Source organism: Dendrobates tinctorius, unplaced genomic scaffold (genome assembly GCF_039654945.1).
Source record: "Dendrobates tinctorius isolate UK_male_01 unplaced genomic scaffold, ASM3965494v1 ptg000143l, whole genome shotgun sequence".
Lineage (NCBI taxonomy): Eukaryota > Metazoa > Chordata > Amphibia > Anura > Dendrobatidae > Dendrobates > Dendrobates tinctorius.
In genome coordinates, this window is record NW_027361810.1 from 36145760 (window position 1) to 36280000 (window position 134241).

The 134241-nt window shown below is 45.1% G+C and overlaps 1 protein-coding gene across 1 annotated transcript; it reads right to left on the reverse strand.

Annotated features, from left to right (window-relative positions):
• Positions 1–47460: 47460 nt before the first annotated feature.
• Positions 47461–97599, reverse strand: SLC38A11 (solute carrier family 38 member 11). The gene is made up of 10 exons (XM_073545242.1): positions 97525–97599; positions 93203–93337; positions 91699–91764; positions 85860–85966; positions 81494–81573; positions 60819–60889; positions 57964–58125; positions 53624–53736; positions 48563–48694; positions 47461–47733 (listed from the first exon to the last, which is right to left on the reverse strand). Exons 1-10 carry the CDS (start codon positions 97583–97585, stop codon positions 47461–47463), a joined length of 1200 nt encoding a protein of 399 aa, XP_073401343.1. The 5' UTR covers positions 97586–97599.
• Positions 97600–134241: the final 36642 nt, after the last annotated feature.

Genomic DNA, 134241 nt, shown 5'->3' on the forward strand with positions numbered 1-134241 from the left:
GTCTTCCGCCTCTAGTTATCCAAAATTCTAAAATAGCATGGTCGCTACCTCCTAGGGTTCCAGCCACTTTTACCTCCTCAACCATTTCCTCCCTGTTTATAAGGATTAGATCCAAGGTAGCAGTTCCCCTTGTTTTCGCCCCTACCTTTTGGAAGATAAAGTTGTCAGCAAGAGAGGATAAGAATTTCCTTGACCTGTTAGTTTTGCCTGAGAGAGATTCCCAACAAATGTCTGGATAGTTGAAATCTCCCATGACAACTATGTCATATTTTTTGGAGAACTTGGCCATTTGATGCATAAAGAGTTCATCCATATCTTCAGCTTGCACAGGCGGCCTGTAGTAAATGCCTACAATGGTGTCCTTTCCATTGTTCTGTCCTTGTATTCTTACCCAAACAGTTTCCACAGAACTCCCAGTCTCTGAAGCTTCAATCTCTGTGCAGATATACGCGTTTCTAACATACAATGCGACACCCCCTCCTCGTTTATCAAGTCTGTTTCTTGCAAATAAGTTGTATCCTTCTAGTCTTGTATTCCAATCATGTGTATTGTCCCACCAAGTTTCAGTGATTCCAATGACATCATATTTCTTTTCCTGTGTTAGTAGTTCCAGTTCTCCTTGTTTGTTGCCCATGCTTTGTGCATTAGTATAGAAACATTTTAGTTTGTGATTGGTTTCTCTTTCTCCAATATTTTTATTAATTAGATTCTTTCGTCTTTGTTCTTCCTTTCCACTTCTAATAGCAGAGTTCTCAATAGCATTTGTCAGGTGTATGGCTTTTTCTGGTCTTTTGCTTCCCTTCCCATGTTGTTCTAGTTTAAAGCTCTCCTTACAAGTGTAGCAAGGCGACTTCCAAATACATGCTTTCCAGTCTTCGTAAGGTGCACCCCATCTCTAGCAAGTAGTCCATCGTATAAGTAGTTCACTCCGTGATCCAGAAATCCAAATCGTTGCTGACGGCACCATCGACGTAGCCAGTTGTTCACCTGCAGAATCTTATTCCACCTCCTGGTTCCATGGCCATCCACTGGGAGGATGGAAGAGAAGACCACCTGCGCTCCCAGTTCTTTCACTTTCTTGCCTAAGTCTTCAAAGTCTCTGCAGATGGTTTCCAGGTCGTTTCTTGCCGTGTCATTTGTCCCCACATGTAGTAGCAGGAATGGGTAGTCATCTGTAGGTCTGAAGAGTCCTGATATCCTGTCAGACACATCTTTAATTTTTGCACCTGGAAGACAGCACATTTCTCTTGAAGTTATATCCGGTCTGCAGATAGCGGCCTCTGTTCCTCTCAACAGGGAGTCCCCCATGACCACCACTCTCCGTTTCTTCTTCACAACATTTTTCTTTCTCCATCCAGGAGGACTCAACATGCATGCTACATATATACTACATGCATGCAACATACATACATACTACATATATACCACATGCATGCAACATGCATATTACATATATACTACATATATACTACATGCATGCAACATACATATATACTACATACAATACATTCATACAATACATACATATAGACATACAGTACATATAACATAGAGTACATACTCACCATCACTTGTCACTTTGATCCCCGAAGCCAGTGTCATCTGTGGAATAAATATTAAAATAACAAACCACCAATATACTTACCCCTGATCCGCAGAAGTCCACGAGTGTCCAGCGACGATCTTGCGTGGAGAACAGCAGCATCAGCTGATGCTACCGTTCTCTACGGGCTCCAGGAATCCAGGAAAAGAAATATGATGTCATTGGAATCACTGAAACTTGGTGGGACAATACACATGATTGGAATACAAGACTAGAAGGATACAACTTATTTGCAAGAAACAGACTTGATAAACGAGGAGGGGGTGTCGCATTGTATGTTAGAAACGCGTATATCTGCACAGAGATTGAAGCTTCAGAGACTGGGAGTTCTGTGGAAACTGTTTGGGTAAGAATACAAGGACAGAACAATGGAAAGGACACCATTGTAGGCATTTACTACAGGCCGCCTGTGCAAGCTGAAGCTATGGATGAACTCTTTATGCATCAAATGGCCAAGTTCTCCAAAAAATATGACATAGTTGTCATGGGAGATTTCAACTATCCAGACATTTGTTGGGAATCTCTCTCAGGCAAAACTAACAGGTCAAGGAAATTCTTATCCTCTCTTGCTGACAACTTTATCTTCCAAAAGGTAAGGGAGAAAACAAGGGGAACTGCTACCTTGGATCTAATCCTTATAAACAGGGAGGAAATGGTTGAGGAGGTAAAAGTGGCTGGGACCCTAGGAGGTAGCGACCATGCTATTTTAGAATTTTGGATAACTAGAGGCGGAAGACCTGTGAAGACTCAGACATCAAGGTTAGATTTCAGAAAGGCAGATTTTAAGGGATTCAGAAAGAGAATTGGAGGGATCCAATGGCTGGATATCCTTAAAGACAAAAATGTCCAGGAAGGATGGGAAATCTTGAAAAATGAAATTCTCAAAGCACAGTTGTTAACAATTCCGAAAAGAGGGAAGAATAGGAAGCAGTTAAGGAAACCAGGATGGATGAACACAGAACTTAAGCACATGCTAAAAAGGAAGAAAAAAATGTTTATAAAATGGAAAGAGGGAGGCATATCTAAAGAAGAATATAATGCTGTCTGCAGAACCTGCAGGGCACAAATCAGATTATCTAAAGCTGAAAATGAATTGAGGCTTGCAAGAGATGTCAAAAGCAATAATAAAGGATTTTGGGGATATGTCAAAAGTAAAAGAAAAGTCAAAGATGCTATAGGATTTTTACAGGATGAAAATGATGAAATGGTAAGACAGGATGTTGAGAAGGCTGAACTTTTAAATTCCTATTTTGCATCTGTTTTCTCTCAGAAAGGAAATGTAACATCAACTGTTATTCACTGTCCTATTAAGGGAATAGAAGAATCCAGGATATCTATAAACAGAAAGATAGTGAGGAAACACTTAGCTAGCCTAAATGAATTCAAGTCTCCAGGTCCAGATGAATTACACCCCAGAGTACTGAAGGAGATAGCAGAAGAAATTTTTGAACCCCTCTCTATAATCTTTGAAAATTCTTGGAGAACAGGAGAAGTGCCAGAAGACTGGAGAAGAGCAAATGTTGTTCCTATCTTCAAAAAGGGGAAGAAGGTGGACCCAGGTAACTATAGGCCGGTGAGTCTGACTTCTATACCAGGAAAGATCTTTGAACAAATTATTAAACAACATGTATGTCAATACCTGGATAAGAATGAAGTGATTAAACAGAGTCAGCATGGGTTTGTAACTAATAAGTCATGTCAGACTAACTTAATTTCCTTCTATGACGGTATCACTGATTGGGTGGATCAAGGAAATGCTGTAGATATAGTATATCTTGACTTCAGCAAAGCATTTGACAAAGTCTCTCATACAATCCTTATTGAAAAAATGATTAAGTATGGAATGGACAAGGCAACTGTTAGGTGGATTCATAACTGGCTTAGTGATCGGACCCAAAGAGTGGTCGTAAATGGCTGCACATCCAGTTGGAAGAATGTCTCAAGTGGGGTACCACAGGGCTCTGTCCTGGGCCCTGTATTGTTCAACATCTTTATCAACGATTTAGATGAAGGAATTGAGGGTAAACTGATTAAATTTGCTGATGACACAAAGCTAGGAGGGATAGCTAATACTAGAGAAGAGAGAGAGAGGATTCAACAAGATTTAAATAAACTGGAGAAGTGGGCAGCAACTAACAGAATGGTTTTTAACAGGGAGAAATGCAAAGTACTACATCTGGGCAATAAAAATGGAAAAAACATATATAGAATGGGAGGAATAGGGCTAAGTGACAGCACATGTGAAAAAGACTTGGGTATACTAATAGATCACAGACTGAATATGAGTCAACAGTGTGATGCAGCAGCAAAAAAGGCAAATGCAATTCTAGGATGTATTAACAGAAGCATACAGTCTAGATCACGTGAAGTCATTATTTCCCTCTACTCCTCTTTGGTCAGACCTCATCTGGAATATTGTGTCCAGTTTTGGGCACCACATTTTAAAAAAGACATCAACAAACTGGAGCAAGTTCAGAAAAGAGCGACCAGAATGGTGACCGGTCTGCAAACCCTGTCTTATGAGGAAAGGTTGCAGGATTTGGGAATGTTTAGTTTGCAAAAGAGAAGACTGAGAGGAGACTTAATAGCTGTCTACAAATATCTAAAGGGCTGTCACATTGTAGAAGGATCAACTTTATTCTCATTTGCACAAGGAAAGACTAGAAGCAATGGGATGAAACTGAATGGGAGGAGACACAGATTAGATATTAGAAAAAACTTTTTGACAGTTAGAGTGATCAATGAGTGGAACAGGCTGCCACGAGAAGTGGTGAGTTCTCCTTCAATGGAAGTCTTCAAACAGAGGCTGGACAGACATCTGACTGGGATGATTTAGCGAATCCTGCTTTGAGCAGGGGGTTGGACCAGATGGCCCAGGAGGTCCCTTCCAACTCTACGATTCTATGATTCTATGATTCTATGATATATGTAGTATGCATGTTGCATGCATGTGGTATATATGTAGTATGTATGTTGCATGCATGTAGTATATATGTAGTATGCATGTTGCATGCATGTGGTATATATGTAGTATGTATGTTGAATGCATGTGGTATATATGTAGTATGCATGTAGTATATATATGTGGTATATATGTAGTATGTATGTTGCATGCATGTAGTATATATGTAGTATATATGTAGTATGCATGTTGCATGCATGTAGTATATATGTAGTATGCATGTTGCATGCATGTGTTATATATGTAGTATGCATGTTGCATGCATGTAGTATATATGTGGTATATATGTAGTATGCATGTTGCATGCATGTAGTATATATGTTGTATATATGTATGTTGCATGCATGTAGTATATATGTGGTATATATGTAGTATGCATGTTGCATGCATGTAGTATATATGTGGTATATACTGTATGTAGTATGCATGTTGCATGCATGTAGTATATATGTAGTATATATGTAGTATGCATGTTGCATGTAGTGTATATGTAGTATATATGCATGTTGCATGCATGTAGTATATATGTTGTATATATGTATGTTGCATGCATGTAGTATATATGTGGTATATATGTAGTATGCATGTTGCATGCATGTAGTATATATGTAGTATATATGTAGTATGCATGTTGCATGTATTGTATATGTAGTATATATATGTATGTTGCATGCATGTAGTATATATGTGGTTTATATGTAGTATGCATGTTGCATGCATGTAGTATATATGTATGTTGCATGCATGTGGTATATATGTAGTATGCATGTAGTATATATGTAGTATGTATGTATGTTGCATGCATGTAGTATATATGTAGTATGTATGTAGCATGTAGTATGTATGTAGTATGTATTTTTTTTTTACATTCAACACATTAGCCGGATGATGGGACTACTACTGTCCCATCATTGGCTAATGTGTCAATCACCGTCATGGTAGCAGGCATCGCCCGATGGAACTTGTAGTCCCATCGAACGATGCCTGCACAGACCCCCATAGCCTGCACAGACCCCCAGACAGTCGGCACAGACCACCGGCAGGCCGGCACAGCCCCCCGGCAGGCCGGTACAGACCCCCGCAGCCTGCACAGACCCCCGGACAGTCGGCACAGACCAGCGGCAGGCCGGCACAGCCCCCGGCAGGCCGGTACAGACCCTCGACAGGCCGGTACAGACCCCCGCAGCCTGCACAGACCCCTGGACAGTCGGCACAGACCCCCGGACAGTCGGCACAGACCCCTGGCAGGCCGGTACAGACCCCCGGCAGTCCGCACATACCCCCGGGCAGTCGGCACAGACCCCCGGCAGGCCGGCACAGACCCCCGGAAGGTCCGTACACCCCCCCGAGAGGCTGTACAAGGACAGAAAAGGGTTTTTCTTATTCCGATACCGGAAGTCCCATAGACTTGAATGGGACTTCCGGTATCGGAATCGGCGATACCCGAGACTTTTTTCATATCGGGCCGATACCTTCCGATCCGATATTTTAGGGTATCGGATGGTATCGCTCAACACTACTCATACCTCTTGTCCTTTCAGGAAGAGTTTTCAGTAGGCTCCTTATCAGCAAAGGCAGGATGAAACGACGGGTAGCATCTCTATGCACCGCTGATAACACGGGTTCCACCAATCACAATAGCCCTCACAATGATCTCTGCACATGCTCATTAGATATTTCAATACAAGAGATAGGGTCTAAAAAAGCCCAAGTGGCCAGGGTGAAAGTTAAAAGATTTCTCATTTTTATTTTTAATAAAGATTTTGAAATAGAAAAAAAAAAATTGCCAAAAATGTACCACAAAAATCTTATAGAAACAATAGGTCATTTTCTGCTGACAAGAGAAATCCAATTACAGAAGAAAATGCCTAATATAATTTTTCATGTTAGGTTATTCCTTTGTGTTATTATTATTATTTTTTTATGCATATCCACTTTTTTGTATACGTGAATTCAGCTACTTTGTATTTTAAATATTCCCTTTGGTCATTCATCGGTTTCTCTTTACTCAGCCCATTACGGTTGTTTCCTTTTCTAATACGGCTGCTGTTGGACTCCCAAGGGCACTTGTCTGAACGTTTTGGATCATGGACCATGAACTTTTGGATGCGCTCTTGTGACATAATTCGAATGACTCAGCGACATTGTTGTTGGAGCATGCACAGATTTCTTGACTCCTGGTAAGAGAACATTGGTTTATTATCTCAGACACACCTGCCCTGCAATTTTATATACTGACTAAATCTATTCACCACTATACTCCCTGAAGAAGCACCAAGCGACACGCATTTTGGAGTGGGATGGGGAGAACAGGCCTCTTTGTTGTCTATAGCTGGATCAATTTTTGTGCCTCATTACTATACTTACAACTTTATTGGCCTTTCTTTTTTGTACTTTTGGATACTGCCCTAACAGGTATATTTATTACTTTTCGATTTCTATTTTTGTGTATTATTTTGCTCTCCTAACTTCTTTTCTCCATATGAAAGTCCATCAGACTCCCTTCTCCCTCCAGTGTTTTAACATTTCCTTTTCTGTTGTTTATTTTATATGTGTAGCTAATTGTTTCCGATAAAAATGACTTTGTGAAGAAGTCATTTTGTGTATTTTTTTGTTTTGGCTTCTATGTAACACTTTTTCTGTTCTCATTTTCTTTAATTTTACTGAAAGTAGGGAATTTTTGCTGTGGGACCTTTTAATATCTATAAACCGCATGTGTAACATCAGCAGCCAGTCCTATAGACAAGGGGTGCTACCATTGCATTAAAATACACTGATGTTCTTCCTGGTGTCTATTTTATTGCATAGAATTGGCTGCGATTATCATTCATTTCTAAATAAATCATCAAACTAGCAAATCATTTATTAGAGAACCAAGAGATGGCGCAGTAATCATAACTTCACATTTGGAAATAACTTGTATTGCAAATGGGCCTACATGGGGGCTCGATAAATCCTGCGGTATGTCCACCACTGGCGTATACCCCTGAGAAGATAGTTGCGAGTTCCCTGGGAGTTATTTGAGAATGTCTAGTTTTGAGTGATACAGGATTGTCAGGCAGGGCATCCCCAGCAATCATTGTATATCAGGTCATCAGCCCATGAGTTCAGATTTGGTAAGGAGGCTTGTCAGTGCTTAAAATATCTTTATTCTTTTTCTTCCTGCGATTAATCAGGTAAAAATAGATGGAAATCTGCTAAATGTTTTAAAAAGGCTTTGAATTGTCTAAACATGAGTCACGAGTGATATTTAATCTTCCTCATCAAAAAACGAAAAATCTTCTACAATGGAAAGCTATAAATAAGTACCTGTCTCATTTCCAGCACAGATCGGGCTTCGTATAGTACAGATGTTGTTCTTACTAATGTAATCGTTTTTCCTGCTGAGCCTCAACAGAGTTCAGCAAAATTCTATTACAAGTATCAGATAATGGATAATGGGTTATCCTTATTATAAGATCCTACAGAACAACGAGTCTTCATACAAAAGGAAATGGGTGATTGAGACAATATGTTAGGGGCTGGCAGAATGCACCAATTAATAAACATGGTATTTAGGTGCGTCCGCAGCCCGGGCTCCACCGTGCAGAGGTGTTAACTGCTGCTCGGTAATGGCGGACGTGATATGGTGGTAAAATAAAGGGACACACGGGGTTAACCTCACCCAGTGTGTACAGAGGCGGACTCTGTTACCTCACAGAGCCGCACAACCGCCAACTAATAAATGCCGCAGCCTGTTTGTACTCACAGAGCTTGGCAGTGTGAGCGCTAGCGTATAGTCACAGGACTCTGCCCCGAGACACTGGGTTAGAGTCCCTCTAGACACGCTAGTGCTTGGCACCACGGCTGCGGTGCCAGCAGGACAATAGCTGGAGTATACGCACACTCAGTGTAGACTGCACCGCTCTGGCGGACGCCACTAACCTCCCTGGCTAGGGCACGGAAAGCGCATGACTTGCGCATGGCGCCACACTGGCAGTTGCAGCTACTTACTGCGGTACTGCACTGAGTTGCCTTGTGCTAATGGGCACAATATGGTGCTAAAAAGTGTGCTGCTCTGAATCCCTAACGACAAGTGGGTCGCCCTCACACCCAGGGCATCGGGGTACTCGGTACCGGGCCGGTGTCAGGGGGGAAGGTGTCACAGCAGCAGTGACCTGGTCCGTGGCCCTGGGCGCCCAATATCAATGGTGGTGATGTTAATAGTGTTAATGTTTATTGGAATAGTTCGTGACGCCACCCGTGGTGTTTGGCAAGGGAGATGTTAGGCCAACGCTGCATGCAGATCCGCTGGGACTGATGATATGTTGCAGCAAAGATAGTATAGCTCCCCACAGGTGGAGCTGTAGTCCCAGGGCAGTGTAGGTGCAATGGGCAAGGAGAGGCGCAGAATGGTATAGATGCTGTTACCCAGATGTAGCGGTGCTGGAGGTGTTAGCGACGAATGAATGGAGGACACCAGGGCTTGTAGTTTCAAAGCTTTACTCACAGTTCGTGGTACCCACTGGTGCCTGCCTCCGTGCCGTGTCCTCCGGGGTAGAGACTCAATCAACCTCCCAGGAAGTCAGGGTTCTCCTCTCCAGCACTCCGCCAACATGTGCCTTTCCTGAACGACTCCTCTATTGCGCCTTTTAGTGTGAAGAACTCCAGTACCGTGGTTACTCTGAAGTTCCTCCTGTCAGATGTTCCTAGAACCTTACTTGTATGACAGACAGCTGTAGCCTGATCAGGGACCTCCTGGTTCCCGGCTCTCTATCTGTGTTGCTGTTGTGTCCCAAGTCTTGGATGGGAGCAGTGCATTTACAGCCAACTACTCCACCGGTGTCTGCTGCAGAACCATAAGTGTCCATGCAACCTCGTCCTTGTGCTGAGAACCTATAGGCAGGGTTCCTCTTCCAACCCACAACTCCTCTCTGTACTCCTACTCCTTCGTTCCGCGCTGTTCTTCTCTCTTATGGAAGCTTAGGTTGCAGATCTACGTCTTTCTCCTTCTCTTCTCTTTCCCGTGCCAGCTGGCTCAGATCACTGAGGCAGCTGCAGCACTCTTTCTAAACTGAACTCAAAACTAACTTCATAACTGAACTCCTCTTGCCTGACCCCCGTCAGACTGACCTTCTGCCAGCCTGCTCTCCTTCTCTGGAACTCACCCCAGACTGACCTGAAATTCTAAAACTTCCCTCTCTTTTATATGGATCTCCACTCCACCCGCCTCCCAGCACATCTCGTGTTACGAAGTAAGGACCCACGAAAGGTGCTCTGCTATCCTCTAAGCATGGAGCCGCAATCTGGTCCATTGCTGAACTATCCTGTGTGTGGGTGCAGGTGTTGGAGTGTGGAAAGGAGTTCCCAACTTACCTAGTTGGGGCACTACACCTTAGGAGAAGGTGCAGTACCTCTGTGGCGACTGAGCCTCAGGGGCGCCACATACCCCCCCATTAAACACAGCACATCCGCGGGCTACAAGACAACAAAGTTGACAGCAAAGAAACATACAAAAATTTTGTAATGCATAACAAACTTTTCTTATACTAATCTTCCTAGTATAGGAGGTACTCATCCTGAACGTTACAAACAATTCTATCTTAAATTCTATCTAAAAATTTTAATTCTAAGTGCAATTCTCAATTCAATGTGCTATTCTCTGTAACATATTTTCTCTCCTTTTTCAGTTTCCTTCTCTAGTGCACATTTATTTTTCTACTTTCACTGTCTCTCCTAGACGCAAGACACTGACCGCAAGTACCTGGTCTGTCACCTGTCTACTTTCAATTCTTTATTCACATCACTCATCTCTAGATCAGATATTCCTAATTCTTCCATAAAAGCCATTTCTCAATTGCTAATACTCAGAAAACACATTATCAAATACTTCTCAGTAAAACATTCAACAGTTATTCTTGTAAGTGCTGGACACCGCTCCCCGCCGGGATTTCTTGCAGTGTCCTTTGATGTAGACATCATCTTCGAAAAGTGTCCATGCAAAAACATTATCTTCGCAAAGTGTCTCTATTTGTGAAACCAAGAGAGGGCACCTAAAGAGGTCCAACTATTTGCAATAAAAGTTTTTGGATCACTCCAAGTTCATGATCGCTAGTTCAAATTGGGAAAATGCTGCCATTGCAAAAACTTAGGCAACAAAAGTGCTACCAGAAAAAACATGATAACAAAAAAGGCACAACTGGTGCAACAAACCCTCCTGGGTAGCGAGATTTGGAAAAGTTTAATTCTTAGTGCTGATCCCCTCCTGGGGTTCTGGAAGCTGAACCGGAACTGCTACCAGATTCAAAGTAATCGTTGGCAATCCTTAAGTACTCCTCTTGGGGAAAAGTCTTGAGGAGATCATTTGCATATTCCCAGTGCCTTCTGGGATAAGTGAAGAGTCTCCGCGAGCTCAACGATCACTAGGTTTTGGCCATTGCAGCTGAAAAGAGGAGATAGGAAACTGCGCGCCGATAGGCGCGCAAATTTTTGCTCGTCTTTCATCGTTTTTAAGAAATCTCAATATGGAAGAGGCCAGGAGCCATTTGGTGAGCTGCATTTCTTGTTACATGTTCACAGACTTACCAGTGGAAAAGCCAAACTTCACATGCCACAAATGCAAGCTTGTGTCCCTGTTGGAAGAAAAGTTGCAAAATCTCGAAGAGAGGTTAGCTACGTTGAAGATCATTAAGGAAGGTGAAGAGTTCTTAGACAGAGCAGAATTATCTCTTCATGTTACAGAAAGAGAAGAAATTCAAAGTGTACCTGAAGAAACAGAGGAATGGAGACATGTGACCCAGAGAAGCAGGAGGATCAGGAGGCAGTCAGCACCCATACTTCTCAGGAACCAGTACCAGGCTCTCACGCAGGAAAGCGATGAAGAAATACATCAGGATAAGACTTTGCCCACAAACAGCAACCTTGTACGCCTTCAGAGTCCTCCTGGATGGAGAAAGAAAAATGTTGTGAAGAAGAAACGGAGAGTGGTGGTCATGGGGGATTCCCTGTTGAGAGGAACAGAGGCCGCTATCTGCAGACCTGATATATCTTCAAGAGAAATGTGCTGTCTTCCAGGTGCAAAAATTAAAGATGTGTCTGACTGGATATCAGGACTCTTCAGACCTACAGATGACTACCCATTCCTGCTACTACATGTGGGGACAAATGACACCGGAGGAAACGACCTGGAAACCATCTGCAGAGACTTTGAAGACTTAGGCAAGAAAGTGAAAGAACTGGGAGCGCAGGTGGTCTTCTCTTCCATCCTCCCAGTGGATGGCCATGGAACAAAGAGGTGGAATAAGATTCTGCAGGTGAACAACTGGCTATGTCGATGGTGCCATCAGCAACGATTTGGATTTATGGATCACGGAGTGAATTACCTTTACGATGGACTACTTGCTAGAGATGGGGTGCACCTTACGAAGACTGGAAAACATGTATTTAGAAGTCGCCTTGCTACACTTGTAAGGAGAGCTTTAAACTAGAACAACATGGGAAGGGAAGCAAAAGACCAGAAAAAGCCATACACCTGACAAATGCTATTGAGAACTCTGCTATTAGAAGTGGAAAGGAAGAACAAAGACAAAAGAATCTAATTAATAAAAATATTGGAGAAAGAGAAACCAATCACAAACTAAAGTGTTTCTATACTAATGCACAAAGCATGGGCAACAAACAAGGGGAATTGGAACTACTAACACAGGAAAAGAAATATGATGTCATTGGAATCACTGAAACTTGGTGGGACAATACACATGATTGGAATACAAGACTAGAAGGATACAACTTATTTGCAAGAAACAGACTTGATAAACGAGGAGGAGGTGTCGCATTGTATGTTAGAAACGCGTATATCTGCACAGAGATTGAAGCTTCAGAGACTGGGAGTTCTGTGGAAACTGTTTGGGTAAGAATACAAGGACAGAACAATGGAAAGGACACCATTGTAGGCATTTACAACAGGCCGCCTGTGCAAGCTGAAGATATGGATGAACTCTTTATGCTTCAAATGACCAAGTTCTCCAAAAAATATGACATAGTTGTCATGGGAGATTTCAACTATCCAGACATTTGTTGGGAATCTCTCTCAGACAAAACTAACAGGTCAAGGAAATTCTTATCCTCTCTTGCTGACAACTTTATCTTCCAAAAGGTAGGGGCGAAAACAAGGGGAACTGCTACCTTGGATCTAATCCTTATAAACAGGGAGGAAATGGTGGAGGAGGTAAAAGTGGCTGGAACCCTAGGAGGTAGCGACCATGCTATTTTAGAATTTTGGATAACTAGAGGAGGAAGACCTGTGAAGACTCAGATGTCAAGGTTAGATTTCAGAAAGGCAGATTTTAAGGGATTCAGAGAGAGAATTGGAGGGATCCAATGGCTGGATATCCTTAAAGACAAAAATGTCCAGGAAGGATGGGAAATCTTGAAAAATGAAATTCTCAAAGCACAATTGTTAACAATTCCGAAAAGAGGGAAGAATAGGAAGCATTTAAGGAAGCCAGGATGGATGAACACAGAACTTAAGCACATGCTAAAAAGGAAGAAAAAAAGTTTATAAAATGGAAAGAGGGAGGCATATCTAAAGAAGAATATAATGCTGTCTGCAGAACCTGCAGGGCACAAATCAGATTAGCTAAAGCTGACAATGAATTGAGGCTTGCAAGAGATGTCAAAAGCAATAATAAAGGATTTTGGGGATATGTCAAAAGTAAAAGAAAAGTCAAAGATGCTATAGGATTTTTACAGGATGAAAATGCTGAAATGGTAAGACAGGATGTTGAGAAGGCCGAACTTTTAAATTCCTATTTTGCATCTGTTTTCTCTCAGAAAGGAAATGTAACATCAACTGTTCTTCACTGTCCTATTAAGGGAATAGAAGAATCCAGGATATCTATAAACAGAAAGATAGTGAGGAAACACTTAGCTAACCTAAATGAATTCAAGTCTCCAGGTCCAGATGAATTACACCCCAGAGTACTGAAGGAGATAGCAGAAGAAATTTTTGAACCCCTCTCCATAATCTTTGAAAATTCTTGGAGAACAGGAGAAGTCCCAGAAGACTGGAGAAGAGCAAATGTTGTTCCTATCTTCAAAAAGGGGAAGAAGGTGGACCCAGGCAACTATAGGCCGGTGAGTCTGACTTCTATACCAGGAAAGATCTTTGAACAAATTGTTAAACAACATGTATGTCAGTACCTGGATAAGAATGAAGTGATTAAACAGAGTCAGCATGGTTTTGTAACTAATAAGTCATGTCAGACTAACTTAATTTCCTTCTATGACGGAATCACTGATTGGGTGGATCAAGGAAATGCTGTAGATATAGTATATCTTGACTTCAGTAAAGCATTTGACAAAGTATCTCATACAATCCTTATGAAAAAATGACTAAGTATGGAATGGACAAGGCAACTGTTAGGTGGATTCATAACTGGCTTAGTGATCGAACCCAAAGAGTGGTCGTAATTGGCCGCACATCCAGTTGGAAGAATGTCTCAAGTGGGGTACCACAGGGCTCTGTCCTGGGCCCTGTATTGTTCAACATCTTTATCAACGATTTAGATGAAGGAATTGAGGGTAAACTGATTAAATTTTCTGATGACACAAAGCTAGGAGGGATAGCTAATACTAGAGAAGAGAGGATTCAAAAAGATATAAATAAACTGGAGAAGTGGGCTGCAACTAACAGAATGATTTTTAACAGGGAAAAATGCAAAGTACTACATCTGGGCAATAAAAATGTAAAAAGCATATACAGAATGGGAGGAATAGGCCTAAGCAACAGCACATGTGAAAAAGACTTGGGTATACTAATAGATCACAGACTGAATATGAGTCAACAGTGTGATGCAGCAGCAAAAAAGGCAAATGCAATTCTAGGATGTATTAACAGAAGCATACAGTCTAGATCACGTGAAGTCATTATTTCCCTCTACTCCTCTTTGGTCAGACCTCATCTGGAATATTGTGTCCAGTTTTGGGCACCACATTTTAAAAAAGACATCAACAAACTGGAGCAAGTTCAGAAAAGAGCAACCAGAATGGTGACCGGTCTGCAAACCCTGTCTTATGAGGAAAGGTTGCAGGATTTGGGATTGTTTAGTTTGCAAAAGAGAAGACTGAGAGGAGACTTAATAGCTGTCTACAAATATCTAAAGGGCTGTCACATTGTAGAAGGATCAACTTTATTCTCATTTGCACAAGGAAAGACTAGAAGCAATGGGATGAAACTGAATGGGAGGAGACACAGATTAGATATTAGAAAAAACTTTTTGACAGTTAGAGTGATCAATGAGTGGAACAAGCTGCCACGAGAAGTGGTGAGTTCTCCTTAAATGGAAGTCTTCAAACAGAGGCTGGACAGACATCTGTCTGGGATGATTTATCGAATCCTGCTTTGAGCAGGGGGTTGGACCAGATGGCCCAGGAGGTCCCTTCCAACTCTACGATTCTATGATTCTATGATTCTTCCCATGGTGTCAAGCCAGGGATCTTTGGTCTGGGCTGCCGGGCTGGAGCTGATGCAGGGGCAGGTTAGTTCCTGGAAGCAGGTACCTGTGCAGTCTGGAAGGCAACGGTGGGCTGAGGGGCAGCAACGGGTCGCTTTGGCTTGTACCTCTCTGTTATGATTGAGTCACCGTAGGAGGCAAAAACAGAAAAGCTAGCTAAGTCCAGAAAACCAGAGAGGTTGGCAGCTATCGGATTGCAGACCCCTAAACCTATCAACACAACTAGCAGTAGCAGTGGGGGGTTCCTACGATGCCCTAGACCCCTCGATCACAGCCGGAGAATTAAATAGCCTAAAGACAGAAAGGGAAATCTAAACTGCCCCAGAGCAGACCCCAAAGAAAAAGGCAGCCCCCCACATATAATGACGGTGAAGCAAGAAGAAAGAACACAACACAGACAGAAAGATAGACTGAGCAAAGACGGGGCCCAAGCTAACTAGATAGGAAAGGACAGGAAGGCTGCTGTCTGCAATCCATGAAAAACCCTATGAAAATAAGAGCCAACAGACTGACAGTGAAAAAGGCCCTGAAGACGCTAGGCTTCAAAAAGACTATGTCAGTACTCAATACAAAAAGGGTGGGGGAACAAGAGGCGCAATAGTGCCCTATCACTAATGACACTACAATGTGAGTGGTGTAATGCAGTTCCACTCACCTATTCCAGTTGTGTGACCCACAACTGGCTTGAAGACATAACACAGTATCAGCTGCTGCAGGACTTCCACCGACCACTCCAACGTGGAAAAACTGCCAGAAAATATGGGAAGCAAGGTGTGCCACAGTCCGCGCTGCTGAGTCCACAAAATCACCTGGGATGCAAGATGTTGTAACAAAGTACTTCTTTATTCCTTCCTACGCGTTTCGGCGCCCTTCCTGGCACCTTCCTTCCAAACGCGTAGGAAGGAATAAAGAAGTACTTTGTTACAACATCTTGCATCCCAGGTGATTTTGTGGACTCAGCAGCGCGGACTGTGGCACACCTTGCTTCCCATATTTTCTGGCAGTATGTCAGTACTCAGGAATATTCTGAAGACAGAGCAACAGGCAAAAGAAGAATCAGCTCACCCCAGCAGGGAATGGCAGAATCCAGAAAAGCAAGGCAAACAAAAACAAAACACAAATGCTAAAAGGCAAAGCAGAAAACTTAGCTTTAGAGGAGCAGGAATCAGACTGGTTTCCTAGAAGTACACAGAGAAATCACCCACAGGGCAGAAGGGCGTCGGCAGCCTTATATCCAGTCCGTGACTCCACTTTGCCAGTCATCATCATTAGACTCAGGTGCCTGATAATCAGGCTCATTACCTTCCTTTACCAGAATAGGGAGTTCACCAGACCTCAGTGACGAAGGGGAAAATGAACTCACAACAGTACCTCCCCCTTGAGGATGGGTCACCGAACCCTCAACCACGCCACCAGGGCGATCAGGGTGAGCCCGATGAAAGGCACGCACCAATCTTTTGGCATGAATATCAGAGGCAGAGACCCAGGAATTATCCTCCTGACCATAACCCTTCCACTTAACCAAATACTGGAGTCTCCGTCTAGCCAGACGGGAATCCAGTATTTTCTCTACCTCATATTCCATGTTACCTTCAACCAATACAGGGTCCGGAGGTGCCACCCCAGGAACAACTGGTTCAAGAAACCTCTTCAACAAGGACTTATGGAACACATTATGGATTTTAAATGTGACAGGGAGAGCCAAACGAAAAGAGACCGGATTAATAATCTCCAAAATCTTGTAAGGTTCAATAAATCTAGGCTTAAACTTAGGAGAAGCCACCTTCATAGCAATATTTCTTGATGATAACCACACCATATCACCAATCTTAAACTGGGGACCAATGGTCCTATGTCGATTGGAAAACCGCTGGACCTTTTCCTGGGAGAGAGTTAACTTATCCACCACTTGGTCCCAGATTTGGTGCATTCTCTCCACCACAGTGTCAACACCTGGGCAGGCAGAAGGCTCCACCTGCCCTGAAGAAAATCGAGGATGAAACCCAAAGTTACATATAAAAGGTGACATCAAAGTGGCAGAACTAGCTCTATTATTTAAAGCAAATTCGGCCAAGGGCAAAAATGAAACCCAATCATCCTGATCAGCGGAAATAAAACATCTCAAATACGACTCCAAGGTCTGGTTTGTTCTCTCTGTCTGCCCATTGGTCTGAGGGTGAAAAGCAGAGGAGAAGGACAACTGAATTCCCAGCTTGGAACAGAAAGTCCTCCAAAATCAAGACACAAACTGAACTCCTCTGTCAGATACAATGTTCTCAGGAATCCCGTGCAAGCGAACCACCTGTTGCAAAAACAGGGGCACCAACTCAGAGGAAGACGGCAACTTAGGGAGTGGTACAAGATGAACCATCTTAGAGAACCTATCACAAATCACCCAAATAACAGTCATTCTTTGAGAGACCGGCATATCAGAGATGAAATCCATTGAAATATGGGTCCATGGCCTCCTGGGGACCGGCAAAGGCATCAACAACCCACTAAAGCGAGAACAAGATTTAGACCGGGAGCAAGTCCCACAGGACTGCACGAAATTCCTGACATCATGAGACAAGGTGGGCCACCAAAAAGAGCGACTCACCAGATCCCTAGTACCAAAAATACCTGGATGACCAGCCAATGCAGAGCAATAAACTTCAGACATCACTCTCTTCTTCCACTGGTCAGGAACATACAACTTTCCACTGGGACAACGCTCAGGTTTGTCCTCCTGGAACTCTTGCCGAGCAAGTCTCAAATCAGGCGAGATGGCAGAAAAAACTACCCCTTCGCCTAAGATGGTAGCAGGCTTGGTCACCACAGGAGAATCAGCAAAGGAGCTCCTAGAGGCGTCTGCCTTGACATTCTTAGTTCCAGGAAGAAAAGAGACCACAAAATCAAAACGTGTAAAAAACAAGGCCCACCTAGCCTGTCTAGGGTTCAAGCGTTTAGCCGCCTCTAGGTAAATCAAATTCTTGTGGTCAGTGAGGACCACAACTTGATGTTTAGCTCCCTCCAACCAATGTCTCCACTCCTCAAATGCCCATTTCATGGCCAACAGTTCCCGATTCCCCACATCATAGTTACGTTCAGATGAAGAGAACTTTTGGGAAAAGAAAGCACAGGGATTCATTTTAGATGTTACAGGATCCTTTTGGGACAAAACAGCTCCTGCACCAATCTCAGAAGCATCCACCTCTACCTGGAACGGGTGAGACATCAGGTTGCCGCAAAACCGGGGCGGAGGTAAATCTTCGCTTCAGCTCCTGAAAGGAAGCAACAGCCTCCGGAGACCAATTCAACACATCAGCACCCTTCTTAGTCAGATCAGTCAATGGCTTGGCAATACTAGAAAATTTTGCTATAAATTTCCGATAAAAATTAGCAAAACCCAAAAACTTCTGGAGGGAATTCAAAGAAGTGGGCTGAACCCAATCATAAATGGCCTGTACCTTGGCCGGGTCCATTTCAATAGTTAATGGAGACAAAATAAATCCCAAAAATGAAATCCTCTGTACTCCAAAAAGGCATTTCGATCCTTTGACATACAGGGAATTCTCCCTCAAGATCTGGAACACAGTCCGAATATGTTCCACATGAGAATCCCAATCCTTGGAGAAGATCAAAATATCATCCAGATAGATAATCAAAAATTTATCCACAAAGTCTCGGAAAATATCGTTCATGAAGCACTGGAAGACAGAAGGGGCATTAGTGAGCCCAAAAGGCATCACCAGGTACTCAAAATGTCCCTCCGGAGTATTAAACGCCGTCTTCCATTCATCCCCCTGCTTAATGCGGATAAGATTATACGCCCCCCTGAGGTCAAGCTTGGTAAACCAGCAAGCACCTCTAACTCTAGAGAATAGATCCGAAATCAGGGGTAACGGATACTGATATTTAATAGTAATTTTGTTGAGGGCACGATAATCAATACAAGGCCTTAAAGAACCATCCTTTTTGGCCACAAAAAAAAAAAACGGCACCTAAGGGTGAAGAGGATGGTCTAATATGACCCTTCTACAACGCCTCCTTAATATAGGACCGCATAGCCTCGTGCTCGGGTACAGATAAATTGAAGAGCCGACCCTTGGGAAATTTACACCCCGGGCTCAGTTCAATTGCACAGTCATAGCTCCTATGAGGAGGCAAGGACGCAGACTCATTCTCACTAAATACATCATAAAAGTCCGCCAAATAGTCAGGAACATCATGCGACTGAGTAGAGGTGGAAAAAACTGGAGCCTCACTACAGGCACACCGACAACCCCAACTCACCACAGACACAGATTTCCAATCCAAGACTGGATTATGAATTTGCAACCAGGGAAACCCCAGAACAACGGCATCATGCAGACCATGTAACACCAAAAATATGCAATTTTCTTGATGGTCTGGGGCGACCCGCATGACCACCTGGGTCCAAAACTGAGGTTTATTTTTCGCCAAAGGAGTAGCATCAATCCCCCTCAAAGGGATAGGCGTCTGCAGAGGTGTCATAGGAAATCCACAACGTTTAGCAAAATCCAAGTCCATTAGGTTTAGCGCTGCTCCCGAATCCACAAAAGCCTTGGCGGAAAATGTGGACAGGGAGCAGATCAGAGTAATTGCCAGAAGAAACTTAGGTTGAACACCACCAACAGAAAACGTGTGTGCAAAGCGTTTATCTCGTTTAGGACAAACAGAAATAATATGCGAGGCATCTCCACAGAAAAAACACAGCTTATTACGCCTTCTGAACTCCTGACGTTGCACCTTAGACAAAACTCTATCACATTGCATAGGTTCAGGCGTCTGTTCTACCGGTGGCAACACCTCTCGTGCAATCCTGCGTTCACGTAAACGCCGATCAACCTGAATGGCTAGTGACATAGAATCGTCCAGACCAGAGGGAGCAGGAAATCCCACCATAGTATCTTTTACGGCTTCTGACAAACCCTTCCAAAAGAAAGCAGCCAAGGCATTATCATTCCAGGTAGTAAGGACCGCCCACTTTCGGAACTTTTGACAGTACAACTCTGCAGAATCTCGACCCTGGTTCAATGCCAACAGGGTCTTTTCAGCCTGATCAATAGCATTAGGTTCATCATACAACAACCCCAAGGCTTGAAAGAATGCGTTCACATTAGTCAGAATAGGATCATCTGGTTTCAAAGAAAACGCCCAATCCTGGGGATCGCCACGCAGCAAAGAGATGACAATTTTAACCTGCTGCGCGGAGCTCCCTGACGAGTTAGGCTTCAAGGCAAAAAATAATTTACAATTATTTTTGAAACTCAAAAATTTAGATCGATCCCCAAAAAATACATCAGGTGTAGGGATCTTTGGTTCAACAGCATGCGAACGAGCAAGGTAGGCGGAAATTCCCCGCACTTCCGCAGCGAGCTGCTCCACATGATCAGACAATTGCTTTATCTCCATTGAGAGAAAAAAAAAAATTCCCCCTACGGCCTCAGAGATATAGAGGAAAGAATATACACATTTTTTTTTTTTTTTTAAACACAATTCTTTCCTGCTATTGAGTACCCTAGGATCTGCGGTATGGCGGGTGATTCTGTTATGATTGAGTCACAGTAGGAGGCAAAAACAGAAAAGCTAGCTAAGTCCAGAAAACCAGAGAGGTTGGCAGCTATCGGATTGCAGACCCCTGAACCTATCAACACAACTAGCAGTAGCAGTGGGGGGTTCCTACGATGCCCTAGACCCCTCGATCACAGCCGGAGAATTAAATAGCCTAAAGACAGAAAGGGAAATCTAAACTGCCCCAGAGCAGACCCCAAAGCAAAAGGCAGCCCCCCACATATAATGACGGTGAAGCAAGAAAAAAGAACACAACACAGAAAGATAGACTGAGCAAAGACGGGGCCCAAGCTAACTAGATAGGAAAGGACAGGAAGGCTGCTGTCTGCAATCCATGAAAAACCCTATGAAAATAAGAGCCAACAGACTGACAGTGAAAAAGGCCCTGAAGACGCTAGGCTTCAAAAAGACTATGTCAGTACTCAGGAATATTCTGAAGACAGAGCAACAGGCAAAAGAAGAATCAGCTCACCCCAGCAGGGAATGGCAGAATCCAGAAAAGCAAGGCAAACAAAAACAAGACACAAATGCTAAAAGGCAAAGCAGAAAACTTAGCTTTAGAGGAGCAGGAATCAGACTGGTTTCTTAGAAGTCCACAGAGAAATCACCCGCAGGGCAGAAGGGCGTCAGCAGCCTTATATCCAGTCCGTGACTCCACTCAGCCAGTCATCATCATTAGACTCAGGTGCCTGATAATCAGGCTCATTACCTTCCTTTACCAGAATAGGGAGTTCACCAGACCTCAGTGACGAAGGGGAAAATGAACTCACAACACCTCTCTATAAATTCTTCTGGAATGCGACGTACATTCAGGGAAAACCACCCTCTGAGCCTCTCATGCCGGGTGAATGTCACATACTCCCCAGGCTGCAGGTCTCTGTCAGGGAGTCCCTTCTGCAGATGTGGCTCAACATCTGTCCGGTTAATGAACAAGTCACTAATGCGCTTGGGGTCCGCAATGAATCCAAAACCCCTCTCCTTGTTCACGTTCAGCACTTGCCCCCATCCGGCTGCATCCCTGGGGCCATGATGACCTGCACGGGCCCTCTCCTTCTGGGCCCAACACAGCCTTCTTTCTCTGCTCTCACTCCCGGTATTCCGTTGCCAGCTGTCGGATGGTGGCCTGGCACCCTGCCCAGTTTTCTTCCTCCCGCTCTTCCCGGGACCTGCTCTCACCCACGGCACTAGCTCCTGGTCCCAGACCAGATCCAGGACGACCTGGCCAGCCGCTGCAACTGCGGTACACCCCAGGGCCTCCCCAGGTGGAGGGACATCCAACATACCAGGGGCCTCCTGGCGGTGTGGCCTCTGCTCCAGTGCAGGTGGTGATAGAGCGAATGGTGGCTCCAGGTCCGCAGGAGCCTCTGCAGGAGGCTTCCACTCCCGGGTCCTCCGGTAACTCCTTCGGGCAGGCGGCACTCAGCCGTATGGTCAGGGTAGAAGTATAGATCAGCGCTGCCCGGGGACAGTCCAGTGCGGTAGCGGCGGGTACCGATGGAGAGGGTACTGCTGGTGTAGGCCCCGCCGGGACGCGCTGCCGTCTCAACTTCTCTAAGACTTCCTTCCTCAGCTGCAGATGAGTGTTCAATTCGGTGATTTCGTCTTCTAATTGCTGGCGGTTCATTCCGGAGATCGGGTCGGAGCCGTTAGCCATGGGGCCAGGGAGATCCGTTTCCCCGCTCTCCTCAGGCCTCCTTCCCTCACTCTCCAAAATGGCGTTCTCGCATTTCTCTTCCTGCCTCGGCCCCTTTCCCACCACTGGCTTCTTCTGCCCCTCCTTCCGGGGGCGGCGTCTTCTTCCAGTGCCTCCATACAAAGCCATGTCACTGTCACAGAGTAATTCAGGCAATGAAAGCCCAATACTCTTTGCGGTCTTTTCTTAGGACCTCCCATCTCTTCACGCCCTTCTCCGCGCCAGTGGCCATTTCTAATGTCCATTTTACAGTCTATTAAATCAGGTCTTCTGCACATTTTCAAAAGCACAAAGTCTCACAAATTTCAGGCGCATAGAACCCGATGGTATCTGGTCTCGTCATCCTGTTCGTGACGCCAAAATTGGGTCACTCTCACACCCAGGGCAGCGGGGTACCCGGTACCGGGCCGGTGTCAGGGGGGAAGGTGTCACAGCAGCAGTGACCCGGTCCTTGGCCCTGGGCGCCCAATTTCAATGGCGGTGATGTTAATAGTGTTATTGTTTATTGGAATAGTTCGTGACTCCACCCGTGGTGTTTGGCAAGGGAGATGTTAGGCCAACGCTGCATGCAGATCCGCTGGGACTGATGGTATGTTGCAACAAAGATGGTATAGCTCCCCACAGGTGGAGCTGTAGTCCCAAGGCAGTGTAGGTGCAATGGACGAGGAGAGGCGCAGAATGGTATAGATGGAGAAACCCAGATGTAGCGGTGCTGGAGGTGTTAGCGACGAATGAATGGAGGACACCAGGGCTTGTAGTTTCAAAGCTTTACTCACAGTTCGTGGTACCCCCTGGTGCCTGCCTCCGTGCCGTGTCCTCCGGGGTAGAGACTCAATCAACCTCCCGGGCAAGTCAGGGTTCTCCTCTCCAACACTCTGCCAACATGTGCCTTTCCTGAACGACTCCTCTATTGCGCCTTTTAGTGTGAAGAACTCCAGTACCGTGGTTACTCTGAAGTTCCTCCTGTCAGATGTTCCTAGAACCTTAATTGTATGACAGACAGCTGTAGCCTGATCAGGGACCTCCTGGATCCCGGCTCTCTATCTGTGTTGCTGTTGTGTCCCAAGTCTTGGATGGGAACAGTGCATTTACAGCCAACTACTCCACCGGTGTGTGCTGCAGAACCATAAGTGTCCATACAACCTCGGGGACCGGGCCCCGGCCTTGCGCTTAGAACCTATAGGCAGGGCTCCTCTTCCAACCCACAACTCCTCTCTGTTCTCCTACTCCTTCGTTCCGCGCTGTTCTTCTCTCTCTTATGGAAGCTTAGGTTGCAGATCTATATCTTTCTCCTTCTCTTCTCTTTCCCATGCCAGCTGGCTCAGATCACTGAGGCAGCTGCAGCACTCTTTCTAAACTGAACTCAAACTGAACTCAAAACTAACTTCAGAACTGAACTCCTCTCGCCTGACCTCCCGTCAGACTGACCTTCTGTCAGCCTGCTCTCCTTCTCTGGGACTCACCCCAGACTGACCTGAAATTCTAAACCTTCCCTCTCTTTTATATGGATCTCCACTCCACCCGCCTCCCAGCACATCTCGTGTTACGAAGCAAGGACCCACGAAAGGTGCTCTGCTATCCTCTAAGCATGGAGCCGCAATCTGGTCCATTGCTGAACTATCCTGTGTGTGGGTGCAGGTGTTGGAGTGTGGAAAGGAGTTCCCAACTTACCTAGTTGGTGGGGCACTACACCTTAGGAGAAGGTGCAGTACCTCTGTGGCAACTGAGCCTGAGGGGGGCCACATAAGCACAACCAAGGGTAAGGGTTTCCAATGAGTCAGTCACCCGATACATACATCGATCATCATACACACCATGAGTATTAGAGTCTATACTAGCGCATGGCCGTGCGGCCATGCGGCTCTTTTATAGCAGCGTCCTTCAGGGACCTTCCTGACTTTCCTGATGGTCCAATCCGAGCTGGAGAAGGACCTGAGCATGTGACCTCCGATCTCCAATGAGAGATCATCCCAAGAGCATGCTCAGTGGACCGAAAGGAGGACTTAGTCCCTGGAGTAGCTCGCTGCTGACCAGCATGCATTGCTATAGCTGGACCAGAGGTGGCAGCAGCAACCAAACCTACAGAACTGGTCTGAGCAGAGCGCCTGAATCAACGGCCGGAGAGGAATGGGAGACTGCCGGAGAGGAATGGGAGACTGACGAATGCAAGTCTCGGGATCTCTGCTGTGCAGCTACAGAAACCCGATGCCTAACACAATATGTATGCTGCCTCACAGTCATTCTTTGCTTGTAGACTTATGGCGGCGCTGGTGGTTGTAATGTCCAATGACCCAGAGAACAGCGCTCTGTCAGAATGAACCAGTGGCAGCGCAGAGATCAGCTATTTCCAGCAACCCTATAGAAAGTTAATCAAGAAGTGGCATGCAGGCGAAGCACCTGCTCCGGTCTGACGGGGAATTTCTTTGACCTTTTCTCAGGATTGATTGGAGTCCCAGTAGTTGAACCCCCATAGGTTTGCAAGTTATGACTTATTCTTTGGACAGATGATAACGTTGAAAGATTACCAGGACACCCCACTTCTTAAATGAAGTAGCCCCACTTTCGCATCAGTGCTGTTGGAGCGATGTCGGTGCTGGGATTCACAGGGCTCTCGTGACATTTTTATGCTACATGAGCCCTGCAGCCAATCATTTATTCCATCTGCAATTATTTGCACTTAATCTGTAATTTATTTTAAGCATTATGTGACCCATGCAATTAGACCCACTAACAAATAAGTGAAGTCATCTGAGAAATTCTCTTCAAAGGCGGAGTTTGCATTCTGTAGGGGCTGTATATGGCTCAAGATTTTCCAGAATCCATTACAGGAGGCTCATTTCATTACGCACTGTTCGCATATGTCCATTATCGTGTCTTAAAGGAAACAGCAAAATGTTAGCACAAATTGACTTTTCAAACTAAGCACTGCTACTTAGTGCATCTTTGGTGTGGCCGAGCAGTTTGGTGCATCTTCCCACATTCTTGTTTGACATATATCTCCACCTGCCTCTTCCTTAATTTTCATAGCATGGCAGAGATACACAGAAAACAAATAGATGGGAAGGTGCGCGGCATTGCTCTGCCACACCAAGGTTGCACAGAACACGTGTGCCTGGTTTGAACAGTTGTGGGGAGGTGGACCTGACAGAGAGATCTGCTTTTAGTGAGAGGCAGAGGAATAGCTCAGTGTAAGAATGGAAAACACTGAGATAAAGAAAAAGGGGTGTCTTACTGAGTGTGGCCATTATAGGGCAGTGAGGAGCTCAGGAGAGAGTGGTTACATAACTGCCAGGGTGTCAAGGTCACTGTGATTGGTCAGAGGTCTCTGTCAGGTGATAGTGGGCGGAGCTACCTGGGCTGATAGTATAAAAGCTGAGGGAAGTTCCCAGAAGCTTCAGTCAGCCAGGGGAGCTCACAAGAAAGGATGGTCTGCTGTTAGGAGGGAGGCAGCAGAGAGCCCTCAGAGAGAGCCTGACAGTGAAGACGGTCACGGGGGGTGACCCAATAAACGGTGGCAGCAGACAGTGACACCCTGAGCGTGAGGACAACGGTGTACTCTGGGTGGTGAAGCACTGTGGTGAAGGTGCCCAGGGCAGCCACAGCGAAGAGAACCACAGGGGACACCACGACGGTGACACACAGAAAAAGAAGGTAACCGGGTCAGCTTAAAAAGCAAATGTCAAAAGTCCTGTCAGGGTTTGTGGAAATTGACAAGGAAGTTGATGAATAAAGCACAGATCTGTTGAATACGCTTTCCTGTCTCAGTCTCCAGTCTTTCTGCGCTAAGAAGTGGGTCACCCCCCCAGTTCGGTTGGATCAGCACACCTCCCCCGCCTATCAGCATCAGCAGCACCACCTAAGTTACCCTTTCCTCACCACCCCTACATTTGGCGTAGTCGGCAGGATCCTTGCTGCCAATACAACATCTTCAGCGGCAGGCCTGCCACCAAGTAGCAAAGGCCCCCAAGCTGTGTGGGGTGAGGAAATGTTTATTTGTTGTTCCCTGTGGATTACAATTTAAAAAAAAGTGGACTGTGGATTGCTGGCTGCCAACAAAATGGCTGTGGTGATTTGGCGCCCAAAGAAAGAGGTACAGACATTGCTGATTGTGCTGGATGATCCGGGGCTTTGTCAAATCCACCCATGGGGGAGTGGTGTTTTCCTGAAGAGAACTGTTCCCTTATGTTGGACCCTGGAAGATGGGTGGAGAAGCCCACCGCTGCAACTCCCAAGAACGGGAGTGGCCCGGGTGGAGAGACCTGCTGTGGCTGTTTGGCGCCATTCAGCTACTGGACCTCGGACGGCATGAGATGCTGTAGCTGTCGGGGTATCAGACGCCAGGAATGGCGATGGCGCCAAGAATTGGAGACTCGTCGGGAGACCTGTTCAAGGAGCCTCCCCGCGGAGCTGTTGTGCCTGGAGGCTGGCGGGGTGAAAATCAACGGCAGACGAAGGAGAAGTGGGAGAGTCTGCTGAAAGCCGCGGCGTCTGGGCAGGTGAGGGTGCCCCCGGCCCCGCCGGCAACACCCCAGGCCAGCCCCGTCCCCACGCACCATGCAGCAGACAGACCACGGGGCCTTGACACCGATCCTCAGCCTCCCCGCCCATCTCTTTACGCTGTGGTGCCTCCCGCTCTGAGCGACGGCGTGGCCCCCGTCAAGCTGACTTCTAATGCATCGGTCCCACTCCCGGCCACTACTGAAATCGGGCCATCAGCTGCAGTGTCTGACTTACCGGAAAGTGCGGCCGCTGCTTCATCTGTGGCCCTACCTGAGATTGCTTTGCCGGAGCCCGTGGAAGCCTTGGTACCAGCTGCGGCCTCCCCTGCGGCCGTGCCAACGTCCCTGTCAAAGCCGTCTGTGGCCTACTCACTATCGGAGCCTGCAGCCGCTTCTGTTCCGCCCTCAACCTCGACCGCGACCCGCCCACCAGACTCTGCGGCCTATACCGGACCCTCCGCCTGGGTTGCGGAGGTCATTGAAGGAAAAAAGGCCAGAGAGCGGGAGATCTGGGGGCTGCTGCATGAGAAAGGAGAGGCTGGCATGTCTGTTCCACGATCATGCGGGCGGCTGGTATATATGGACACTGACAAGGGCTATGGCTTTATTAGAGACAACACCGGCTTCAAAGTTTATCTAAACGTGGCCTCCATCAGACACGGCCGGGTTCCTCAACCGGGAGATGTAGTCTCCTACTACAAGGAGTATTGCCCCCGCGGCTATTACGCGGTAGCTGTCATCGCCTACCCTGAGGGGTACAAGCCTCCATAAAAGGACAAGGACTCCTGGGTCTCGGGCATCAGGGACACTCAAGGCCCAGAGGTATTTTTGGCATCCCAGAGACTCCGCAGCTGTGGAGTCCCCCTGTTATGGCGAGACATCGGCCGACAGGAGGAGGCCCGGAGCACCTACTACATTGAATTGCCGGGTGTTATGAATGAATCACCGAAGGAGGAAAAAACAAAAATGCAAGCTAAGTCCAGAAAACTGGAGAGGTTGGTAGCTATCGGATTGCAGACCCCTGATCCTATCCACAACAACTAACAGTAGCCGTGGGGGGTTCCTACGATGCCCTAGACCCCTCGATCACAGCCGGAGAACTAAATAGGCCTAAAGAAAGAAAAGGGAAATCTAAATTTATCCACCAAGTTTTGAAAATATCATTCATGAAGCACTGGAAGACAGAAGGGGCATTAGTGAGCCCAAAAGGCATCACCAGGTACTCAAAATGTCCCTCCGGAGTATTAAACGCCGTCTTCCATTCATCCCCATGCTTAATGCGAATAAGATTATACGCCTCCCTGAGGTCAAGCTTTGTAAACCAGCAAGCACCTTTAACTCTGGAGAATAGATCAGAAATCAGGGGTAACGGATACTGATATTTAACAGTAATTTTGTTGAGGGAACGATAGTCAATACAAGGCCTTAATGACTCATCTTTCTTAGCCACGAAAAAAAAAACCAGCACCTAAGGGTGAAGAGGATGGTCTAATATGACCCTTCTCCAATGACTCCTTAATATAGGATCGCATAGCCTCGTGCTTGGGTACAGATAAATTGAAAAGTCGACCATTGGGAAATTTACACCCAGGTGTTATGATGAGTCACCGAAGGAGGAAAAAACAAAATACCAGCTAAGTCCAGAAAAACCAGAGAGGTTGGCAGCTATCGGATTGCAGACCCCTGAACCTATCCACAACAACTAGCAGTAGCCGTGGGGGTTTCCTACGGTGCCCTAGACCCCTCGATCACAGCCGGAGAACTATATAGCCTAAAGACAGAAAGGGGAAAAACTAAACTGCCCCAGAGCAGACCCCAAAGCAATAGGCAGCCCCCAACATATAATGACGGTGAAGCAAGATGAAAACACTAACACAGAAAGATAGGTTGAGCAAACGATGGGGCCCAAGCTAACTAAAAAGGACAGGATAGAAAAGCTGCTGTCTGCAATCCGTAAAAAACCCTACCAAAAAATGTCCCAACCGTCTGATAGGAAAAACAGGCCCTGAAGTCGCTAGGACTTCAAAATGACTATATCAGCACTCAGGTAAATTCTGAAGACAGAGCAAAGAGACAAACTGATCAGAGACAAAAATGGAACTCAGCACATTCCCGACCGGGGATGGCTGAACTCCAAAAAACAAGGTAAGGCCGGTTTCACATTAGCGCATTTTATGCGCACGCACGGCCGGGGGTAGCTCCGCCCCCGAGCCGGCTCTCTGCCCGGCGTGCCCGCCCCTTCCTTGTAGCGCCGCCTCCTAGCGGACAGCGGCGCCTGCGATCGGCGCACCCTATCTTTAGCATAGGGTGCGCCGATCGTGCGCAGGCCGTGCGCTAGTTGCGCTTTGACCTGCGCTGCGCACTTTTGACGGTGCGCCGTGCGCGCCAAAATCGAACTTTTCGGATTTTGGCGCGCACGGCGCACCGTCATAAGTGCGCAGCGCAGGTCAAAGCGCAACTAGCGCACGACCTGCGCACGATCGGCGCACCCTATGCTAAAGATAGGGTGCGCCGATCGCAGGCGCCGCCGTCCGCTAGGAGGCGGCGCTACAGGCAAGGGGCGGGCACGCCGGGCAGAGAGCCGGATCGGGGGCGGAGCTACCCCCGGCCGTGCGTGCGCATAAAATGCGCTAATGTGAAACCAGCCTTAACAAAACAAAACTAATAAGTTCAATAGCAGAGTAAAAACTTATCTTTGGGAAGCAGGAGTCAGACTGGTCTCAAAGAATCCAGCAGAGAAATCACCAGCGACTCAGAAGGGCGTCGGCTGCCTTATATCCAGTCAGAAGTTCCTGTTACCCAGTCATCATCTACCAGATCAGGTGTTTGGTAATCAGCCTCACTACCTTCCTTCACCAGAAGAGGGAGTTCATCAGACATCGCCGGTGAAGGGGAAAATGAACTCACAACAGTACCTCCCCCTTGAGGAGGGGTCACCGAACCCTCATCCACGCCACCAGGGCGATCAGGATGGGCCCGATGAAATGCACGAACCAATCTTTCGGCATGAATATCGGATGCAGGGACCCAAGAATTATCCTCCTGGCCGTAACCCTTCCATTTAACCAAGTACTGGAGTCTCCGTCTAGCCAGGCGAGAATCCAGTATCTTCTCAACCTCATATTCCACATTACCTTCAACCAATACCGGGTCAGGAGGTGCCACCACAGGAACTACTGGCTCAACAAACCTCTTTAACAGAGACTTATGAAACATGTTATGGATCTTAAATGTAACAGGAAGAGCCAATCGAAAAGAGACTGGATTAAGAATCTCCAAAATCTTGTAAGGTCCAATAAATCTAGGTTTAAACATTGGAGAAGCCACCTTCATAGCGATATTCTTTGATGACAACCAAACCATATCACCCACGTTAAACTGGGGACCAATGGTCCTATGCCGGTTGGAAAACCGCTGGGCCTTTTCCTGGGAGAGAGACAACTTATCCACCACTTGGTCCCAGATCTGGAGCATTCTCTCCACCACAGTGTCAACACCTGGGCAGGCAGAAGGCTCCACCTGCCCTGAAGAGAATCGAGGATGAAACCCAAAGTTACAAAAAAAAGGTGACATCAAAGTGGCAGAACTAGCTCTATGATTTAAAGCAAATTCGGCCAAGGGCAAAAATGAAACCCAATCATCCTGATCAGCAGAAATAAAACATCTCAAATACGACTCCAAAGTCTGGTTTGTTCTCTCCGTCTGCCCATTGGTCTGAGGGTGAAACGCAGAGGAGAAGGACAACTGAATTCCCAGCTTGAAACAGAAAGTCCTCCAAAATCTAGACACAAACTGAACTCCTCTGTCAGATACAATGTTCTCAGGAATCCCGTGCAAGCGAACCACCTGTTGCAAAAACAAGGGCACCAACTCTGAGGAAGATGGCAACTTAGGGAGTGGTACAAGATGGATCATCTTAGAGAATCTATCACAAATCACCCAAATAACAGTCATTCTCTGAGAGACAGGCATATCAGAGATAAAATCCATTGAAATATGGGTCCATGGTCTCCTGGGCACCGGCAAAGCATCAACAACCCACTAGAGCGAGAACAAGGTTTAGACCGAGAGCAAGTCCCACAGGACTGCACAAAATTCCTGACATCACGAGACAAGGCGGGCCACCAAAAAGACTGACTCACCAAATCTCTAGTACCAAAAATACCTGGATGACCAGCCAATGCAGAGCAATGAACTTCAGACATCACTCTCTTCCTCCACTGGTCAGGAACATACAATTTTCCAATGGGACAACGCTCAGGTTTGTCCTCCTGAAACTCTTCCAGAGCACGTCTCATATCGGGCGAGATGGCAGAAAGAACTACCCCCTCACCTAAGATGGTAGCAGGCTTGGTCACAACAGGAGAATCAGCAAAGAAACTCCTAGAGAGGGTGTCTGCCTTGACATTCTTAGTGCCCGGAAGAAAAGAGACCACAAAATCAAAACGTGTGGAAAACAAGGCCCACCTAGCCTGTCTAGGATTCAAGCGTTTGGCCGACTCCAGGTAAATCAAATTCTTGTGGTCAGTAAGGACCACGACTTGATGTTTAGCTCCCTCCAACCAATGTCTCCACTCCACAAATGCCCATTTCTTGGCTAACAGTTCCCGATTCCCCACATCATAGTTACGTTCGGATGGGGAGAACTTTCGGGAAAAGAAAGCACAGGGATTCATTTTAGATGTTACAGGATCTTTTTGGGACAAAACAGCTCCTGCACCAATCTCAGAAGCGTCCACCTCTACCTGAAACGGGAGTGAGACATCAGGTTGCCGCAAAACCGGAGCAGAAGTGAACCTTCGCTTCAGCTCCTGAAAGGAAGAAACAGCCTCCGGAGACCAATTCAGCACATCAGCACCCTTCTTAGTCAAATCAGTCAATGGTTTGGCAATACCAGAAAAATTAGCTATAAATTTACGATAATAATTAGCAAAACCCAAAAACTTCTGGAGGGCCTTCAAAGAAGTGTGCTGAACCCAATCATAAATGGCCTGTACCTTGGCCGGGTCCATTTCAATAGTTGACGGAGACAAAATACATCCCAAAAATGAAAAACTCTGTACACCAAAAAGGCATTTCGATCCCTTGACATACAGGGAATTCTCCCTCAAAATCCAGAACACAGTCCAAACATGTTCCACATGAGAGTCCCAATCCTTGGAAAAGATCAAAATATCATCCAGATAGATGATCAAAAATTTATCCACCAAGTTTCGAAAATATCATTCATGAAGCACTGGAAGACAGAAGGGGCATTAGTGAGCCCAAAAGGCATCACCAGGTACTCAAAATGTCCCTCCGGAGTATTAAACGCTGTCTTCCATTCATCCCCATGCTTAATGCGAATAAGATTATACGCCCCCCTGAGGTCAAGCTTTGTAAACCAGCAAGCACCTTTAACTCTGGAGAATAGATCAGAAATCAGGGGTAACGGATACTGATATTTAACAGTAATTTTGTTGAGGGAACGATAGTCAATACAAGGCCTTAATGACCCATCTTTCTTAGCCACGAAAAAAACCCCCAGCACCTAAGGGTGAAGAGGATGGTCTAATATGACCCTTCTCCAATGACTCCTTAATATAGGATCGCATAGCCTCGTGCTCGGGTACAGATAAATTGAAAAGTCGACCATTGGGAAATTTACACCCAGGTGTTATGATGAGTCACCGAAGGAGGAAAAAACAAAATACCAGCTAAGTCCAGAAAAACCAGAGAGGTTGGCAGCTATCGGATTGCAGACCCCTGAACCTATCCACAACAACTAGCAGTAGCCGTGGGGGGTTCCTACGGTGCCCTAGACCCCTCGATCACAGCCGGAGAACTATATAGCCTAAAGACAGAAAGGAGAAAAACTAAACTGCCCCAGAGCAGACCCCAAAGCAATAGGCAGCCCCCAACATATAATGACAGTGAAGCAAGATGAAAACACTAACACAGATAGAAAGATAGGTTGAGCAAATGATGGGGCCCAAGCTAACTACATAGGACAGGATAGGAAAGCTGCTGTCTGCCATCCGCAAAAACCCTATCAAAATGAGCCAACCAACTGATAGGAGAAACAGGCCCTGAAGTCGCTAGGCTTCAAAAGACTATATCAGTACTCAGGTATATTCTGAAGACAGAGCAAAATATCAACAGATCAGAGACAAAAATGGAATTCAGCTCACCCCCGGCCGGGGATGGCAGAACTCCCGAAAAACAAGGCAAAACAAAAACAAAACTGAAGAGTACAAAGCAGAGCAGAAAAACTTAGCTTTGAGATGCAGGAATCAGACTGGTCTCCAAGAATCCAGCAGGAAAAATCACCAGCCAGGAAGAAGGGCGTCAGCAGCCTTATATCCAGTCCTCAATTCCAGCAACCCAGTCATCATCTAGCTGCCCTGGTGTTTGGTAATCAGTCTCACTACCTTCCTTCACTAGAGGAGGGAGTTCATCAGACCTCAATGGTGAAGGGAAAAATGAACTCACAACACCCAGGGCTCAGCTCAATTGCACAGTCATAACCCCTATGAGGAGGCAAAGACGCAGACTCATTCTCACTAAATACGTCATAAAAAACAGCCAAATAGTGAGGAACATCATGCGACTGGGGAGAGGTGGAGAAAACAGGAGCATCACTAAGGGCACACCGATAACCCCAACTCACCACAGACACAGATTTCCAATCCAAAACTGGATTATGGATTTGCATCCAGGGAAACCCCAGAACAATGGTATCATGCAAATTATGCAACAATAAAAATCTGCAATTCTCTTGATGGTCTGGGGCGACCCGCATTACAACCTGGGTCCAAAACTGAGGTTTATTCTTCGCCCAAGGAGTAGCATCAATACCCCTCAAAGGGATAGCCATCCGCAGAGGTGTCATAGGAAATCCACAACGTTTAGCAAAATCCAAGTCCATCAGGTTCAGAGCTGCTCCCGAATCCACAAAAGCCTTAGCGGAAAATGTGGACAGGGAGCAGATCAGAGTAATTGCCAGAAGAAACTTAGGTTGAACACCACTCACAGCAAATGTGTGTGCAAAACGTTTCTCTCGTTTAGGGCAGACAGAAATAATATGCGAGGCATCACCACAGAAGAAACACAGCTTATTACGCCTTCTGAACTCCTGACGTTGCGCCCACTTTCGGAATTTTTGACAGTACAACTCTGCAGAATCCCGACCCTGGCTCAATGCCAACAGGGCCTTTTCAGCCTGATCAATAGCATTAGGTTCATCATACAACAACCCCAAGGCCTGAAAAAATGCGTTCACATCAGTAAGAATAGGATCATCAGGTTTCAAAGAAAACGCCCAATCCTAGGGATCACCGCGCAGCAAAGAGATGACAATTTTAAACTGCTGCGTGGAGCTCCCCGACGAGTTAGGCTTCAAGGCAAAAAATAATTTACAATTATTCTTAAAATTCAAAAATTTAGACCGATCCCCAAAAAACACATCAGGAGTAGGGATCTTTTGTTCAGCAGCATGTGAATGAGCAAGCTAGGCAGAAATTCCCCACACTTCAGCAGTGAGCTGCTCCACACGATCAGACAATTGCTTCATCTCCATTGAGAAAGAAAAAAAAAATTCCCCCTACGGCCTCAGAGACATAGAGGAAAAAATATACACAAAAAAAAAAATTCTGACAAACTCTTTTTTTTTTTTTTTAACAATTCTTTCCTGCTATTGAGTACCCAAGGATCTGCGGTATGGCTGGTGATTCTGTTATGAATGAGTCACCGAAGGAGGAAAAAACAAAAATACAAGCTAAGTCCAGAAAACCGGAGAGGTTGGTAGCTATCGGATTGCAGACCCCTGATCCTATCCACAACAACTAACAGTAGCCGTGGGGGGTTCCTACGATGCCCTAGACCCCTCGATCACAGCCGGAGAACTAAATAGACCTAATGAAAGAAAGGGGAAATCTAAACTGCCCCAGATCAGACCCCAAAGCAATAGGCAGCCCCCAACATATAATGACGGTGAAGCAAGATGAAAACTCTAACACAGATAGAAAGATAGGTTGAGCAAATGATGGGGCCCAAGCTAACTAAAAAGGACAGGATAGAAAAGCTGCTGTCTGCAATCCGTAAAAAACCCTACCAAAAAATGTCCCAACCGTCTGATAGGAAAAGCAGGCCCTGAAGTCTCTAGGACTTCAAAATGACTATGTCAGCACTCAGGTAAATTCTGAAGACAGAGCAAAGAGACAAACTGATCAGAGACAAAAATGGAACTCAGCACACCCCCGACCGGGGATGGCTGAACTCCAAAAAACAAGGTAAACAAAACAAAACTAATAAGTTCAATAGCAGAGCAAAAACTTATCTTTGGGAAGCAGGAGTCAGACTGGTCTCAAACAATCCAGCAGAGAAATCACCAGCGACTCAGAAGGGCATCGGCTGCCCTATATCCAGTCAGAAGTTCCTGTTACCCAGTCATCATCTACCAGATCAGGTGTTTGGTAATCAGCCTCACTACTTCCTTCACCAGAAGAGGGAGTTCATCAGACATCGACGGTGAAGGGGAAAATGAACTCACAACAGCCGGGACTGTAGTGCACCGTTGCACAATGAGGGGACTGTTCCGCGTTCCTGTAGGAAAAATATCCTCCTGGTGCATCAGGGATGCCTAATGAGAGTGTTTCATTTAAAGGAAGGGGGCACTCCTGTCCTCATCTGGTTGACATGTTTTTTTTGTGTGTGTAGTTGTGTTTAGAAAAAAAAAAGGAAAGAAAAAAAAAGAGCTCTGTTTTGATAAAAACGTATTGCAACAAATGTGGAAAACTGTGTAGTGAAGTTGAAATGTTAAAGTGTTAGTTAAAAAAAAAAGTGTATTCAGCATGTCCTGGGTACGTGGAGTATGCCGACCCTGAATCAGTTAAGTTGAAAGGACGACGGGACAAGGAGAAGTCAGATGGACCGGGTACCTGAGTAAACGGTCTGTGTGACTGAGTCTATGTGACAAAGGGGTCTGTGTGACCAAGGGTCTGTGTGACCAAGGGTCTGTGTGACAAAGGGGTCTGTGTGACCAGGAGTCTGTGTGACAAAGGGGTCTGTGTGACCGAGGGTCTGTGTGACCAGGAGTCTGTGTGACAAAGGGGTCTGTGTGACCGAGGGTCTGTGTGACAGAGGGTCTGTGTGACCCAGACACCGACCATGACAGTGCCAGGTCCCTGACACCACTTTCACCCCAGGACAAGATTGTCGAGGATGACAATGGTTAAAGGAAGGGAGAATGTGGGGAGGTGGACCTAACAGAGAGATCTGCTTTTAGTGAGAGGCAGAGGAATAGCTCAGTGTAAGAATGGAAATCACTGAGATAAAGAAAAAGGGGCGTCTTACTGAGTGTGCCCATTAGAGGGCAATGAGGAGCTCAGGAGAGAGTGGTTACATAACTGCCAGTGGTCAAGGTCACCGTGATTGGTCAGAGGTCTCTGTCAGGTGATAGTGGGTGGAGCTACCTGGACTGATAGTATAAAGGCTGAGGGAAGTTTCCAGAAGCTTCAGTCAGCCAGGGGAGCTCACAAGAAAGGAGGGTCTGCTGTTAGGAGGGAGGCAGCAGAGAGCCCTCAGAGAGAGCCTGACAGTGAAGACGGTCACGGGGGGTGACCCAATAGACGGTGGCAGCAGACAGTGACACCCTGAGGGTGAGGACAACGGTGTACTCTGGGTTGTGAAGCGCTGTGGTGAAGGTGCCTAGGGCAGCCACAGCGAAGAGAACCACAGGGGACACCACGACGGTGACACACAGAAAAAGAAGGTACCCGGGTCAGCTTAAAAAGCAATTGTCAAAAGTCCTGTCAGGGTTTGTGGAAGTTGACAAGGAAGTTGATGAATAAAGCACGGACCTGTTGAATACGCTTTCCTGTCTCAGTCTCCAGTCTGTCTGCGCTAAGAAGTGGGTCACCCCCCCAGTTCGGTTGGATCAGCACACCTACCCCTCCTATCAGCATCAGCAGCACCACCTAAGTTACCCTTTCCTCGCCACGCCTACACAGTCATAACGTGCTGACAAACTACTGTTAGGCTGTGTGCCCACGTAGCGATTTTTAAGCGTTTTTTCCGCGATTTACGGCGCGAAAACGCTGCAAAAACGTTTAAAAATCGTGTACAGAACGCCCCCCATGCATTCCTATGGCACTCCGCACATGCTGTGCTAATGCTGCGCTTTTTTCCGCGGCGGAATCGCATCGCGGAAAAAATCGCAGCATGCTCATTCTTTTGTGCGGAATCGCAAAGAATTGCCGCGATTCCGCACCCATAGGAATGCATGAGAATCACTTACTTCCCGCATGTGGCTATGCCCACCATGCGGGAAGTTAAGCGTCTCATGTGCGGTTGGTACCCACGGTGTGGAGGAGAGGAGACTGTCCTCCAGGCCCTGGGTACCATGCCCCTGTAAAAAAAAGAATAAAAAATAAAAAATCGGGGTATATTTACCTTCCGGCGTCCCGCGCTGCATTCCCGGCCTTAGCGTTCCCAGTAATGCCTTGCGGCAAGGTCCTGTGATGACGTGGTCTCGCGAGATCGCTATAGCAACGTGAGACTACGTCATCACAGGTCTCGCAAGGCATTACTGGGAACGCTGAGGCCCGGGATGGCAGCGCGGGACGCCGGAAGGTAAATATACCCCGATTTTTTTATTTTTTTAGCATTTTAACATTCTATCTTTTACTATTGATGCTGCATAGGCGGCCTCAATAGTAAAAACCTGGTCACACTTGTCAAACACTATGTTTGACGAGTGTGACCAACCTGTCAATCACTTTCCAAGCGATGCTTCAAATCGCTTGGAAAGTGCTTTAATATCGCACGCCAAAATCGCGGCAAAATCGCTGTAAAATCGCGGTGAAATCGCACGGAAAAAAACACGCGATTTCTGGGAAGGAGTCCGGTTTTTAGTGTCCGGAATAAAACACTACGTGGGCACATAGCCTTAAAGAGGTTATCCTGTCTTCTGATAAAAGTCTGCAGTCATGCTATGTGACCGTAGACATCTGAGTCTTGACAGCATATGGTGCGCACACTGTCAGGATTCTCCGGAAGTTTTGTACTGTTGTGAAATAGGCAAAACAATGACATTAACTGACACCCCACTATTCAGCTTCATGCAAATATTTCATTGCCCTCATTCATAAATGTACCTATACTGCTGTATAATAATACAGGGTAGTTTGTTAATAGAGTGATGAGATGCTGCCGTTGTCTGTACATAGTGATTTAAGGGTATTGTGCCACCTATTACTCATACCGTGTGGTGATGGCCTCACTCTTGTAAAAGGATCCATAGGGGCATTCACCTGTTCCCCGGTGGGCCAGTCCGAGCACATTGCCAATGAAAGCAGGCGATCACATTACCGCAAGTATGTGATTTGTATACTTCCAGCCATATTCCGACTAGACGTCCTTAGCTTCTCTCCTTACTGGTGAATTGACAATAGCGCAGAACGTCTAGTTGGCACATGACCGCATGTATGCAAATCCTTCTCGCCATTCTCAATGGCTATTTCAGTGCTAACAGCATACGCACCACACGCTGTCAGGACTCAGAAGTCTGCGGTTATTTAGAGTGACTGCAGACTAATATCAGAAGACTGGACAACCACTTTAATGCTAGACAAGGTCCCAGCTGTGTGACAAAGACTAGACCTTGGTATACTAGCAACATTAGCGGCAAGGTTAGCTATACATAGTGATGTAAGTTAGCTGCAGTCCTGCAAGCAACTTTGCTGCAGTAGAGTGTGCACTCTGTCCTAGCAGTGGCAAAGCCTGCTTGTTCTCTATTGCCCTACCACCTATTATACTTTGGGGCAGTAGAGTACTGCAGATGTATTTTGTGCTACTAGGAGGCATCTCCTCTGTTTGCAGAAAGATTACGGGAAATGCTCTGAAAGTACTGAATAGAACAGCCAGCAGTACATCAAGTTCAGCAGGATGGAGAGGAGACTAGGCTTCTTTGCCATGAGAACTATTAATCTGTGGAACAGCCGACCTCAGGAGCTCATCACAACGGGAAGTATCAGTAGTTTTAAAAAAAAAAGCTTAGATGCTTTTAAAGAACAAAATAATATAGACACTTATAGTATGGAATAAAAAGAAATTCTAGTTCTGAATGTTGATCCGGTGGATCGCCACTTGGAATCCAGAAGGAAAGATTTGCTCCTTTGGGGTAAGTTGGTTCACATTTTGGTTGTACCTATTTCTTATCCCTTCTTTTTATTCTATCCCATCACTCTTTTGAACTTGATGGACATGTGTCTATTTTCAGCTGGATTAGGTAACTATGGAGAGAAATCGAGAATTCTGCATCATTAGGGCCAGGTATGGACTGGGGCTGAAATCCAGCCCTGGCATTGGAAATCACACAGGCCCACGTTGCCCCCCCCATCCCCAAGAACCAGATGGGATATATTACTAATATTACCCTGGATGGAGGACAGGAAGATTTACTACAAGACCGATATTTCTAATGATACCTGTGTGATACCCGTGGCCCCCTTGTTGTAAGTGATGGAGTCAGCGACTTTGTGCTCCGTCACAACTCTTAACAGTGTGGGTGTCTTGAGAACACCGATTCTGTTAGCAACGTAGCAGACAAGGTGGCCCATGACCAGACAGGCCCTTCTGGCATTTGCCAGAATTGCCAGATGGCCATTCCGGCCCTGATTTGGGCACTGTTATTTGCTGTCTCATTGGGGCACTGTTTGTTGTATCATCGGGGCACTGTTTGTTGTATCATCGGGGCACTGTTTGCTGTATCATCGGGGCACTGTTTGTTGTATCATCGGGGCACTGTTTGTTGTATCATCGGGGCACTGTTTGTTGTATCATCGGGGCACTGTTTGCTGTATCATTACGGCATTGTTGTTTGCTGTATCATCATGGCACTGTTGTTTCCTAGAGCATCATCATGGCACTGTTGTTTTCTGCCTCTTCACAGCACTGTTGTTTGCTGTTTCATCGGGGTACTGCTGTTTGCTATATCATCGGGGCACTGTTGTTTGATGCATCATCGGGGCATGGTTGTTTGCTATTTCATCGGGGAACTGTATGAAATTTTAAAGGAGCTAAAAAGTTTTATGAAAAGGACTTTTCTACTCATGACAATGACTACTTGTAAGAAGGGTCCTTTGAAAATAAGTTGATCACAAAGTGTCCATTTATTGCAACTCCCACCAATCAGCTTTAATTGGCTGGTTATGCCTGGCAGTAAGTGTTCATTTTTTCTGCAGCGCCACCATAGGAGAAATAAATAATTGCACAACATCCAATTAAATAAATAAGCTTTCTGTATAACGCAGGGCAGATATTGGAGTGAGAGATTTGTAAATGTTCTCTGCTATTGCCAAGAACATGAAGGTTCTGAACTGGGGATTCCAATTACTTTGATCTTGCTAATAAGCCAAATTAAAATGGGTTTTACAATTTGGATATCATCTTATTCTCAGTATCCAAGAACGAAATGTACTTTACAGTTGTAATATCAATGATCTGAGACTCTTCACTGTGGCCCCTTCATGTATTGCCATCTGACACTGGCTTTTTAGACCAACACAGGTTTTGAACCACTTGCTGTAGGCGCAGTACGTCTGAATAGAGACGCGGAAGATTTTGCATTGTCTTTGTCAGCCCATTGATTTCCCTAGCCATTAATTAAACTGAAAGATATTCCCCACAGCAAAACAATTCACTTTATACCAAGCAAATAAGGTTACCAGGGTGATCTTACAATGCCATAATATATATATATCCACACTGTAGTATTAAAACTTACATAGTACTGCATGGAGTGATGTCCTAGAATATGGAGAGCAGAGGGCAGGAAAGACAAGACAACTGTCAAATCTGCATTTCTACACCAAATGTTTAATTTCTGCAATCCAGAAACTGGTAAACATTTTGGGTCATATGGGTGACAAATGACTTAAACGGTTGTCCAGGGCTGGAATATCCATGACCGATTCTTTGGATAGGTTGTCCATAACAGATTGGTGAGGGTCTGACAGCCGTCACCCCCACTTATGAATTCTGATGCAAAGAATTCACAGCTCCATACACTTTGTAGTGACAGTTCCTTGGTACTGCAGCTAAGCTCCTGTTGGCTTCAATTATAGCTGAGCTGCAGTACATGAAAACAGCAACCATACTGTGCACTGAGCTGTACTGTTCCTGCTTCATATACCGCTTACATATGGCGTGTGCCAGAGCTGACGAAAACTGATCATGGGGTTTGGAGGGAACCATCGGTATGATATTGATGACCTACACAAAAGATATGTCATTGTTTTGTCTCTCCGTGACAAATTCTTAATATAAAAATGCTCAGTTTCTCACCCCTCTAATAGATATGACAATACCAGGTTCTTTCTTTTTTGCTCTCACTTGCAGCTCCTCCATCTTACCCTCTACCCTACATAGACGCAGAACTAGAGAAAGTTTTCATCCTGCTGATCATCTGAATCTTTCCGTATTAAAAAAGACTCATTTTTTAATAATCAGTGAGCACATTGATATGAGAGTAATAACTCATGGTAAAATTAATTTGAAATCCCTGAAGGTTGTATAGATAAAGATGATAGTGCCAGGCTTCTTTCTTTTTGTTCTCACTTTGTTCTCCTAAACAGACACAGAACCAGGAAGCAAAAGTTTTCATCTTGGTCTCAATTTTAAACCAGTGTTGAATATAATTTTATTTGTACTTATACATCCTTAGCCGTTAGAAAGTCTTTTCCCATTATATTAGAAAAAAAACCCATGAATTTGATTATTGCTGCTGGATTCTAATAAAATAAAATAATATATATAGAGGTACAAAGGAAAATTCTACTTCTGCCAAGTGTTTAATATAACATTTAGGAGGTAATCATTTCCCAGCTGTCCTTTAAGCAAACTTTATTGCATTCCAACTCCGGCAAGTGCCTGACCTGTGTAAGGATACATTCCACTCCGAGGCATTCCAGAAATATTTGCAGCAATTTTGAACAACCAAGTTGAAAAATAAAAACCACATTATAATAAATTTGGTAATTAATACAAAGGCAATAATGAACGTTGTGTTTTAGTATAACATTACAATCATATCCTTAAATGGCTTTTCCACATTTAATATCATCTGGTATTTGTTGGACATTCATTGCTGCAAATCGCTTGTGTATATTATGTATACTCATATACTGCCTATTTAGAGCACGTAGAGGAACATTCCTTAAGTTCACGGTATAAATGTGCGCGGCAAAGCTCCTGAAATTTTTCTTGTGGTTGCAGAAAATGTAACTGCATCTATATGAAGTAGATTTTGTACTTTTAGAAAAAAAAGGAGCTAAATCTTTTGATACAGGTTTGACAAATCAAGATGTATCAGTTCCCTCTGGTGGTTGTTGCATACAGTCAGAATTTTATCATTTAACGGGACTGTCTGGTCTTAGCGTACAAGTTTAATGTCACTCTATGTGACTGCTGACATGTGAATCCTCACAGTGTAAACACTGTGCGCTGTTATGCTTCTTCAGTGCCAGAAGCAAGCGGTCATGTGTCTGCAAGTAACCACATTCCAACTAGACGTATCCGGCCTCATTCAATACACTTGCACTGAGCAAGGCCATGCATATTTAGTGCACAGTTGGTGGGTATGGACTCACTGCTCCACAGGCCAGGCTTACTCTGGAAGGCGCCGCGACCAAATGTCTATCGGTTCATCACTAGAGCCATTGATGGTGAGGATAGACTGGGCCACCGGTAGACACCAGGTATCACTCCGGGGCCGTCCTTGAGTCTGCAGAGACATGGGTATGAGGTACAGCAGGACAGAGGCAAAGATGTGGTCAGACAATCCTGGATCGGGGCAGTCAGCAGAAATTCAGTATACATAGCCAAGGTCAGGAGCGAAGAGGTCAGGATAAATGGTAAACGAGCCGGGTCAATAGCAGGAGGGATAGAACAAACATGCACCCACAGGATCCGGAGACAAGCAACTGGGAACCAACTATCGTGCAAGGAGTGGTGGGAGGAATTGCCTAATAAACCCACTGCTGCCTAGGGATAGGCTGGAGTAGGCAAACCCTGCAGGACACAGCAGGGTTAAATTCCTGTAGGATGTGGAAGCATCTCCCTATAGCAAGGTGGAGATTCTCTAGGAGCAGAGCTGACAGTGAGCCCAATACAGCACAGGAAGATGGTCTGACATTGGGGAAGCAGAGTGGTGAATGCAGTGAGTAGGACGACGCTGAGAAGGCGTGCAAGATGCCAGTGTGACATCAAATCATATATTTGAAGTAATGAGCATGCCGCTCACAGCACCGGCACTAAAGAAAACACATAGAATGACTGCAAAAATGTACCCTAAGGCTAGACAACCCCTTTACCTCTGGCTAATGAAAAGGGTATTTAGAATTTTAATGTATGAAAATGTCTAAAATGTCTAGAATTGTATATTATTAAATTAAGGTGAACATTTGTTTTAGCAGAAAAATAATACATTTGCAGAGCTCTTAGTTGTGGGTAGCCCATTTTTAGTTTTGGTATAGGTTGAATCACCTGTCCCAATTCCAGCACCAGGTTTTGCTTTCTTCCTGTGTGAGAGACTCCCTATGTACTAGTCCATGCTGGTTTACTGTGGTAGCCCGGCAAACTCTACTGATGTCATGATCCTAGGGCTTTAAAGACCAGCTCAAGTGGGTGCTCATAACCTGGATGTTCAGTAAGTATAGCACCTTAGTAACATTTGCTTTTCTTGGATTTAGCCTCATCTTCCTCTGAAATCAACTCCAGTCAGATGTCTAATTATATACCATATTTTTTGCTTTGTAATACGCACTTTTTTTCCCCAAAATTTGGGGGGAAAATAGGGGTGCATCTTACAATGCGGGTGTCCGGTGCTTGCCGCCGTGCTCTGTCCCCCAATGCTTGTCGCCGCTGCGCACTGTCCCTGGTGCTGCCGCTGCACTCTGTCCCCCGGTGCTTGCTGCCGCACTCTGTCCCGTGTTGCGTGGGAGGCTCTGCCGTTCCATCCATGCTTTCCTGTGCCTGTGCGGTGGATTGGCCACCTCGCATGCACAGATGGAGATCTCGGCAATGAAATCTTGAGAGATGAGATTTCAGCGCTGAAATCTCATCTCCCGAGATTTCAGTGCTGAGATCTCCATCTGCACGGCGGCCATTTTCCCGGAAGGAGTCTCTGCTATTCAAGTGTTTAATTGCACCTTCACAAGCAAGTTACCACTTTGCTCATACATCTCAGCTATTATTGAGTAAAACTGCACTTCTGCAAGCAAGGTGCCAGTTTGACTATGAATCTCCACTGTTAACGAGCGACGAGCCGATGAGCGACACGTGGACGCGGGTGGGGTGACGTCTTCATCGCCGCTTCTGACAGGTAAGTAACGACCGCCGACTGCTGCTACGTTGCTGGTGAGATCTGCCTGTTTGGCAGCTCACTAGTGACCATTTAGCGATGCACCAGCGATCCTGACCGGGTCGTATCGTGGTCGGGATCGCTGGTGCATCGCTAAATGTGACGGTACCCTTACTGTTCAGTCCACACATCTGGTTCAGTTGCATATAGTGTTTTCAGCTCTGTTTGCCTATCTGTGCTTCCTTCATACCCTACTTTATTGGTCCTCGCTCATCCCCGTGTCATCCAGAAGGTCCCACACTGCTGTGTCCTCAGTCCATGCATGCCCCTCACCCTGATTTAGGCTTTGACAATTCACACTAGGTTAGACCAGAACAAGGGCAATATTTGGGACGATAATGCAAAATTCAATTACATGGATTGTCTCTGTATACTACAGAAGTAAAAGCAGCAACTTTAATAATTATGTAAAATAAAATGAAATCCAATTTTTCAATTGATGCAAAATAGCAATAAATAATAACAGTTAAAATTCAAGGAAATGAAAGATGTCCTGACCGGTATAATATTGTGCATATATCACAAAGATTTGATAAATATGATGCCCAGCCAAACCTTTGCTTATTATTACAGGTTTATTCACAGAGCGGTGTTCCTTTCCTCTTCCTGTTGCACTTCCTAAATATTGCTAGTTGTTTTTTTCTGGAATTTCCTTCTAACCAACGCATATGTTAAAAATGTTGTTGTAATCTATCTTATGAGTTACCTCTATAGGCTGATCAATGGCCAGTAAAGTAACCTTCTCATCAATATCTTTTTCCCCCTTGTATATAAGCTGCTATTAAAGGAGTTGTCTATCCAGGATGGCATGGTGGTCGGATGATCACCATTGTTCTGGCTCCTTGCATTCTGCATGAAACTGCCTTTTTACGAAAAAAATGGACTTTTCATACAGCCTGGCCTGAGACTGCACAGCTGTGTATGGCTTTATATCTTCACAATGGGGCATCTAGACCAGTAAGAAGGGTTGTGATAGTGGGAATTCTTCCCTAGGTAATGAACAGTTTGTGAAGTTTATACCCAGGGTAGAGTATTTCTAAAGATGGTTCCTGAGTTTGTTAGGATTCAAAATAGTTTTAATAAAGGAAGAAGGCAAAGTTCCTTAAAGGGGTTGAAGAAAGAAAAAGAAGAAAAAAAAAGAAAGAATACAAGAAAGAAAGAAAATGAGAAAGAAGGAAAGAAAGAAAGAAAGAAAGAAAGAATGAAAGAGAAAGAAATGAAATGAAAGAGAAAGAAAAAGAGAAAAAGAAATAAAAATAAAGCAAGAAAAAGAAAGAAAGAAAAAAAGGAATAGAAATAAAGAAAAAAGAAAGAAAAAGAAAAAAGGAAAGAAATAAAGTGAAAAAAAGAATAAAAGACAGAAAGAAAAAAAAGAGAAAGAAAGAATAAAAGAGAGTAAGAGAGAAAGAAAGAGAGAAGGAAATAAAAAGAGAAAGAAAAAATAGAAAAAGAAAGAAAGAGAAAAAAAAGAGAAAGAAAGACTGTCTTCCTCTAGAAATAGCTGTACATGAATTGGGAATTGTATTGCACTTCAAAATAGTTTTAATCAAGGTAAAAATGGTTCATTAAAAGGGCTGTCCAGAATAAAAAAAAACCAAAAACATCTTCTTACTAAAATTGCGCCATACCTGTCCTTGTATTGTGAACGATATGGCACTTCAGGACTATTCACTTAAATGGAGCAGAGATGGAATACCAAATTTAGACAATGAGTATAGGTGGCGCTGTTTTTATAAGCATAAGCCATGTTTTCCAGTTCTTCGCAAACCTCTTTAAATACATTGCCTTTAGTATGTATAGACTTTCAAATATGCAAACTACTTGGTCAAACACTTCTTAAATGAAAGAGAGCCCAGTGCAGAGTCTAACAATACTCGCATGACTTTGTTATGTCACATGAGCGCTGCAGTCGATCAACAGCCGGTAAATGATCGCTTTGCTCCTCACTCGGACGTCTGGAAGTTGTGAGCGCTGCAGCCTATTAGCAACTGCTGATTGGCTGCAGTTCTCACATGACATAAAAATGTAGCATGAGCTACTGGGGACCTAATCACATTAGTCAGGGAGGTGAGTATAAGCTGTTTTCATTTTCATTGGAGCCCTTTATCATTTAAGAAGGGGTTGTCAAAGTAGTGGTCATTAACCTCCATAGATATTCAAATCTAGAGTTAAATAATGAGTCTTCTATGCTGTTTGATAGATTAATTCACTTACAGATTGCACTTTCCATTTTAATGAGGAGTGCAATAGGAGATTTGAATCCCTGCATCCATTTCTCCCTGTTGACTGATAAATGGAGCAATATAATTAACGTTAAAGAGGTTGTCCACCAAACTAGGACAATCCCTTCTAGATCCCTATGGTCTCCCCCAATAAAATAATAGCACCTATACTCCCCTCCGGTGCCGGCGCTGTTCCAGCGGTGTTGGCACTGGCTTTCCCAGGGATTGCGTGACATTGTTATATCACGTGATCCCTGCAGCCAATCAGCACTGGCTTCACTCTCCTCTCCTACGGACATAATTTACATCTGAAGGAAGTGAGAGGGCAGCAGCAGCATTCGCTTCCTCTGGATGTCTTGATTTGTCCAAAAGAGGGGAGGGAGAAGCGCTGATTGGCTGCAGGGATTGCATGATATAACAATGTCAGGCGAGCCTCGGGAGAGCCAGTGCCGACACCGCTGGAATGGCTTCGGGACCGGAAGGGAGTATAGGTGCAACAATTTTACTGGGGAGGAGGACTTAGGGATTCAGAAGGGGTTGTCCAAGTAGTGGATAACCCCTTAAATAAATAATGTTATTTGTGCCTTGAAGAAGACTGTCAGTCTATGAGTAAGGACTGGGACTACCATGTGAGGAGATGCGTAGACAAGATGAGGACTGTGGAGAGGTGAATAGTATTTTTATTTTTTTAACCCACTTCCCAGCCCTTCTGAATCCAGAGAAATGGTGGCCAGCCAGCTGCCATTTTTGCTGTATGCGTGGGAATTGAATTCCCCAAAAATGTAAATTCTGCAGAATTTGAACTTTTTTGAAATTTGTGGCCAAATCTATTCTCTAATGGCAGGCAATAAAATCAACTTTCCTATGCATGCTGAGCTTGGTGATTTAGTCGTCTCTTCGGATATTCTTCTTTAATACAGCCATACTAAGTATAAAGCACTCAGCCATTTACAGATTCCCGGGAGGTCGCCAAAAACAAAATCAACATAAATGATGTAATAAATGAAGAATTATTTTATTTTAGATCTGTTTGTTTGGTATAAATGTGCTACAGGAACATCCATGAATGTGGAGTTTGAGAAACAGTAAAACATTTCTTTTCCATGACTGCATTCTTGAGGATATAAAATGGCCATAAAAAAACCTGCTGGCATTATTATTACACCAAGCAGAAGGATTAAGCACGGCATGGCATTGTTAACGTGGTACCAGTGATCTGTGGACAGCTTCAGATAGCAGGCTGTAGGAATGATGAAGACGAGGGGAGTAGCGCTGAGAACGCCCTGAAAAATAACAGATACATAATAAATACAGTTGTAATGTTGTGATTAAAATTTCATTATTAAATAATTTGAATAACAGTGTTGTCACTACTACAGTAGGTACAGGATACTTAAAGTATTGCAGTAGGACCCAGGAGCTTCTGCTTGTGCTGCTGCACCGGTATAAATGCTCCTTTTCATACTAGACCTCATACATTATAATTTAAATCCATTTAATTTTAGTCCCCAGCATGTTCCTAGTAAATCTGCATTGAACGTGAGTGTGGGAACCACAAAAATTTACGACCAAAAGATCCTGCATCATCAAACTGTAGCATCTTTATTAGAAAAGGACAGGATTGGACAATAGGGGGACATGTGCAAATTGCAAACTAAAGTGATGATACAGGATCTTTTGGTCGTAATTTTTTGTGGTTCCCACACTCACGTTCAATGTATAGTAGCGACTGATCCATGATTGTCCAATATTATGTCCAATATTATGGCACCGACGTGTTATCGCTTTACATGTAGGATGCACCCTGGCTAGTGTATTTTTTCTAGTAAATCTGCAGAACGGTCAAAAATTCCTGCATTAACACTGCCTGTTATATTTAGACAAATGCCAAATTTATGTGCCGATCCCGAGAGGAATATTATGAGGGAGTATAAATTTCCGGTTTGTAGCAACCCTGTGAGTACAGGATTACACTTCCTATGTAAGACCATTTAGATATGATGCTCAACTCATGGGGTCCAGAGCTGGGAGTGGTGGGGGGGCTTCTTCGCTGCGATCACATTTCTAAACCCGTATACTTCTACTATACCGCATGACACTTCACACACTTACATTAAGCTCTAGGACCATTCCTAGGCAGTCAGAAAATAAGGAGGCGATTGTGGTAATGGATACAACCAGCAATGTCACTGCAAAATGATCCATGGTCGAAAGGATCCCACCGAAGAATACATTGGAAATTACCTGTAGAAAGCAGAAACACCTGTCACTTTTCATGGGTTGCCATTAGTGAGACATCTCTTATGTATTGGGTAAATGTTTCTAATGACATTTATTAAACTTTTTTTCATTTAGCAGGGGTGGCTGTTTAATGGATACCTTTGGAGAGGGGTTCTTTAGTTAATAACATTGCACTAACTTCATTCATTTTTGGCTCCCTGGAAAGCAGTTTGCAGCCTACTTTTTCCCCTTTCTTTATATCTTTAACCTCAAGAGTGTTATGCCGGTAGCTTGCACACCCAGTTGCGTAACTACAAAGTTATGGGCCCTGGTGCAAAGTTTCAAATGGGCCCCCCCATGCCAAAATACACACACGGCTCCGCTCCGTACACCTCGTACACTTGCGGCTCTGCTCCATACACCTCGTACACACGTGGCTCTGCTCCGACTCCGCTCCGTACACCTCGTACACACACGGCTCCGCTTCGTACACCTCGTACACACGTGTCTCCGCTCCGACTCCACTCCGTACACCTCGTACACACACGGCTCCGCTCCGTACACCTCGTACACACGTGTCTCCGCTCCGACTCCGCTCCGTACACCTCGTACACACACGGCTCAGCTCCGTACACCTCGTACACACATGGCTCCGCTCCGACTCCGCTCCGTACACCTCGTACACACACGGCTTCGCTCTGTACACCTCGTACACACACGGCTCCGCTCTGTACACCTCGTACACACACGGCTCCGCTCCGTACTCCTCGTATACACGCGGCTCCGCTCCGTACACCTCGTACACACGCGGCTCCGCTCTGTACACCTCGTACACACACGGCTTCGCTCTGTACACCTCGTACACACACGTCTTCGCTCTGTACACCTCGTACACACACGGCTCCGCTCTGTACTCCTCGTATACACGCGGCTCCCCTCCGAACAACTCGTACACACACGGCTCTGCTCTGTACATCTTGTACACACGGCTCCGCTCACCTCTTACACATACGGCTCTGCTCCGTACACCTCGTACACACGCGGCTCCGCTCTGTACACCTCGTACACACACGGCTCCGCTCTGTACACCTCGTACACACACGGCTCCGCTCCGTACACCTCGTACACACACGGCTCCGCTCCGTACACCTCGTACACACACGGCTCCGCTCCGTACACCTCGTACACACACGGCTCCGCTCCGTACACCTCGTACACACACGGCTCCGCTCCGTACACCTCGTACACACACGGCTCCGCTCCGTACACCTCGTACACACACGGCTCCGCTCCGTACACCTCGTACACACACGGCTCCGCTCCGTACACCTCGTACACACACGGCTCCGCTCCGTACACCTCGTACACACATGGCTCCGCTCCGTACACCTCATACACACACGGCTTCGCTCCGTACACCTCGTACACACACGGCTTCGCTCCGTACACCTCGTACACACGCGGCTCCGCTCCGTACACCTCGTACACACACGGCTCCGCTCCGTACACCTCGTACACACACGGCTCCGCTCCGTACACCTCGTACACACTCGGCTCCGCTCCGTACACCTCGTACACACACGGCTTTGCTCTGTACACCTCGTACACACACGGCTTCGCTCCGTACACCTCGTACACACGCGGCTCCGCTCTGTACACCTCGTACACACACGGCTCCGCTCCGTACACCTCGTACACACGCGGCTCCGCTCTGTACACCTCGTACACACATGGCTCCGCTCCGTACACACATGGCTCCGCTCCGTACACACATGGCTCCGCTCCGTACACACTGTAAACCCCTCCTGACCCCACACAGAAACTTCACCTCATCCAGCACCATGACGACCAGCACAAGAGAGTCCTGCAGACATCGAGGCTCCTGATCATTTGACCCCTTACTCCTCCCCTCCTGTAACCTCATCACAGGTCCTGTGCGCACATTGGAGAAAACAGCCTAGCGACGGGCTGCGTTCAGTGCGATGGGTCTCTGCGGGTGGGCGAGGATCGGGTGCATGGGGGCGTGGCAGCTCAGTGCAGTGTGGGACGCAGGTGGGGGGGTCAAAAATGAGACTGTCCCGCAAGAATTGGGACGATTGGGAGATATGCCTGCCGGGCTCCTGACTTCCCCCCCCGGGACCGGATGCAGGAGTCACCACTCCGACTGTGGTAGTTACGCCCCTGTGCACACCTTCTCAGCACCCTCCTGTTCACTGCGTTAACTTCTCTGCTCCATCCAGTGTCAGTCCATCGTACTGAACTGCCTCTAGCAGCATTCCTAGCTCTGCTGTATTCCCTTGAGGCTGAACAGTCTCCACCTGGCTATAGGGAGGTGCAGCCAGACTGTTGAAATTTGATCTTTAATCCGCTGGGACCTGCAGATTTTTGCTTCCCAGGCCTATCCCTGCCAGCAGGGCATACAGTATATTAGACAGTTCCTCCCGCCACACCTTGCCTGAACTTAGGTTCCTAGTTGCAGTGCGTATCCAGTATCCTGTGAAGATGCATTATATTGTTGTCTCTACTGTTATTGACCCGATTTGTTTCCATGTTTTGTCTGACCTTTCCGCTCCTGACCCTGGCTTCGTAATTTAAACCTGTACTGAAAGTCCTGACCTTAGACTTCCTAAGTCTCTGTTTATACCCTCTGTGTTGCCTCATCTGTGCCTCTGACCCTTCGGTCAGCTGCTACAGATCTGGGGTCTGCTCTGGAGTGGCACCTGGTGGCTACCATAGGCCATAGCGACCCAAGCCTACCTCACCATTAGAGGCTCTATTGAAGACTAGGTAGCCACTTAGTTATGCCCCTCCAGGGTAAGCCTGGTAGTGGAAAACAATGTTTGGAAGTCATCATTTTGTGTAAGCGCGGGGGTAGAGGCTGTGGAGCTGTCACACTCTTTGCTGGGAGCTGATGGGGACATCATGCTTTGTGGGGGAGAGGGGAGGGCTATGAGGGCAATCACATTTTGTTGGGGACACTTTGAGGGTATAATAATTTGCTTGCGAGAAGTACTGTGGGGAATCAAACTGTATGTGAAGCGGGCAATTTTGGGGCGTCCTACCTTATGGGGGTCACTAAATTGGTATTGTAGTGGATGAGAACACTAAGAGACTTCTCCAGGGGCAGAGTTACTATGTAAATGCAAAAATAAATGTCCCTCTCTCTTTCTTTAAAAGTAGGGAGGTATTCATTTCTGTGACTGTGTGTATGTGCTGTCACCCTGCCTATATCAACAGTTATACAAGGCTAATTAGAACTTTTCCTATGGTATCTGTCACAGAAAATATTAAAATCTCTAAGCTACACTAGAGAGGGAGAATTTACCCCCCTCCTCCTCTGTCACTCAGAATTGCAGCAGGAGACAAGAGCTGGCAATTTAGCTGACACTCTTAAAAATAGACTTAAAATAGACAAAGAGAAGTGAACCATCCTAACTAAACATGCAGGCAACCCTTTGAGAAGTGAAAGACCCTGGCAGTGCCCAGGTGACTGAACAAGGATATCTATTGTGCATGGGCAAAGAGTTACAGATTGGATAAATTAAGACAGGAAAAGTCTCTTAAGTTTGAGAGGATTGAAGCGAATATCCCACACCCTTTAGAGATGGCTATTTGTTCTCTACAGGTGCACATTCCTTTTATCCAAATATTTTTGCCAGATGCCTGGGCACCAGTAGAAAAGTATGAATAAAGGGGCTTGTATAAACACAATAGAGATGGGACATATATTTTCATCTTATGGGATAATAGGGAAGAAATATGCATATTTTTCCATAACTGTAACCCCTGCCTATAAGCCACAAATCGATAGTGGGCAGACTGCTGAAAACAGCCATGTCATATTTGGTGTCTAGGTAATGGTAAAATCCCGACTAAAATTAGGCAGTGATCTTGAACTTCTGTCATCATCCGCAGAGAAGTGATCACATAAGTTGAGAATTTTATAAAATCCTAAGGGGCTGAGAAAAAAAACACAACCTGTTCCACATGAGGTCATCAAGGGAGGGGTGTGGGTGTAACTCAGGTACTGATAAAAGTCAAGGTACATTATGATCTGGGTTTCTGTAGAGAGATACGCATCATGTATGTATGAATTCGGTCCCCTCGACGTTTTTCAAACTAAGCGCTCTACTTCGCTAGGCCGAATCATTTCTGTGATTGGTGCAGTAAGTTTCTTTTGTTTTATCTGTTTTATTTTATGTAACTTTATTTGCTGTATTGTTTTGTCCCCTTTGTAAGATCTTTTGTATATTTTCCATAATCACTGGCTAACATTTGGATTGAATTTAAAATTTAATAGTTATGCTCCTTTTGTTCTGTAAACCGTGCCTCAAAGCCATGCGATATCTACCAAGCGTCCAGCTGGCCTGAATATTAAAAAAACCTGACTGGTAATGGCAGCTAATAATCTTTCTTGGGTTATTGTGGAGTTCACAATGACTGTATCAGAAATACATACATATATTCAATGTGTTGGAATTGAAGGTATATATACCATATGCTCAATGTTAGTTCCCCAATAACCGGATGATTAGTGGAAGCAGCCTGCAGCCTTCTCTGTTAATTGTCAATCGAGTAATTGGCAGGATGATAGGGAGCAGCAGAGAGCTGTTCGACACAAAGATCACAGCGTGACTTTCCCAGGCTGTGATATCTTGACAGGGTCCATTATATCTTTGTATGTCCCAGCCTATAGTGAATACATATTATAAGGTCTGCTTTGTTCTGTGTTCATCACTTTGCTTCCATCACAAATGTGAACAATAATCTTGGAAATTTGCTCTAAATTCCCTATTGAAGCTTTTGTATGCTGTAAAAATAAATTTTGGAAAAGCAGCACCATCTGCTGTTCATTTGAGAGCACGGTTCACAAAATCAGGATTTTTTAATAATGTACTATCTATATTTGTTCCTCTTGCACCTTACACCCTTATTTTAACCGTTTCACCTTACCTCTCTAGCAACAAAACATTCCATGGGATAAGTAAGAATTATTGTCATTGCGTAGAAAAACCTTCCAGCTGTGGCCAGATTATCATCATTACAATAATTTTCAAACAAGTCTCCTGCAAAGGATAAATGATTTTAAGAACTTGTGAATACAGCAACTGTTATAGGGTTATGATGGTGAAATCTATCTACCTATGCGGCTCCGCACAACTCTGCTATTTGCTAAGTGTAGCCATTCTCATTCCCTGTTTATAAGTGACATGTCACACAAATCCTGTAGGTGCCCATCACTATCAGGCTGAGTTCACATGTCACATTTTTTTCGCGTTTTCGCGGCGGTATTAAATGTGCAATTTTGCAGTGAAAACGCGAAAAACAAGCATCCCATGCAATCCTATGGGATTCCGCAATGCTGTGCTAATGCTGCATTTTTTTCCTCGGCGGAATCACTTCGTGGTAAAAAAAGCAACAGGCTCATTAATTTAGCGGAATCGCAGCGATCCGGCACCCATAGGATTGCATTGTTCCGCTTACTTCCCGCATGTTGCTGTGCCCACCATGCGAAAAGTAAGCAGAACATTTGCGGATGGTACCCACGGTCCGGAGGAGAGGAGACTGTCCTCCGGGCTTTGGGTACCATATCCCTGTAAAACATAGAATTAAAATAAAAAATATTGCTATTCTCACCTTCCGGCGTCCCGCGAAGCCTTCCCGCCTCTCTCCACGCTCCCGGTCCCAGTAATCCTTTGCGAGAATGACCGCGATGATGTCGAGATCTCACGGGAGCGCGACGTCTCGCGGTCATTCGTGATGACGTCGCGGGAGCATGATGTCTTGCGGTCATTCGCGCAAAGGATTTCTGGGACCGGGAGCGTGGAGAGAGGCGGGAAAGCTGCGTGGGACGCCGGAAGGTGAGAATAACAATATTTTTTATTTTTTTTATTATTTTTTACATTTTATCTTTTACTACTGATGCTGCATAGGCAGCATCAGTAGTAAAAAGTTGGTCACATTTGTCAAACACTACGTTTGATGAGTGTGACCAACCTGTCAATCAGTTCTCCAAGCGATGCTCCAGATCGCTTGGAAAACGCTAGCATTCTGCAAGCTAATTATGCTTGCAAATCGCTAGTTTTCCCGCAGGAATTTAAAATGCGATTTTCTCGCGGAATGGAATTCCGGAATTCTCGCGGTAACTTCCGCGAGAGTTCCGCTACGTGTGAACGTAGCCTCACTGTTGCACATCACAGGTGTCAAGTTGATAGGTGTTACATACTGTATATACATACTATTAGACATAGAATAAGTAGGTGTATATGTCCGCAAATCTATTAATTTACTCATCTATCTATCTACTGTATCTGTCTGTCTATCTCATATCTACAATGGCATTTAAAAGTTTGGCCACCCCTGTTATTGTTAACAGTTAAGCAAGTAGAAGATGAAATGATCTCTAAAAGGGGCTAAAGTTAAAGATGACACATTTCTTTTGCATTTTAGGAAAAAAAAATATAAATTTTAATATTTTACAATTTAGAAAATACAACAAGGAAAATGGGTCAAAGCAAAAGTTTGGACACCCTGGATGGTTAGCTCCTAGTAGCACTCCATTTTGCAAGTATCACAGCTTGTAAATGTTTTTGTAGCAAGACAAGATTCTATACATTCTTGTTTGAGGGATTTTTCAGGCATTTTTCCTTGTAAAATTCTTCCAGGTCTATGAGATTCCTGGGTTGTCTTGCATGCACTGTTATTTTGAGGTCTAGTCACAGATTTTCAATGATGTTCAGATCAGGGGACTGTGAGGGCCATTGTAAAACTTTTAGCTTTTGCCTTTTGAGGTCATCTATTGTGGATTTTGACACATGTTTAGGATGATTTTCCATTTGTAGAAGCCATCCTTTTTTCCATTTCAACTTTTTATTACAGATGGTGTTATGTTTTCATCAATAATTTGTTGAAATTTCATTGAATCCATTCTTCCTTCTAACCGTGAAATGTTCCCCATGCGATTAGCACAACCCAAAGCATCATTAATCCACCACCATGATTAATGGTTGGCGAGATGTTCTTTTTCTGAAATTCTGTGTCCCGTTTTCTCCACATATACATTTTATAATTGTTGCTAAAGAGTTCTATTTTAACCTCATTGGTCCACAAGACTTGTTTCCAAAATGCATCAGGTTTGTTCAGCTGTTCTTTTGCAAACTCCTGATGCTGAATTTTCTGGTGAGGATGCAGGAGAGGTTACCTTCTGATGACTCTTCCATGAAGGCCATATTTGTGCAGGTGTCTCTGAAGAGTAGAACAATGTAACACATCTCCTCAGTCTGTTAACTATTTCTGAAGGTTTTTTGGACTCAAGAGGGGGTTCTGATTTGCCTCTCTAGCAATCCTACAAGCAGCTCTTACTGAAATTTTGCTTGGTCTTCCAGACCTTATCTGGACCTTCACTGTTCCTGTTAACTGACATTTCTTAAATACATTTAGATCTGAAGAAAGAGCAACTTGGAAATGCTTTGCTATCTTCTTATAGCCTTCTGCTTTGTGGGCCGCCATTATTTTCAAAGTGCTAGGCTGCCGTTTATTGGCACAAGGTTAGAGGAGGCTGGGTTCTTATAAAGCTGGGAAATTTGCATCACCTGGCCTTTCCTAACGATGATAGTGAAGAAGCCATAACTCTAACAGGGTAATTAAGGTCTGACACCTTGGGCAAAGTTATCTGAGCACACAAATCTCCAAGGGTGCCCAAACATTTGCATTGGCCAATTTTCCTTTTTGTAATTTTTGCAAAGTAAAAAATGATAAAAGTTTAAAATAAGAGGGAAATGTGTCATCTTTGAGTTTAGGGCTTTTAGAGATCATTTCATCTTCAACTTGCTTAACTGTTCATAATAACAGTAATTATGACCAGGGGAGCCCAAACTTACATGTCTATCTATCATCCATATTACCTAGGATCTCGATTTGACAGTATTGTTACTCTACAAATTTGTAAAATGAAATATGAAAATGCATTTTGCAGCCCTACTCCTAAGAAGCGTACAGAAGATTCATTTTTAGCATTGCTGCTTTTCTCTCTTCCCGTTTATAGGAAAGTGTTGAAAGTTCAGGGCGGAACATAGAAAGCTGGAGTTGATAATATAATGGTCTCCTTTTTTACATAGAAAATTTGCATTGGAAATCGCACATCAGCAAGTCTGAATCCAACATTATATGGAAAAACATTTTCATGTTTTCCATGAAAGTATTCTCAGTTTTCTGCGTGAAGAATTAAATGTCTGTAATCTTTGTGCTGGAGGAAGAAAGTTTCCAGTTAATTAAAATTTTAGTTCACATAAGTGAAAAAGTCTATACATTTTATTTTTTTTTACACTGTGCAATATTTCAGTCATTTCCATTTCCTGAAAAGTTGATTAAATAGTAACATTTCAAATGCCATTGGGTTTGTTTTCTGAATTTTTCAGACTTTTGAACGTTAAGTGTTAGATCTCATAATGGATGAAAACGAGCTGCTGTAGGGAGAATAGGGGAAATGTAACCTCATCTTTTCAGTTATCAGCAAATTATTGTTATGGCAGCTGGTAAATATAGTTTTCTTTTTGGATTTTTTAGGTTTTTTTTGCTGATATGTTCCCTTTAAAGAGAATTCAGCATTTGATTTTTTTAGTTTATGTTGAATTACTCCTCCAATAGTCCCTGCTCCACTGATTCTGGAACAGTTTTTCTTTTTCTTCTGTGCCCCTCCATTCCAAAGTTATGCCCCCCAGTAATAATGAGGCAAATTTTCCCATCATCCAACTGGGCGAGAATCACATAATTTCTCTGTGGGCGTTTGCTTTTTCTCCTCTGATGCCGACCAATCAAAAACCATTCCCATATAGAAGTTCTGTGGTATACGCCCAGTTTATTAAAGAGACAATGTACACAATTATTACAAGGGGGCATAACTTTCAATCAGAGGGGCACAGAAGAAAAAGAAAAACTGTTCCGGAATCAAAGGAGCAGCGGTAATTGGAGGAGAAATTCAGTTTAAATTAAAAATATCCAGTGAAAGGTCTTCTTTAAAAATGCTCTTTGGCCAGGAGTGACTGCTTCCATTGCTTTCTCAATAGCTATACTAAATAGGGATATTGTTTCCGACACTCCCATTTATCCTTATTGAGAGTGACATTGCATACTCATCCTGTTCTGTAGCCAAGAAGTGGGTTTAAGAGCTGAGGCCCCCCCACATAACTGACACTACTTTTACAATCTGAGTAATGGTCAGATTAAGTCAATGGAAATGAGTTAGAAAAACCCTTTTAAGTGTATGTTGCTTTAAGACGGTTCCTATACTTTACCTTGTGTAAATCCGGTAAAAGACACATATCCAAACACTGAGTACTGGATACTGATAACTAATGAGATTATCATGGATATATGGGTAATATTGGACCAATTTCTGACTGTCCCTTTTTCAAGTGATCCATAAATTAAAAAACAAGCATGGTGGCACATGAACACTAAAAAAGAATGAAATAGGAAATTATTGATTCATTCCACATGTCAGAGTGCAGAATTTATAAGAAGCAACACAAAAGCGAAAAACAGATGTTTAAAGGTGATGTCCGGGACTTTGTGAAAAACAAAAAATGTGCTTCAGCACTACCTGCCTGTTCCTTTCTACCCTGGCACAAAGCAGGCACAGAACGCTCTTGCTGGCGATTCAGCTGCCTCTGCTGAATTCAGGTCGACAAAGCGAAGGCTTCTTTTCCACCCTACTGTGTCAATGGGATGTGACTTCCGATCTTATGCAGATTGACAATCATCTCCCCAAATGAGGCAGCAGGGATCCGGCTGTCAATCAGAATGATGTCAGCAGTACTGCCCTGTCAACAGAGTGGAGCAAAAAAGAAGCCGCCACTCTGTAGATGTGACGTCAGCAGAGGTAGCTGAATTGCCGGCAGGAGTGGTCTGTGACCTGTGTTCCTGGGAATAATAGCTCCAGGCACAACAGACAGGTAGGTAGCCATAACTTGCCTTAAAGTACTTAGGCACATTTTTTTTCTACAAAGTCCTGGATATATAAAAATAATAATAATAATAATATTAATAATAACATATGCATTCTCTTTCCAAAATCTGCATCACACTTATTCCTAGTCTATGTCTGATTTTGCAAATCAGTCCCATTGAAGTAAACTGAGTTGAGGTGCAATAAGAAACACAGTTTGTGTGGTACGTGTGGTTCTATGTTTCTTCTACAAGGGTTTAAAGGGAAACTCACCTAAAAAAAAACCGCTATTAACATGCAGAAAAAGAAAGCGGCAGCTGTAACCGTGCCCCCCGGCGCTGATTGACAGCCAACCCTAATGCTGAGCGAGCTGTGAGTCAGTGCAGGGGGCCTCTTTATACACAGAGCGCTGTCTGAATCCGGGCTGGCACCACTCACATGACTGAAACCCGAATGCTGCTGGCGGGAATAAAGTTTATTTCCTCCTGGCAGCGCAAGTCTAAGTGCCAGTGCTAGGCAGGTTTAGAATGCTATTACCCTGAAGATTAACCCCGTATCTGCAGGTTAATTGCATTTTTCATGTGACAGGTTCCCTTTAGTGTAAAAATGGTATCAACAATATTTTCCAGTTTGTCATAGATACATGTAAGGAGCATATTGGACACATCTGGGTCTGATACTGTCATTGATTTCCACAAAGAACTTACAGGTGCTCTTTAGATTGCTCATGCCCAAGTTGGGAAACAGAAGAGTTAATAGTTGGGACTAGCCCAGAATGGGAGGGGTTATGCGGGGGGGAGACATAGGACAACTCCCTGGTAGTGGGTCAGATAGGGCCGAGCGTGTAGTAGAACCAGACCTAAGGTCTGATAGCTGACAGATTGACATGCTAAGTGTATGATGCAGAAGAGAGGGCAGACGACAAAGGGCATAAAATGCATCCTAAGGGCTAAAGGAAAATAGCGTGACTCTGACAGATTGGATTCCAGGCCACGGAGACTACGTAAGTGGCACAGAGTTTTTTCCCAGGCCAAGTAGAAGACTCATGAATAGGGGACTGGGTAAGAAGAAAGTGTATCGGCAGGACAATAATGAACTGTTATCTACAGTGACTGAGGGCTCTATTGTGTGCATTGGAAGGACGTTATAGTTGCCATATTGGGACAGGAATACTCTTAGAGCAGCGGACTTTCAAGATCTTGGTGAGGAGTCATATTGACATACTTCAAGAATTGGGGTCCTCATTAGTCAGTTGGGAACCAAGAGTAGCCGTGAGCGGTTGTAGCGACCCAAACGCCCCTCACAGGGGAAGAAAGAATCTCCCGTAATAGTGGACCTGATTGTCATGGGATGCAGTAGTGTGCAGTGTAAAGGAAAAGGGGTGGTAATGAATGTAACCGACAAGTGCCCTTGCCTATGTGTAGCAAGAAAAAGAAGTATGAAGAGAAATGCCTGTTATCTGAAGTTCATCTACAGCTCATGTTTAGTAAAAAGTTTATTTTTTGAATTTGGTTCCTTGCACTCTTCTGTGTGACAACTGGTCCTGGGTGGCACATACGGTACATCAGCATCATGAAGTCTGCAGCGGCGTATCACCCAGATAACAAGAAGAGCACACTCACAGCCAGGAGCCCCATTTTCATGTAACGTGCTGGGGAATAGAAGACGAGTAGCTCACCCATTCACTTACTAGCCGAGAGTTACTACCAAGGAAAAAGAATCTTTCAATATGTTTATGTTGGTTTTAGCCCAATTACAACTTAAGGAGTTTGTTTCAGGATTGTTAGTTCACCCTATAGCTTAAAGGGGCTGTACAGCCTTAGGTTACTAACCTGCAGTCATTCTATGTGACTGCAGACTTGTGAATAATCACATTGCACACACAGTGTGGATTTCCGATTCCGGGATCGTCGGGCGTGTGATCACAAGTATGTGATTTATATACATGCAGTCACGTGCCAACTAGACGTGCGCGACCTGACTCAATGGAAGTGTATTGAGCGTGGTCGAACACAGTCTAGTCGGATTGTGGCTGGATGTATGCAAACTGCATACTTGTAATCACAAGACCCCCCACTCCCGGAGCCGGTGAATCCTCGCAGCGTGTAATATGAGGATTCACACATCTGCACTCACATAGCGTTTGTAATGTTAAATTATACTTTAAGCGAACCTCATTTATAAACACTTATGAATATTTACCAAAAGACATGACTCCGACTGCTTGCACTGCATTCCACTTTGCAAACACCCAGGCGTCTTCAGTACGTGGTCTATAATACGAGCAATAACATTAGGTTATTATAGCGATGGCATAAAATGTAAACCATGCTACTTTTTATGTCAGATAGAATATTTATTTTCTTGTTTATTATATGCTTATAAAATAACATTTGTTCATTTGAGACAAAATTTAACCCCTTAGTGACGGAGCAAAATTTTTGAAATCTGACCAGTGTCACTTTATGTGGTAATAACTCTGGAACGCTTCAACAAGTCCCAGTGATTTTGAGACTGTTTTATCATGACACATTGTACTTTATGATAACGGTAAATTTAGGTCAATATGTTTTTTTGTTCTTATTTATAAAAAATATCAGAAATTTGAGAAAAATGTTAAAAAATTAGCAATTTTCAAACTTTGAATGCTTATCCCTTTAATCCAGATTGTCATACCACACAAAAACATTCATAAATAACATTTCCCACATGTCTGCTTTACATCAGCACCATTTGTAAAATGTTCTTTTATTTTGTTTGCATTTTAGGAGGTTTAAAAATGTAGCAGAAATTTTTCATTTTATCAAGGAAATTTACAAAAAATTTTTTTAGGGACCTATCCAGGTTTGAAGTGACTTTGGGGGTCCTATATATTTGAAAACCCCCCAAAGTTATGCCATTTTAAAAACTGCACCCCCTGACATATTGAAAACTGCTGTCAGGTAGTTTATTAACCCTTCAGGTCATTTTCAGGAATTAATGCAAAGTGGCATGACAGAAATGAAAAAATGTATTTTTACCACCTAAATGCCGCTTACTTCTGAACAGGTTACAACAGCCATCAGACTCTAAGGCTGCTATTTTGCCGTGAATTGCCATGGCAAACATCAGGACCACTCAAACATGATCTCAGGGTGCCGATGGTGATAAAGAGGATGCCCCCACACTCTGTTAACCATTAATATGATGTTGTCACTATTAACAGCAGCATCTAAGGGGTTAAAATGATTTGGACAGTGCAAACACTGATCGTGGCTGATGCAGCAATTTGTCAGCTATAGTGTACAGTGACAGATGCTGGATGGTCACCTGTATGGGAATGCTATTCTCTTATATCTCACGTCAGTTAAAAGACGTATTGGCAGTCATTAAGGGGTTAAAGCATTGCACATATCTGCCTTTTTGGTTGCGGTATACACAACGAAGAACAAGTGCTTTGTATAAAGTAATAGGAAGCTCTGACGGCACGTTCTCGCTGGGTGCAGGGAGGGAGCAGGAGTTACTGGGTCCTAGGAGACCTTGCAGCTCTGCTATACAGACAGGAAGCTGCATTTCCACTGTTTGTGGGGCTAACATACCATCCTCAGTTACAGGGAAAATCAGGTAAAAAATAAATATTGAAATGCCTTTAAAGAGTTTATAACCTTATGGGGGGGGAATAATATATGAGAAAAGAATAAATAAAATGCCGGTAAAAGTCAATCCAAAACAATGTTATTAGCTCGTTCCACTTAAAAAAACAAAAAAAAACCAAAAACATCCAAATATAAGGATAATTGTAGCAGAAATTAGAACTTACCTGCCCCAGTTACAGGTGAAATCGGGTAGAAAAATAAATATTGAAATGCCCTGTAAAGACCTTTTAACCATATAGGGGAACAATAAATGGAATAAATAAATAAAATGAAAGAGTAGATAAATAAAATGTAGGTAAAAAAATTAATGAATAAAAAACCCACTCTCTATCCAAAACACTGTTACTTGCCCGACCCCCCATAAAAAGAAAAACATTTGATAAATAAAAATAATTATTACAGAAAGGAGAACACATTTTTAAATATATTGTATTGGTCTTTTGAGGTTATAAAACAAAAATTAAAAGAATGTAAAAATACTTATTTTCTCAAAGATATTGCCAGATGTCAGCAAAAAAAAACAAAAAACAAACTAAAAACAAACAGTATGGCAATGGCATAAAAATGATGTAACATGTATCAGGAGAAAAAGCTGCAAAAAATATTAAAATATCAGAATGAGAATTTAATTTTCAGGAAAAAGAAACGGAAGCGGGTGGGGTGGGGTAAAGGGCTTAGGCTAGTTTCACACTAGCATTTATTTCCTGCAGCGCACGGCGCCGCTAAGCCCCGCCCCCTCCCGGCTCCCTGCCCACCCCATCTGGTCATTGGCGCCTAGTAGCGCACATGGACGCTTGCGATCTGCGCACCCTATCTTTAGCATAGGGTGCGCAGATCGTGCGCTGGCCGTGCGCTAGTAGGATTTTAGTGTGCGCTGCGCACTTTTGAAGGTGCGCCGTGCGCGCCAAAATGCCACATGCTGCGTTCGGCGCACACCGGTGCACCTTCAAAAGTGCGCAGCGCAAGCTAAAATCCTACTAGCGCATGGCCAGCGCACGATCTGCACACCCTATGCTAAAAATAGGGTGCGCAGATCGCAAGCGTCAATGTGCGCTAGTAGGCGCCGATGACCGGATGGGGCGGGCAGGGAGCCGGGAGGGGGCGGGGCTTAGCGGCGCCATGCGCTGCAGGAAATAAACGCTAGTGTGAAACTAGCCTTAAGCTGAAAAACATTGCAACTTCAGAAACCGGACCTTCTGTGCAGTCTCTGCAGTAGTACCCTTCAGTCTGACCTCTACTTCTAAATATAAGAAAGCATGGCGTGCCACGAGAAATGAGAGTTCAAAAAAATAAAATATAAAAAATAGGTATACTGATACATTCCAGCCTGGAGGATGCCAAAAGGACTCGTATTTTGTAATCAGTTACTGTAGGTGAATGCTAGAAATGCATAGCGAGTGAGTGATACACTCACATATATACAGTCAGTGCCTAAATGCCCAAACATTTCGTGAGATTCTGTGTGAAAATAAAAATAAAACGACAGAGAAAATAATTTGTTATCTCCTATTTCCTCGAATTTCCCACTCACAGCCCACTCAAGCAAAACATTCTGCTCTTTGATTCCCAAGCTGTGTTTTTCAGGGCTGGTTTTTCCCACACTATGCAGCTATTTGGTTTTACTCGAGCTGTTCTATCATCAGCTGACTGCAACGGATATAAAACCCACAAATCAAATTCTCTGATATGGAAAAGTTCAGACCATTATTTTTTTTTTATAATGAATTACTGGTTTCTTAAAGGGCCAGCAGCAGTAATTATTCAAACTGATTTTACTTTGTTTATTCAACAATGATATTTGTTACCATCCAGTATAATAAATGGATGTCACGATTAGGCCTTGTCTTGACACAGGTGGCAAAAACCCAAGTCATCAGTGTGATTACTTCTACTTGCTTCAATACTTGCTGATCTTTCCTGACTCTTTACTTTTGCTTGAAGAAATCAATGTAACAATCACTATGATTCCAAATGTTTCAACTCCTAAGCCTTTAGTGTCTGCCGAGCTATCACCGCTTTAAGGCTAATTTCACATTTGCGTATGGAGGAGCTGCGGAGGGCTGCGGACTTCCTCCGTGAAGCTTCGCCCACTGCCGCACCTCCTCCAGTCAGCTCCGCCTATGGCCGCCTATGTCTGCATGCGGCCTGCGTATCTATCTTTAACATTGGGTACACAGGTCGAGCGGATGTCTGTGGATGCCTCTGCATGTGTCGTTTTGACGATGCAGCGACCCGCGTCGAGCGCAACATGTTGGAATTTGATGCGGTCGCTGCATCATCAAAATGACACATAAGAGGCATCTGCATACATCCGCACAACCTGCGTACTCAGTGTTAAAGATAGGGTACACAGGCCACATGCAGACCTATGCAGCCGTAGGCAGAGCTGACCGGAGGAGGTGCGGCAGTGGGCGGAGCTTCACGGAGGATGTCTGCAGCCCTCCGCAGCTTCTCCATATGCAAATGTTAAACTAGCCTTAGACATTGTGCCTTGGTGGGATCTAGGGATTATCAGGTTTTAGTGTAAGGGGACCATACACCGCTAGAAGCAGAATTGTATTGTAGGTTATAGCAGGTACGCAGGATGCAGTGACAAGACACAAGACTGAGTTGTACTTTGGGAAGTAACTTTTATAAATTGAAGCCGCTAGGGCTATCCTAAGCAACCAAAACAAAATAACAGCAATTGTCCTCACAGGGACTCAGTACAACCAAACTATTTAAAGAGAACACGACTAACCCGGCAAAGGCCGGTTATTATGGGGCCGCGATATGGCCGACTACGGGTCCTTATTTCCCATAGTGTCACTTATCCATCCTGTCGTCCCTCGGTGTCTCTGTTGGAGCTGCTTTGGCGTTGCAGCCGCTGGGCCCAGCTGCTGAAGATCTGGCGTAATCTTCGGGCGCTTCAACGCCCAGGAGGGGTAGGGGCACAACCGGCTCTGGGTGAGTCCGTTGAGATGTGGTGTAGTCTTCGGGCACTCCAATGCCGAGGAGGAGTAGGGGCACAACAGGCCCTGGGTGAGTCCTTTGATGAGGTAACCCCCTGAGAAGGCAGCGGGGCTCCACTCCTTAGCGGGTTAAAGGAGACTCCAGTCCCCAAGCAGGGGTGTGTCGCAGTTACCAGGAGTGGCGGTTGGTCGGACACGTGCACGGCCTGGGGCTGTGCAAAGAGTCTCTCTGTTAGCGAGAAGCAGGCCCCAACTGCCGGCGGCAGTGGGGTGATGGCAGCTGCGGGCGATGATGGACAGGCCGCAGCCACGGGCTGAAGCGGAGCGGCAGCGGGCAGGCCACAACCGCGGGCTTGAGTGGGGCGGCAGCGACCGCGAGAGGCAGCGGACAGGCTGTAATGGGCTGGAGCACAGCAGCAATGGCCGCGGACGACCGTGGGCAGGTAGTGACTCCGGATCGGAGTGAAGTGACAGTCTCTTGTCGGTAAGTTCGCGTCTCCTACCCGAAGGCCACTCTGAGTCTCCCCTCTGCTGCTGGCCTCCTCTCTGGTCACTGTTTGTCGCTCTGGCTCTCTCACGCCCCCACAGTCTCTTGATCCGTGTCTCCCGTTCTGCTAACTGACCCCCTTGTGTGCTACCTGCCCCTTTTATACTCGCCCCTCCCCTTGTTCTCCTGTCACTCTCAGCCGTCCACCTTCCTCCTCCGTTCCCCGGGTACTGTTCCCTTAGGAACCTAGATGGCGGTCCCCTTGGTTCCGGCCTGGACACTCTGCGGGGGCCCTCCTCCCTACAGTATGGCTGCAGACCAAGTGCCTATGACGGTGCCATTCTGGGGGCGGTTCCAAACTTTGCACCACCATCTCAGAGAAACAATTTAAAACACAGTTCATGAACACCCCCACCCTTAGGTAACTATTATTATAAGGAAGTATTGTATTTTGGTACTATTAGAACTGTTTGAGTTTCATATTTATTCCTCTTTCACCAACAAAACTTCATTTTCAGCAAAATCTAGCAATGTTTTAATAGCTGCCAATAGAGTTATAGACTGAGACTTCTAGTGAATCCCATTACTATTTGCAGGTACAGTCCTTATTGACAAGCTGGTAGTCGAGGCTATAACACTAGAACTACCGGAGGGGTCATTTTGACCCTTTTGCTATTTCTTTTTCCTATAATTTCTAAAATTTTAACAAATGGGTTCTGACTTTTTGTGACTTTTATTTATTCATGGTAGTGTATATTTTAGGACACAAAAATGAATTGTAACTTTTTCAGGGGCCCGGATTTTACAATTCATACCTATAAGTACTGAAGCGGTCAATTTGACCCCATACATAAAAGTAGTAGTAGGCAAGTCACCTAATATTACAGAGTACAGAAAATCACAGTGCTTTTCCCTAGTTGTAGAGTGTAATTGCATCTTTGCATATCAGGGATGATTCAGCATTTTGTTTTGTCTAAACATGTTTGATCCATGTCTGTTGTAGCGATTTCTGTCTGCACTTCAGTAGCAAACACTACAGTCGAAGCTACAACTCTGCATGTTTGTACAGTGTCGTTTTATTACTTCTGCGATCTTACAAGTCCCTTTTTGCGACGTATATTTGAAGCATGAGTAAGCAGAGGGGTCTGACAAGTGACGAAATTTTGAAATGTCTTCAGAATTTATCTGAAAATGAGTCAGAAGAAGTGGCCCATCATACGCAATGTCTGAGCCACAAACAAAAGGACAAGAAATCCACAAGCGACGAAAATGTGGAGTTGGAAGATGCAACAAAAACAAAACAACTATAACTTGCGCAAGCTGTAACAAACCAGTTTGTGTAAAATGCACTGGGAAAGTGGAAGAAAGTACTGTTTGTGTTAACTGTTGGACACCGCATGCTATGACCATGTAAAAGGAAAATGCGTGCTGTACTTGATCTTAACACTGTTCCTACTATGTAAAAATAAATGTTCTTTAATTTGTTGGCAACAAAAAAAGTTATTCTTACTCCAGAGTCAGTACTTTTGAATGGGGGTCAAAATGACCCCTTATGGTAGTTATTGGTATTATGAAACATGAGGTAGTTCTAGTGATAAATGATCAGCCATCTGATCAGGGTGTGTCTGGAGCTGAATTATTATATATAGTCAGAGGCAAGCAAGGGTGGAACTTGTTATTAGGCATCTGATTCCTGGCACTGCACAGCTGGAATCCAGAGCCAGACATCCTGCGGTCTCTCATTCTTCTCCGACCGCTCAGACTCCTGCTCAGCAATCACAGTGAGCCAGGCATTCCCCTCAGACTCGTTATGTGAGCCGGGATGCTGCTGCCACCTCTGGTGCAGCAATGGTAGCGCAACCTGCTTTGCAGGGAACTGCTCCAGAGGCTAAGTCCTCGTGCCGTGCTACTGGGCATGCCCGCAACTTGTCCTCTCAGTGGACAGCAGGGGTCACATGTGCAGGTCCTATGTCGGATCTGATTGGTCCTTCCCAAAGTACTGGAAGGTCCCGGAAGCGCATGGCTATAAAAATCCTGCATGGCGGCTCGGCCATGCGCTAGTGTAGCATATTATTCTGTGTGTGTATGGTGATGGATGTATGGACTGGTGTCTGACTTATTATGAAACCCCTACCCTCTGATATTACGAGTGGTGCTTGCGAATTTTCTCTGCCTCTGCGCTGTAGTAACAGCAACTATTGGTGTTCGCGGCTGCGACGCCACACGCAGGTCTCTGTGACGCTAACAGGGCCTGTGCCTTTGCTTTAGCGTTCGGGTGACGTTAACCCGAGCGCAGTCCCGCACCTACTAGGTGCACCTGCCATTGTTCAGCAGCGGTCTTGTCACCTACCGCACGGTGGACCCCGGGCGGCGAACGCACCTACTATTTTTTATATTTGGTGCGTTCCGCCGACCCTAACATTACACTAGCGCCAGGGTCTGGCTGGCAATGGCAGACGTGCAGCAGCTGCAGCGCTACATTCGGCAGCTGGAGAGCAGGTTGGCGGCTATTGAGAGCACCAACTCAGCTGCGAATACTGCGCTAGCTGCTGCTCAGACAGTCGCTGAGGCTGTCTCACGTGCGCCCACACTTTTGCCCTCGCTGACAATGTCTCGCCTCCCGCTCCCCGATAAGTTTTCGGGTGATAGTGCCTCCTGTAGGGGATTCGTTAGTCAGTGCTCCATTCAGCTGGAGTTGCTGGCAGCACGGTTTCCTACAGAGCGGGCTAAGGTGGGATTTATTGTCTCCCTGTTGTCTGGCCGGGCATTACAGTGGGCCACGCCATTGTGGGAACGTGATGATCCTGTGGTACAGGGAGCTGCTCAGTTCCTCGCGGCTCTGAAGCAAGTCTTCTTGGGACCACGGGTCACACACGATACGGCTCTCCAACTGTTATCCTTAACACAAGGGTCACTTTCGGTTAGCCATCATGCTGTCCAGTTTCGGACACTGGCTTCCGAGTTAGAGTGGCCGGACAAAGTGTTGGTCCCGGTGTTTTGGAGAGGCCTGGCTGAGCACGTAAAAGATGCTCTAGCTACTAGGGAAATTCCCACAAGTCTGGAGGAGTTGATCGCCGTTTCCACCCACATTGATCTCCGCTTCACGGAGCGCGGGTTGGAACGAGCGCAATCCAGATTCCAGACGTAGGGTTAATTTGGCTCCCACCTTTACCGAGCCGCTGATATATCCCGCACAGGAGCTCCCTTCCTCTGAGTCTATGGAGGTGTCTCGCACCGGCACTAAGTCGCGTCCGATGCGAAGCTCTGTGCGCTGTTATCAGTGCCGACAGTTTGGCCACTCGGCTGGCACATGCCCTCAGCGGCTGAAAAGACGACCACGTTCAGTGGCCGTAGGTGGTGGTCAATCCAAGGTGGGACCCTTTTCACCCAAACCGGTGTTCCGGGGTACGTTAGATAGTGGGTCCTCCACCTGGGAGGCAGAGGTCACCCTGGATTCCGGGGCCGAGGGGAACTTTATGTCCTCGACTTTTGCCCAGAGACACGCTATCCCTCTGGTGTTACTCTCCCAACCTCTGAGCATTAGGGTGGTAAATGGGGCACCGCTACCGTCTCAGGTGACCCATCAGACAGCCCCACTCAGACTCTCTATTTCACCCTCACATCAGGAGACTCTGTCCCTGCTTATTATGCCCAATGGCATCGATCAGGTGCTCCTCGGAGTTCCCTGGCTTCGTTGCCACTCCCCTCATATTGACTGGGCTTCGGGGAGGATACTGGGCTGGGGCAAGGACTGTGAGGGAAGATGCCTGAGGGGCAGCGTTCAGGTGGCTTCCACTGAAGGGTCTGCGGATCTCTCCGCGCTCCCCAAACCCTACCACCAGTACGCGGACGTCTTCTCTAAGAAGTCTGCGGAGACGCTCCCGCTGCACCGTTCCTATGATTGCCCAATTGATCTCTTGCCAGGCACAGAGCCTCCCTGAGGCTGTGTTTACCCCTTATCACTCCCTGAGACGGAGGCTATGTCCCAATATATCCGGGAGAACCTGGCTAGGGGTTTCATCAGAAAACCGGTGTCACCGGCTGGTGCAGGGTTCTTCTTCGTACAGAAGAAGAACGGAGAGTTACGCCCCTGCATTGACTACCGAGGTCTCAATGCTATCACGGTTAAAAGCAAATACCCCCTACCGTTGATCTCGGAGTTATTTGACAGGTTGCGGGGGGCCCAGATCTTTACTAAATTAGATCTGCGGGGTGCATACAACCTGATCCGCATTCGCGAAGGAGACGAATGGAAGACAGCTTTTAATACCAGGGATGGCCATTACGAATACCTGGTTATGCCCTTTGGCCTTTGTAATGCGCCAGCTGTCTTCCAAGATTTTGTCAATGACATCTTCCGCGACATGCTCTCTACCTCGGTGGTGGTCTATCTGGATGACATACTCATCTTTTCGCCAGATTTGACCACCCACCGGAGAGACGTCTGCAGGGTCTTCGACCGTCTGCGGGCGAACTCGCTATTCGCCAAGCTGGAGAAGTGCCAGTTTGAGCAGGAGTCCTTGCCGTTCCTGGGCTATATCATCTCGGCCCAGGGGCTGGCCATGGATCCTGCCAAACTACAAGCGGTAATGGACTGGCAGGAACCCCATTCCCTCAAAGCGGTGCAGCGCTTTTTGGGGTTCGTGAATTACTACCGCCAGTTCATACCACACTTTTCCACACTGGTGGCTCCTTTGGTTGCTCTCACCAAGAAGGGAGCTAACCCCAATGCTTGGTCAGAACATGTCTCCAAGGCCTTCTAGGCTATAAAATCACATTTTGCTGGCGCTCCCATATTACATCGTCCCGATGTGGATAAGCCGTTTATCCTTGAGGTAGACGCTTCTTCCGTCGGTGCAGGAGCAGTCCTTTATCAAAAGGATGCTCAAGGTCGGAAGCATCCCTGCTTCTTCTATTCCAAAACCTTCTCACCGGTGGAGAAAAATTACTCCATCGGTGACAGGGAGCTGCTAGCCATGAAGTTGGCTTTCTCTGAGTGGAGACATCTCCTGGAGGGAGCCCGGTTTCCCTTTTAGGTATATACGGACCATAAAAACCTGGTCTATCTACAGACGGCCCAACGCCTGAATTCCCGTCAGGCCAGGTGGTCGCTCTTCTTTTCCCGATTCCGCTTCACCCTCCACTACCTCTCTGGAGAGAAGAACGTCCATGCGGATGCTCTCTCACGTTCAGTGGTCTCAGCGGAAGAAGGAGAAGCTGAGCCTCGGTTAATTCTCCCGCCGGAGAGTTTTACGACCGTGGCTCCAGTTGCTCTCGAGTCGGTACAACCGGGCAAGACCTTGGTGCCTCCTCAGCTATGTCCGGAGGTCCTCGCCTGGGCACATGCCTCCAGGGTGGGTGGCCATTTTGGTAATAAACGGACCACCGAACTCCTGGCAAGGTCATATTGGTGGCCACATATGGCTCGAGATGTCAAGGAATACATGCAAGCATGTGTTTCGTGTGCTCGGAACAGACCCTCTAGACAGAGGCCGGCGGGGCTGTTGTTTCCCCTGCCAGTGGCGGATAGACCTTGGGAGATGGTTGGCATGGATTTCATAGTTGGCCTGCCCAAGTCTGGTGGCAGTACGGTCATCTGGGTGGTCACCGACCATTTTTCCAAAATGGTGCATCTGGTGCCACTCGCACGCCTGCCTTCCGCTCGAGGTCTGGCCACCTTGTTCATTAAGCACGTATTCCGTTTACATGGCATGCCGGACAAAATCGTGAGTGACCGCGGTCCCCAGTTTGCATCTCGGTTTTGGAGGGAGCTCTGCAGTTTACTCAGCAACGAGCTAAATCTATCCTCCGCTTACCATCCCGAGACGAATGGCTTGGTCGAGAGAGCCAATCAAACCTTGGTCACCTATTTATGGCATTTTGTCTCTGCCAGGCAGGATGACTGGGCATCCTTGCTACCTTGGGCTGAATTTGCCCTAAACAATGCGGTGGCTGATTCCACTGGTCAGACGCCCTTTCTCCTAAACTATGGTCAACATCCACGCATCCCTGTCCCGATGCCAGTGTCCTCCACCGACTCCAGGGTGGCAGACTGGGCAGTGGAGGCCCGGGACATTTGGGATCGCACTCAGGATGCTATCCGGGCATCTAAAGGATGAGGGCGTCCGCCGACACGCATCGGCGGCCCGCGCCAAGCTTCTCCCCTGGCGACATAGTATGGCTCTCCACCCGAAACATTAGACTGCGGGTCGAGTCTCCCAAGTTCGCACCGCGATACATTGGACCCTTCAAGGTCCTCGAGCGACTTAGCTCGGTGGTCTACCGCCTGGCTCTTCCTCCACATTTGGCCATTTTGGACGTGTTCCATGTGTCCCTCCTCAAACCAGTTCACATGGTCCGGCTCTCTGAGTCATCTGCCGGGTCATCAGACTTATCGTCTGATGAGTTTGAGGTTAACGCCATCATGGGGTGCAGGTTTGTCCGTGGCAAAAAATTTTATTTGGTGGACTGGAAGGGTCATGGGCCCGAGGCTTGGACCTGGGAGCCGGTGGAAAACATTCATGCACCGCTCCTGATCGCGGCCTTTGAGCGCAGTGAGGCTCAGAGGGGGGGGGCCCTAGGAGGGGGGGTAATGTTAGGCGTCGGATTCCTGGCACTGCACAGCGGGAATCCAGAGCCAGACATCCCGCGGTCTCATTCTCCTCCGACCGCTCAGACTCCTGCTCAGCAATCACGGCGAGCCAGGCATTCCCCTCAGACTCGTTCTGTGAGCCTGGATGTTGCTGCCACCTCTGGTGCAGCAATGGTAGCGCAACCTGCTTTGCAGGGAACTGCTCCAGAGGCTAAGTCCTCGTGCCGTGCTACTGGGCATGCCCGCAACTTGTCCTCTCAGTGGAGAGCAGGGGTCACATGTGCAGGTCCTATGTCGGATCTGATTGGTCCTTCCCAAAGTACTGGAAGGTCCCGGAAGTGCATGGCTATGAAAAGCCTGCATGGCGGCTCGACCATGCGCTAGTGTAGCATATTATTCGGTGTGTGTATGGTGATGGATGTATGGACTGGTGTCTGACTTATTATGAAACCCCTACCCTCTGATATTACGAGTGGTGACCGAGTGTGAATAGTCAGCTGCAGGGTTGTGGCAAGCTACACGCCACTTGCTCCACACCTACACTAGCGTCCGTCGGCGCACGGTCCTCGGCGCCGACGCTTGCGGCTTTTCTCTGCCGCTGCGCTGTAGTAACAGCAACTATTGGTGTTCGCGGCTGCGACACCACACGCAGGTCTCTGTGACGCTAACAGGGCCTGTGCCTTTGCTTTAGCGTTCGGGTGACGTTAACCCGAGCACAGTCCCGCACCTACTAGGTGAACCTGCCATTGTTCAGCAGCGGTCTTGTCACCTACCGCACGGTGGACCCCGAGCGGCGAACGCACCTACTATTATTTATATTTGGTGCGTTCCGCCGACCCTAACAGAACTACTGTGAGTTCAGGAATTGCAGTCGCACCTGGATCTTGGAGTATACAGTATCCCAACACTTCCCCTTGCTCCACAGGAGAAGTCTAGTACTATTAAAGATCAGTGCTAGTTGTTAGAGATTTTGCATTGTAGCCCACAAGTATCAAGTCATCGGAGTAGGTTCAGACTCTTGGTCTATAGAACTCTCAGTCATTCAATGGAAGCCAAAAGTTTCCAAATGCCTCTATTTGTCCGCTACTTGTCAGTATACCATTCCTTAGCTGTATAGAATAGATAGCAACATCACACCATTTGTGAAATTTAGGTGCCCATACACATTAAAGGGGAACCATTACTAGATCAAAGGTGTTCAACTTTTGCTCTTATTTTATTCCCTCTGCTCCCCTGAGTATTCCAGTTTTTATTTTTTTTAAAGTCGCTGAACGGTTCCAGAGATGTGGAGCTTTTTATTTAGTGTTAATGTTTATGATCATTACAAGGAGGCGTGGCTCCCAGGTCACTCTGGGGGCGTGTCTTTAGTCTACTTTGCAGTATTACCCTGTGAGTCACTCCCCACTAGTAAAGATCATACGCGTTAAAAAGCCCTTATCTCTTGAACTGTATGACGGATTTAAAAAAAATAAAAAATAAAATAATCAGGGGAGAAGCAGGAATAAAATAAGAGCAAAAGCTGAACACTTTTGATTTGGTGACAGTTCCCCTTTAAGTACATGTCAGATAAATGCTCGGTTTCGGCAGCATGGGCTGACCACTACAAGTTTCTAGAAGCATTTTATTTTCTTCTACCTATCAAAGTCTACAACAAATACATTTCAACGGAGTAGTCGGAAGGAATAGCTATCGGTGTAATTCATGTTTGGGAAATACCTATCTTAAGTTTGTTTGTGGCACCTTCATAAGTAAATTTGTTTGTGTCGTTCTTAGTCCTGACGTCACAGAACGTGTTCTCCATTATACAATCTATGCTGTCATTATAGTTTTTTCTTTTTTGCATTCGTGATAATTTCATATTAATTAATTACTATTAATTGAGCAGAGCATTTTCTGTGCATTTTCTATATGTTCCTATTGAGAAAAAAAATTCAGATAGCTCCGAGTTAAAAAAAAAAAAAAAAAATAGATGGAACGAAAACAACTTTTTTTCTGCTCAATGTCAGTGACTTGTTTTGCGGCATCCGTGACTTTCAAAGTACAAAATAATCTGTACAAACAAGTGGGATTTGTTTTTTCCTTTGAACTAGAGAAGGCTTAAGAAAAAGCCGTAAAGTTGCTGCCCTCTTGTGGTGGCTGTTGAGCACAACGTCTAAAACAGGTTACAAAGAATACTGATGCTTTTATTTTTAATGATTTACTTGCTGGTAAGATTAATTTTATTCTATTCTTTCTACAGTATATCTTTATTTTTCACCCATGTGTACTCTAATTGAGCTGCTAAAAATATTAGGGCCATTATAAAATAAGTATACGCTCACAGTCTCACTATTTCTTCAGACAGTTGAAGGTTTTGGCTGCCTTCTTTAGTTGATAGAGGGGAGCCTGGACCAAATGACCCCTGTGTATGAAATCCATATAGCCTAATAGGGCATATGAATAGGAGTTGTTCTACTGGGACAACCCATTTAAAGGAGACATCTCAATGTTTTGTGCTTCGTAAGCAACTGGTGGTTTTCATTTTCCTTAATTTCACAACTAAAGGGGTTATCTGGTCAAATAATATTGAAAATTGACCTTGTTGGGATAAGTCATCAATATAACTTCGGTGGAGGTGTGATACCATCACTTCCACTGATCAGCTGTTATAAGCACCGACAGTGGTCAGATGTAAGCACATTGAAGCTGCACTTTGTAGCTCTATTCAATATGTAGCAGCCGCTGCTTGGACCTGTAGATCAGCTTATATTGCCTTGAATAGGAGCTGTTCCTAGAAGCTTATGGGCAGCAGAACCCTGATGTGACTGCTACATACTGAATGGAGCTATACAGTGCAACTCTGCTCCATGTCATTCTCTGTCAGAGCTTAGAACAGCTGATTGGTAGGGGTGCCAGATGTCAGACCCCCACTGAACTGATATTGACGACCTATTATATGGATACATCATCAATATTATTTAACTGGACAACCCTATACCTCCCAACTGTCCTGGATCTAGCAGTCCAATCCTGAATTTGGTGAGCCGTCACTCTGTCTCGGGAGGTTGGGGGCATGTCCCGACTTCAACTATATCTGTGTCCTTGGAATACAGATACAATTGAACGCAATGATGGAGCAGAGAGCCATCAGATCCATGGGGCAAATTTCAGTCCTTATAGAGACTGAAGGACCATCAGGTCATGTGATGTGACAGTAGAGAGCAGCTAGGTAATTGAGGAGGAGGTATGCATACAAGTGGGTTGCTTGTATGAGGTCCACTAAGTGGACTGTGGGGGCATCATGCTGTATGTGGTAGGTATTGTGGGGGGAATCATATTGTATGCTGGGGTTGTGGTTGGCATCATACTATGTGTTTGAAGGATTATGTGGGTAACGTAATGAGTGGGAGGAAAGGGGGGCATTATTAGTGTGCATGGGGGAATGTACTGCGGGGGTATCATACTGTGTGTGGGGGTACTTGGGCATTATATTGTGGAGGAATAATACTGTGTGGGGGCATTATACTGTGTTGGGGTTGTGGTGGAATCATACTGTGTGGGAGGATGCTGGGGCATTATACTGTGTGCGGGTGCTGTGAAGGAATAATACTGTGTGGGAGCATCATTCTGTGTGGGGAGTGTCATGATCTGAAGTGATCTGACAGTTTTAAAAGCACTGTTTGAGCTTTTTTTTCCTTTTGGCAAGTTGCCAAGGTGACTTGACTGTCCCCGGTGGTGGTTAGTGGTATCGCACCTTAGGTTTCACTTTAATGTGCACGTAATTAGGAATCAGGTGTGGGGCTCTATAAAGGAGTCTCAGGGTGTGTAATCACTGCTGGTGATATTCATGCATTCATTGTTCTGAGTTGGTGAGAGCCTGGTGGAAGGATGGAGCTGAGGAGGAGTCCTGCGCAGCTTAGCCAGGGGGGACGTGTGTCAGCTATGGTGTCTGGACGAAGGGCTGGCATGGCGTGGTGGGGTCGCAGTGATGGTGTCAGCGGGAAGTGTCTGCATGGTCTGGTGGAGTGGCTACTATGGAGAGTGGCACTCACCATGTGGGACTTGGCTGCTGAGCTGGACTCAAGCATGCTTGACTTCGTGGCAGAAGCTGAACTCATCCTTGGGACTCTGTTACTAAGCAGCAGCAACTGGTGGTGGACTCTGCTCCTAGGCAGCACTATGGTGCAGGATCCAGTTATGGTGATGGATCCGGGTGGAGGAGAAGACGCACGCAGGTGGAGGGCTCTGTTGCAGGAGCATAAGCACAGAGCATAAAGCTAAGTGGTGTCCCCCTGTATTGTCTCTTTCCCTCATGTGTGTTATTAGTGCAGTGGTGGGATTAGTTTCCGCACCGACCTATTCCCTAGTGAGGGTTTAGGGTCAGGGCGAGCTAGGGCGTTGAGGTACGCGTACGGCGCCCGATGCGGAACCGGCATAGGGAACGTTAGGAGTGCAGGGACACTGGCTCAGGGGAGCTCAGGAGGTCTCCAATTCCCTTTTCCCTATCGCAGGGCCCACCACTGTTAATGTTTCCCAGGTCCCCCTTATTATTTAAATTCGCCGTACTGGAGGTGGGGTTTCCAGAATGTTTATTAACGTGTAATACCTAAATTCGCCAGGTGGAGGCGGTGTATCCATCTGCATGTTTTATTATTTAAATTCGCCCCACTGGAGGCGCTGTATCCAGGGTCACGTATGTTATGGGTTCGCCTTGCGGTAACACCTGCGCCCAGACACACAGTGATCATGACATTATCACCAGCCTTACCTTTTTTCTGGTGAGGTTTTGGCCATGTGGAGACCTGTGAGTAATTGCTGCCGGGCCTCACTGAGGTGAGTGAGGAGTGGCAAGGTGTGTTAGAGCCGCTGCAGCAGCAGTTATCAGGGTCTGGGGCCTCTGCTCAGGTAACCAGGAAATCAAAATGGCGGCGTTTGGCAAAAAGCCCCCTAGAGTCGCTGCTGGGGAGCGGGACTTGCTCGTGCACTGGGAGGTACCCAGGCAGGTGGGAGGAATGGTGCCCCACGGAGCTGCCTGGTATTCCCCGAGGTGAAGGGGTACATCCCTGTGGTGAGCAGACTGGTGTGATAGTCCGCGGGGTTTATGCCAAATCTTCCATACCATTGAGGAAGCTGCCCCCTCCTGGTCGTGTGGAGGCGACCAGCGAGTGTATTTTTCCTCCATATTCCTGCGGCTCTGGCAAAGTGCCCCCTAGAGTCGCTGCTGGGGAGCGGGACTTGTTCATACAGGCGGACGTAACCAGACAGGTGGGTGGAATTGGTGTCCCCATGGTGCTGTCTGGGGTTCTCCGAGGTGAAGGGGTACGTCCCTGTAGTGAGCAGACTGGTGTGATAGTCCGCGGGGCTTACGCCAAATCTTCAAATACCACCGAAGAAGCCGCCCCTCCTGGTCGTGTGGAGGCAACCATCGAGTGTATATTCCTCCATATCCCGGTCCCTTCACCTCCAGGTGTGAGCAGCAGGTGTGCTGCGGGGGAGTAGGGACAAATCTCACCCCTCGCCATTAACCAACCCTGGGAGGCGCAGACCTCATGGTGAAAGGGTTGGAGGGTGGTGTCCCTTGGTGAATAGCGGGGTTGTGAGTGTGGTGACAGCGGAGGGACGCCTCTGTTGTCGAGTCCAGAATGAGTTCACCAAAATATGACTAACGAATGTGTGCAATAAACGTTCAGGTCCGGACCTGTGTGTGAACGAGCGTGTATGTGTGCCACCAAAAAACATCTTGTGGAAATGTGTTGTGGAGCCTGATCAGCTCATAACAAACAAACATACACATACATAAACTCGTTCCCCAGGTCGGCGCTGTGGAGATGAGTGGTGCCTCCATAATGAACTTTGTTGCCAATACCAGCGGTGTGTTGTCATAAACCTGAAGTGTCAGGTAGTGGTGGAGTGAACTCAGGATCTGGGCGTCCCCGCTGTAGGTGTTTCCCTAATGAGGGGTGGTCTTGAGGGTCCAGAGGCCCCTCATTAAGGAGGGGGTACTGTCATGATCTGAAGTGATCTGACAGTTTTAAAAGCACTGTTTGAGCTTTTTTTTCCTTTTGGCAAGTTGCCAAGGTGACTTGACTGTCCCCGGTGGTGGTTAGTGGTATCGCACCTTAGGTTTCAGTTTAATGTGCACGTAATTAGGAATCAGGTGTGGGGCTCTATAAAGGAGTCTCAGGGTGTGTAATCACTGCTGGTGATATTCATGCATTCATTGTTCTGAGTTGGTGAGAGTCTGGTGGAAGGATGGAGCTGAGGAGGAGTCCTGCGCAGCTTAGCCAGGGGGGACGTGTGTCAGCTATGGTGTCTGGATGAAGGGCTGGCATGGCGTGGTGGGGTCGCAGTGATGGTGTCAGCGGGAAGTGTCTGCATGGTCTGGTGGAGTGGCTACTATGGAGAGTGGCACTCACCATGTGGGACTTGGCTGTTGAGCTGGACTCAAGCATGCTTGACTTCGTGGCAGAAGCTGAACTCATCCTTGGGACTCTGTTACTAAGCAGCAGCAACTGGTGGTGGACTCTGCTCCTAGGCAGCACTATGGTGCAGGATCCTGTTATGGTGATGGATCCGGGTGGAGGAGAAGACGCACGCAGGTGGAGGGCTCTGTTGCAGGAGCATAAGCACAGAGCATAAAGCTAAGTGGTGTCCCCCTGTATTGTCTCTTTCCCTCATGTGTGTTATTAGTGCAGTGGTGGGATTAGTTTCCGCACCGACCTATTCCCTAGTGAGGGTTTAGGGTCAGGGCGAGCTAGGGCGTTGAGGTACGCGTGCGGCGCCTGGTGCGGAACCCGCATAGGGAACGTTAGGAGTGCAGGGACACTGGCTCAGGGGAGCTCAGGAGGTCTCCAATTCCCTTTTCCCTATCGCAGGGCCCACCACTGTTAATGCTTCCCAGGTCCCCCTTATTATTTAAATTCGCCGTAATGGAGGCGTGGTTTCCAGAATGTTTATTAACGTGTAATACCTAAATTCGCCAGGTGGAGGCGGTGTATCCATCTGCACGTTTTATTATTTAAATTCGCCCCACTGGAGGCGCTGTATCCAGGGTCACGTGTGTTATGGGTTTGCCTTGCGGTAACACTTGCGCCCAGACACACAGTGACCATGACAGGGAGCTGTGGGGGCCATTATACTGTTTGGGGGGCTGCTGGGACATTATACTGTGTGGGGATGTTGTGAAGGCATCATACTGTGTGTGTGGGGTACTGGGGCATTATACTGTGTGCGGGTGCTGTGAAGGCATAATGCTGTTTGTGGGGGCATTATGTGTTATAGGGGTGGGTCCCCCCAACATCATACTGTGTGGGAAGCTGTGGGGCCATCATGCTATGTATGGGCGGCTGCTGGAGCATTATCCTGTGTGATGGTGATGGTAAGGCATACTACTGTGTTGGGACATTATATTGTGTCTGGGGGTTGTGGGGGCATCATACTGTGTGGGGAGCTGTGTGTGGGAGACTGCTGGGATATTATACTGTGTGAGGGTGCTGTGAAGGCATCATACTGTGCGGAAGCATCATACTGTGTGGGAGCATCATACTGTGTGGTGAGCTGTGGGGGACATTGTACTGTGTGGGGGGCTGCTGGGACGTTATACTGTGTGGGGTTGTTTTGAAGGCATCATATTGTTTGTGGGGTACTGGGGCATTATACTGTGTGGGGACATTATACTGTGTTGATGGGCTGTGGGGGCATCATACTGGGGGGGCATTATACTATGTTGGAGGTTGTCGGAGCATCATACTGTGCGGGGAGCTGTGGGGGCCATTGTAATGTGTGGGGGGGGCTACTGGGACATTATACTGTGTGGGGATGTTGTGAAAGTATCATACTGTGTGTGTGGGGTACTGAGAAATTATACTGTGTGGGGGTGCTGTGAAGTCATAATACTGTGTAGGGGCATTATGTGTTGGAGGGGTGGGTCCCCCCAACGTCATACTGTGTGGAAAGCTGTGGGGCCATCATACTATGTATGGGGGGCTGCTGGGGCATTATACCGTGTGATGATGATGGTAAGGCATAATACTGTGTGGGGGCATTATACTGTATTGGGGGTTGCGGGGGCATCATACTGTGTGGGGAACTGTGTGGGCCATCATACTGTGTGTGGGGGGCTGCTGGGACATTATACTGTGCGAGGGTGCTATGAAAGCATAATACTGTGTGAGGACATTATACTGTGTTGAGGGTCTGTGGGGTCATCGTACTGTGTGGGGAGCTGTGGGGGCCATTGTACTGTGTGTGGAGGGCTGCTGGGACATTATACTGTGTGGGGGTGCTGTGAAGGCATCACACTGTGTTAGGGGCTGTGGGGGCATAATACTGTGCGGCGTTGCATTGAGCAATTGGATTCTGCATTATACTGTGTGGTACACTCTTGGGGCACTATACGGGTATTGTGGCAGTAATGAAAAGGGTATTGCACTTTGGGGAAACACTAAAGGGCTTCACTATAAGAAATTTTTCTATGTGGACATATGTAAAGGACTGGGCAAGGTTGGGGAAAAGACTTACCATATTCAAAAACTAAATATTTGTGTATGTGTCCCTCTTTAGTAACTTTCAAAATTCAGAGTTATGCTACCCCTTCAACATATGTTCCAGGATTGTCCTTGAATTTCATTAAAAGTTTGCTTCTTTTTTTAAGAAATAATGATTGTTTATATCTGACAGAATAATACTCAGTATGTTATATTTCCATGACAACAAGGACACCATTGACGATACTTTAAACTCTATGAATGTTTTCTATTCCGAACATTTTGCAAAACAAACGAGCATCTTTATTGTGCTGAAAACTCAGAAGAAGAGATTATCTAAGGATAGAAACTCAGGAGGAAAAAAACAATTTGCACATTTAAAAATATTGGTTTTGGAGGAACAGAGACATTGACAGAGCACCTTCAGCCCCCATTTAGCATTAATACCCTCAAACAATCCACGCCAATTTTAGACAGAGTTCACATGAACTATAACCCGCCAACCTGTGACCTGGCACAGTCTTGAATTTGCCGGGATTGGATTGGGACAGTCATGTCAAATTCAGGATTGTTGGCAACTATGGACCTGAAATTTAGACAAAAATCTGTACATTTGAGCCAATAAATCCATATAACATATCATCCCTGTGCTGTCATAAAACATATTACAATGTCTTGTTTATTGTAGGAAGTTACATGCTGATATTCAATATATTAATTTACGTTATGAACAAAGTCAAGACTTACATTGTCGCAGCCAATGATGATGATCGAGTGATAACTATCAGCAGGACGATTACTGTAAAGAGTAGGGACATGAGAGAAACCTACAGAGGGACAAAACATAATCCATTCACACTGATACCATTACATTGCTCTTTGGTAACAGCTATTTGGAAAAAAAAATAATTAAATGTATTATGTGCAAATTTTGAATATATATTATTTAAAGGGAATCTGTACTAGGTTTTTAGCCATCTAACATGAGACCTGTATTATGTAGATAACGAGACCCTGATTCCAGCAATGTATCACTTACTAAGCTGCTTGCTGTAGGTGTAGGGTTGGTGGGGGCGAGAGTGGGTGGGCCGAGCTGGGGGGTGATCACTCTTCTTACCGCGCAGAGATGACACAGAGACAAGATGGAGGCAGTTACTGGGTACAACAGGTCCAAGTTTATTTCTTTACTTGCCGTTCACCTAAAGTCCTCCGCAACACACCGCACTTCTCTTCACTTGTCAGCTCTTCGGTTTCAGAGCCGTTTCCACACTATCACCAGGGACGTATTTGTACGTACCGTCCCTCCTCCAGTATTTGACGTTCCTGACAGGTCCGTCACTGTGGCCGCCCTAGGCCCATAAACCAACAGCGCTTCCACTGGTCAGTCGTCGTGTTAAATACGGTATCCTGCACCCACTGCCACGTCTCTTCTGCGGTACCTTCCTGTCAGGACCACCCCCCTGACGTTCTCTCTCCTCAGTCCCCCTGGTCGGATTCTCCTCAGAGCGCACAGACTGTCGCAGTCTTCCTGTCACCTGAGCTCCCCCTGGGGACTGGACCCTTCTGGAACCCTCCCTCAGAATTTATAGCTCACCCGGTTCCTTGAAACTGTCACTCCAACCTCGCCCCCCATGACCAACGGTTTCTAAAGCCCTAAGCTGCTGTCAAGTCCTTTGCTCACACTCCTCCCTGCCATCTAATGTCCACCCAAGGTACTGCACGTCCACTACACTTTCCTAGTTGTTTCCCCCTGTAATAACTGACGTCTACCTACACTGTGCAAACCTTTCCTTCCTCACTCAGACCAGTCCGTCCGTCAGGTCACCTTCCCTACATAGGTTTGATTTAATCACGGTTTTATTAGTAATAGAGGACTAGTAAACCTGCTTTCAGGTAGTCCTCCATATTGATGATCTCTGTATAACCACACCCCCACCACTGATTGGCAGCTTTCTGCCTACTGTATGCACATTGTATAGAGAAAGCCGCCAATCAGTGGTGTGGGTGGGGTTATACACAGCTCAGTATTCAGAGAACTGCTAGATCTACAGCAGATAAAACAATGATTTTATAGAAAACTGTAGCAAGCAGCTCAGTAAGTTATACAAAAACTTTGTGACTGATTCCCTATAAAGGGTTTTCTGCAACTTTGATGAATCTGCACAACCACCGATTAGCTGTTATCAGCACCAGCAATGGCCGCAGATCATCTCAAGACTATTTTAATAGGAGCTGATCTTCAGTACCCAGGATTGGAAACTAAAAAGTTTTGAACACTTCATTTTTTGGGGGAAGGTGAGGTAACAGAAAAACTGATTTTCTGGAAATTTTTATGTTGTCCACTCTAAGGGTTAGATAGTTTCAAAGTTTTAAGGTTAAAAAAGACAGAAGTCCATTGAGTTCGATCTATGACTTAACATTTTGACCCATAGGAAGGTTGGGCTTCATGGAAGTATCAGCATAGCAGAGACAGGAGACCTTCTCTTGGGCACAGATAGCCATAACAACAGCATTAGCACAGAGGTAAGAGTGGATATAGAGATGACAAGGTCAGAAGATCATCTCTATCTAACCGCTTAGATGGTGTGGAAAAAATTGACCACCACATCTAAGGGGTTAACCTGCATGTACTTGAGAGAGCTCCAATTGTAGAAGTTACAGTCAGTTGCCAGCTGTATAATACAGTTAATACCTGCCACGTATGGCGTGGACTCCGCTCCTGAGCCCACACTAAACATCAGCACCCCACAAGGGATTGTCGTCTTCCATATGCTGCCCACAGGACTGCACCCTGAGTATATAGCTGCAAACTGATGGGGGCCTGGCACCAAGTGTTTCATTTTGTTGCAGCACCATCAGAAATACATCTGACCCATTAAAGTCAATAGATTGCTTTTGTAAGGTGTGGATGTGCCAGATGCTCAGGAAGGAGCAAAGTTCTTTGTATGCACACTGGTTCATTTTTAAAGGTCTCAAATTTGGGACTAGAGTTGAGCGAAACAGGTCGGCCAGATTCATAATTCGCCGACTTTTGGCAAAGTCGGGTTTCGCTGACCGAAACCCGACCACAACATGAAGTCGGCCTTGCGGTCAGCAAAACGAGCGCCAAAGTCGGATTTCCCAGTGTTAGGCATCGGGTTCCTGCCATTGCACAGCAGGAATCCAGAGCCTTGCACCCAGCGGTCTCCCATTCTTCTTCGGCCGCAGTGGAGCCTGCTCAGCAGATTCGTCGGTCCCGGCGCTCTGCCCAGGCCAACTCCGTGGGTTTTCTTGCTGCTGCCACCTCTGGCACAGCTATGACAATGCAGGCTGCTCAGCAGCGAGATTCTCCAGAGACTAAGTCCCCATGTCGAGCCACTGAACATGCCCGTGGAGTGATCTCCCGTTGAAGATCGAGGGTCACGTGCTCAGGTCCTGCTCGTGTTCGGATTGGCCCATCTGAGAAGCCAGGAAGGTTCCGGACGCCCGTGGCTATAAAAGGTTCGCATGGCCGATCGCCCATGCGCTAGTATAGACTGAAATAGTTTGGAGTGTATGATGATGGATGCATGTATCTGGTGACTGACTCATTATGAAACCCCTTCCCTCTGATAATACGAATGTGGTTAGGGTTTAGAGTCCGAGTCAGCGCCTGTCAGTGGCTAGTCTATAGGCCACAGTGCATACCAGCCATCAGCACACTAGCGTCCGATGGTGTTGCCCACTGCAGGGCACTATTGAACCGCGGCAAATGACAGCCATGCCGGTGCAACGCCTTGCGCAATCTGTGCGCTTACCTGGCCCAACCCTGGGCGACTAGTGGCGTCCACCTGAGTGGCACTGTGCACACGTGATTTAACCCTTGCTGGCATCGCAGTCGCGGGTGCCGAGCGCTAGCAGTCTAGAGGGACTTCAGTCCTGCGGTCTAAGGGCTGAGTTCTGTGACTATACGCTAGCGCTCACACTGCCGAGCTCTGTGAGCAATAACAGGCTACGGCATTTATTATTTGGTGGTTGTGCGGCTCTGAGAGGTAAGAGTCTGCCTCTGTACACATTGGGTGAGGTTAACCCCGTGTGTCCCGTTATTATACCGCCATATAGCGTCCGCCATTACCGAGCAGCAGTTAACACCTCTGCACGGTGGACCCTGGGCTGCGAACGCACCTAAATACCATCTTTATTATTTGATGCGTTCCGCCAGCCCGTAACACCCATAATGCCTGCACGTGACTTTTTTCAGCCAATGAGCAAGGACGTACACTGTGGGCAACGAGATGACATGTGCAGCGTCCGGGGAAAGAGAGAGAGCGAGAGAGAAATTTTGCGCACATTAAAAAAGCGGTCCGGCATGTAGGTGTGTTTACTGTCCTCCACTCACTGCCGACTTTGCTTCCCCATTGAGTTGCATTGGGTTTCGTGTTTCAGTCGGACCTTCGACTTTTCCCAATAGTCAGCCGATTTTGTTCAACTCGACTTTTGAGAAAGTCGGGTTTCATGAAACCCGACTCGACCCTAAAAAAGGCAAAGTCGCTCATCTCTACTTGGGACCATTCTCAATTAAGTCAGAGCTCCATAATAAGGGGACAATTGATTAATATATGCATACATGAAAATATTTTAATACATGCAGACACCTACATTAGTTTTAGTATCAGCCTTAAGGCCGCATGCACATTAGACAAAAGTTGGCCAAAACCACCAATATGGGCAAGATCGACACCAATCTAATGTGTATAGGAGCCCAACTGATGATGTTGGGGGAGGTCAGGGTTCGGAAGTATGAATTTTAACACCTGACCCATTTGTTCTTCAAGGGATAAGCCGCTGTCAAAGCTGTCTGGCACCGGCTTTCTCAGAACATTCATGTGTAAGAAGGAGTCAACAGACACAAATGATGGCCGAACAAGCTATCCGGCACGGACTATCATATGTATGTGGCCAGCTTTGTTCTGTTTTGATCTTTAGTCTAAACCGGGTAGAGATGTAATTAATTCTTGTAACAGGGAGAACTGCAGAGGAACCTTTACTAAGACATATGATCTCTCATGATTAAGCACCTCGAATGCGCACAGTTCATAAAGAATAAAGACTTTCAGAAAGAATCATAGCTCTATAAAAACATGTATATCAATACCTTTCCCAGACGTTGCATGTTTCTGTATAATGCAATAGGAAGAGTAATAACGACCGTGGTGCTCAAGATAGCAAAGCGGCGGTCAGCAAATGTGCTTCCTGGAGTAACTGCACCCAAGAAAAGATGAGAACAGGTTTTATCATTTGTAATATGCAGTTTTTTTTTACTATATACCGTACTTTAAAATGGTATAAAAAGCTAAGAAAACTAACAATATGTGCGAGAATACACACTATAGCTCAGAATAGAAGTCATGACACTGGAGAGGTCGATTTCTCCTACCCAATCCCCTGTACCCTCCCGGGCCCTCTCTTTTACCTTAAATAAGGACAAGTGACAACCATTTTCTTTTGGGTAATAATGGCCACAGCAGCCTATTTATTGATATTCATTGATAATCAAAGACACTTGGTGAGGTCCTCGAAGTTATGCCGGTCTGGTGGTTTTTTCCCAAATGGCACTGCCCTTTTTCCCCAGCCTTACTCCTAGCCGCGTTTTTCTCCGACTCAGAAGCACCATGCACCGAGGTTAGGGGTTGCCGTCTTTACCATGTGATCCCGACGTTCCATCGCCGGGTATCACCCACCAGCTTATGTTACTGTGATCCTGACGTTCCATCGCCAGATATCACCCAAATCTCAAGTTAAGGTGAATCCGACGTTCCATCGCCGGGTATCACCCAAATGTCCAGTTAATGTGAACCCAACGTTCCATCGCCAGGTATCACCCAAACTCACCAGACCACCACCACCTCAAATGAAGGCGATCCATGCATTTAACGAATCCCCAATAATAATCTTACCCAACTTCGAGGACCCACCAACGCCACAACGATAGCACCTTGACCCCCTCAAGTGCTTGAGACCCCACCCTTCGGCAATGCTGTGGCCTTTTCTATGCCATCTTGCAATCCCAACGTCCACAAGTCGGTCCCCACTGCGTTCAAATGCACTCCGTCAGCTAACCAAAATTTTTCGTCCGTATTGTCAAAACTTGCATGGCGTACCGCTACCCCCCCGTTCTGCACCACAAATTTGGATACTACTTTGTTGATTTTTATTCGTGCCTTGTTAATCCTTGTGACGGATCGGGCTTCCCTCCAAAATTTTCTGGGTATCATGTCAGACCATACTATTTTAAAATTTGGGAAAGCCCCCCATATCTGCTTCAAGTCTGTTTTGATGTCCCTAACCAGTGCCTTCCCGGAGCGGACCCCGAGGTCATTACCCTCTACATGCAGGACTAAGATATCTGGCGCTCCATGGCGCCTTACCACCCATTGGAATTCGTGGATCGCCCAACTCCACACCAAACCCCTAAACCCCAACCACCTAATTAAGGCCACGTTCCTTTTGAAACCTAGCTGTCTCCCGTCAGTCCTTTTGTCGGCTGGCTCGTATTGCTCCCCAGTGAACATAAGAGTGTCCTAAAATCCAGATTAGAAGTGGGTCTCGGCCTGTAATGAAACAAACATGAGTTAATCCTTTTGGTTACTGGAGGAGTTGGCCTCCTCGCACTTGTGTGGCCGTACGTAAGACCAGTACCATTGTTATTCCCAACGGCCAATTCTACTTAGTACCTCTGTGCTCAGACCTCCTACAGCTGCCTCCGTGGCAGCTCCAATGCAGAAGGAATGACCTCCATAGCTGTGGGGATTCCTGCCCGCCGCTTCCAGGCACTTTCAAAATACCTTGATGAACTGGTATTTTGATAGGAATGACCCGTCCTCGTGACATAACAAGGGTCCACCCTGTATGGGCCTACTAGCCATAAATACCACAAAGCATTGCCACGGGCACATAATAGAATCTTTTACCTTTCTCAACCGAACCTTCCTAACCTTGCCCCACTGGTCTGTCTTTGACTTTCTGATCCAGAATTCTACCTCATTCTGGTTGGCCGTGATGTCTTCAGCTAAGATGCCCCCACTTTTGCTCCTTCCCGGCGCCACCAATTCTCCTATTCTCATTGCTCCGAAAAAGGCTAACGAGAGCGCCAGCCTAAACAAACCTGTCTCAAATCACGACCTGCAGACTCCTTCTAACTGCTTCCCCAGTATTTCCAGTAACCTGAATGACACCGGCATCCTGCTGTCTAACTGAATCTTTCCCTTACGATAACCTCTGAGCGCCTGCCTTACTAAGAAATTCTTTGTCACGTCGGTTCTGTTTCGAAGTTGAAAACCAAAAGCTAACCCAGAAATTAACTGATTTATCTTAGCTATAGACCACTTACCATCTGCCATTCTCCTAATCCCCATCAATAACACGCCAACCTGCTCCTTGTCGGCTAACCGTTCGCTCCCTTCTCCTAACCATTCCTCCCTAAGCAGCCATGCCCACTGATAAGCTGCTCAAGTGCTGCTAGATAATGATGACCTGATTAATGGCTCGGCAGCCCTTATACCACATTCCAGAGCCCGGGAGGGCATGGTAAGCCCTCTTCTTCCGCTTCCGGGGCCAACTCCCGGAACCGCTCCCACTGGAAATGAGAACGTGCATCAGCTATTCGATTGCATTCACTTGGGACATGTGACGCGGTGAAATGAGCATTGATAGACAAACATGCCAACACCAACTGATGCAACACCCTGATTACTAGGGGGGGGGAGAAGTGGTAATATTATTTATTGCCATCACCACACCCATGTTATCACATTGGGAGCAAATCTTTCTGTTTCTTAGCTTCTTTTCCACAATGACACTGCCTCCAAGATGGGGAAAATCTCCAATAGCGTTATGTTTTTAACTAAGCCCGACCGTACCCTCTCTTCTGGCCACCTTGCCACACACCATTGACCCTGGAAATAGGCCCCAAAACCTTAGCTCCCCGCTGCATCCGTATACAGATCAATGTCCGAATTTCTGCACAAATTATCCATCATCAGAGATCGCCCGTTATATTTGCTCAAAAATGTGCTCCAAACTTCCAAATCTGCTTTGTTTGCGGCTGACAAGCGCACATAGTGATGAGGGGATCTCACACCTGCCGTTGCCCCGGCTAATCTTCTTGAGAAGACTCTACCCATGGGCATAACCCGACATGCAAAATTTAAACTGCCCAGCAAAGACTGCACTTCCCGTAGCCTCAATTTTTGAGTTTCAACGCTCTATCTACTTCATCCTTTAGTGCCCACACCTTATCTTCAGGCAACCGACATTCCCATTTTACCGTATCTATGACTATGCCCAGGAAGGAAATACATGACGTAGGGCAGACTTTTTTTAGGGGCCAGGGGGACCCCGAAGTCCTTAGCTACCCACTCTAGGCTCCCCAAAATAGTATCACACACCTGGGAGTTAGGCGGTCCTACACACCAGAAATCGTCCAAGTAATGGATCAATGACTCCAAACCCGAAATGTCCTTTACTACCCACTCCAGAAACGTGCTAAAATTCTCAAACAATGAACATGACAATGAGCAGCCCATTGGTAAACACCTGTCGACAAAGTATTCCTCTTCCCAAAAACAACCGAGCAATCGCTGACTACTAGGATGTACTGGCAGCAGCCGAAAGGCTGATTCCACGTCCGTTTTTGCCATTAAGACCCCTCTTCCGTATTTCCTAACCCACCGCAAAGCCTCATCGATGGATGCGTAAACCACGGAGCATAATTCTGGGTCGATGCCATCATTAATGGACTTTCCCCATGGGTAGGAAAGGTGATGGATCATGCAAAACTTATTTGGTTCCTTTTTTTGGTACTATCACCAAAGGTGAGACAATTAGATCTTGAACTGGTGGGGACTTAAATGGACCCGCCATTTGGCCTAGCAGCATTTCTTTTTTTAATTTATCTCTCACAACTTCCGAGTGCTGATAGGCCGAACGAAGATTTTTTAAACTTTTTTGTATTTCAAATATCGGGGAAGGAATAATGAAACCGTCTCTGAAGCCTCGTGTTAGTAGGTCTGCTTTTGCTCTGTCGGGATATCTATTTAGATACGGGAGCATTGCGTGTAGCTTGATTGGCGTTTGACCCCTGACCAAAACCCTGTCCTCCTGTCTTTCCGCTGTTCCTGCTAAAACATTTGGCTGCACCGTGATTGGACCAGTTACATGTTGCACACGCGTGCTTGAATCTACAGCCGGGTCCAAACTTGCATTGACTGTCATTAAATTGCCAACACAAACCTGTTTTTTGCGTTCCTCCTCGGGCCTGAAAACTACCTGCCCACTGGCTTCGTGACCCATACCCAGCATGGCCGGAATTACCAGCCCACACCTGAAAGGGGTTTCCATGTCTATGATTATGTGCCATAAACTTCAACCAAAGGCTAATATCCTTCTGATCCCATCTAAATGAAGGACGAATGGCCTTACGCTGGTGAAATTGCTCGTCATAACGTAACCACGCATGCCCACCATATGTCCTGTAGGCCTCCCTAATGGAGTCCAAAAGAGTTGCGAGCAATTTTCAGGCGCTTTCTCCCCTACAACACTCGCCAGAATAGCGAAGGCCTGTAACCAATTCGTAAATGTTTGCGGTATCACCTGCCCTCGCCGGCCTTCCTCTTCATCCTTTTTTGTTCCCCCTTTTCCAAATCTCTCGAACCTCAACTTATCCAAAGGCAAAAGTGAGAAAATATCCACATACTCATCTTTCCAAATTTTGTCCTTAACTTCTTTTTTAAGATGAGCGCCTAAGGGCCCACAGAAACAAATATAAACTTCCCCTCGTGCCCTGTCGTCTGATCGACTATTCTCCTCCTCCCCTAACGGCAATGTTTCGGACTGCCCTATGGCGCTTTCGCTCACACTAGCGCCCCCCCTCTGTGTAGTGTACGGACTAGTCCATGCCGATAGGTGTCCCTATGACACTATTTAATGGTTAGAAAAAGCCAAGACATTTTTAAGAAACCAGCCTTACATTGAGACAACACTAATGGGACTTTATCATGGGGGGAATTTTTGAATTTAGTTTTAATTGTGGTGGCGTGGCCATTATTCGCACAAAATTTATCAGAGTGACTCACAATATTTCATCAATTTTGGCGCATCTTAACCTGTTATTGATTTTCCATTTTTGAACATTCATGTTTTCCTCCTCTTCTTCGAAAAGACAGGAATTTTTTATTACTGTGTTGATATAATCATATTAGGGCTTGTTTTTGACACCATTTATTTTGCCATACAACATACTGAAAAATGGAGAAAAAAAAGTCCAAGTGTGGTTAAATGACCAAAAAACATGATTCTTCTGAAAAAAAAAAATTGGTTTGTGCCACCCTTTTCCGAGACTTCCAGCTTATTAATTGTTTCTGTCAATCGATCTGTGTCAGGGCTTGTTCATTTGTGAGGCTAGCTGCAGTTTTTAGCAATACCAGTTTGGAAAACAGACATTTTTTATGTGTTTATTTTTGTGTGTTTTTTTTTTTAAATTTTCAACTGGGTCAAAAAGGGGGCGATTAATATTTTAAAAATATTTTTTTTTACTTTACTTTTTGAACGTGCGATCATATGATTGCTTCGTTTATGTACTAGAATTCCACAGTATGGCACTATAAAGTTAAAATCTCAGTCTCCTAGGAAGCTTTTGGTCATGATTATATATTCTGGGATGCTTTTGGCTTCATTAGCTTTTTTGTTCAGAAGGTTTTGTTAGAATTTTTCTGCTTTTATTATAAGTTAGAACTAAATGTTATTTTTTTGTAAACGCATAGAAAAGCATAAACACTTAACACGTCACAAGCGAGTGCAGACTTGTGTGAAAAGTTCCTAATTTTTCAACTGTTCTGCAAATAAAATAATATTCCACAGCTTTTTCACATGTGATAGACATCTACCCATAAAATCTCAGGGAGGACATGGCAGCTGTGATATTCAAGGAAGCTCACCTCCTGGGATTCTTTGAAATATTTTTGGCAAGATGTCTCCTGTGATGATATTGTAGCTGATCATTGCTGAAAAATATTGAAGCCCAGCATTAATAGACAAATCAATCTCATAGATCCTTTTAGCCATTCCTAGAGTTTCTTTACAACTCTTGCCACAGATGATCATCAAATAACTAGAGATCAGTAAACCGATTTTCAGGACTCCGATCCAGTGACCAAGTCAGTAGTCCCTGGTGGGTGGACCCTGCAAACCATCTCCTACTTGCCTGAATCCCTGGCCCCTCTTCTGATTTCTAGGTCCAGTCTGATGTCATAATTTCAACATGACATCACACAGGGCTTTCTAATTAGAAGAAGCCCTGGGAATGCAAGAAGGTGAGAAGCAGTTCCCAGGGCTCTCATCCACCAGCCATGAACCACTGACGTGGCTGCTGGACCAGAGTCCAGTGGATCTATTCCCTTATCTTTACAGCTACCCAATTAGCCATTATTGATGATATGTCTTGTCTGTACATAACATAGAGAATGTGGCAACAATGGCAAAGTTTGTTATACATCCTCCTTAATGATTAAGCTGGTACAAATATGTCTCCCACTACCTTATTAACCTTTGCCTGAATTTGGTTAAAAGGTTATTCCAACATATATCTATATACTGTATATATATATATATATATATATATATATATATATAAAGTTGAGTGTATGTGTGTGTGTGTATGTATAAAGCCATGCCCACTCCACATAGCCCCGTCCACTAGCGGCTGGAGAGCAGGGTTCAGAGGGAAAGTGCGGGACACGGTGGAGAGCAGAACTGCGAGGTAGAGAGTGGGAGATGGATGGAGAGCAGGGCTGCAGCGGGATAGAGCAGGACAGCACGTGGAGAGTGGGGCTGTGGAGGGAGAGAGTGGGACTGTGGAGGGAGAGTGGGACATGAATGGAGAGGGGGCTGCAGAGGGAGAGAGCGGGACAGCGGATGGAGAGCGGCGCTGCGGAAGGAGAGAGAGTGATGGCGGGTGGAGAGCAGGGCTGTTAAGGGAGAGAGTGGGACCCACAGTTAGTTACTATGCTCGGGCAACGCCGGGTTCTTCAGCTAGTTATACTATATATTGTATATACAATGAATGAGGTCTTGCTACACACAGCTGTGAGTGGAGAGGTGGCTGGAATTTGCCAATTACATATTGCATAGACATCATGAGATCAAGGTATTGATATTTCATTGATATATTTTTGGGACCCTCAAAGGATATGATTTGAAGGAAAATGGGCAATACTGTAGAAAATGGTCTAGGGGAAGTGCAAGATTTTTTTTTTTTTTAAATATCTTGTACTAATAAAAATGAATAATCATTTCATTTACATAGCGCCCAGGTATTTCGCAACACTTTACAGTTAAAATTGCTTATGATTATAATAATACGATTAGAAATTGACTTAGTTTTCAGATCTTCAAATGTTTTTTTTTTCCAGATCAAATGATTGCAAGCAAAAATAATCATACCAGCAAAGGGATATAAAAACTGCAGCACTGATACCAGCAGATATCCAGGAGATCCAAACGTCCTGCTAACAAGTGCTTGATAAGTGCTAGCGCCCGACATCTCACCTCCCCTAATCAGCAGTATCATAGAATAATCTGGAAAACAGATGGTGAAGCGTAATCTGGTACATATGTACTCTGTACATATACAAGCATTTCGGCACTGTAATATTACTGCATCTTTCGGTCCAGGGAAAATATTTTGCTTACTTTTTTTGTGTAATTAAAAGTTTCCCTTTTTTTTTAAAGCAAAATTCCCATCATCTGAAGCCACTTGCGAATAGTCGGTGGTCTGACTGCAGCCATCACTAAACCTCAAAATGAAGAAGTCACAGCACTAGTTACTTTGGTGCTGCTGATCCTGCACAGTATTTCCCGCAGAGACATCTCCTGCTGCGATAGGAATGACTACACAACCTCATCCTTTGTCCTTGATCATTGTGGGGGGTCATATAAAGTTCCAAGTGATGGCCGTAACGTTACACGTTCACATGTGATGTCAACATGCAAATTAAATAAAGAAATTCAACACAAATCAATTTGCTCATCACTATATAGAAGAATTTTAGGAATTTGCTGAATATGAGAATTCAAACAATTTTCGATTCACTTTGCGGTAGCAATACACATGGGGACACCGATTCCTCCTCTAGGCCTTCCTGGTATTAATATTTTCTATTTCGGAGATTATACATTGCAGTTTTCTGGCAACAAACACTTTTGGCTTCCTTTCTTTATTGTTATCTGCCTTTATCAAATTGCTGGAATAATTGAGGATATAAGTAATATGTATTGATTGATTATTGTTCATCCTTTTGTTGCCTGTTGTTGGGGTTTATTTTAGATTATTACATCCAACCTTATTTTATTTGTCTGTATTTTTAAATGTTTTTCATTGCTTGCCTGTGTCGATTTATTAGTTAATACATTTTACAAATCTATAGCTGGATTATACAAAATAAATAAATAATAACAATCTATACTTATATAGCGCCAACACATTCCGCAGCACTTTACAGTTTAGGCCTGTTTCACACTTCCATTTGTCACCATCAGTCAAAATCCGCCGTTTTGCAAAAAAAAAACGGATCCGCCATTTTTTTTGGCGGATCCGTTTTTTTCCCCATTGATTTGCATTACCGACGGATCTTGACGGATGGCCATACGTTGGATCCATTTTTTTGCGGATCCGTCAATTTTTTTGCGTCCGCCGACATGCCTGGACGGACCATGCAACGTTTTTTTTGCTGCAGGATCCGCATTTTAAAGTGCGCATGCCCGGAGGAATGAAGTCAGCCAGGAATTTAACCCTGAAATCATTTCTGGTGGACAGAAAAAATCTGTTTCAAACACGACAGTCATAAGTAACAACATTAACAAATACAATAATTAAAGCAAAATAAGACAATCACTCTGTATAAAAATACGGTACCACTCCATGAATCAAACAAGGAAAGAATCCTGCACTCTTGATACTGAAAGTAAAAGTAATTTTAATGAGAATCGCAATCCAGAAAAACAAAATGACGTTTCAGTCAACAAGACCTTCTTCAGACTTTGAACACTGTTTTATATAACTGTGTTATACTGCGCTGTGTATTAAAGGATGCCCAGGAGAAAATCACATCTTCTTGCAATATCAAGAGTGCCAGATTCTTTCCACATTTTACAAATCATTGCCTTTAAATAGTAGTGCACTATTTTTCCCCTTGTGCAGCTTTTTTTCTTCTTTATAATGACCTTTTGCACAGATGAGTGTCACCCTTCTTGTGTATTATTACTGTGCCCACCATGTTTGTTTGGGTGCCGGGTAATTGCACATGAGGATACCATATTTGTTATTCCTTAGGTGTCATTTTCTACCACATTTTCTTCCTGGCACATTACTGTTTTTATACATTTGCTGCAACTACCATCTTTTCTTCCTTGGACATTAATATTTTTTACATTTGTAACTTTTTATCATTTTTTTTCTGGCACATTGCTATTTTTTACATGTGGCACTTTTGTCATATTTTTTATATTTGTCACATTTTGCTGTTTTCTTCTTGGCACATTACAATTTTTTTTAATATTTGTCACTTTTTATCATTTTTTTCTTCTTGGCACTTTACAATTTTTTATATTTTTCCTTTTTTGCCATTTTTTTTTTTCCTGGCACATTGCTATTTTTTTTGCATTTGGCACTTTTGCCATGTTTTCTTCTTGACACATAACGATTTCATATATTTAACACTTTTTGCCATGTTTTCTTCTGGCACATTTCTCTTTTTCACTTTGTTACTATTTGCCATGTTTTCCTTCTGGCTTTTTGTCACCTTTTCTTTTTGGCACATTGCTTTTTTTTTTTTACATATGTTTGTTTTTATTTTTTTTGTGATTTTTTTTGGCAGAGTAATTATTTTTACATGATTCATTTGCTCTTTAACTTGAGACTTAACAGCCATTAATTAAAACCCTTTCAACAGAGTAACATTTTTTGTTCCAGTCCCCTTGTCTCCTCTGTCTGTTGCCCTGAGGGTCTACAAATGGAAAGAAGACCGGGATCTGTTCCTCTAACTCATTTATGGCAAGATAATTTCTCTGAGAGATGTTTGTGCAGTATGCCATAGAGCGAGATAGCCTGAGAGCAAAGCTCTGCTCTGAGAAAAGCAGCAAGCAATATCTATGTACAGTACATATTCTAAAATGGGGGAAATTACAGCATGGCCATCATGTTCGAGAGATAAATAAAAATGAGGTGTGGGACCCCCAACTGTCAGCCTTAATTTGGGAGGGAGCCTAGCAGCAAGTGTTCAATTTTTCATCTGCACCACTGCAGCCGTGGCCAAAAGTTTTGAGACTGACTCAAATTCTGGTTTTCACAAAGTTTTGCTGCTTCATTGTTTTTAGATCTTTTAGATAGATGTGTCTATGGTTACTGAAGAACAATTATAAGCATTTCATACGTTTATAAGCTTTATTCACCAATACATCAAGTTTTTGAAAAGTCTCAATATTTACAATGTTGACCCTTATTTTTCCAGAATTCTGACTTTTGCCATGGCAGCTGGATCTCAGCTTCCGGGCAAAATGCTGACTGATGACAACATGTTCTTGTCTAACCCATTCTTGGAGTTTATCATAAATTCTGTATTTTTGTTTTTCCTCCCACTTTTCGAGGATTGACTACAGGTCCCCAATGGGATTGAGATCTGTGGAATTTTTTGGGCCATTGACCCAAAATTGTATTTCTTTTTTTCTCCGAGCCACTTAGTTATCACATTTACCTTGTGACATGATCTCCATCATGATGGAAAAGCATTGGGAATCACAAAAATTGATCCTTGATTGTTGGGAGAAGTTGCTCTTGGAGGATGCTTAGATCCCACTCTTTATTCATGGCAGTGATTTTAGGCAAAATTGTGAGTGAGCTTCATCAGAGAAAATATGGCAGGAGGTTCAGGAATTTGACTTCAGAGGACTGGGGTAAAGTTATTTTCTCTGATAAAGCTCCCTATGTCACGGGGCAAAAGTGATAACTAAGTGGCTTTGAGAAAAACACTTTGAAATTTAGGGTCAATGGGCAGAAAATTCCCCAGATCTCAATTTCATCGAGAACCTGTGGTCAATCTCAAATAAGCAGGAGAACAAACAAAAAAAAAATTGTGATTAGCTCCAAGCCCAGACTGGGTAAGAACGATTTGCCATTGGTTAGGATTTGACCCAGAAACTGTTTTCTAGCTGCCAGGGCAAATATTGTAAAATTCTTAAAAATTAAGAATCAACGCTGTAAATATGGAGACTTTGTATTAACTTGATGTATTTGTCAATAAGAGTAAAATAAAAAAAAAGAAACGCTGATAGTTGTTCTTTAGTAGGCATAGAAACATCTGACTAACAGAATGAAAAACATTGAAGGAGCAAAATTTGCGAAAATTAATATTTGTGTCAGTCTCAAAAGTTTTGGCCATAAATATAGAGGGGATATGAAGCAGCAGCCGCAACAACAGACTTCTCAACTTATAGGCATTCACAACCTCCGCTCAGATTCCTCCTGCTCCTCAGTGGAAGGAAAGTAACACCCAAAACACTGGCGACCTTGCAGAGTTCTAAGGAAAGATAGTCCTGAATTTTAATTCCTTTGGGAACATAAATATTTATGAAAACCGAAATGTTCGGAAATACTGAGAGATTTTAACTAAAAAAAAGGCAGAGTAGGACTGTCAATATAAATTTCCTCCACTGCCAGTAAAAACAGTTATTCATATTTAAGATAAGAAATAAATGACATTTTTACCTACCTGTAACAAAGGCCACTCCAAACAAAAGTAAAATTCCCAATGGCAATCCAGCCAGTTTCATAGAGTAAGGCAAACCTAGTAATATAAAATGCATGCAAGTAGATCGGCATGTTATTGGGTTTTCAAAATTACAGCCAGATGCAAAGAAAAACATCCACATGATGATTTTTGGATGTGTCATTGCTTTTCTAATCCAAATCATAAATTGTAGGTTTTTTTGTGAAATGTTGTAGATTTTGTACAACATTTAACAACAATGTCTAAGGTCAGGCCTTAACTATAAATTTGGTAACAAATTACACCAGCGCAACTTCTTAAACATGTGATAGACTTTGCATTTTTTTATATATACTGTATATGTGTATATATATATATATATATATATACATAGATCCCCAATATGTATATATATATATTATATATGGGGTGTAACTATTGGGTTTCTCAAAAACCAAGTTTCTTAAAGGGCCTCTTAGAGCTACTATCACTTATTAGGGCACAGAATAATAAACGGCCTTTACAGTTTCGAAGACCTGGGACAAATTTTACATTGAGGTTCAGGGGCCTTTTAGGTACCATGGCTGTTAATCCCCTTGGAGTTTTTCTTAAAAAATGCTTTGTATTAAACCAATGAATGAGAATAACTGGATCTCCAGGTGGATGCATATTATTCTATCAGTATAAACTGCATGCGGTAGTAGATGATGTTACCGATCATTCCTGTGCCCAGGATGGCGTTGATTAAGTTGAACCCTGCCCAGAAGACATTACTAGAAAACTTTGTATCCTTCGCATCCTCCTCAATCAGTAACTGTCCATCGTCTACTTCAACCTACAGCAGAAAATGATGGAAAAAGTGTAATAATAACAATATACTAACCTCATTGTAGTAGTCATCATCCCACTAGTAGTCATCGTCATCGTCCGTACCTGTTCCAGCTGGCTGTTTGGTGTCATCTGCACGTTCTTCATTCTTGATGCTTCCGTTTCCCGGTTATTCCTCTCTGTTTTTGGCATCTTGTCCTGTTTCACTCCAGTTTATCATCATATGTGATTCAGCATAGAGGGAGCGGCAGGGATAGAGGTAGAGATGACAGTGGACAGTACTGTTCTATATACTGTGCCTTAAAGGCAATGACTAAAAGGATGAAGGCCAATAAGAAGGATGATTGATGGTCACAGAATCCAGCAGGAAAATATTACTGGGCTCCGATTATTTATAACATGTAACTTAATAAACAGACATGGGAACTTAAAGACATTAGTGGCTACTTAACGTCATAAAACATGTCCTGCCGCTTCCAGCAATGAGGCATTAATAACAAGATGTAAAAATGAGGAGGAACAGCAGAGCTGGGGAGGTCAGTGCACCGGGGCTGAGTTTGTCGTTTTGCATGATGTGCCATTATATCTGATAGTCAGACTTTTCCATTAAAATAAATTGTAATTTCTCCATTTTAACTTAGATTGTCAGACGATAGAAAAATTAAAGAGCCAATCGAGTTTTTTTGGGAGGATAAAGAAATTGAATACCTGGGGATTACTATTACAAACATTATAACATCACTAATTCCGACTAACATTAATAAACTTCTTAAAACAATCTCTTCAGACACCTCTAGGTTTAGACTTATTGATCTATCTTTAATGGGTAAGATTTTGGTGGTTAAATCTTTCATACTACTGAAAATTCTGTACTTGTTTAGAACACTTCCCCTATACTTTCATGTTTCTTTTATTATTAAAGGGAATCTGTCACCCTTTTTTTGGCTTTTCAGCTGCCGGCATAGACATCGGGGGCTTATCTACAGCATTCTGTAATGCTGTAGATAAGCCCCCGATGTAACCTGAAAGAGAAGAAAAACACGTTATATTATACTCACCCAGAGGCGGTCCGGTCTGATGGGTGTCACCGTCCCGTCCGGTGCCTCCCTTCATCATGCGATGACGTCCTCTTCTCCCGTCCTGTAATGGCTCCGGCGCAGGCACATTGCTCTGCCCTGTTGAGGGCAGAGCAGAGTCCTGCAGTGCGCAGGTGTCGGGAGAGGTCTGGCGCCTGCGCACTGCAGAATTCTGCTCTGCCCTCAACAGGGCAGAGCAATGCGCCTGCGCCGGAGCCATTTCAGGATGGGAGAAGAGGACGTCATCGCATGAAGAAGGGAGGCGCCGGACGGGACGGCGACACCCATTGGACCGGACCGCCCACCTCTGTGAGTATAATATAACGTGTTTTTCTTCTCTTTCAGGATACATCAGGGGCTTATCTACAGCATTACAGAATGCTGTAGATAAGCCCCGATGTATATGCCAGCAGCTAATAGGGCAAAAAAGGGTGACAGATTCCCTTTAAAATCCAAAATCTTATAAAATCTTTTATTTGGGAAGGAAAAAGGGCAAGAATCTCTACTGATATTCTTTTTAAACAAAGATGCAATGGAGGCCTTGGACTCCCTAATGTTTGGGCCTATTATCAGACTACGCTTATTAGACATAGTCAACATTGGTTAAGGGAGGATGTTATTCCAGCATGGATCTATTTGGAGTTGGCCCATAACAAAAAGAACTCTTTGCAAGATCTTTTATTAAAATACCTTCTTAATTTTTCTTTAAGGAATCATTCTCATCGAATCTTCAATCCCGTTATTTTAGCGTGGAAAGTTCTTACGAAACCCACAAAGAAATATGACAGAATAACACATATCAAGAGCTTTCCTCTTTCATTATTAGCTACAATTTTTAAATTCACATTACCTAAATGCTGGTTGGATGCCAAAATAAAGAAAGTTGGTGATGCATATAATGGGGAGGATTTTGTTTCATTTAGTGAACTTAAAAATAGGTTTAATCTGTCTTCATCGGAGTTTATTTCTTATACTATTTGGAAAGAGAACATTCAAAAACTAATACATAGCAGGGCAGCTAATTTAAATATTATTTCGTTACTTTTTGGTAATCCTCAGCATAAAACTTTATGGAGTCTTAGAAGTATTTATAACTATTTCAACAAAGATACAGAGTTGACATAGAATACTTATATCAAACGTTGGGAGTCTGATTTCAATATCTCCCTTTCGGAGGATGAATGGGAGCATGCTATCAGGCACTCCTACAACTCAAACATATCTATGTCTTTACAAGAGTCCTTCTACAAAATTCTGCTGAGATGGTACTATGTACCAATGCGATTAGCACACATCAGTAAGGATAATTAACCTCTCTGCTGGAGGAGTTGTGGTTTACCTGGAAACCTACTCCATATATTTTGGAGTTGTCCTAAAATAAGGAATCTGTGGAAGGAGGTTATACAACATATTAAAACTTTAACTAATAGTAATATCAAAATTACCCCGCACATGGCATTGCTTTCATTGAATCTCGAAAGTTTTGACCCTTCCATAAAAACAGTTATTATACACATTTTTCTCGTAACTGAGAAATTGTTGGCTTCTTGGTGGAAGAAGTTAGAGGCACCGAAATTTTTGGATATTCTAGACAGTTTATGCCAACACAGCCATTTGGAACCCAAGTTTGCTATTGATAACAACTTTCTTAATAAATATCATAACAAGTGGCATAAGTGGAATTTGAAGTTTTTAGAAGACTAATATTTGGGATGATTGGGTTCTGAGATATTCTTTCAGTTGCTAGGTTAGGCTGGTTAAATATGTAATATTTATTCATGTAATTGTTACATTTTTAGGTTACTACTAGTGTTGAGTGATACCTTCCGATATCGGGAAATATCGGATTGAATCGGACCGATACCCCAAAAATATCGGGTATCGCCGATTCCGATACCGGAAACCCATGCAAGTCAATGGGACACAAATATCGGAATGAAAATAAACCCTTTCTTTCCTTGCACATCCAGTTCGGGAGGGGGAAGAGTGTGGGCGGTGCGTGGGCGGAGACTGTGCGTGTGTGTGTGCGGGCGGGGTCTGTACGGGCCTGCCGGGGGTCTGTGCGGGCCTGCCGGGGGTCTGTGCGGGCCTGCCGGGGTCTGTGCGGGCCTGCAGGGGGTCTGTGCGGGCCTGCTGGGGGTCGTGTGTGTGTGCAGGCATCGTCCGATGGGACTACAAGTCCCATCGGGCTATGCCTGCTACAATGACAGTGATTGACACATTAGCCAATGATGGGACAGTTGTAGTCCCATCATCCGGCTAATGTGTTGAATGTAAAAAAAACCAAACATACATACTACATACATACTGCATATATACAACATTCATACAACATACATACATACTACATACTACATTCATACAACATACATACTACATACTACATATATACTACATTCATACAGCATACAACATACTACATACATACAACATGCATACTACATACATACATTCATACATATAGACATACAGTACATATAACATAGAGTACATACTCACCATCAGTTGTCACTTTGATCCCCGAAGCCAGTGTCATTTGTAAAAAATATTAAAATAACAAACAACCAATATACTCCCTGATCCGCAGAAATCCACGAGTGTCCCACGACGATCTCCCGTGGAGAACAGCAGCATCAGCTGATGCGACCGCTCTCTAGAGGCTCCCGGAATACAATGACGGGAGGTAGGTATCCTTCTGCACTGTATTCCTCCGCCACTGTAAAAAAATAGTCCCTAGTCTCACTTTTGGCATTGCTGTGTGAGAAAGTTCCGACGCAGCTTTTGCCATAAAGTGAGACCAGTGAACTATAGTAACCTCTCAGTGATGCACTGCAGGAGATCGTCGTGGGACACTCGTGGATTTCTGTGGATCAGGGAGTATATTGGTTGTTATTTTAATATTTTTTACAGATGAGACTGGCTTCGGGGATCAAAGTGACAAGTGATGGTGAGTACAGTATGTAGTATGTAAGTAGTATGTATGTTTTTTTTTTACATTCAACACATTAGCCGGATGATGGGACTACTACTTTCCCATCATTGGCTAATGTGTCAATCACTGTCATTGTAGCAGGCATAGCCCGATGGGACTTGTAGTCCCATCGGACGATGCCTGCACACACACACAACCCCCGGCAGCCCGCACAGACCCCCGGCAGGCCTGCACAGACCCCTGGCAGGCCCACACAGACCCTCGGCAGGCCCGCACAGACCGCGCATCATGATGACATCATTTAAGCAGTCAATCACAGCCATGCCTTTAGTTAACATGGCTAACATGCCTAACAAGATGTGCCCACACTTCTTAGGATCCTCAACTGGCTCATTGCATTATGGGAACTTCCGATTCCGGTATTCGATATTGTAAAAATATCGGAACTTAGTATCGGAACTCTGATACAGTGAATATCGGCCGATACCCGATATTTGCTGTATCGGAATGCTCAACACTAGTTACTACATTTTAACTTCAAAATTTTTTTCTCTGTTTTTCTCTTCCTGTAAAATATCAAATCTGACTAGATGTTCTTTCTCTAGTCACCTTCCACAACAGCCACCTCCTTGGAGGTTGTCTCCCCGCCCTAATAGGGGACAGGAACACAAAGAGGTTAAATAACCCTCCCCTTCCTGCTACCTCAGTGTTTTTTCTGTCCCCTATCAGGGCATGAAGAGGTCACAAGGGGCTGCCATGGCCAGCGAGCGGAGCCCCTATGTACTCATGAATCTGGGCAGCCGAGGTCGGGGGGGTTCGCCTCTCCTCGTGCTGCTCCCATCTCCACCGTCGGTGTGAATCGGGACGTTGACCGCCCCTCCCGCGCCCTCCGGGGTAAAGCGGGGCGGTATGGTGCCTGCCGGGGTCCTGCACAGCTCCCCGGCTTCCTTCTTCCTCCCAGCACTGCATTGGAGCTGCGCGCGTCAGAGGGGGTGGGCAATCGACCGGAAGTAGCAGTGACGCGCACTTCCGATTTGTGGCTCCCGGCGTCCTGTGAGGGGGAAACGCGCGCCGGCACCCGGGGGACCCGGGAAAGGAGTCCAATGGCAGCAGGGGTCGAGCGATGTTCCTCCCCAGGGACGGGAGAAAGGAGGAGCACCCAGCAAATGAAGCCAGCAACACCCACAAAAGGGTGCCGCAGCTCCAGGTAAGCGCAGTGTGTCTGTGGTGTGTGCAGACATGGATGGTGAGAAGCCCTCGACTGCAGCATCTGCGGAGCCCAGCGTTCCCCCTCCTACAGTGAGTAGCAGGGCCGGTCCCTTGCCTGTCAAAAAGTTGGTCGCACAGGTCTGAGTAGGCCTTCTCTTCTTGCAGGAAGACAAGGCCTCTACCCCTAGAAACCCCCGCAAGTGTAGTATATGTGGTGCCAGGTTTCCTTCTGACTACAAAAAGAAGTTATGCCAACCTTGTACGCAAAATATCCTGCGTACCGAGCAACCCTCCCTGTTTGACAGCATAAAAACTCTCATTAGGCAGGAGGTTCAGATCTCCATGGCAGCCCAGACCCCAGTGGCCCAGGGCCCTACCCAAAAAAAGAGGAAAAGGGCACCTATGGGACCCGACTCAGACTCGGGAGAAATCTGTTTCTCAGGATCGGAGGATATTTGGGAAAATGAGGGCTCCACGACCACCTCCAGTCATGATGCGAAAAAAATTTATTTCTCCTCTGAGGATATGGAGGAGTTAGTCTCCATGGTAAGAAGTACCATGGGAGTGGAGGAGGAGGTCAAGCTCTCAGTCCAGGATGAGATGTTTGGAGGGTTGAAACCCAGAGGTAGGAAGGGTTACCCAGTTCATGAGGTGATACAGGACCTAATAGCTCAGGAGTGGTCCTCCCCTGAGAAGGCACTCACGGTGCCCTCGTAGCTAAAAAATCGGTTTCCCCTAGAGGGTGATAGTTCTATTTGGGAGATCCCTAAGATAGACGTCCAAGTGTCTAAAGTCACTAAGAAGACGTCCTTGCCCTTTGAGGATGCTTCCCAGTTGAAGGATCCGATGGATCGCAAAATAGAAAGCCACCTTATAAAGTCCTGGGAAGCTTCTACGAACCTGCTCAAAGCGAATATTGCATCCACCTGCGTAGCCAGATCTTTGTTTTTCTGGCAATGTACGTTGGAAGACCATCTACCGGGGGGTACCCCAAGAGAGGAAATCTTTGACTCCCTGTCAATCCTCCAAAAAGCAACAGGTTATTTAGCTGATGCTTCAGGAGAAATGGTACGGGTGGCAGCAAGGTCCCTAGTCCTTTCAAACTCGGCCAGGAGAGCGTTGTGGCTGAAGTCATCGGGTGGCGACATCACCTCCAAGATGAAACTCTGTGCCATCCCCTTCCAGGGGCACCACGTATTCGGGCCTGTCCTGGATGATATCCTTGAGAAGGCTTCCGACAAGAATAAGTCACTGCTGGAACAGAAATCCACCAAAAGGTGGTTTTTTCGTCCCTCAAGAGAACAGACCTCTCAGAAGGCATTCAGAGGGAAGGGCAAGGCGGGTCGATGGAGCTACCCGAAAGGGGGTAAAGGAAGATACATCCTTGTGCCCCAACAGCAGCAGCCCCCGGAGAAGCAGTGACTCCTGGGTCGGAGGTCGACTCACACAGTTTCTCGCCCAATGGCAGGCCACGATCTCGAACCAGTGGGTCCTGCACACTATACAATTTGGGCTGAAACTGGAGTTCGAGCACCCCCCCACATGCCCTAAGAATTACCCCGGCACAGTCCCCAAGTCTGCAAAAAGTCCTGTGGCTTCAAATAGAAGAGCTGCTACTGGAAGGAGTGGTCTCGTATGTACCTCCAGAAGAGGTGGGCAGAGGACATTACTCTCGCCTGTTCTTGATAAAGAAACCCTCAGGAAAGCACAGGCTCATCATAAACCTGAAGCCCCTGAACCACTTCATCAAGTACCGAAGGTTCAAGATGGAGTCGGTGAAATCAGCGATCCCTCTTATTGGACGAGGCTGGCAGAAGGCTACAATAGATCTAAGGGACGCGTATTACCACTTTCCCATTCATCCAGGTCACCTGAAGATCCTGAGGTTTGCGGTCTCCCACGACCAAGGAATCAGCCACTTCCAGTTCAATGCCATGCCGTTTGGAGTATCCCAGGCACCAAGGGTGTTCACGAAGATCATGAAAGAAGCAATGATCTCCATTCGGCTTCAGGGGATATGCATTGTGCCATATCTAGACGATCTGCGCACCGTCGCTCCATTGGTAACCCGGCTGAACCAGGACGTATCAAGAACCCTACAGATACTCGAAACCCTAGGGTGGATACCGAATCTCCAGAAGTTGGCACTCTATCCTTCCCCGAGGAAAAAATTCCTGGGGATCCTCTTGGATTTAGAGAAGAGGACGTCCTTTCTCTCCGAGGGAATAATAATAAAGTAACTTGGCACTCAACTGAATTGTCCTTTTTAAGTGAAGTTTTTATTTATGTGCAGTCCTACAAAAAGACGTTTCGGCCTACACTTGGCCTTCGTCAGTCCCACTGCTGTCTATATAGTATGAACAAATGTATGTCCACGAGCAAAATAATTTTTTTGTAAGTTCCTGCTTCCGAATATGGTGTAGGCATATAGCAGGCTTACAGCTACCCTTAAGGTGTGCTGTGCTGGTAATTCAATTAGATGCAAATATATTCCAAAAGGAAATGAGGAGAAGTTCCCACTACATTGCTGAAGCAATTTGCCTGTGGAAGATGTCTGTACTGAGACCGGTGTAAAAATATACCTGTAGAAAATGTCTGTACTGAGACCGGTAGCAAAAGGCCAGTATGGGGCATATAATAGTAGCTTGCAGGTTTGCAGGTGAGACCGGCAGCCTAAGGCTAATATGGGGCTTATAGAAGTAGGTTGCAAGTGTGCAGGGCTGAACGCGGTATCCACCGCCGTTTGGAAGCCTTCTTGTGCACCTTGTGGTAGTGCCACGCTATACTTGACACTTTCTCCCCGAGTATCATCAAGCAGACCTTCGGCAGAGAATAATCCGGTTCAAAGACCAAAGGACACCGACGCTGAGGGACGCCATGTCTATCCTGGGTTCCCTGACAGCGTGCATTCAGGCGGTATCCTGGGCACAAGCTCACACGCGAGTCCTCCAGTCATACATCCTGATAAATGCGAGGAAGTATCCAAACAACCTATCAAAAAGGGTTTCACTTCCAGGACATGTAAAATCGGCCCTCTGGTGGTGGCTGAGTTACCGAAACCTGAGGCGGGGAGTAAGCTGGGATCAACTTCCTCTAAAAATATTATGTACCGATGCCAGTCTGAGAGGCTGGGGAGCTGTGGTCGAGGATTCATACTTCCAGGGGCAGTGGCCCCAGAACATAAGATCCGGATCTTCGAATCTAAGGGAGTTGCCGGCAGTGGAAGAGTCACTCAAGGCCGCATCAGCCCTTGTCAAGAACCATCATGTTTGAATATACTACGACAACGTGACCATGGTGGCATATCTCACACACCAGGGGTGCACGAGGTACGCCAGTCTAAAGAAGGTAGCAACAAGGATCTTCCTCTGGGCAGAGAAGCACCTGTTATCCATTTCCGCAGTACACCTGAAAGGGTCAGAAAACATCCAGGCAGACTTCCTGAGCAGGAAGGACGTCCATCCAGGAGAATGGTGTCTGAACCAAGAGGTCTACCAGTCTCTAGCCTCAAGGTGAGGAAACCCAGATGTCGACCTATTCGCGAGTGCGCAAAATACAAAAGCGGCGACTTATTTCTCCCTCAGTCCCACGTACGGAGCCCGGGGGACGGATGCATTTGCCCATCCATGGGTCTTCAGACTGGCCTATGCCTTTCCCCCAATCCCGATGTTGGCAAGAACGTTACAAAAGATCAGAGCAGACGGAGTCACGACAATCCTGGTGGCTCCTATGTGGCCAGGACGAAGCTGGTACAGCGCTCTGTTGGACATGGCCCAGGAAGGTCTCTTGCTTCTACCTCAAAAGACTGACCTCCTTTTTCAGGGTCCATTGCTACACCCGAACCCAACCAAGTTATGTCTAGCAGCTTGGTTATTGAGGCCAACATTCTGAAGGCCAAAGGGTTGTCAAAAGCAGGTAACAAATGCATTTTACGGCAAAATATGGAAAAAATTTTCCTCCTGGTGCCTTCCGGGTACAGGTATCTGCCCTTAGTTCTTTTTTTGACCAAGACCTAGCCAAACACCGCTGGGTCAAGCGGTTCAATACCGCGGCAGGCAGAATTCGCCCTTCGCTCCCTAGTCGGGTCCCCCCCTGGGATCTAAATTTAGTACTCGATAGCCTGACGCAGGCCCCATTTGAGCCCCTGTCAGAAATTCCATTAAAAATGCTCACACTCAAAACAGTGTTTCTTGTGGCAATCACATCGGCTAGATGGGTGGGGGAGCTACAGGCCCTATCAGTCCAGAAACCTTACCTCCTACTCAACTCAGACAGGATAGTACTGCGGCTAGTCCCCTCTTTTATGCCCAAAGTGGTGTCAGACTTTCATAGAAGTCAGGATATCGTGTTGCCCTCATTTTGCCCAAATGCTTCTAATACGAAGGAAGAAAAAAGTCATACCTTGGATGTCCGCAGAGTGGTGCTCCAATACCTCAGAGCAACCAAGGATTGGAGAATCGATCAGAACCTATTCCTTCAGTATTCAGGAAGAAATGAGGGGAAGAAAGCGGCAAAGAACACGATAGCAGGTTATATCAAGCAGTCCATCTCCCTGGCATATTCTTCAAGACATCTCTCTCCTCCCGAGTCATTGAAAGCCCACTCCACTCGATCAATCGCTACATCCTGGGCAGCAAGAGGAAACACGTCTTTGGAGCAGATATGCAGCGCTGCCACCTGGTCCTCTGTGCAGACCTTTACCAGACACTATAGACTGGATTTCAATAGGGATCTGACGTTCGGCAGACGCGTCCTGCAAGCCGTAGTCCCTCCCTAAAAAAATTAACGTTGGCATAACTCCAAGGTGGCTGTCGTGGAAGGTGACTAGAGAAAATAGAATTAGACTTACAGGTATTTCGGTTTCTAGGAACCTTCCATGACAGCACTAATTTCCCTCCCTATATAATATGTTTACCTGATGATTCCTGCTCTACTGGCGGTAACTATTCATGCTGTTATATTCAGAAAAAACACTGAGGTAGCAGGAAAGGGAGGGTTAGTTAACCTCTTTGTGTTCCTGTCCCCTATTAGGGCGGGGAGACAACCTCCAAGGAGGTGGCTGTCGTGGAAGGTTCCTAGAAATCGAATTACCGGTAAGACTAATTCTATTTTTCTGTATTACTACTTGAAATTGTGTACTATGGGTTCTCTAATTATTTCCTTTAAGTCTCTTCCCTGTATTTTGTCCTTTCCATCCCTTCCTTCCCCCATCCCTGAGAAAATTTAAAATTTAATAAGGATTATTTGAAATGAAATAAATTGTAATTTCACCTCTGCTACCTCTGTATTTGGGTGGTGATAGCTGGTATCAATATGAAGAGGAAAAACCCGAAATAGTGTAAATCGTTCAGTAGGGACATAATGGTCTTGTCTTCTGCTCTTTCTTCAGTGAACGTCCACACGGGACTGATCTCATCCTCAATGTTGATACTGTAATGTGCAAAAAAAAGGCAAATTTGAGCTTTGTAGGATCAAACCCTCAAAGTCCCAAATATTTACTAAACTAACTGCTTAATATTACACAGAAATTCACAAAGTTTATTTTACCAGATCCACTCAAATATTATCCCCTTCCCATCGTGTGATGCACATGTACAACACACGTCAGATGCCAGAGCTGAACCTATGACATACCCAGCAGGTGGATCACCCCCCAGGGCAAGTGGGGTTCTTACTCGGTACCGGGCCGGTGTCTTAACAGGATGCATCGTGGTGGCAGTGACCCGGTCCATGGCCCTGGGTGTCCATGTAAAATAAGTGGATTGAATAAAGTTTATGTTAGCAGCGGATTAATCAGCGTAACATCCATAGTCAGCAACACAGAATGTAGATTTATTCATATCCAGGTTGAACAGCTTACAGCATGAAATGTGATCAGTCTGGTATCTGCTGTGGCTTGCAGCATGGGAGCATTACAACAACAAGAAGGGAAGAGAAGGAGGGGCATCCTGTCTGTTTTTTTTTTTGTCACTGAACTTTGTTAACAATCTCACAATATGCACAATATATAAAACAGTACAGTAGTAGTTGTTGCAATACATACAGATCAATATGCATTATTCCAACAGTTTATGTGTAGATAAGCTTGTGACGCCACCTGTGGTATCTGGTCAGAGGTGACCAGCGCTGCAGTGCAGACCCTCTGGGACAGATGGTGTGATGCAGCAGAGGTTTAATAACTCTCCACAGGCAGAGCTGTAGTCCCAGGGCAGTGGTAGTAGAAGTTGAGGTAAATGGTTAGTATTTAGGCACAGAGATATAGCAGTGCCGAGTAGGTGACGCAGGAAGAAGGCAGAGACACAGCTGAATGCAGTTCCAATGCTTTACTCATGTTTCTGGCATACACAGGTGCCCACTTCAGTGCCGTGTCCTCCTGGTGAGGGGCTCAGCCAACTCCCAGGCAGATGGAGCACACCCTTCCAGCACTCCCTTCCATATGTGCCTTTTCCAAACATCTCCTTATTAGCGCTAATCTGAAGTACTTGCAGTTATGAATTACACTCAAGCTCCTCTTTCTTGCTGTTACTTAGAACTCCACTCGCATGACAGGCAGCTGTAGCCTTCTTCGGGGACTCCTTACAATCATATCCTGGCTCACACACATTGCTGCTGTGTTGTCTAGTCTTAGGTGGGAATAAAGTGGTCAAAACTTCTATTCCTCCGGTTTCTGCTGTAGAATCATTAGTATTCACACAGCCTCAGATACCGGCGCCCGGCCTTTGGCGCATTAACTTAGGGAAGGGCTCTGCTCTAGCCCAAGTCCCCAGCTCTCCTCCACACGTTCCGTCCTTTTCTATCTTTCCTCTGAAGAACTGATCTTTCTCTTCCTTTCCTTGCCAGCAGCTCCAGCTCACAGGAGACTGCTGCATAAACATCCTTTCACTCCATCCCTCTCTGGGGATCTGCTCTAACTTCCTGTCAGTTTTCCCCCCTCTTTAGTGTAAGCTAAGCTCCACCCACATCCCAGCACCCTTCATGAACCAAGCAAGTGTCATAGAGGGTGCCTTGCTGTTCTAAGGTTTCCGTACTGGGTGCAGGTGCTGGAGTCTGGTCAGGTGTCCCCATCTTACCTGAGGAGTGGGATACTACACCTCAGGGGGAGGTGCAGTACCTCTGTGGCGACTGAACCCACAGTGCCGCCACACAGGCGCCAGTTGTATCACACAGCCGGCATCTGGCTGCAACAGCAGCAAATGTCGGTGATTGCCAGTGCAAGCGTGCTCCCATTACCCCATGCACAACAAAATTGCAGGGTGATGAAAGCCCCCATGATTGTCAGCGTTGCCATTTTGACTATACTCTGCAATACAGAGATATGGCAATTGTATGTGGGGAAAGCTATCAAATGATCTCAGGTTGAAGTCCTCTAAGAGAACTACAAAATAAACTACAAAAGAAAATTAGGTTTTTAAAAATACACTACAGTAAAAAAATTCAAATAATTTCCCCTTTACAAAATAAATATATATTAAAGAATATATATATATATATATATTATATATATATATATATACACATATACACACAGGGTGGGCCATTTGATGCGCCCCAGGGGCCGTGGGATACTCGATACCGGGCCCGTTGACTTCAATGGGGGATGTCGCAGTGGCTGTGACCCGGTCCGTGGCCCCAGGCGGTCAAAAAAAAAAAGTGTTGGAGTGTAATAAAATGAGAATAAAGTTTATATATGAATACGTGACACCACCTGTGGTATTCTGGTCAGAGGCGACCAGCGCTGCTATGTTGTTCCCCTGAGACTGTTGGTCTGTCACAGCTGAGGTGAAAATGGCTCTCCACAGGTAGAGCAATAGTCCCAGGGCCGTTGAGAATTGTTTTTAGAGGTGGTGATGTCAGGTGGAGTGGAGGATGTAGCAGTGCTGGGTGCTAGGTGCAGAAAGGAGACAAAGGACTCTGTTGAATGCAGTTCCAAGGGGCTTTACTCACAGTCTGGTGCACACAGATGCCCACTTCGGTGCTGAGACCTCCAGGCAAAGGGGTCCAGTCAACTTTCAGGCAAAATGAAGTACACCCTTCCAGCACGCCCTGTCAGTTTGTACCTTTCTTGGCCGTCTACACACACTATGCTGATTTTACTCCTTCTTTTCTTTCAGCTTCTCACAATCGAGTGTAAATTCGCTATGGCCCATAAAGTAACCACAGCTGTCAGCTTGCTAGTTAAGTCACGATGTCCACTCCACTAGGCTAGGGGCTGAGACCCTCCTGCGACCTGGATTCTTCCCCCACCTGATGGCCGTCAGCGTGGGACGAGCCCCACGGGGAGCACTCTCCACCCGTGCCTCTAGAAGAACCACTCTTTCCTTCAGGGAGCCTTTCTTAGAAAACAATCCGTCCAGCAGCCCTCCTGACAGGAGCTGCGCCAGACACATCTTGTCACTTCCCCTCCCTCTGAGGGAACTTTTCAACTGACTACAAATCTCCAGCTCTTTTCCTAAGCTCCGCCCACCTCCCAGCACTCTTCGTGCTCCAACAGGGACCATAAAGGAAGCGCTGCTTTGCTCGTGTGTGCGTGGGATGTGAGTGTTGGAGTCTGGTTGGGTGCCCCCATCTTACCTGGTCGTGAGATACCACACCTCTGGATGAGGTGCAGTACCTCTGTGGCTACTGGACCCGCAGGGACGCCACACATGTATATGGATACACCTAAATAAAATGGGAATGTTTGGTGATATCAACTTCCTGTTTGTGGCACATTAGTATATGGGAGGGGGAACATTTTTCAAGATGGGTGGTGACCATGGCGGCCATTTTGAAGTTGGCCATTTTGGATCCAACTTTATTTTTTTCAATGGGAAGAGGGTCATGTGAGGCATCAAACTTATTGAGAAATTCACAAGAAAAACAATGGTGTGCTTGGTTTTAATGTAACTTTATTCTTTCATGAGTTATTTACAAGTTTCTCTTTGTTTACAGCCATTGACATGTTGAAGAGGTTAACACGTGAGGAGCGGATAGAAATTGTGTTGATGTCTGGTGAACGCAGTACCCGGGTCATTGCAGCAGATTTCAGTGCAAGACACCCTACGTGAGAAAACGGTCACCATCCCCATTTTATTTAGGTGTATCCATATAAATGGCCCACTCAAAAAAGTTTGCCTCATCACTGAACATAACGTTCTGTGTAAACTGAGGATCCTGTTCCAAGTTTTGTTTTGCCCATTCTGCAAATTCAGCGTGCCGATCTGGGTCACCAACCATTCCCATTTTATTTAGGTGTATCCATATAAATGGCCCACCCTGTAGTATAGAGCATTAACTGCACATATTCGGGATCTAGGCAACCATAAAGGTCCGATCTATCAAAATATAAAATTACATTAATCCGTGCTATAAATGCCGTTTAGAGAAAAAAAAAAATCGGGACTCTTGAATTGTGGGTGTTTGGTCACTAAACATTTCCAAAGAAGTGTAAAAGTAACCAAAATTTTATAGTGAAATGAATGACAAGAGTTAGGTAAAGTCCTGATTTGGTACACCCTTCCTGACTGTAGTTAATCAGACTGTAGTTAAGACAGAGTGTAAATATATTGGAGCAGATCAAGCCAGACCTTAGAAAACTACATCCAAACCTGGGTTATTTTTGTATGCTCCCAAAAGAATTTGGGTGCCCTGTACCCAGAACAATGTTAATCTGTCTGGGTATACAGTGCCTAGAATGCATGGAAATGTTTTCTACACAAAATACAATATGTCCGACATGTAAAGAAAACATCAGTAGAAAGTAAGTAAAGCAAAACACTTAGGCTATGTGCACACGTTGTGGATTTTTAGAGTTTTTGCCTCGTTTTTTTCTCCACGAAAATGCTAAAAATCCGCAATAGCATTCCGCACATGCTGTGCTAATGCTGCGTATTTTTCCGTGGCGGAATCGCGTTGTGGAAATATACGCAGCATGGTCATTTTTTTTGCGGAATCGCGGCGATTCCGCACACATAGGAATGCAGTGTTCCGCTTACTTTCCACATGTGGCAATGGCCACCATGCGCAAAGTAAGCGGAAAATGTGCGGATGGTTCCCAGGATCTGAAGGAGAGGAGACTGTCCTCCAGGCCCTGGGCACCATATCCCTGTTAAGAGAAGAATTAAAATAAAAAATCATGATATTCTCACCTTCCGGCGTCCCCTGCAGCCTTCCCGCCTGTCAGCCACGCTCTCGGCATCTTCCGGTCCCAGTGATGCCTTGCGACAATGACCTTTGATGACATAGCGGTTTTGCAAGACCGCTACGGTATCGCGAGACCGCTACATAATCAAAGGTCATTGTCGCAAGGCATCGCTGGGAACGGGACTTGCCGGGAGCATCGCTGAGGCCTGGGGACGCTGCGTGGGACACCAGAAGGTGAGAATAACACGATTTTTTTCTTTTTTTTAAATTATTTTTAACATTCTATCTTTTACTACTGATGCTGCATAGGCAGCCTCAATAGTAAAAAGTTGGTCACACTCGTCAAACACTATGTTTGACGAGTGTGACCAACCTGTCAATCATTTCTCCAAGCGATGCTACAGATCGCTTGCAAAACGCTAGTTTTTCTTGGGAAATACGTGGGAATTACGCATGCGGATTTCACGCAGATTTCTCACGGCAGGGAGTTGCGGAATTCCCGCGGAAATTTCCGTGGGAATTCTGGACGTGTGCACATAGCCTTACACGTCAACATTTGGAAATATGTGCAAAAGCTGCATTTCAAGTTTTTACATGTTATACCCAAAATGCACACAAGAGGTCAGCATTTCATCTCTTTTTTAGCTGTAGACCTAAAATTAGAAGTTCTTCTACATGTACCTACTGTGAAACCATTAGGGCTCGTTGACATGGCTGGATTTTCGGTCCGAGTGCAATCGGACAAAAAATCGTATCGCGTTCGGTCAATGTTATTCTATGGGGCTGTGCACATGTCAGATATTTTCCTCGGACAGAGTCTGATATTCTGATATTCGAATTGAACTCGGCCATGCAATTCAATGAGTCCATAGAAAACATTGGAGTGCACTCAGATGACATGGACTGACAGAATGGCGAAGATGGAGACATTTTTTTTCTCCATCTTTCCCTCCTCCGAGAAAATCGGATCACACTGATTAGTTACATCAGAGTGAGATTACCATAATCGACCCGATTTCCTAGGATGTAGAGAAATACTGTGCTCTGCACCTGGCCTAACAGTTGTATTTTATAGAACTATTTTTGTACTTTATATATAACCATTGAATAAAAACACTTTAAAAAAAATATAAAAACCGAAATCAGAATTCCAAGCACTGTGTAAAGAGTGTTACTAGTCAACGATCAGTAATGTCTCCATGTTATCATGGATATGACTTTTTAAAGTTAAAATTATGAATGGATCAAAAAATAAATAAAAGCGAAGTAAAATTGTTTCTTTATACTTCTCAGTGTTGGTCTTACGCCTGCATGATAAAAGTGCATCAAAACTAGAAGTGTGAACTGGGTCTTAAAATGAAAATGTTATAATCTGATTTCATAGATATTTTTAGGCGGCATAGCATGCTATTTCATATCCGGCAGAGCTCCTCACTTATAGTAGTGAGAGCCAGATACCCGCCAATCTCATTAAACATCTATCCTAAGGATTGGACACTAATTTTGTATTTCTGGGAAACGCCAATGAATCCAGCAAAACTCCTGGAGAAAGAGTCAACTGAACTTGTGTCCTCAATATGCAGATACAGTTGAAAGCTATGGAGGGTGTAAGCCAGTGACCCCTGTTACAGCTAGGGGGCGCTGTATGGGCTCCCCAGAACATGCATTCAGGTGTTTCCTTTATTGTGATGGGGAATCAGTGACCGGCATGGTTTTAAATGGCCGATATGTATCACAGGGGTGGGTGGCTCTGTGATGGAATCCTGGGCATGTTTTGCTCAGCAGATCTACTGCTGAGGGTTTTTTCTATACATTGGGAGGCTTCCAGGTGACTTGGAGAGATGGGTGGGTCCAGTCACCTACATATCCACCCAAAGGGGTGTGTCTGAACACCCAAGATGAAGCCTGTGTGTGTGGCTGTGTGTTTAAGGACCTGCAGTGAGGTCATGACCATGAGACCAGCCCATGTGATCCATACCTCACCCGTGGGTGTGGTTACAAGCTATATAATGTGACCAGGGTGGGTCACATGGACACAGCGTGTGTACCTGAATGGTTCAGGGTGCAAGGTCCTGAAAGGTCTGTGTTGGAAGATCCTGGGAGTAGCATCGGATTCCTGAAGTACGTGGTGAGACCTTGGACCTGGTGAGCTGGGTGTTGGACAAGTGTCCTGAATAGCACCCGGATAGGCCACATGTGTGTGCAGAGCATGGAACGGCCCCACACTGAGAAAGACGCTGTCCTGTTGAGGACCTTGGACTGACGAAGAGTCAGCCTGTGGAGCAGGAGCTCCTGAGAGGTAACCCCGGGTATGGGGAAAGAACTTTGTGCATTGACGATAGTCTGTTACTGAACTGTGCGGTCAACCCGATGACTGGAGAGAGTCCAGTGTGACTAGTGAATGTTTTGTAAAGCCACACGTGATGAAGTAAAGGACTATGCGTAAGCCAGTGGTGTGAAACCTGGCTTACAGTGCGGTTTATGAAGTTTAAATAAACCGTATGGACTGTTTTGTGTGAAAAACCTGTGCCTGACTACGTTAATCCGCTGCCAAACGAGTGTTCCCCAACCCACTCAGTTGGTGCTACGTCACAAGAGGCAGAGAGTCATTGGCTACCAGCTCCACCGCTTACTCTGGTTGCTTTAGATCTGTGGATTACCAGAGCACTGGAGAACATCAGACAGCACAATGACATTGCATCTTCGTGCCACGGCCACAGACTGCACGGAGGAGAAAGCCCAAAAAGAAAGAGTCACGTCATGGGAAAGAGGTGAGATGAGTTTATTATTTATTGTTATTTTTTTTTATTTAGAAAAATGGGGCATGAGGAAAAATATTTAGGGGTACAAACTATGGCACTATTACATGGGCAATCAGAGGGGACACTATTACCTTGAGGAATCACAGAGGGGGCACAATTACCTTGTGGAATCACACAGGGGACACCATTACCTTGTGGAATCACAGAGGGGACACTATTATCTTGTGGAATCACAGAGGGGACACTATTATCTTGTGGAATCACAGGGGACACTATTACCTTGTGTAATCACAGAGTGGACACTATTACCTTGTGGAATCACAGAGTGGACACTATTACCTTGTGGAATCACAGAGTGGACACTATTACCTTGTGGAATCACAGAAGGGACACTATTATCATGTGGAATCACAGAGGGGACACTATTACCTTGTTGAATCACAGAGGTGACACTATTACCTTGTGGAATCATAGATGGGGACACTGTTACCTTGTTGAATCACAGAGGGGGCACTATTACCTTGTGGAATCACAGATGGGGACACTATTACCTTGTTGAATCACAGAAGAGACACTATTACCTTGTGGAATCACAGAGAGGGCAATATTACCTTGTGGAATCACAGAGAGGGCAATATTACCTTGTGGAATCACAGAGAGGACACTATTATCTTGTGGAATCACAGAGGGGACACTATTACCTTGTTTAATCACAGTGGGGGCACTATTGTGGCGCCCCCGAGGGTTCAGTTGCCACAGAGGTACTGCAGCTCCTCCTGAGTTGTGGTACCCCACCATTCAGGTAAGGTGGAGACACCTGACCACACTCCAACACCTGCATCCCACACAACATAGTAGTGTAGCAAAGCACCTTTGGTGGCTCCCTGCTTGGAACACGAAGAGTGCTGGGAGGTGGGTGGAGCTTAGTCTGCACAAGAGAGCAGGAGATTATTAGGACTAGGTCAGTCTGGGAGAGAAGATCCCCTGAGTGGGATGGATTGAAGGAAGTGCTGCAGCAGACCTCAGTGACCTGGGTCTGCTGGCACAGGAAAGAGATATTCAGAAAGCTTAATTCTCCATAAGAAAGTTAGTTTTGTACGGAACGTAAGGAGGAGAAGAGAACTAAGGATTAGGGTTAGAGCAGAGCCCTTCCTCAAGTTCTCAGGGCATGGCCGGGGTCCGGTCCCCAAGGTTGTATGGATACTAATGGTCCTGCAGCAGACACCGGAGGAATAGAAGTTGTCACCACTTTATTCCCACACAAGACTTGGGGGCACAACAGCAACGAGAGTGAGCCGGGACTTAGTAGCAAGGAGTCCCCGAAGCAGGCTACAGCTGTCTGCCGTACAAGTAGAGTTCATAGGAACATCTGACAGGAGGAACTCCAGTGTAACTCAGTACTGTGAGTACCTCAAATAGGCGCTAGAAGGGAGACTTTCAGGAAAGGCACATGTTGGCGGAGTGTTGGAACGGAGTACTTCATCTTGGCTGGAAGTTGGCTGAGCTCCTGACCTGGAGGACATGGCACGGATGCGGGTACCTATATGCACAACAGACTGTGTAAAGCTTTGGAACTGCATGCCCTGGTGTCCTCCACTTATTCCTGCGCCAACACACTCAGCATTGCTACATCGCTGTGCCTGACATGGCACCATCTACGTCTCCTCACTCTCTCCCCATCTACACTGCCCTGGGACTGCAGCCCTACCTGTGGAGGGCCACAACATCATTGCTGCACCACACCATCTGTCCCAGAGGATCTGTCTGCAGCGTCGGCTTAACATCTTCATTGCCGAACACCACAGGTGGCGTCACGAATCATTCACTTATAAACTTTAATCATCATCAGCCACGCTTAACACCATTCCCTTTTACAATGGACGCCCAGGGCCACGGACCGGGTCACCGCCGCTGTGACACTTCCCTCTGAGATACCGGCCCGGTACCGAGTACCCCACGGCCCTGGCGGGCGACCCACTATTACCTTGTGGAATCACAGATGGGGACACTATTACCTTGTCGAATCACAGAGGAGGCACTATTACCTTGTGGAATCCCAGAGAGGGCAAAATTACCTTGGGAAACACACGGATGAGTAGGATCAATGTCAATGTTTTGAACAGCTGACATATGACCAGAACAGCAGCGGGTGGAATCGCGATCCACCAGCAACTATTAACCTGTTAAATACTGCTGTCAAACTCTGACAGCGGCATTTAACATGCGCTTCCGGCAATCGCACAGGAAATCCGCCCATCGGTGACTCCTGTCACATGATCACCGGTGGTCGGCACTCATAGCAAGTGAGTAATTCTGCTACATACAGGCGATCTGATCATTGCATCTATGTAGCAGTGCCGACAGGTTTATGGCAGCTTCTAGCCTCCCATGGAGACTATTGAAGCATGCCAAAAGTAAAAAGAAAATGTTTCTAAAAATATATAAAAAAAATTAAAAAATAGAAAAGTTCAAATCAACCCCTTTCGCCCCATTCAAAATAAAACAAAAAAAAATCAAACATACACATATGTGGTTATATCCAAGAAGAAAAGAAGACCGCACTCCTGGAGCTGGTGGAAATAGTGTTAGATTTATTGGCACATGCTATACATATCGGCCGGGGGAGTGATAACAGGAGAGGGAAAACAGCTGTATAGCATGTGCCAATAAATCTAACACTATTTCCACCAGCTCCAGGAGTGCGGTCTTCTTTTCTTCTTGGATATAATCAGCGTTGTGGATTCCCAGACCAGCACCCGCAGCTGCCAGCACTGAGAGCTCCGGATACCGCACACCACTAGAAACTTACGGCTGGAGTCACACACAACCATTAAAAAAACGGTCCCATTTTAACGGTCCAAAATCGCACAAAGGTATCTTAACCATTGATCCATTTTTGATGCGATTTTTCTTAATTGATGCGATTTTAATCGCATGTAAGGATCCGTTTGACATCCGTCTGGTGAGATTTTCTCGCAGGGTAGCTAAATGGACATATAATGGAGCCCAATGACAGGTTTCCCCACACAAAGAATGAATAGATGTATAAAATATATATATATATATATATATATATATATATATATATATATATATATATATATGTCATAGAGACACATTAATATATATATTACAAATTCATACAGTTCATCATAGCAGAATAGCCGCAGAAACATTTGCCGGCTTTTGTATAATTATTCTCCTGCCCAACATGAAATGACACATGGTTTACATATAGTTAACCATTTCATTTCATGTTTTTTTTGTTATGTCTATCACAATTAATTAGATGAGTGTTTGTGGGTAAAATTTTGGACTTGTAGGGGTTAATTTAAGGGGTTAATTCGTTGTATGAAATTACGGGGACTCCCTGCAGCCTCAGTGACGTCAGCAGGAGTCCCTGCAATTTCATACAACGAATTAACCCCTTAAATTAACCCCTACAAGTCCAAAATTTTACCCACAAACACTCATCTAATTAATTGTGATAGACATAACAAAAAAAACATGAAATGAAATGGTTAACTATATGTAAACCATGTGCCATTTCATGTTGGGCAGGAGAATAATTATACAAAAGCCGGCAAATGTTTCTGCGCCTATTCTGCTATGATGAACTGTATGAATTTGTAATATATATATTAATGTGTCTCTATGACATGTATAAAATATATATATATATATGTGTCTACATCTATTCATACTTTATTTAACCGGTCTCTGATTTTACTGTATTGGAAGAATTGCCGGCTTTTGCTAAAGGACACCGGGTGCGATTTTATTGCAAGTCACACATCTGGTCCGTTTTTAGTCCCATTTTTTCTCACCCCCATAGACTTGTATTGTCGAATCCGATCCGACAATCAGTGACAATCGCGGCATGCTGCGATTGTCTCAGTCCGAGGATCGGATCCGATCAAAAATCGCATGATGGGAGCTGCCCCATAGAATAGCATTGGGACGAATGCAATGCGATTTTTTTATCGCATTGCATTCATCCGATTTAATCGCCAGTGTGACCCCGGCCTAATGGTAACAGCGGTGCCGTCCACATTTTTTTCTCTTTTTCTTTTGTTTTTTTTCTTCTTTTTTTCTCTTTTCTCATATGTGATTTATACACATATTTGGCATTGCTGGATTCAGAATTGCCCGATCTATCAATTAAAAAAGGATTAACGTGACCACTAAACGGTGTAGTGAGAAAAAAGTCAAAACGCCAGAATTAAGTTTTTTTGGTCGCCATGACATTGAATTAAAACGGGCGATCAAAAGATCGTATCTGCACCAAAATGGTATCATTAAAAACTTCAGCTTGGCACACAAAAATTCGCCCTCACCTGACCCAAGATCACAAAAAATGGAGACGCTACGGGTATCGGTAAATGGCGCAATTTTTTTTTTTTTTTACAAAGTTTGGGACTTTTTTCACCACTTAGATATAAAAGTACCTAGACATGTTTGGTGTCTATCAACTCGTAATGACCTTGAGAATCATAATGGCAGGTCAGTTTTAGCATTTAGTGAACATATTAAAAAAGCAAGACAAAAAATAACTGTGGGATTGCACTTTTTTCTTTCAATTTCACCGCTCTTGAATTTTTTTCCCCATTTTTCAGTGCACGATATGTTAAAACCAATGATGTTGTTTGAAAGAACAACTCGTCCCGCAAAAAACAAGCCCTCACATGGCCATTTTGACCAAAAAATAAAAAAAGTTATGGCTCTGGGAAGAAGGGGAGCAAAAAATAAAAATGCAAAACTAAAAATACTTCTGGTCATTAAGGAGTTAAAGTGGTTGTCTGACCTTAGGCCACAAGCGTGTAGTCACTGTATGTGACTGCAGACTTGTGAATCCTTACATTGAGCACATTGCACTCTGTGAGGAGCGGCGGGTGCGTGAACACAAATATGCGATTTGTACACTTCTTCTGCCGCCCACATTCCAACTAGAATGCCTCTGGCCTCCCTCAATACCCTTGCATTGAGTGAGGCTTCGCCCATCTAGGCGCATCTTAGTCCTGCTCAGTGTTCATCAAGACTGGCATGCAAAGCACCAATCTCAAAAAATCCGGGACCTACGTTTTCTGCAGCGCCAATATAGAGCATTTTGAGCATTACACATGGCTCACTAATTTAAAGTGCTTGGATTTACAGTTGTTCGGTAAAACAGAACGAATAACAAGTGCACCGGGTATCTGCCCTCTGGATAATGTAATTGAAGGTCCCAATCAAGGGATCATCCTCTATTGATTCAAAATGTCCTTACAGGGTATGTAAAACATGTTTTTTTGTTTGTTTTTTTAAATAAACACCCCCTTTAATAATTTTCTGTTTTGGAAACTTGGGTTGTAATTATTATTAATGGTTTAGAGATCTTACTGGATATATAATTCTGTCCATTATTCATTGAGTCAGCAACTTATAATTACAGACAATGTGTTTGCTTAATCAATACTTTCCATTATCTGTAAAAATATACAACAGAAGAAAGATAAAATAATACTATTTGGTTTTTATGAGGCTGCCCTGCTCAGGTTGGGAGACCCGCAGCCAATCCGTTCATTGCAGTCCGATCTCATTCCGATTTATAAGAAAGTCGGACTCTGCCCTAATCCTGTCCAATCACTGCTGACCGTGGCAGACTTTTTAGAGTAAGATTTCTTTCAGATGGATTTTGAGTGGCACTGCTCCAAAGCCCACCTAAAAAAAGTGCTCAGGAAATATTCAAAAAGTTTCCAAAAATTCCAAGCAGTTAAAAGAAGTGAGCAAGCAAACTATTTTCACCTGACGCACCACCAAGTGCCCGGATCACCGGTCTGTGAGCGTCAACGGAAGAAAGAAAAAACATCCAACTCCACGATCTGGTAAAATCCCGTTATTGCTTTACTGAACAATCGACAGTAGTTGAAACAGACACAGTTACAAAATATGACGTGTTTCAAATCAAATATGATCTGTATTCATAGTAATGGGAAGAAGGCATTTTCCACTTGGAAGATGCTCAATGCTTTAGGGCTCATACTCACATGCGAGAAACTCGGACGAGTCTCGCACATCAATACACGGCACTGCCGCCAGCACTCGGATCAGAGCGTTCAGCTACATAGAAATACATGCAGCTGAATGCTCTGATCCGAGTGCCGGCGGGAGTGCTGGGTATTGACTTGCAAGACTCATCCGAGTTTCTCGCATGTATGAGCCCTTACAATAGAAGACACCCAGGTATTTTTTTGATTGCTTTCTCACCATTTTTTTTTTATTAAAGAAACATTATTGTCATGAGTGTATCACGTCCCCTTGGAATACCTGGAGTTAGACTTTCACGTTGGGTAATGAATCGCAGGTCTGCTTTACAGATGGTGTGATTTGTGCCCCATATTACTGTAAATTGATGTTGTTTCTTCTGATGCTGAAGAAGTTAAAAACCCTTTGTATGCTGGTCAGAAACCTGCAGCTCTATTTCAGCTGCTTCTGGTCTGGTCATTCCCTCTTCCTTTAAAAACTGGTCAGACCTTCTTGTCCCTGCCAGTGAAAGATTTGACTTCCTGTATGCTAAAGCTAAGTGGTTGGAGTAGAGTTGTTGTGGAGTGTTCTGTGGTTTTCTGCAGTACATGTGTGTTTATCTTCTGGTCCCTGTTCCCATTTAGTTTTATATTTCTGTCTCACTGGGTGGGGGAGGGGACAGATTAGGGTTTAACAGGAGCATAGTACGGATGGAGACTTGGGCCTCTCTACCTGCAAGAATACCCCTGGTAAAGGGATAGTTATGGTCCCAGTTCCAGGAACTGTTTAAGGCCCCCCTTTCCTTACCGAAGACTGTCACAGCATGACAACTAGAGTCTTCTTCATTTATAAAAAGATGCCCAAAAAGCACACTGAGAAAAGTGCTAAGAAAACCGCTGCCGAAAAAAACCCAACCCATCACAAAAATGCTCAGAAAACAAAAAAGACACTTCAAGTTTACAAAATACTCTAAAAAAGGATTGATTCCTGATGAATCAACTTTAAAAACGGACTTTTAGGCCAGCTGAAAAACACTGTGTACATACCTTTAAAATCAAGGAAATAAAAAAGAGAAACTGCCTCCTTTTCTGCACAATAAAACTCATATTCCAATTCAGAATTGAGGCTAGGTGCCCACGTTAGCATTTTAAAACGCTCAGAAAACCGGACTCCTTCCCAGAAAACGCGCGTTTTATTTCTGCGCGGTTTTTGCACAAAAACTGCACGCTTTTGATGTGTTTTTTTTCCACGCGTTTTCTGGGAACATTGGAAACAGCTAAAAAAGGGGACCTATGCGGAAAATAATGAGCATGCTGCGTTTTTAGCCGCTAAGCGTTTTCTGAGCGGAAAAAAAACGCATGCATTGGCACAAAAAGGCCAAAATGCATTAAATTGAATGGGAAGCTTATTTTAAGCGTTTCTGAAGCGTCTGATCTGGCACAAACGCTTCAAAAACACAACGTGGGCACACAGCCTGACAGTGCATTTTTAGAGATTACTACATGTCATCATTACCCTATTAAGTTTTTATTTTCAGGTGTTTTTATTTTTCCATAGGTTTCTTTAAGGCTAAGTTAACACATTGTGTATTTGGTGCGGATTTTATGCAAGGACTTTATGCATGTAATATCTGCAGCATTTCACAGCAGCTTCAAAGTGGGGGCGTTTTAACTTAATCTAATCTACATACTGTTTTTTTGTGTGAAGTCAGAGCAGAAATTGGATTTTGTTCAGTCTTCATCCCCAGGAAGTCAATATCTTTTGTGGACAAGCAATTTTAATCATTCATTTCAAAGGGGACCCTAACCCTGCAAGTTAAACCACTGGCTTTGCATTGTTTTGCTGTATTTTTTTATGCATTTCCATAGAAAATAATGCATATAACAATGTGTGAATAAGGATTTCAGTTTAAAATGTGCATAAAATCCTTTCCTAATGCAATGTGTGAACCTAGACTAAAAAGTTTGGAAAAGTGCATAAATAATAAAACTCTACAAAATGTGTATGAGAGAAGCCAGAGGTTTGGTGGCGTATTCGTTGCAGATTTTTTTGCACAGATTTCTGAACTGAAACTCCAGAGCGTTTCTGCTCTAAAATGTGCTCATATTTTCCTCATTTGTTCATGCAATTTTTGTGTTTATTTTTGTTGTTGTAGAAATGGATCACAAAGTGTATTAAAACAATGCCTACGTGGTAGAACTTGCGGAATTAGGGTCCATATTAAAAGGAATGAGCCAAATCAGCAGCAAAACGTTGACATGCAGTTAATTATAAAGATTCAACAAAAGAAATTTCCATGAAGAATCCACACACAAAAAACAAAACAAAGAACGTAGAATGTGGATAAGGATTGCTTGCTACATCTGCACAAATCGGTCTGAGCACGGACTGCAGTGGATGCACTGCCGTAGGTCTACCTACATGAGCGTGACCGCTTCATGTATGTCTGCGAGACTGTGCTGCTCATGTCAGGAGACACGGCCAGTGCATCCACTGTGGTCCGTGCTTGGAACGATTCACACTGACATCTAAAGCAGCCCTTGGATTTAGTTAAAACTCATCTGCCGTGCTTGTTCTGTAAAACGCTGAGGATTTTACGTGAGCAGAATCTGCCTACAAACTCTGCAACAAATATGCGTCCTGTGAACCTGGCCTAACTGTTCAAGCAAAATGGATGTGAGAGCTTAACCCCATAGCACATATGAATGTGGCAGTATGTCCACGCTGAGGTCCACTAGATGAAGAAAGACCAGGAGCTGAGTTCCCTCCACACACATCAGAAGCCAGCAATTTTAACTTGCTGATATCTGGCTCTAATAAGAGCAGCCGAAACAGAGCTGCTGTTAACCATTTGGATGCTGCAATCAATCTCTGATAGAAGCATTTATAGTAAATGTTCATCTTTCCAGGAGCTTCCATTGCACAATGCAACATGATCACAAGGTAGTGATGGATTATCATGGTTGATGCAGGCCACTGCTATTTTGGTACTCCTGTGACACAGACTAAGGCCGGGGTCACACTGGCGAGGAATACGGCCGAGTGAGAGGCGCTAAAAGCACGCATTAGACACGGACAAATGATTCTCTATGGGGTCACTCGCACCAGGCGTATATTTCTCATCCGTATCCTACGATCCGTGCCAATCACAGCAAGCTGCGATTGTCAGCGTACTATGCCCATAGTACGCCAATTCAAGTCTATGGGCGCGCAAAAAATACGGATTACACACGGATCAGACGTGTGACCTGCGAGCAATACGCAGGTCTTTTGGCTGGTGACAGGAAATGGGACAATCCATCATCAGGAAGCCTAGACATGCAAATGAGCTCAAAAAGCGCTCCAGACATCCAGGAAGTACTCCTCCACGGAGTACAGCAGCAGCATGGCGTCTACGTACATAAATGTTGAGATGCTCATTGTCCTGGTGCAGGAGCGTCCCGAAATCTGGGACAGCGCGATGCAAATTATGCAAACCGGGCAAGAAAGGAGGCATCATGGAGGCGCATCTGTCGCCAGATGTACCATGACTTTTGTGACTGACCACATGAGGAGCAGCATAAAATTCGTAAGTACAACGCAAAACATCAGTAACCTTAGCGCGCAAGAAAAAAGGAATATAGAATCAGCACCCCCCCTTCCTGTGCATGTACTTTTAGCCTCATGAGGCCGTTACATTTGGATGTGACACGTGGCTTCACACAGCTATAATTTGGGGTTAGGCCACAAGCTCCTCATCCTCCTAGACAAAACAATTATTAAGTGTAGCTAAAGAGACCCTGTGTATCTGCCCAATTAGATATGCCACCATGGGTAGAACGCACACCCCAGAAGGCCCCATGCCTAGACTACTGGTAGAAAATGTGACCTCTCAAATATGTGAATTTGACAATATTTCCTGTCGCATTGCAGTGGAAGATGTGATGAAACGCTGGCAAAGCATCCGGGACCAGTACCGCCGGGAACGCCAGCAGCGGTCCAGGAGTGGGGATGCTGGATATTTTAAAAGGAAGTATATCTACTATGACCGGCTGTCCTTCCTCGCCCCAATTCTGGATCTGAGACCGTAAGTAGATACCTCACACCACATTACACAAATACTTTACAGGGCCAAAAATATTGATGTATTTTTGCCTCTGTTCTATTTCATAACAGAACTCAATCCAACCTTACGGATCGAGGAATGGCCTCAGAGGCAGAGCCCATAATAGATCCTGAAGGGGATGAGGTGGCTGGCCCATCTTCTCCCCCTACAAGAAGGATGGCAGAAGATGAGGCATCACAGGACAACCCAATGGCTGCCCAACACACAACACCACCAGAATGGTCTGCTGCTGCCCCATCACCCATCCTGGAAGAGCCGGGCAACTTGAGCAGCAGCCCAACTGGCCACATCAGGGCCTCCCCACAGGCTGCTCTTACATCACGCCGAACACGAAGAAGGCGCCAGCTCACTATTCAAGAGAGCAGGACCAATGTGGACACAGGGGTGCTCAATTATTTATCTAGAGTAACTACAGATGATGGGGAGGAGGCCTACGCACGTAGCCTCACCCTTTATCTCCGTGCCCTTACCCGTGAGGTCAGGCTCCGTATTAGGGAATGTATTCAGATCCTGCTTGATGCAAGCACCCCCCCCCCCCAATACCCCATATGAGGTTTTCGAATTTCTGGAGAGGTGGCAGCTCTCCCCCCGAAATCTAATGCGCATGAGACCATCCACACAGATGCTTGCTCAAGCAGGGTCCGAACAGCCCCTAATACGTGGGCCAACACCTCAACCCCTTCCTCCCTCTACCCAACCTTCTATTCCGCAGCCCCAAATGTCAGCCTCTAGCCAACCCCACCAATATGGCCACTTGTACCCACCCAGTGTTGGAGGCTGGTCCCAACCTGGTTGGGGACGATCTGGCTATCTTGGTGGGTATGAGCCACGTGCCTACCACAGCCAACAAGATGCCCCTCACCATCATCATTACTCTGGCCAGTATCCCCAACAGTCCCAGGAGGCAGGACAATTCCAGCATCATGGGCAACAGTATGGCCCCACACAGGGCGATGTTGGCCACAGTGTCCAGCAGCACCCACAGGCTGCTCTTCCACGTTCCCCTTCCCCAACCTATGAGGATTTATGAGTCTGATGGCCGGAGATATCCAGTGCGGTTTAACTGGTGCTCCAAATAGAAAGGAAAAAACAGGTGTTCTCCATCACCAAACTTTTTTACATAATTTAACATTCTAATTTTTTCACAATGTTTTTCAATCATATGAAAGAATCCATCATGACAGGCAAGGCTACCTCACGCCTTTCAGACAGATATTACATGTGTGTACAAAAGAGAATATTTCAACGCGCTATACTGTAAAATGAAAGGATGAAAATACACTACTCACTTGCTAATGCCTAGGAAAGGCGTGCTGGCCTTAGTGAAGTAGTCACCTTTTTTGCTAGCAATCTCTAGTAAAACAAATCAAGGCGACCAGCCTTCAGAATATCACGCTCTCTCTATGTCTTAACAAGTGAGTTTTGTTTTTTCATCCTTTCCAGTATAGCATGGTTAAATATTCTCTGTTCTACAGACAGGTAATATCTGTCTGAAAGCCGTGAGGTAGCCTTGCCGGTCATGGTGGAATCTTTCTATGATTGGAAAATATTATGAAGAATTGTGAGTGTTATCTTTTAGCATTTATTTTGGTGATGGAGCTCACCTATTTTTTTCTAATCTAGTTTAATATTCTCAGGCAGCAATGTTGTTCTTGCCTAATCTTTTTTTGGGTTATGTTATGTAATGTTACTTTTCAAAAAAGTTAAAGAAGGCACAAAGGGTCATTTTGCCCATTGCCAAAATGTTCTTATGGCAATATTATGTTTGCCTTTAAGCAAACAAAAAAAAAAAGGCAAAACTAAAAATTTGTCTACTCTAGTTAACGTCTCTGTGTGATTTTTCACAAACCCTCACAACATACTAACAGACACTAACCAATGCAATGAAACACTCATAGAATCATAAGGGGTTGAGTAATATATATTTAGACACACTTAAAGAAACAAATTATAACATAGACACGGCATGCTCTTGCCAAGAAGTTGTCCCCTCAGGTGAGATAAAGTAATTAGTGAAAATATCACGCACTTTGAGGCCAGAGAGCGGTCTACGTTGAGGGTTCATAGGTGGTCTCACCCTGCGCACATTGTCCGGCCTACGCACAACACCATCAGAGGAGGAGCAATCATGTATCCTGGTGAAGTTATGCAGAACAACACAGGCTTTCACAACTTCATTCACATTTTGTTCACTCAACTGAATGGCAGACTGGAGTACCCGCCATTTGGCACAAAGAATCCCAAGGAACACTCCACCAGTCGCCTAGCACGTGATAGGGGCAAGTTACAAATTCAGCGCCTGTGGTCAAGGTTGCGCCGGGGATATGGCCTCATGACATTACGTGATAACTGAAAGGCCTCATCTGCCACAAGGACATAAGGGACTGATTGTTCGGGGGAGCCTGGTAGCTGGCGTGGTGGTGGTAGATCCAACTGGTTGGTGCGTAGCTGCCGACCCATTATGGAAGTATTGAAGACTCTAGAGTCTCCCGTCCTTCCATAGGCCCCAATGTCACCAATTATAAACTTGTATTGAGGGTCTACCAGAGACAACAATACAACAGAAAAGTATTGTTTATAATTGAAGAATTGGGAGCCAGAGTTCGGTGTATTACGCACCCTGATATGTTTGCCATCCAGGGCCCCAATACAATTTGGAAACTGGCAGTCCTCCTCAAAGTCCCTTGATATCCTCAACCAGTCTTCCATCCTGGGCTCGGGCATGACCACTTGATGGAGTTTTGTCCAGATTTCTGTACATGTAGACTTCACTATGCCTGAAATGGTGGACTTTCCAATGAGAAACTCATGGTGGAGGGCGGCATAAGACAGGCCAGTGGACAGGAAGCTGTAGAACAACAGAAATTGATAAGTTTAGAATGCATAAAGTCCAAAAACATCAGTTACATGCCGACCAAACTCTATTGTTATAGAGAATAACACACACATATTTGGTGGCACAATGAATAAGTGATATGCAGTACATATTAGATGTAACATTCTGCTGTGTCAGGTGAAACATATTTTGAGTAAGATGAGGGCATTAAACTTTGTCCAAGAAGGCCAAAAAACATACTTTAGCCCACACATTATGAACATAGAGAATGTGGTTGTGGAGTACATACCGTATTGTGAGTAGAAGTCGCTCCTCTGCAGATATGGCTTTGCACATCCTTGTGTCCTGAAAGGTTATCCCAGGGCGCACTGTCTCCAAGAGGCGATCAAATGTGGAAATGCTCATTCGACAGTACTGGTAAAATTTCTCCGGATGCTCCCGCAGAGACGAATAGAGGCGGTGAAAATGACCTCTTGTGAGTCGTTGCCTCAAAAGTGGATGTACCCACATGCGTCTCCTCCTCCGCGGATCCACTATCACAGGATATGGTTGGCCAAAGCGCCGTGACAAAAGCCAGGTAAAGAGAACCTGCTCTGTTGTATTGAATGTCAGACCCTCGGCCATGCTGCACAAAGAACACCAACACACCTCGTGAAAGCAAGGTGACAAATGGACAGAATGTAGGCAGCCACCTGTTTCTGAGTGTCTAAATAGGGTGCAGGCTAATTATTTAAATTGTTTGCAGGCCTCAAAACCGTTAAATGTCCATTTTGCAAGGCTGCGAGAAAATCTCGCCATACGGATTGCATACAGATTACATACGGATTACATACGGATGCTGACATGCGCAAAATACGCGACCGCACCTTGCTTACGGATGACCTACGGAGCACTATTTAGGGGTCATTCATCCGTATTACGCATGTAAACTACGGACCGTATTTTGCGCTGGTTAGTGTGACTCCAGCCTAACCTTCATAGAAGACTGTGATTTAGGGCTCATTCAGACAAGCATACAATATGGACGTGTGCTGTGTGAATGAAAGTCGGACAGCACATCGACCACTGTAACTCAATAAGGCTTTTTAGAAGACTGTTGTTTATGTGGATCAAGTGTCCGCCAACCACCCCCCTTCTCCCAGCTGTAACTATCCTCAGATGAGACTTGTCTATACACTATACAAATCTACGGACGTGTATAATCTGCTATCCTTTGGCGCGCAAGTGTATTTCCTGTCCAACTGCAATCCGACAAAACATTGGATTGCGCTCGGATCAGTGTTAGTCTATGAGGCCGTGCACAAATCTGATATTCAGATCTCACTCGGCCAGCAAGGCAATGAGTCCGTGGGAAACATCAGACTGCGTTCGGATGACATCTGAGTGCAGTCCGATTTCTGCGCACTCAAGAAATGGAGAGGATGGAGAAATTATTTTCTCCATCATCTCCTCATCTGAGAGAATGGGATCACATTATGATCTTACGCTGATCAAACTGTGAGTGTCATTTGCATATAAGGAAAGAAAATTCATCAAAAAAATGTAAAGAAAAGCATATTTTGGTGCAGACAGCCAAGAAAAACCTAATGAAAACCTGCAGCAGGAAAAACGTCGAATTTATACAGGATTTGAAAAACACCTGGACAGACAGACGCCTGTAATAGTATATGATCTAAAGGTAATGCTCAGGGGGAAATTGCTTTTGGAGATGTTACTTTTTTGGCGAGTTTTTTAGTCTTTTTTTTTCCCCGTAAGTGACACTGAAGCATTTTTTTCCAACCTTCTAAATGGACAATGCCCTAATTAGAAGCAGATTCCATCAGAATCTGGTTCAAAGAAGTAGCAGGCCCTTTTTTTTTTCTTTGATGTGTTTTTTTCAAAAACCTCTTCAGGAAAAAAGTTTTAAACTAAAAAAAAAAAAAGAAACTCCAAAAAAAAAGACTTCCAGATCTGAACTAGTGAAAAAGACTTTCCATACAAATTAATGGGAAGGATTTTTTTTCCAAGCATTTTTTTTAAACAAATTCACTTAAAAAAAAAAAAAAAAAAAAAAAAAAACTCTGTAGAAACTCAGTGTGAACGAAGCCTAAGAGTTTTAGGCTATGTGCACACGCTGCGGATTCACCTGCGGGTTTTTCCGCGCGGATCCGCAGGTAAAACCGCAGGTAAAGTGACCTGCGGTTTTCCTGCGGTTTCACACCTCTGCTGTGTTAAAGGTGTGAAACCGCTGCGGATTCCGCACAAACAATTGACATGCTGCGGTTTGCAAACCGCAGCAAAACCACATGGAAAAAACTGCAGCGTGAGCACAGCGGATTTGAAATGCCATAGGGCAGGGTTTCCCAACTCCAGTCCTCAAGGCCCACCAACAGATCATGTTTTCAGGATTTCCTTAGTATTGCTCAGGTGATAATTGCTTCACCTGGGCAATACAAAGGAAATCCTGAAAACATGATCTGTTGGTGGGCCTTGAGGACTGGAGTTGGGAAACCCTGCCATAGGGTAACAAGGTACTGTACCATGTCAGCGGAACTGCTGTGTTTCCGCAGGGCTAAAACCGCTGCGGAAACGCAGCAGAATCCGCGACGTGTGCACATAGCCTTAAAGCCACTTCTAAAAAAAAAAAGTGTTTTTTGTGTAGGTTTGTAAATGCACTAGTATTTTTAGGTTGTCGTGACGCTTTTTTTTTTTCTCGCATTGTTTTTAAAGTATTTTGATTGTATGGGGTGCGGCAAACAGATGTGTTCTTTAAGCAATTCCAGACAAAAAAAAAACCTTGACGGGAAAACTAAAAAAAAAACCTTTATAAACCAATTAAATACCCCAAAGTATTGGCAGGTCGCTTTTTCTACTATGCATAAAAATAAAAATAAGTGGGAAAAAAAAGCCCCATCAGGGGTATAATTGTGGTTTTTCCATTCAAATGAACGTGAAGCTTATCACCAGCGGATCTGAAGCCCTTTAGGCTATGTGCACACGGTGCGGATTCTGGGGCAGATCCGCAGCGTTTCAGGCTCTGTGGGTCCGCAGCAGATTTAGCTGCGTTGTACAGTACCATTGTTTTCAATGGTAAACTGAAAAACGCTGCACATGCTGCGGATTTGCTGCGGGTTACAATCCGCAGCATGCTAATTCTTTGTGCGGAATCCGCAGCGGTTTCATACCTTCTCCATCGTAGAGGTGTGAAACCGCAGGTCTTTTGACCTGAGAATTTACCTGCAGATTTTTCCAAATCCGCACGGACAAATCCGCAGCACCTAAAACCTACGTGTGCACATAGCCTGATGTGGATTCTGGCATGGCATGAAAAAAAATTCTGTTATGAACATAATTAAAGGGTATTGTTCACACTGCAGCTTTTTCTGTGTGGGGTTTTTTTTGCAGCAAAAAGGCTCTGTGCACACGGTGTGGATTCTGCTGCATATACGCAGCAGATTTGGCCCGGCGTATACGCAGCAGAACTGCATGTGATGTACAGCACCGTTGTAGCCTATGTGAAACGAAATCCGCTGTGCACATGCTGCTTTTTTTTTTTTCTGCGCGGATTTGGTGCGGAATGAGAAAAGCAGCGTGTCACTTCTTTTGTGCGCTTTTGGTGCAGTTTTCCACCTGCTCCATTCTAGAAATCCGCACAAAACCTGCAGTGAGACCGCACAAAAAAGCACTAAATCCGCAGGAAATATGGAGGTCAGACCTGCAGATGTAGTGAAATCTGCGCAGAAAATTCCAAAGCAGAAAATTCCAAAGCAGAATACGCCCAGTGTGCACATAGCCTAAAACGAAAAAAAAAGAATGGACATTCATTTCTGTCCATAAACGACTTGCTATTCATTCATTCAGTCTTTTGATCATCAATTAAACGCTTTTTTATGCTTTGTTTTTGTACAGAAAAACTTTGATTCCGCACTAAAACACGCCAACGCCATTTTTTAACGTGTGCTTCTTCAGGCTCCCGTAGCGGCTTATTAATAATTAAAAAAAAAAACTGCACAATTCAACATGTGTAGGCGCAGACTTCATGAAATCACATCCACTTCCCACGTATGCCGAAAAACGGACTCCTTCCCAGGAGAAACGCGTTGTTTTTGCGCGATTTTTGCGCGTTTTTATGCGTTTTTTACAGGAGCCTCCTCCTGCTCATAGAATATAGTTAGAAATGCGGATTTTTCCGCAAAATTAATGAGCATGCTGCATTTTTTTCACCGAAAAAGCGCATCAATGTGCGCAAAAAGTGCGGAATTCATTCAAATGAATGGGATGCTTCTTGTAAGCGTCTCTGCTGGTAAAAACGCTTAAAAAACACAAAAAAAAAAACGCTTGTGTGGGTACAAAGCCTTAAATGCAGCAGATTTTCAGCGCAAAAAAAGCAGCAGAAAAACGCAAGGGAACAACATGGCCTCACAAAGCAGAAAAAAAAAAAAAAAAATTTAAAAAAACACCGGTGGCAAAAAAAAACAAAAACGCTGCGGAAACTTTACTCAGGAGACGACTAAAATGAAGTGAGAAAAGAGGCTTGGTGTGTACAAAACGCCAGGAGAAGAGGAAACCAGTCATTTTTAGGGAATGTTCACAATTTTCTCAGACGTTTTTGGAGCAGAAACGCTTAAAAAAAAAAAAAAAAAAAACACACAAGTTTTGATTGGAGGGTAGGAAAGTTTCTGCTCTAAAGTCTCAGCCAAAAAAAAAGCTTAGAGTGGAAAAAAAAAAACATTCTTGCACTTTTTAGAACAGACCCGCTCCTGAAAGAAGCAGTGTGTGCACACAGCCTGAGGTGTGCGGCTAGTGAACGTTCTCTCCAGCACATTGCGGCGTTTCTCCGCAGTCCCCGCGGCCGCCACTAGATGGCG

Coding starts and splice junctions, on each gene's coding strand:
- SLC38A11 (XM_073545242.1), bottom strand. CDS start 97,585: ATGAAACTGGCTGGATTGCCATTGGGAATTTTACTTTTGTTTGGAGTG. Junction 60,890..81,493: donor TCATCATTGGCTGCGACAAT/GTAAGTCTTGAC, acceptor CTCGTATTATAG/ACCACGTACTGAAGACGCCT. Junction 58,126..60,818: donor AGTCGGAGTCATGTCTTTTG/GTAAATATTCAT, acceptor ATTCTTTTTTAG/TGTTCATGTGCCACCATGCT.